Source organism: Lagopus leucura, unplaced genomic scaffold (assembly GCF_019238085.1).
Source record: "Lagopus leucura isolate 7727_CA_CO unplaced genomic scaffold, USGS_WTPT01 Super-Scaffold_100004, whole genome shotgun sequence".
NCBI lineage: Eukaryota > Metazoa > Chordata > Aves > Galliformes > Phasianidae > Lagopus > Lagopus leucura.
In genome coordinates, this window is record NW_024962264.1 from 35,184,896 (window position 1) to 35,329,074 (window position 144,179).

General features: G+C 34.6%; 1 long non-coding RNA gene across 6 annotated transcripts; it reads left to right on the top strand.

Moving 5' to 3' along the window:
* The first annotated feature begins 4,575 nt into the window (after positions 1 to 4,575).
* On the top strand, positions 4,576 to 88,483 carry LOC122180367. 6 transcript variants are annotated; one of them, XR_006179033.1, is made up of 8 exons: positions 4,593 to 4,627; positions 50,000 to 50,092; positions 61,880 to 61,997; positions 73,152 to 73,259; positions 73,915 to 74,010; positions 77,250 to 77,380; positions 83,173 to 83,240; positions 88,399 to 88,483. It is a non-coding gene; the product is annotated as an uncharacterized LOC122180367 (long non-coding RNA). The 6 variants fall into 6 exon arrangements; XR_006179029.1 differs by lacking the exon at positions 50,000 to 50,092 and having other exon boundaries at positions 4,576 to 4,627; XR_006179030.1 differs by lacking the exons at positions 50,000 to 50,092; positions 88,399 to 88,483 and adding an exon at positions 88,051 to 88,122 and having other exon boundaries at positions 4,576 to 4,627.
* The last annotated feature ends 55,696 nt before the right edge of the window (positions 88,484 to 144,179 follow it).

A 144,179-nucleotide genomic window follows, 5' to 3' on the forward strand; every position in this document is an offset into this window, starting at 1 on the left:
TATCAGCACATGCATGCAGGTGACTATCTGAAAAGAATTATTGCAAGCATCATTGTATTATTTTGGTGAAATGTAATTAGTTAAGTTGCATAAGTTTCATCCCAAGGCGATTAAATGAAACACAGTGCTTCCACAAATGTGAGTTATTTAGTGAGCTTCTCAATGACACCTAGAAAATTCTGAGGATTTTTTCCATTAATCTGTAAACAAAATCATTTAGTATTGTCAATCTGTACTTATCAAAAAAGGAAAAAAAAAACAAACAGGAAAAATAGCTCACATGTACTGCCCTACTTATGCAAATGGTGCATCTGGTGCCTTTTGAGGTAGTGCCAGTGGTTATTTCACAGCAGGCTTAGACACCTGCGGTCAACTGATGACAAGATCAATTGAGACCACGTCCTGCCATTCTTGTTAACAGTCACCTGCTGCTTTTGATATTTGGATGTATAATGTTGTAATCTTGAGTACCTTATATTATTATATGAAGCCCAAGGATTGATGGGTCTTCAAGCAAAAATAGCAAGATATTTTTTCCTTATTATGAATATAATTCTTCCAAGTATATACTGTTGAATTTATTTTAGTCAGGAACACAATATTTACAGATTGGGATGTTTATCAGTGTGAGTGCTATGTTTGTGCCACTGCTATTGGGAATCTGGGCAACGCTATTATTTTAATCCTGTCCTATCTGTATTTGCTGCAGCAGAACTGATGCTGAGTTCTGATATAGTTGTATCTTTGAAATAGCTTGTTTTACTTTGTTGTTTGGTTGAGCTGAAGGCATTTATTCAAGCTAAACTGAGTTACCACAGCTCAAGTATGTTTGTCCTCACCTGCAGCCTCAGTACCAGATATAATTAAATTCAGAGATACTGTATTGTCAGAGTTTTATATTGCCAAATGAGGCTTCTGGTAGCCAACTCTGTCTGGATGTTGTTCTGTCCAAATTAAACTTTGCCTTTTGCTGCTTGTGCAAATAAATTATTTACTGATTTCTAAAATACTTTTTGAGGAGATTAACAGATATTACAAGAAAATGACTGCTTTTGATAAGCTATGTGACATATCATTTATTTTCCAACCAAATTTACAGTGAATGTAAATTCAATTCCCAAAGTCGTGTACTTTGCAGAACTACCACCTCCCAGTACCCTAAGAGGAACCTCAGGCAAGTAGCTGTAAAAAAATCAACCTAACAGTTTGGACTTTGAAAGTAGCCTGGCATCTTATCATCATGGTGGCATGAAGTTTACCTGAGGCAACATGATCCTAAATCTGTGAAAGTACTTATTTTGTTTTTGTTTTCTTCAATTTGATTAGGAAAAGTTAAAACATCAGAAATTTACAGTATATCTTGAATTAGGTTGGAGAATGAGTCAAATTTTGAGTCTAGCTGTAGAAGCTGACCAGATTTTGCCTCTCTTGGGAGATGTTATTTGTTGCCACATCTCCTGACTAGTGTGGTACAAAACTATTGCTATCTTGGGTTGCTTAAATTGAATTGACACAGATTGTTGAAAAGATGGATAAAGAATTGATACAATTTTTCAAACAAGAAACCAGTCTATTAAAAAAAAAAAAAAAAAAAAAAAAAAAGTTACTTGTCCATATCACAGAGAGCTTTAATGTACCATAGACCTAACTTTCCATTTAGGATCTCAATCTAAAGGGATAATGATAAACTTCTCATTCTTCTGAAAATGGTTTGGATAATGAAAACAAGACTGTTAGATTCAGTATGTCGTGCTGAGCTACTCAAATAAACCTTATAAGTTTTATTCATTTATATATATGCATATATATATATATATACACCCACACTATTGTAAGTTATTGTCAAGCCATGATTCAAAAAAAAAACATTTTATTTACATAAGCTGAAAATCTGCCTCTATTTTTTGTCAAGAATTAACTCTGCACTGAGTGATCAAATAAACAGTCATTGATCAAAACTGTTCTATTATCCTTGAGTACATGCATTTTCAACGTTTTTTTCTTCTGATTTAAAATTACCACTGATTTTATTAGGTAATCTGAACAGCTTTTATGATAGCTCTTGTTTGCCTACTTCTTCTGAAGTTTTTCCTGTTTGGTTTTAAGCTGTTAACAAGTAATATTCATTCCTTAATGTCTTGGTTGGCTCATAGCAGCCTATGGAGAGGCATAATATTTTTCAGAGCCAGATGGTAGTATATTTTGCATCTGCAGTAGAAACAAAATTGGCACCTCCTGGAAATATCTTCTGCAGTTTATTTTGATAAGTGACCATGTCACTGGTCTTAATAATATTGTGTGTTTGCTGAGGGAGAAGAAAGGGATGGTTAGCATTTTCCACATATATATATGCATTTTTTTGAAGTTGGTTGCCTACAGAAATTCAGTTTGTGAGATCCCACCATTCTGACCTGTCAGTTCATTCAATTAATTGGTTTGAAACTACTGGATAATTTCAACAAAATGGGTGCTGGTAGTTGTATCTGAACGTTTGATGAACAGCTAGAAAATGCCTAATTAACAAGGACAGAGTTACAGACTTATGTCATATGGTGTGTTTTCATTTCTTAAACATCTCTTTTTCTCTATATGTATTTATTTAAAATGCACATCCATATAATAGAAAATCATAGATATTCTTGTTGATGTATAGAATCATAATTGGGGTATTATTTGAAGCTTTGGTTACATAATTAATTTTTCAGGATTCTGCTTCTCTTATGGAGATTCTAATCAAAACAAGAAAACCTGGCTAATTTATCCATCTCTATAGAATTTCATTATTTCTGATTTTTCAAGTAGTTTATCTGAGTCATTCGCAGGGACTTTATTCTTATCTAACAAGCAGACGTACCAGGAAGTCAGAGTATTTTGAATGTCTTTGAAGTTTTAATTCAAAAGACTGTAGAACTAATGAGAAAGGAATTTTCTATTGGGAAACCAGATGTTTTTTGGTAGTATGAAAGTGCATTTTTTCCTCATTCTCACCTGTGTTGCAAAGTGCTAATATCATCTGGCTTACAGATGAGTCTTAAAAATGTTCTGAGCAATTTCAGTACTTGTTCAAAGTTCACACTGTTAGGCAGAGATTCTGTGAGAACATGAGAACTCATGGAAGTCTCAGATTATATATTGCTGCCACATGTATTCTTGTATCTGATCTGAAAGTTATAAAAGCTTGCCATACTTACTATGAAAAAAAATTCAGTTAGATTCATTTTGATAATCTGGTTAATTCAAAGAACATGTCTCATGAAAAACGTAAAGTAATACAGGTAAGGGTAGGCAAGATGAATATCACTTCATAACTTAAAATCAACAGTTGTTGTTTGTATTCTGTGTCTTACTTTGTTTTGCAAATTTAGATATTTTCTAAGAATTTTTATTTTAGTATCTTCTAATTATAGTGAGAACTTTTTAGGACATGGTGGATTTTGTACATTAGAAAAAAGGAAGAGTATTTTTCTTATTTATAAAAAAACAGTTCTTTATATTAAAATGTGTTTTCAATAATTATATTAAGAGAAAACATTAAGGAACAGGAAATGCATATATATAATATGCTTTCATAGAAATATGCACTCTCAATTCTTTTGATTTTCAAGACAAACAGCGTGCAGTGTATTACAAATTAAAAGTTATATCAGAGACACCAGAGCAAATTTCAGAACCCAGAATTAGTTGTAACCTGATTTCTTACTTTGTGGTGCATTTCTTCTTCAAATTATTAGACTGTTAGAACTACTTTTGCTTTAAATTGTTAGGAATAAGAAATATACTTAGAATCATAGAATGGTTGAGGTTGAAGAGGACCTTAAAGATCATCCAGTTCTGACCCCCTGCCATGGGCAGGGCTGCCACCCACCAGACCAGGCTGCCCAGAGCCCCATTCAATCTGGCCTTAAACATCTCCAGGGATTTCTGGATTTCTTCCTAATATCTAACCTAAATCTCTTCTATTTAGTTAAAACCATTCCTTCTCATCCTATCACTATCCAATGCTGTTTTATTACCTCCCATATTGAGGGAGAGAAAAAAACAAACAAAAAAACAAAACAAAACAAAAAAAAAAAAAAAAAAAAAACCAAAACCAAAAAGAAGGCAGTTTTAAAAGATTTCAGATTCTACAGAGGTTTCTGAATGCTTGCATTCAGCTGGTCTGAAAACCAGCTGAGTAGAGGGTGCCAATTACTCCCTGCTCGTTTGCTCAAAAGAAACTGGAAAAAGTGCATGCCCTAAAATTCCATATGTAAGTGTCAGTATTGTTTATTAGCTGGAAGAAAGTTGTGTGTGCGATTGTCACTGGGAGAAGAGTTGCTCAGGGAAATAGCGTTATTAAAGTAGGATAAAATTATTAAAAATAGGCTGTTGAACTTGCTATATGTAGGGGAACTGTTAGGTCAGGGTTTGAACTGGTAATTGAGCACCTGGTGAAGGGGTGTCGCTGGCCCAGGGAGCATGGGCAAATTGTTTGCACCTGTGCTCTCCGCCTGGGCAGAACAGGTGGACCCAGGGTAGAGCCAGCCTGAGCTCATTTAAGGGCCAGCCACTGAAGGGAGGGTATCTCTTAGACCTGGGCTGTTTCCTGAGGTGGAGTGCTGCATAGACGGAGATCTTCATGAGTTGGGTGAGTTCTTTTTTTCTTTCTATATCTGATTATTGGTCTAACTGTGAATATTTTACCTGTTATTGTCAAGAACCTCTCAGAAACGATTTTGCTTCTTTGTAAGCAGAATGATATATTTATATATATTTTTCTAAGAAGCTTCTCTGACCGCTATTCAAGACCTCAAATCATTCTATACTGTTAATTGCAGGAGTCTTAAAAGGTGTTCATGGAGTTTTGTGAGTTGAAATGGAAAGAATACGTTATTTCTGCATTCTCATAATCACAATTTGTTGTATTCAAAAGTATGTACATCATAGTGAATATGTAGCCTTCATCCTAATTGTTATAATTGTATTAAAAAGTTGCTTGCTTTTAGTAGAGACTGGACAGCATTCCTTATTCTTACAACAGTGTGATTTTTTTGTAATTTAAACTAATTGTTTAGGACTAAGAGGATATGGTTTTGTTTTGTTTTTGTTTTTCTGTTGTTAGTAATCTTTTCCTTATGTGTACCTACTTTTATGTGCTCGTGGGAAATGTTTAAATGGCATTCTACACTGCTTTGTAATTAAATGCAGTCTTTAACTATTCTGCAGCTTCTAAAACTTTTTTTTTTAAAAAAAGAAAGGAATAAATATGTAATGAAGTGCTGAAGCAGTTATTGGTTTTGGAAAGAAATGTGTACATTTATCTACACATATATGGCAGTGATATTTAATTACACAGAAATCATTGGTCTGATTCTATGTCTTTAGGAAAGCAGAATAAATTCTCAACAACTTTCTGAAGAGAATTATATCCAGTATTGAATTAAATTATCTTATTACATGTATTTGTATGTATTTAAAAAAAAAAGTAGATATTCCATATTGTTTTGTTGGAGATCATTAGGTACTGTAATAGGTAGATGATAAATCACTTAGACTACTACTCATGCATTATATCACAATTTCTTGAAAGGCAGAAGAATGGATAGGGCCCTGCAACATAGAATGAGATGAGGAAATCAGTTCAGATGTTTCCTTTACACACAGGGAAGTAGACAATTTAAACTTTGTTCTGTTCAGCACTTCACAAAGGCAGGTCACTAATCAGTAATTGCTGCGATTAATGGAAACATTTTTCTTGATCTTAAGGAGTTTTGTGTCGCATGTTGAGTTTAATAGATCCTGTAGGAGCAAGTCTAATTCATGAGAGAGAGGTATTTTGTGTCTTTTGCTAGTGGCAAGTAGAAAATTCTTATTAGTTTGATCTTGCAAAATTTCTAAAACAGTCTGTTGAGAAAATAAGGCTTACTGAAATGAATACTTTGAACCTGGTAGTAGACCTTTTCTTCTTTTCATTGTGTAGACTACCTACCAATCCACACCCTCCATAGTTGTGCAGGGGTCTGGCATGTATTGCTCTCCTGCATGTTTTGTCTATTGCGTTCCTTATTAAAATGTTTTGATGTGATTTTTAATTCCTTGTAATTTGTTTGTTGAGAAACATAGGTACCTATTAATGAATGTAAAGTAGTGGCTGTTGCAGAGGAAAGGCTAGATTCTCTTGCTGTATTTATTATGAACAATATTGATCCCTTTTCTGTTTTCTCAGTGTTCAGCAAAGCTGCTAGTAGAATACTAGAAAATGCTACTATTCCTTTTTTTGTATGTGTGTGTCTTTGCTCTAATTATAGTGGAGGAATTGAAAGTTATCTTCATATGTAGTAAGTTACAGAGGCTCAGGAGTAGAACCAGATCATTATTATTGTTGTGTTGTTTTTCTTTTTAAACTTTGATGCATTTGTATTTAACTTACAAGATTGGAAGTGGAAGCTTACTACTGTTGTGCAAACCAAAATAAAATTCTTTGTACATTGTTTGGTGAAGCGTTTCAGTATGAATATGAGGCTTAGGTGTTGATGTGTTGACTTGTATGTTCATATTCTTCCAAATCATTATTCCTATTTAGATGACAGCAACAATTTATCAAAGGTATAACAGATTGAAAATAACATGAGTTATCACGCAAGCAGATGGTGCACAACAGTAACTATGGCTAATAAGGCATTTTTTCCCCCTGAAATACCCATGTTAGCAGATGTGTCCAGACAAGTGAGGAATAGCAAACATGTCTGGAAGGCAGTTCCATCGCAAATTTGGTCTGAAATGAGCTGTTAAGTGTGATTAGAACATCTTTTGAGATAAGTTCATTGCCCGTTACTGAAGCTTACTGGTGATTTTAGTGGTTTAGCTGTGGAATACAACCAGCAAAAATGTATTATAGTGTGTAGTGAGAGGATGAGTGGCACTGAACCCAGATTTATAGTATGAGAGATTCTGAGTATGAGGAAGAACTTTTTTTAATCAAAGGGAGAGTGAGTTCTGGCACAGGTCCCAGAAGACTTATAACATCAGTATTTGGAGACGCGTTTGTTGTTGAGCTGGACAAGCCTTGAGCATCCTGATCTTGCTTGTACTGCTTTGAGTATTGAAACTGAATTAAGTGGCTTTCAGAGTTACTCTCTCTCCTGAATTAAATGAGCTGTGATTTTTTTTTTTTTTTTAAAGAAATTCTGTATGCTGAAGTTCTCAGCAACACTGACATGGAAGTCTCTAATTTTGAAAGGTTGGAAATACAGTTGGATTTTTACACACTTGTTTTGGAGAAAGGGCTGTGTGTAGGAGTTTTGAGTAAATCGTACATTAAAATAAGCTTAAGGATTCAGAGAATTTAAAACAAAAGCAACTTCCATCTGATGTGAAATGTCAATTCAAAATACAACACAACACTGGCTACAAAATGTTGAAATATTTTTGATGTGCAAAGTTTTTGCTCACAACCTTTATGTTCATTAAGGTAGCAGCTGTCCAACCTTTTCTTACTCTATTCTGAATCATGCATCGCTTGTCCTCCTACAACTGCCGTAGAAGTGGAATGAAGTTACCATAAACTCCTTGTCTATTGTGGCAGACTTTAGAAAAATTTAATCCTGTTCTCATGTCTGATTTTTAACTGTATTTCTACTTCTTCGTAATCTGAGGTATGTATTAAATTATGGAACGTAACCTGGTTCTACTTTGAGTTTTCCTTGAATGTCTGTAGTGTTTATTGTGAATTCTTTCAACTACCCCTGCCAGCTTAATCATCTAAAGCCCAAAGTGTATATATACTAACGTAAACTTGAGTCAATAATAAGCCGTTATAAATCTTTGAAGATTGCCATTAAAGATGTAGTACTCTATCCTTTAGTTTTCTGAAACAAATTTCCTCCTGTTCCCTTACACAAACTAGTGAATAGTGTCAGGTTTCTTTGCAAGGAGATGTGGATGTTCTAAGGGTTAGCATTTAAATGAAAGCGAGAGAGATCTGTTATGTATTTTGTGTTCAGTGAGTGATTACCTTAAGGAAATCTAACATGGTCATTTAGTAGTATGATAAGTCTGGATTGATATTGATCATGGATAGCAAAGGCATGATTCAGATGAGCGTGGCACCTGAAAATGCCAGAGAATTCTATTGGAAATCCAGAGAATAGGTACAAGAAGAGTTTGTGAGTTAGTATGATTTTTTTGTTTTTGTTTCTGAATTCATTGTGTAGGCTAAAATGTAGAGTGATTGCTTTTGAAACTCCTTAAGGTTACACAATTTTCTTTTTTTTACTTTTTAAAATTTTTGCAAGATTTTTTGTTTCTGCTTTGCATATATTCAAATTTATGTAATGCACTATCAAGTCTGAACTCTTAATTTTTCTGAAGTTATGAAAAATTTGGTCTAGTGATTGACTGTATCAAGGCTGATTGTATGAATACAGCAAAAATAATGGTTTGTCACTTATATCATTACTCAAATATTGACCTTAACAGTAATTTGAATACGTATGAAATCCTCTTCCTTCTCTCAGTATCATTCCTATCATTGTCTCTTGAAGTTATAGTAATTTCTTTGTCACCAATATGGAAGCGGAAGTTTTTTAAAATGTATTCTAGAGTTTGTGAAAATTTTTTCATTCTTACCTGAGTTGACTCTGTTTCAGTAAACTATAAACAAATTAAAAACAAACAAACAACAAAAACAACCACCTAGATATCTGTAAAGATAAGTGGCAGCAGATATAGTTGCCCTAAACCAGTTTTGGATCACAGAATCAAAGAATTGTAAGGGCGGGAATGGACTGCCAGAGATTAAGTCTAATCCCCCTGCAAAGCAGGCCCCCTACAGCTGGCTGCCCAGGCAGGCATCCTGTGGGTTTTGAATATCTCCAGAGGAGGAGAATCCACAACCCCCCAGGCAGTCTGTTCCAGTGCTGTTACCCTTACTGTGAAGAAGTTCCTTCATATGTTGACGTGGAACTTCCTATGCCCAGGCTGTTCCCTGAAGAGCTCTACACCACCAGGTCATGTCCTAGCCTGTACTGATACTTGTGGTTATTCCTCCCCCTGAGCAAGACTCTGCACTTGCTTTAATTAAACCTGATTTGGTTTATTGCTGCCTAGCTCTCCAGTCTATCCAGGTCTTGCTGAACAAGTGACAACACAGCCTTCTGGTGTGTCAGCCACTCCTCCCAGCTTTATATCATCGGTGTACTTACTGAGTGTGGGCACTATCCCCTCATCAAGGTTGTTGGTGAAGATATTGAACAAGACTGGACCCAGCACTGATCTCTGGGGAACACCAGTCACAGGTCTCCAACCAGACTGCCTCACTATTCACAACCCTCTCATCTCAAGAAAGGCAGCAGTCACAATTTAGTAAGAAAGAAGAAATTGCTTACCCCTTCTTGAGAATCAGAATTCCCTAAACTCCAAAGGAGGTGATCTCTAAATACCGATGCTTCCCATATGGCTGCCAGCTCTTAAATGAGGTTAGAGAGAGGTGGAACCATGGTCTCACAGGTGAATTGCTTCCACTGGTGCACCCAGGGCTGGCTATACTAGGTGCTCAATTGCAGGTTCAGGCTATGACCAAACAGTTTCTATGCAGTGTCTATTTTTAAATCTTGATAGAAATACAGTCAATGAATGGACTGAAGAATTGAGTGCATCTTGACGTTATCAATATGATTGAGCTGTTCTCATTTTTATGGTTGCAGCACTATTCTCATATGCCATAAAACAATGATTATAACTGTTCCTAGTGTTTTTGTTAAATATTGTGCTTCTTAAAATCCACTGATCATGCTCCTTAATAGTTTGTTACTGTTATTTAAGCAAATGTCATTTAAAGTAACTGATTTATTTTAATTAAGGAGAGAGATTGGCATATTATTTTGTCTTTGTGGCTCAACATATCTTTTCTTGAAAATGTGCTTTTGTCAATGGTTTACAGGCTGGTTTGGCCTGGTTCTGTGACTAGTGGGTTGTAGAGACCCACAGACCCACACCCCAGGAAAGGGGGGAAGGGGGAAAGAGCTGGATGTGGCTCTGGGCATCCTGATCTACTGGTTGGTGATCCTGCCTGTGGCAGCGGAGTTGAAACTAATGATCTTTAGAGTCCTTTTTAACCCAGGCCATTCTATGAAAGGGTAGGGAGTTGGGCCTAAAAACAGACCAGCAACAATGATCCGAGGAGAAACAAATGAATTTACTAAAATATTGGAATGTAAGGTAACACAATATAACAGTATAATACAATATAATTGGAATTGAAGATAATAAATAAAATGAGAGGAAGTGTACAAAAACTGAAGGCCTCTCTCTAAGCTAAGGTGATACGGCACCCACAACAGGGACAAGACAGAAATCTGAAGGGGGGGGGGGGGAGAGTGTCTTGTGATCTGCAAACAGTTTTTATCTTTCCCCCTGAGCAGAAATGGTAACAAAACAGTGAGCAGTGCTCTGGGAGAGTTGTTCTTCTCTTCTGGGACAGGTACCTGGAACTGGAGCATTAACTCTAGCTTCTTTAACTCTCAGTACACTACATGATGTTATGATGTGGAATACTGATAACCAAAATCATAAAACCGTGACAGCATTTTTTCTGTTGCTCTTTTAGCGAAGTCATCCCTACCTCAGGGTGTCACCAAACTTTTAATTCTACATCTCTATCATTTTTCTATTGCTGAATGTCTTTGTTCAGTACAAATATGGTCAAGGCTATGTAACAAGTGCTTATTTCTTAATCTTTAGCTGATAATAATCAGAAGAACTATACGTGATTTATGGGGTGATACAGGGAGTGAATTGGGAGTATGTGGACAGGATGTATTGCACCTGAGTATTATATCTGCTTGGCATTCCAGGGAGGCTTGGGTACCTTGGGAAAGGTAATAAGACTATGAAAGGCATTTAAGTGAAAATAAAACATAGAGCAGAGTAATACTAAGTAGAAATTTAGTAGTGGATTATGTTGTTTTATTCTACAATTTCAGTGAGGCAATATGCCTTGATAATCCAATAAGGGGGGAGAGAGAAAGACCACATAGCAAAAGGGGAGAATAATGCCTAGAAGCATTTCTAAAATGTTTAAAAAAAAAAAAGTGAAAGAGCAAGTCGGTGTCTTTAATGCCCACTGGTGATGAAATTGTGCACTGGAGAAAAAGGGGTAAAAGCAGTAGAAGTGGATAAATATGGTTTTTCATATCCTATGTTTGTTGTTGACTAGTTCTTTAGTCCAAAGGTGGAATATACATCACAATATTTAAGGGTTTGTAGTAAGTTCTCAAGAGTCGTTTCATTGCTTATTGTTTTACTTGAGTTTAAGTGTGCTCAAGGATTACTCCTGTGTGTCTTTTTCTAAAGCAGTTGATTTTAAAAAAAGGCATTTAAAAAAAAAATTGTTCTCGCTGATCAGTGAAATCCTAGGTATTTTAATTTCAATTTTGTTTTATATTATTGTCTCCTAAGTTGTAAATAGTTCTACTTTGGAGTCCTTTTGCATGTATTGCATTCCCTGTAGGTGATGCAAAGGGCTTTTCTACAAGGATAAAAGAAAGGTCAGATGAAGGTTTCTGCCTGGGAATGTTTTGTTGCCAGTTGGTGGAGTTAGTGACCATCTGTCATCTATTTATTCTTATTGGGCACGCGAAGCACAAAATGTGAAGGCATCATACTGGTTCAGTGGGATTTTACTGGACTGTCCATTAAAGTCTGTTTTAAAATCCCATCAGAATGCAATTCGTGCTTCAAACAAGGAATTTGAATCATCCAGTGGGAATACAGACTTTATTTCAAGCTTCATTTCTTGAACTGAGAAGTTTCAACTAAAGCTTTTATTTGTAACTGTACTGAGCAACTGACGATTTTCTTCTTAGAAGCTATGACTATTTACATGTAAAATGTCTTGGGACATCTGAGTTGTGCTTTAGGGATTTCTTAAGTTACCAGTAACATTTGCTTTGTGCCTTTTTTTTCTTTCCCTCAACGATTTCATGTTTTGGCATCTTAGGCCTCCTTGACCTACAGCATTTTTGCAGTACTTTTTTTTTTTTTTTTTTTTGGGGAACTCCATTGACTGACATACTACAAATGTGTGCTCCTCTGATTGAAAGCATGATTTCTCTTCATTGTAAAGTCCCCTCTAGATTTCTCACATCTTCACAAAAATATTTCCCTGGCTTTGATGCTGTTTTGGGGAATTCTAATTAGGCCCACAAGCAGTGATGATAGAGTCTAGAGAGGATATTTTGCTTTGCAATCAAGTTGGAGTAGTTCAGCACAGGCATAATTAAACAGCTGTATGTAATCTTTGTTTCATATGGGCACTACTTTATTTCCTAGTTTATGGAAAAAAAAATAAATCACATTTTCTCCCAAATCTAGAAGCTAAGCCATCTGTGTGGCATTTCCCCCCACTTCCTGGGCTTATGTTGGTAATGTCTAGTTTCTACTTCTAACCTGCAGTCTTTAGTCCTGGTCTCTCGGTTCTTTATTTGTGGTCACAGCAGCCTACTGATCAGTGCTTTTCCTTTGACAGACTTTTTGTTTTTTCTTTTTCCCCCTCCCTCCCGTATCTTTCAGTTACATTCCTTCTCTGAATTTCTCTCATTGCCTTCTCTGGCTATTTAGTCCAAACAAATGGATTAGGTAGTTTATCCAACTACTCAGAGTGCCTGAAATTTTTTACTATTATGTTTTCAAGATTAACATACATGAAAGTTGCATCACTCTTCAGTTTTCAGTTTAAATTCAAAATAAAATCTGTGAGGACCATGGAGTATGTGATGACTATGAAATTGAGTTTGGGATATATTCTATTGTTAAATATATTTTATTGCAGATAGAGTAATATATTAGTGGAGGTGAAGGAGGAGAAGATTCTTTTTTTTTTTTTTTTTTTTGCTAGAGCATAGCTAATTTTTCTTTTAAAATAAGTACTTTGTCTTTTCAGTGCAAGTGAGTGAAAATAGCCAAATGAGTAGCTATTACCTGATGATAATATTATAGATCAGTAGTCAAACTCCAAGTTTGAATTGGCAGAAATATTAAAGTATGATAGACTACTTAAGTGACAAGAATTTCTTATGAGAAACAGCCAACTCCTGTCTGTACTTGGATCTCATATTTCCATTTATTACAGAGTGTAAATGAATATTGTAGCTGGGTAACAAAATCTCAACTAAAACATTACTTGGTTTTTGTGTACAGTACACAGTCTTTAGAGTTTTGGTGAAATTTTAATAGCCTGAGGTAAATGCAACGTGTACCTGTTGCAGTGAGTAGCTGTGAATGTTTCACTTCTGTATGCTGCTGATGGCTCTTACTAGCACACACATTTGCCTAATGTTTTACTTCCTACTTTTCTTACCTGTAGCGGTGTGTAGTGATCACAGTTACTGGAGTTACACAGAATCACAGAATTGTAGGGGTTGGAAGGGACCTCCAGAGATCATCGAGTCCAACCCCCCTGCCAAAGCAGGTTCCCTACAGCAGGTCGCACAGGTAGGCATCCAGGCAGGTCTTGAACATCTCCAGAGAAGGAGACTCCACCACCTCCCTGGGCAGCCTGTTCCAGTGCTCCGTCACCTCACTGTAAAGAAGTTCTTGCGCACATTCATTCAAAACTTCCTATGCTGCAGTTTCCGGCCGTTTCCCCTTGTCCTGTCTCCACTCACCACTGAAAAGAGTCCGGCCTCGCCATTCTGCCCCCCACACCTTAGATATTTATAGACCTGGGTTACACATCAGGACTTCACATAATAAACTAGCCCAAGAAAAAAGTGGTTAAAGAAAAAAAAAAATCAAAGTTGAAAAGTACACTTCCTTCTAATTGCTTTCCTTGCAGCCACAGTTTTATAATCATCTTCTGAAAGCAGGAGTTGAAAGAAAACCTTCTCTGTGGCTATTAAAACTCCTGATTAGGACTTTCAGGAGATGCAAGCCACTAGGGTTGTAAGTGCATAGAAAATTGAAAACTTGTTGTTAGGATGGATACTTCTTGGCAGGTTGCCATTCTGAGGGCTAAAGGGTTTCAAGGCATTGAAGAAAGTGTTGAAGGTCCCTTTGTAGGAAAGACTAAATTCAAGTTCCTACTCTTGATGGTCTGGATATATTTTATCTAGTGATGATGTGGTGTAAAACATGCAGATATGCCATAGAGAACAACATTGGACTCCCTTTGACTGAGTAAATCAACATTTTTCTAAACAGGAACTTGCATCTGCTCTTTTATTCTCTCTGATCTATGACTCCTAAATTCTTCCTTATGCGTGGCTGAAGAGTTGCTGATTGCATAGTTGCAGATGCAGTCTTACCTGGAGAAGGCAGAGTGAGATCAGCCCAAGTTTATGTTCTCTGGTGAAGGCCCAAAACAGCTATGTGAAAAGTGTATTTACTACTTGAATTAAACAAAAGAAGCAAGACAACTGCTATTTGCCTATCCATGGGAATAACTAGTATTACTGAGTTGTTTCTCATTTTCCAGATTTTCCTGTTGACTTGCTGTAACTTGTCACCTCCTATTGTTTGTCACAAATCAACTTCTTTGGTACATCTTCTGGGTAGAGAAAAGGAATACTATGAACTAGCCTTAAGTGGTTGAGTATTAAGTCTTGATTCTGTCATAACATGCCAAAATCCAAGTGTCTGCACAAATGTGGATGCTAGTGAAATGAAAGAGCTGCCCTGGAGTGAGAGGCACTCAGTAGTGTGCAGTAAATCTCCATGCAGGTGACAAATCCATTCTCTAGCCCCGTTTTGGGAATTCTTTATTTGGTTTCCATAGAAGAAGGGAAAATACTGTTTCCCATCCAAGGATAAGATACGACTTCAGATGACCTGGCCTGAAGTTGCTGTCTAAACATATGCCTCTTGGAGAGAATTCTTGATACAAAGGTCAGACTAAAAGTCTGTGTCTTGCAATTTTTTCCAATTACCAATACAAAAGTATATGTCCCAGTTTAGGGGATCAAGAATGGAAGAAGAAAATCTTCTTGCTGAAGTCAGAGCGAGGAAAAGAAATAAAATGTGCTGTACTTGGTGTCCAATTTCAGTGCAATCTAGTAGAGTTACAGGTGGCTGTGTGTTTAAAGCAGCACTACAAACGACAAGCTTCCAAGTTGCAAACTGGTGCTTCTCAACCTTGACTTGTATTGACTTTCCAAGTGATAGCAAGTCAGTAGTTGATACAAAAATCTCTGAAGCATTTCCTTAGTGCAAGTCAGTTCTCATGTCGATGCAGTCTTGATGCACTCATTTATCAATTTCTCATTTTCTTTGGGATGCTGTGACAGGTTAACTGGAGATTGTACTCTTTATGATACTTGCATGTATATCTACACTTGTGTTTACTTCTCATCGTAGTAAAATACCTTCCTGCAGTATGAGCAGTTTTGCATCAGGAGAGAGCATATCAGAATGGTATGAAGCTTTGCTTCTTTATTGTAAGTTAACAGAGAGGGCTGAGTTGGAATTGTAAATATGCTGAAGAGGTGAAGAGCAGTAGAGAGGTTCAGCATCCCCTATATATGTAAAGAGTATAATTAATACAAAACATGAAATGTTAAGAGAGATTTAAAACTACTGAAATCAAGGTTGACTTGATTTCGATACAGTATGAAAGATTATTCTTTAAACTGAGTTTATCTCTATTCTGCTTTATATTTTCTTTTCTGCATTACTTATTACAAGTATGACTTGTGCAGCTAATCTTTCACATGTGTGTATATGTCTATATGCACACCTAATATTGACAGAGGTATAGATCTTTGTGTGTGTCTGTAAAACGTTAAGAAAAGCTGAGCTTTTGCTATAGTATTCAGTTACTGTTGTAGGGATAATCCCAAGAAATACCAGGGAGGTCAAGGGAGTGTCAGTTTGAAAGATTTATGTTGCAGAACTGCTGCTTTAATTGGCACTAATTTGTCTGTCTGTTAGTGAACTGTAAAGAAGCCAAGAAATACTTTAAGTGATGTCCTTCAGTGTGATAAAACCATGTTCATGCATTAGCACTCCCTCAGACCTCAATGACTGTCAGCCACACATTCTTCACCTAAACAAAAAGTGCTAAAAGCTCTTATGGAATTTAACTGGCAAAAAAAAAAAAAAAAAAAAATCTGTCATATGCAATCCTGTACTGAGCTCTGCATGACCAGACTCTTTGTCCTGAAGAAGGAATATATTCATTTAAGAGGAACTCATTTGAGTTTTTCCCTTAAATACCAGCAACTTATTCATGGAAAATGAGTGGCTCAATATAGTTGTGCTTGATGTTAAGCCACATTTTGCTTCATTATCATATCAAAAATAGGAAATGAGACATCTGGAAACTTTTATGTTGTATTAATGACTTGGAATTATAGTCAAAATGTGGAATTAGTTTTCAGGATGTAAAACCACAGCTGTTTGCTCTTCAGAATCGTACATTTGCATCAAGAACTGTCTTCTCTTTTTTTGCTTTTTTTTTTTTTTTTATTATTTGCTTCCCTGAATTCTGAAGAATTGAAGTAACTGAAGTAGAATTCAGCTTAAATTACTAATTTCATTTAACTTTATTATAAAATTGCTTGATAGGAAAGGCCCAACAAATGTAAATGCATGTTCCTATTAACTTGTGGCAGACTACCTTTTTATCAAATGATAGTCTCCTGGATTTTCCAATGTGTATATTTTAATAGTTGATTTCAGCAACAGATATCTATTGGTAGAATTCATTGTTTTCTGCATTTATTCATTTTTATAAAATCGAGTGTTTGTCCTTGCTGTTGTCATTCATGTATGAATTCATGTGTTCCTTGTACTACATAAAAGGTTGTAATTTTCTTACAATGATTCAGTGAAATATTTGAGAAAACTAGGGTAAATATGTGATTTTTAGTTTTTTTTTTTTTAAGTCTGTTTTTCACTAAACTGCTACTACAGTGATATACATCTCTGCTTTTCATTTGCTGGATGAATGTCTGGTGACCTGTTGACTCTTCTGAAGTTAACTCATTGAAGAATGTGAATTATCCTTGTGCTAGTATCTAATATTAATAAAATAATATAATATTAAAACCCTCTTCCTCGGCTCTCCGCGAGGAATGTTGTTGTCATGCTTTTGCTTTGAAAAAATATTGAGAATTGTCTTTGTTTTCTTCTTCACCCTCAAGGCTTGAAAACATCTTTCGTAAGCCTCTGATTTATAAGCATGTTTTTTATGGTGCTTCTAATTACTCTTTGATAAGCATAGCAACAAGTTTCCCAAGTTGCTTCAGATGAGTTTGTGATGTGTTACTTTACAGATCATTTACTGTACACCTTCAGACTGGGTGGAAGATACAGCTAGCATTTGAAGCCAATCTGTAATGAGTCAGTTTTAAGCAATGCTGTTTTTTGTCAACGACTTTATGAAATTTAGACCAGTTCAGACCAAGATTTTTTTTGTCTTTTGCTAATCTTGTTTAAATTATAGTTGCGATTTCTGATGTTTAATGTTTTTTAAGTTTCTGTTTCTGCTAAAATTAGTGCAGTTTTACTTATTTATGCAAATGTAATTATAGACCTCAAGCATAGTTTTAAATTTTAGGGAGTGAGATCGATTTTTTTTTTTTTTTTTTTTCCTTTTTTAATGCTTTGAACAAATGTAGTTGAAAAAAGTCAGAGTCTCATATTTAATGTGAATTGAATACTTACAACCTGATTCTTGTAATACTGATTTTAGACATTTATAATCATTTTTAATGTCTTATGTGCATACTTTTACGACAAGATAGCTTGTGCTTCTGGATCTTGTTTTTAAGCCAGCAGATGAATAGAATGAAAACATTTTTAGAGTACTTTGAAGACTTGTAATTTAGTCAGTCTTTATCACTCTATTAGGAATAGAACTTTCCCTGATTATATGGAAAAACTACTTTTGAAGCAGCTACAGGTGATTTTTTTTTTTAAACCTGACACAACTATTTATAAAGGTTGAAATGAAGCTGAACTCATCTTTGAACAATGTCTCTGACATGAATAGAATTATACTTGCATGCATGTTCAGCTCAAAGAATATAAGTACCACTATTGATTTCTGAAATGCTTTTCCTATAACTTAGTGATGTTATATTATTTTCTGGTAGCCTTTGCATAACACAGATCCAAGTACCTTAACTTTTTTCATAATTGCCATCATTTACTACCTTTCTTGACTCCAATTTTTTTTTTTTTTTTTTTGTTTTAAATTCATTCAGTACTTTGGACCAATAAAATACAAGATCGATCTCCCAGCAGAGCTGTTGAAAAGTTTTTTTTGATGTAGTCAGTTAACAGTTGTTTAAACTGCTCAAAGTGATTAAAGTGACAGCTCCTGTAATTTTCTTTCCAGCACTAGGTGGTCTGTCTTTGGGTACCTGCAGGTATAGTGTTGTATATTTAGTTAATAGTTACAGTATGTACCTTTTATATAATAACTTTATTATGAGTAAGATTTCTTCAAAATCAGCAATAGAATGTATAAAACAGTTCTTTAAAGATTTCTCTCTGAATTTGTCTTCTGTGGACAGAGATATATACATACACACATACACACACTTGAATTTTCAGATACAAGGAAAATACCCTGATTTTTATGTGTCTATTGTATTGTCTCTAGCTGTGAAACTCGCTTGACTGGACATTAGTCTCATGCGTATTTGCTATGGGAGCACCATTCCTCACATAGATGTTAGGCAAATGTTGTCAAATATATATTTTTTTCCTTTGGGTCATATTGATCTTGAGTCTTCTATGTAAATCAAGTTGCTACGAAAGTGAAGTAAGAAACACAGTGAAAGGGCAAAAAAATGAGGATGTGTTTAAATTAGATCTCTAGACAGACAAATGCATTGGGGGAATGCTTACCAAACTGCTATCATAATTGCTTTGAGATTTGATAGAGGTGCTTTGAGGCTGATTCCCTGGGCCTGGATTTGAATCACATGCTAGGAAAACAGCACCTAGAGTGCAGAATAAGGGATCAGCTGATAAACTTAATGGGAGCCCAGCTCAAATATCTGTATGCTAGCAGAGCATGGGGAACAAACAGGGAGAATTACAGGCATACGCATGTCTACAGAGCTACGATGCCATTGGCATCACTGAGGTATGGTGGGATGGCTCTCAGAGCTGGCGTGTAGGAAGGAGATGAGGTGCTACCCTCTATGACAATGACCCGCTGAAGTTCATGGAGTTCCACTTGGGAATGGATGAGGAGCTGACAGAGAGCTTGTGGGTTAAGTCAAAGGGAAGGCAGGGAAAGGACTCATTGTTGTGGGAGTCTGGGTACACTTACTTCAGCACAAAAAGAAATTCTACAGATGTACCCTTTAGTGAGCAGAAGCAGGAATGTGTTACCTGGAAGAGCTTCCGAGAAGTTGTCTGAGCAGCCGGTGATCAGGTTAGAAAAGCAAAAACCTAGGTAGAATTAAATCTAGCCAAGGACATAACAAGAAGAAATTCTACACTTATACCAGTGGTAAAAGGAAGACTGGGGGAAATGTGAGTCCCTTCCAGCAGGAAACTGGAGACGTAGTAATGAGGAGTATGGGAAAAACTGAGGTACTCGATCAGCCTTCACCAGTGAGGGCTCTAGCAGTGCTGCTCAAGTTGCAGAAAGCAAAGTAAGAGCTGTGATAAGGAACATCTGCCCAATGTAAGTGAACATCAGCTTCAAGACAGTCTAAAGAAGGTGCACAAGTCCATGGGAGTCAGTGAGATCCATCCATGGATTCTGAGAGATCTGGCAGGTGAAGTCACTGAGATGCTACCATCGTATTTGAAAGGTCATGGCAATGTGGTGAAGTTCCCAGTGATTGGGAAAGGGGAAACAATGCCCACTCTCAAGAAAGGGAAAAAGAAGAATATCCACGGATCTACAGGCTAGCCAGTCTCAACTCTGTGCCTGGTGAGATCATGGAGCTTGTGCAAAGTGTTTGGCAATGTCCTGCGTGGCAGCCTGGTTGCTTAATTGAAGAGAAATGGCTTTGATGGATGGTCATGCTCAGAATTGCAGTCATGTCGCAGTGTCCAAGTGGAGACTGGTGGCAGTTGTATTCCTCAGGAACTAGTGGTAGGACTGGTATGCATACCAGTGTGTGGTGACAGGATGATAGGAAATGATTTTAAACTGGAAGAGGGTGGATTTAGACTAGATATTAAGAAGAAATTCTTTGCTGTTAGGGTTATGACAAACAGAAACAGGTTGCCCAGAGAGGTTGTAGATGCCCCCATACTGGAGGTGTCCAAGGCCAAGCTGGGTGGGGCTTGAGCAACCTTGTCTAGAGGGAAGCCTTCCTGCCTATAGCAGGGGGAACCAGGTGATCTTAAAGGTTTGTTTTAACCCAAATAATTCTATAATTCTATCTGCGTAAAGAGTGTGGCCTAGCTATGTGTTCGTTGTTTGCATTTTTTTTTTTCCTCCCTCATGATCGGTCTGATGCAACTTCAGTACTCCTAAATTCTTTGCAGTACTTGCTACAGTATTCACTTTAGCAGTGAGTACTGTAGTATTAGAACATTCTTGGTTCGTGAAATATTCATTGAAAGAATACATATATAGTTTTGCAGACAAATGTCATATTTCTTTCTACAATATACTGCTAGGAGAATTTGGATTTCAGTCTTTTACTGAAAATTTGCCTATGCTTAAATCTGTAGATGTTGCATGTGAAGGAGTGAAAAAGTTTGTGTTCAGGTGAGGATTATCATAAGATTTCTGCTTATTTTGATCTCTAATCATGAATAATGAGAAAGAAAAGGAACCAAATAAATATCCCAAAACAAACAAAAACTAAGGTCCACAAACTCCATGACAAACATAATAGTTTTAGAACCTGTCAGAAGATTTGAGATTCATTTTTCAGATAACCAGGGTTAAAATTGCTGACTTTTACACTAGAAACTCTGGTAACTATAACTTAAGGCCTGTAACTGTTTTTATATTACGTGTTCCTGGCAGAAAAAAAGCACATCACTTTTGGATGTTAAAATAATTTAAAACTATGGTTTGTTTAGAACTTTAGATATTTACTTCATTCTAGTGAGTTATATTGGTCTAAACACCATTTTACCTTTATAGTACCTCCCAAAAATGTTCTGGTGGCTGTAGCTCTGTCTCATTCATAATTTTGATACGCTATCCTTAATAAATGCGTTGTTAGATAGCCAGTTGTAATTAGCTTTAAATGAATTAAATGTAAATGAGTAGTGTTTATTAAAACCTCTGGGATAGCTGATGTAGGAATGCAAATTCCTAGGAAGTACGTTAGTTAAGTTACAGCAGGAAACAGTTTCCTCTGTTTTTGCATATAATTAGTTTCTCTCAAACCTGCTCTAGTCATTTTACTGTCAGCTCCCCTTAAGGCTTCAATCTTCCTTCATGGTCAGTTAGATTCATGAGACAGAATTTTTAGCATTTTAATGTATGTTAGTATTTGCAGAGAAATATATTTTAGGTCTGATGAATTTTGACAGATTTAAGCTCTTTTTCACAAAGTTGACTCTTTCTTCCTAAAAGAATATTTGCTTTTTATGGACTTGAGATATCATCTCACTGCCTTGTGGATATAATTGTCAAGTCACTAAACCAAAATAAATTATCAGTAGTACAGCACTGAGTAATAAATCCTTTTTTCCTTTTAGACATGCAATCACTTCCCTTTCATGACTTGATCTTCAATTTTTAGCATAGGGAGTCTTCCATCAGTGGCATTAATCCACATAGTACTTTAGAAAACATAGTTGAGAAACATCTACATTGAATTTGTATGTGAATTTTATTACAAAGAACAGTCAACCTCTCTTGCATGGGTGCACCCTTTTTAAAGATTGATTTCATTAACAGAGCACTTATCCTTTTTTACCCTGAAAAGATGTTGCACAGTGAAGAGAATTTTGCAGAAGGGATTGGTGCTTCATTTATATTATTGAAATTATTCTGTTATTTTCAAAGTAAAAGTCACTAAGAAAGCGTGACTTTGTATATTTGAGTGAAATCCAGAGAGAGATGATGCAGTTTGTATTCTCAGAGGACTTTGGGAGTTTGAATGCTATGTTTAAACAGCACTGTGAAGTATCTGCTTTTTTTCATGGCAAGAGATTTTGTAGACTTTTTCTTCCCTAGTTTTTCTTAAATCTTATATTTGTAGTATGCTGTGAAATTTGAAGAAATACAGCTTAAATAACAGAAGTCTACTTTACAGTGTCATCTGTGGCTTAAATCCTTTTACTCTGAGTGTTGCAGGCTACTAGTTTTTGGTTGGTTACGTTTAATCTCTTTGAACTAATTAAGTTAGTTCTTTCTCTTATGATTCAGTGACCTATCAGGCTAGCTTAGATTAAAATAGCATTAACTATTTATTTTTTTCCCATATGTACTTGTATTGTTTTGGTTTGCTTTATGATGGTTTAGCAAAATTTTTCTGCAACAAGGGTGTTTTTGATCCTGAAAAAGAACTTCATACTTAGGGTCAAGTTATGAATCTTTTACATTTCGTTGAGCTGTTTCATTCAGCTAGTCAGGAATGTCTTCTCCACTAAGGATTGAAATAGAAAGGACATACTCCCTGCAGAATGTAATAGATTCTGCATTTGCTTTTACTAAAGAAAGTGAGAGTTGTGAGAAATACAGTGGTGATCATTGGCTATGGTGCAAGGAATTAACTTTTAGGAAAACATGAAGATAATGAGGACACCTGAAACCGTTGCAGTGCGTGTTTATTGACAGTGACAGTGGTTTATGATTTTTAATAAAAATGTGTTGTGGGGGTAGAGACTAACAACAGCAGAAGAGCCAATGCTTGCCTTCTGGCCTTATACCAGGCTCCAGAAGAAAAGCTAGCACAAATTCAATGCAGCCTGCTTCATCAAGTGTTGGAGTTAAAGCAGACAGGGAGTTTTTGAAGATGTTTTTGGTAAATCTCCGACACTGTTATTTCATTGTACACGTGTCAAGAATCTGAAGGGTAATGAGTCAAAGGAGCTGGCAGAAGGACTCTATCAGTGAAAGACACTGAGTTTATGCAGGTATACAGTGAGAATCCATACTGGAAAAGTGATATTTTTGGTATGTTCATTTGCTGCTGCAAACACTTTCCAGATCAAACAGAGCACATTGAAGAAAATGCTCTTAGAGAACCAGTCGTAAATTTTCCAGTTGCAATCTGCAGTTTATCTGTTGTAAGAGTGGAAAATGGGATCAGATTGATCCAAGAAACTGGACGATAAGCCCACATCCTATGGCATGGATGAAGAAAAGATGTGAAATAATTTTCTTTTTAGAGTTCTTTTGGGAACTGTAGAGATGTGTTCCCCTCATGAGGGCAAAGATGAAACTGCCAGTGAAAGTTATTGGTACAATTTTGGATTATTCTTAAGCTGTTCTCTTCAGATGCTGCTCACCAAAAGAATGCTGCGTATCACCAAAATGGCACAATGATGATATTTGTATTTGCAATGAATTTTGCATCAGATGAAAGAGTATTAACTCTAGCAGCTTCCCTGTGAGCTTCAGAGTTGCCTGTTCCTATCTGTCATGATTCATATTTTATATTCAATAGAGGATGAAGGATTAAAGGTATTCTGGGAATTAAAAAGAAAATACTTTGACTGTTTTTCTCCATCTTGTGAGAGATTAACATTATCTTTCTGTTCAGAGGTAGTCAATTTCAAACTAGGTTTTTTTCCTCTATTGCTCTGCATTGCTAAACTAAGTAGAATGGAAAGTGTTTGCTTTACACAGGTTCATATAGGTTGTAAAGAAATTATCTTCAGATTAAAATCTAAAACTTTCCTACTGAGTCATCTGCCATATGTCCTAGCAACAAGAGGACAAAAAATGTGTTTAGCAGGAGGATAGAGTACTGAAAGGTTCATGTGTAGAGAAAACCTGGTGTTAAACTGAGGGCTGGCATTGATTTATGCTTCTCATGGTATAATATTACAAACAGTATCACCAAAAAACTGTATGATGTAACTCTTCACCCGAGTTTTTTTTCTTTGCACGGTTGTTGCAATGAAAAATTTGAAGCTTTAGACATTCTTGCCACACTAGTGCCTGTGTTTTATCAGAATTAGTGCTGATAGTATACATTTCCATAGAGACTTTGAACTCTCTTTCATGTACTTCTGAGGTTTTATCTTTTCCAGAAGTTATCTTCGTACAAAGTAGATAACTGTTACTAATTAGAATTGTTGTGTATCAAATCTGACTGGTGAAATATTAGACATTATGTTTTACTTAATATTTAAGTATTTATGAGGTTCCTAGTTAATCAGTAATTTATCCATGTAAATTAATTGCTATCTAATAGTGTATTATGAATATTCTACCTTTTCTTAGCTGTGTGAGTTATGTAGTTTTTCAGACTAGAATAAACATATAGAAAAATTTTATTTGCTTTTCTTTACAAATTTTATAGGTTTCTTTGTCTTGCCCCTTCACCTGTTGGTGGATCAGCACAAAGAGTATGATTGGAATCTAACCCATATTTTCTTAGGACATAAATATATTGTTTTAAGAAAAATTAACCTAAAAAATCTTGATATAAGAAGAATAGAAGGATTTTTTTTTTTTTTTTGCAGATGGTAGTTGCTCATTTAAGTCCCATAGTCTATTTCATAACCCATCTTCAAATAATGGTAAAATATAATTTTCTTTCTACAACACTAAATATTGAATTACGACTACTCAATAGATTTTTTTTTTTTGTCCATTTGTGTGATTTTTTTTTTTTTTTTTTTTTTTTCTCTCCTAACAGTAGAAGTCCCAGACTAGATGAATTTTTGCCTTTAGAGCTAGCTCATGTCTTGAGGCCTGCTTTAGAGAACATAACCTTGAAAGACTGCCTCACCAAGAGAAATTGTCCTATACTTTGAGTCTTCCGAGCCTTGAGTAACTTGCAATTGTAGATTTGAGTCTTCAGTGGAGGCAGTTCTATGGTGTTTGTCTGTAGCTGGAAGACATTTTGCACCAATTAATATTATTTTTAAAAGATCTAGAGTGAAAAAAAAATCAATGCATGATCCAAGAACTGTCTCGAGACATATTTTATCTGCTTTGATAATTGTTTTTACAAAGTCTGAAGGAAAATCTTAATTTGAGTCGCTGAAATTTCAGGAAGATGTTTTAGGTAGAGATATGGAAGATGGAAAGCAAATTCTGATGTCTTTTATGTGCAGCTCTTAACACACAGGACGTTTAATGAGAGATATAGAGGAAGGATTTCTGTGAATTTTTTTGGATGTGGCTGACAACACCTCTGTGTTACCTGGAACTGAGTGGTATGTTCAACAGCGGAAGTGTGGTGCCCTGAAGATTTTAAATCTTGAAGTGTGTTAGTGACATTAGGGTATGTCTATGCCGTAAAACCAAACACAGTGATATTGTGATATTGTTAGACAAGAAGCAGTATATGGTAGGTGGAATGCAGCTACTGTGTTAGACTAAAATGGTTACATCGCTTTTTGAGTTTATGCGCTCTGATAGAAATACAAATTTACTGATTCATTAGGAATTACTTTAAATACTTCTGTATGGTGCTGTTTTAATTTGTACTATAAAGCAGCGAAAATTCTTGTTATTCTGATGCTTTAACTGTAGTAACCTTCAGTGTAAGTTTATCTGAAGTTTAAAAGCTGAAAATGTAGTCCCATTTCTTCTGAGTAACTTTTCACTGATGCAGAAGCAATTGTATTTTCCTGTGACTAGAATGGAGAGCTGAGTCTTTGCAGTGGTTTCCTTCTACCATGTTTACATTATAGATTCATAGTGGTTCTGAATGCTTGCTGAAATTTTAACTCAGGTTTGTATTATATAGTGTGGAAAAATAACATGAAATATAGGTATGCTTACTTTTCCAAGAACATGCTTTAGGTAATAAAACACTTTGCTGACATGTTTGTGAGAGATAACGAAGTTGCATTAAAAATGCACTATATATCTTCTTATTCCTTCGATATTCAGGATTTATGTTTTGGGGAAATCTACTTTTCAAGAAAAATTGTTATTGTTGCAGTTAAAGACTAAGAAATGCAAAAATGTGCAAAAATGTTTTAAATAAAATAGTTTCCGTAACATTCATCTCTATACACAGGTGAAATCTGTATATAGGATTGTGTCATTTCATAAAAGAAACAGGAAACTTATCAGTTTTTTCAAGCAGATTCTAATTACAACTTCTGACATCAGTAATGCATACTGTATCAGGACTGCATATTAAATACTGAGATGTGCAGAGCTGAGAGCTTAATGAAGCTAAAAGATAAATGTATTTTCTTCAACCTGGACAACCTGTTGCTAAACTTATTAGCTTATATGTACAAAACACAAATGTGTTCTGTTGTTTTGTACTTATTTTTAGGAAGATGTGACCAGCAGTCAGAAAGTAATGAAAAGCTCTATTAAATATAGCTGCAGATTGTCATGCAGAGCAGGCTCTCAGCTGTGAGGCCATTTGTATGCAATTGCTATGCCTATTTTTCTGAAGTTAAGAATACAGCCAGTATATACTACTGATAAATTTGGGCAGTGTATATAGTTGAATACTATTTTAAAAGTCTCCTGAAGTGATGGAGAGAGATCTTTCACAGAATGTTGGTATTGTTACTTTGGAAACAATTTTTCTGGTATCTGGTCTGTCGCAATTTGTTGCTTGTGTCTTACATGGGGACATAGGGAGGGTCAAGAAGTGGCAGCACCATTGAAAGTAAGTCACTAAAAGCACTTCATATGTTTATATTTATATAACTAAATGTGTTGTCTTAGTATTACACAATACCTAGGTTTATCAAGTTATTATTGCTGACGTTGACATTAATTACTGGAAATAGTGTTATTCCCCTAAAATTTATATCAAGATGCTTTTCTTATATTAAAAAAATAATGGTCTAAAATTTTTTTTGGCCATAATACATTTCAAAAACAAAGTAAGATTGTGTGTGGGGAGGAAAAAATATTGTATGTAGACATAAATAATTATAGAAAGATGGAAAGAAAGAGTGCCAACAGCTAGTATCTTTACTGTCATTTTTGACTTTTTCTTTGTTTGAACTTTCATTCTTCTCTATTTCCTTTTCTGAATCTGAAACACAAATCATTGTAACAGCTAAAGGGAAAAGAGAGTTGTTATAATGTTCTCGTCTTCAAAAATCCCTGCAAAATTTTCTCATTTAAACTTTCTCATTTATTTCTTTTTAGTGTAGTGTAGCTCTAAGATAGCTGCATTGTGCACATAAATACAAAGGTATAGATTCTCAACTTCATGGCTCTTTTTATCTGCATGCAGTTCTTATGTTTTTCCCCTCTCATGTGGTATTATTGCCACAGGTTTCTCTAGATGAAATTTGTGAGTGATCTACAACGTAGAATTCTTGAAAGAACGTCAGAGGAACACTTTTTTTTTTTTTTTTAATATTCCATGTTACTCCCTGCAGACAACTGGCCGAAATAATTCTATGATGGCTAAATATATTTTTTTCAAGCCATGTTATTTTTGATTTTTTTCTATTTCAACACAAGATAGTTCCTTCTTTTATTATGTGCTTTGTAGTAATCCCGATTTGTTCACAGCAACGCATTCAGTAAACCCTAATTCTCTCTATATAACATCTTGCAAACTCATAAAAATAAGTTAATCTAATTTTCTCTTGTCCGACTCATCATTTGAAGAATATTAATTGTAGCTTTTTTGAAGTGATATCATTTATTTATTTATTTATTTTTTAATCCTGAAGTGCCTTGTTTGAAAGAAATACCCCTAGATAAGGCTGTCTTCAAGTTGAAGTAATGTCACGTGGTTCTAAAAGTAGTGGAGTTCTAAAGTAGTGAGGTTCTAAAAGAGCGTGGCCAGCAGGTCAAAGGAGGTGATCCTCCCCCTCTACTCTGCCCTGGTGAGGCCTCATCTGGAGTACTGCGTCCAGTTCTGGGCTCCCCAGTACAAAAAAGACAGGGATCTCTTGGAAAGAGTCCAGCGGAGGGCCACGAAGATGGTGAAGGGCCTGGAGCATCTCCCCTATGAGGAAAGGCTGAGTGAACTGGGTCTGTTCAGCCTTGAGAAAAGGAGACTGAGAGGGGACCTGATCCAGGTCTATAAATATCTAAGGTGTGGGGGGCAGAATGGCGAGGACGAATTATTTTCAGTGGTGAGTGGAGACAGGACAAGGGGAAATGGCCAGAAACTGGAGCATAGGAAGTTCCACACAAATGTGCGCAAGAACTTCTTTACAGTGAGGTGACGGAGCACTGGAACAGGCTGCCCAGGGAGGTGGTGGAGTCTCCTTCTCTGGAGATGTTCAAGACCTGCCTGGATGCCTACCTGTGCGACCTGCTGTAGGGAACCTGCTTTGGCCAGGGGGTTGGACTCAATAATCTCTGGAGGTCCCTTCCAACCCCTACAATTCTGTGATTCTGTGAAGTGCTAACTCCATATTTTCAACAAAAAATGTTATACTCTGCATATATATATATATATATATATATATATATATATAGTAACTGTGACGTGTGCAGTGTTAGCAAAAAAAATTTCAGCTACCTTTTCTGGAGACCATATAATTGTATCAGGCAACCTATTGAGATAAGCACAACCCAGACTCAGATTGCTGCTATGCATTGTCTATTTTTAAGTAGAGAAAACATGTTTTTGTTGTTCTCTGTAAAAGAGCTGCTGTTATTGCCAGCTCTCTCAAGGGTATGTCATCATCCAATTTGTGGCTTTTTCAGCTGTGAATGGAGTTCTTTGAAAAGTGATTGACACCTGAGTAGTTGGGTTCAGAGCCTGTAAAATTGGGAGTAATTTAATTACACAGACAGGTAAGAACTTGCCGGGAAAATATTAAGATAGACAGGAACAGAGCAATGACACTTTTGTCACATCACAGTTTTTTCCTCTCTAATTTACCTAGAGATTTTATCATGAATCTTGCTTTGAAGTAGACTACTTAAAGTAATTGACAGAAATTGGCTGCTTCATAGCTTTATTTTATATAGTCTAGATTGCTGAATTCTTGGACAGTTTTCAAGATGATGAGTTACTTTGCAGAAGTATCTTTTGGGAAGTATGTGCCTAAGTAATTAGTATTTTATTTCTGCTGCCAATCCAACACTGTCTTGCAGATTTGAGGAACTGAACTTGAGCTCAAGCTTGCATACATTTCAAAGGATGATATATACAAATGAAATGGGTTGAAATAATAGAACACACATTTTAATGTAATGTATGAAGTTGCCTCTATAATGAGATATGATCAAATTGGCACTGGGCAGTTCCATATTTCCATATTGTGGCAAGATATAATCCTTTGATCCAAATCTGATAGCCATGCTAGCTCTAGAGATTTTTGTCCTTTGAGCTTGTGTTTTCTGAAAGGTTATTCCTTGACCATATCTAAATTTAATTCAATTTCTGATTGCATTTGGCTTATGAGAAATAACGTGGGGTTGTGACAGTATACTGAATTGTACTGCTTGCTGCTTTCCATAGTTCCTTTAGAAGCTGAGAGAAGATTTGAATGATATTCCCACTAAATAGCTTCTGTTTTACTGATGTAATGAAGGTAAAAAGTTCTTTGTCTTCACCTTGTTTGATTATCTATCAAAACAGCTTCCTTCCAGAACTGCAGACAGCTTCTTATCCTAACATGATTGCTGCTATTTTATGACTTGAGAAAAAGCTGGCTTCTCCATCCACAAGAAGCAGTTTTGAGGTGACACAAAAATCCTTTCATTTCTTGCCATTCTTCCAAAGTTCTAGATGCATAGATCTTTGGATCAGGTAGGGGGCAGTGCCATCCAGAAAAAGACTGCAGATGTCTTTAGATTCCAGAAGTTATATAAAAATTAGGAAACATTCTAAAATTTAAAATAAGCTCTCAGAAGACAGGTGAGAATTATGCCATCACACCTTAACCTCCTCTCAGATGGTTCAAAGGGTATGTGCAGGCATCATACCGGAATCTGAGGATCAGTGGATATACTTTAAGAAATGTTTGCTTTGAAAGCCTTAGTAGTGAGGACTGTGCTGGAGCAGATATCTGCACTGCAGCCTATAGAGAACCCCATGCCAGAGCAGATCGATACTACCTGCAGGATCTGCAGCCTATGGAAGTGACCATGGCGGATCATGTTCACCTAACAAGAAGTGCAGCCTGGGATTAATCTATGCTAAGGCAGGGAAAAAGGAAGAGGAGTGGAGGAGAGAACACTTAAGGACTGATCACCCTACTCTCCTTTGTCCAATTGTGTAATGGGATCAGGTAAAGGAGTTATGAAGGATGGAGTGAAATTGAGCCTGGCATGATTTATCTTGACTCATCAGCTTTTTTGTTGTATTATCTCCCCCTATCCTTTTGAGGAGAAAGGGCAGCAGATTGGCTGGGTAAGCATCTGGTAATTAGGCAAGGCTGACTCACACAACCGTTCTGGAGAGAAGTGAGCAGGGAGGAAGCGAAGAAATTATAATCATTATTTAAGTACTAGTCCTTATATTGAATACATTCAACTTCAGTAGGGCTTAGGTATAGTCACAATTTTAAATTTTAATTTTGGTAGTCATAGTTGTAATTTTCTTTTTGTTATATTTCCTAGAGTCTTTAAGGTAGAGTAAAAGTCCCATTCCCCCTGAATAGACACACATAATTGGAAGCACAGCTGGTATTTACTGTTTGCTGCAGCAAGAGAACTTTTGACTCCTAACAGTTGTACAGCCCCACAGCAATCAGTGTATTTATGTGAAATTATGATAGTCATTCCCTCCGTTACCATACAGCAAAAACTTGTTATTATGTGACACAGATGAGACATGTATACTATAGTTTTAAAAGAAATTTTTTGATTTCAGAGGATTTCACTGCAGTGAGAAACTTTTTTTTTTTAAAGATTCATGGCTTTTGCAGCCATCTCATTATTAGTTGTTTTGCTGAATGATAATCAGATCAGTTCCTAAGCTCTATTTCTTTTATTTATCTCCTACAAGTTCCTTACTGTATACTGTAAGGGCTCGCTGGGTAATAAGATGTTAGAAACAAAAGGAACTGAGCAGAAGATCTCAGTCCTTAGTGATGGCAACCATACTGTGAGATTGCCTCTCTAATTTACTGTCTGATTTACTGTAGTCCTGTTGTTTTTTTTTTTTTTTTTTTTAAAAAAAAAAAAAGGCAGTTAATTAACCATTAGCTGTTTTGCTGACATGTGTACTAACAAATAGGTCTGTCTTTGCAGTTCAGGGTCATTTTGGAGGTTTTCTGGACAAATAAATGATTCAAACAATTTGGGAAAGCTTTTAATTTCCTCTGAACAGTATTTGCTTCAAAAAGAAAATAAGCAATTACAAAAAAAAAAAACAAAAACAAAAAAACAAAAACAATCTGTATAGCTATCTGAAATGGTATAATGAAAATTCTACATATTACATAATGTGCAGTAACGCAGTTTTCATCAACATAATAAAGTATACTTCCTATTTAAAATTTACTGTTATTTCTGTGAGAACAGATGTTGCTACTGAGCATTTTTCTCACTGAAAGAAGGTTTTAGGCTTTTAGCTCAAAAACTGAATCTTATATTTTAGTGATGTACAAAAAAAAAAAAAAAAAAAAAGAAAATCACATTGATGGGCCCAGTGCGTTTCATTGTAGGAATCTACCATAAGTGGTTTGCATTCCTAAAATGTAAAATAGAAAATGGCTCATATTCTGAAGTTCATCACAGCTGTGGACAGAATAAGAGGATTAATATTTATGCAAAGGCTTAATCCCATGAAAAGCTTGAACTCGATTGAAATCATCTTTATCACTTCAATTGGAAAAACTTCCATGATAAGTATTAATATCTGTAACGCTCTGGTTTAAGTCATTTTCTTTGAAGAAAAGGTATAATTGTTAGCAATTGTACATTTCAACATACAGTGGCCCTTAATTATTTATCTGTGCATTTTCATAAATACAGTTAACAAAATATGTGATTTGAAACTTAATCATATGTGGAGCAATATTCACATATGATTAAAAATTTAGAACAATATTGTCTTATCCATCTTAAGCATTGTGAGCACATAAATGCAGGTAGATCCTCTATAACAGGACTTCCCTGTTACGTTCTTCCAAATTAAGATTCTGACCCTATGAACTTATTTGTGTATTAATAGGATGGATAACAATCTTGTGCATTGTAGTACATTGTTACCAACTGAGAGTGGTAAATAATCAATAGGGATTCAAGGCACAAATGGAGGCTAAAGATGGAAGATTATTTCTACGTTTCAGCGTGATACTGCAGGATTTTAAGTGGGTATTCCCCCAAAAGGAACAAGATAGATTGAAATCAAACCTTTTTTGTTTCTTTTAAATTGAAACATACCCTTTGACGTAAACTGGAAAATACAGTTAAATTTGGTCAAATCGGGTCACACAGTTTAAGTAGTGCTCTTTCAGAGTCAGCTCCATGACTGTTTAATACATATCAAGTATTTACATAAAGATTAATTTTCTAACTCTGACACAAAACCTTTTTAGAGAACTAGTAGGTGAAGATTTTCAAACAAAAGTAAGAATCAGGGCTGTTTTGATTTCTGCATCTTTAATATTGATGCAGTGACATACCCATTTTCCATTTGAATTCAGTGTCTAGACCTTTTTCAAATTCCAGATGATAAACATATCCCTGGGGAGATGTCAGAAAAAGATGTTGATATACTGAATTGAATATAAGAAAATGTGTCAGAACTGGTTGTGTGTGAGTCACCAGAGAAAAGGATGTAGTTGTGAACATGGGAATGAATTAGCTCATTCAGTGAAAACCTCTAAAGGAAGATAAAGAGAATACAAATGGCATTGTAAAGCATTATTGCGCAGAGATTGAGTTATTTCTGATCCAAGCAGGGAATACTAACACAGAATACTGTGCCAGTGTAATTGTACTGCTTCTACCATCAAACTAGGCAGCTTGAATATCCCTGCACACCGCTGTTTTGCCAGGTACTATTTGGGTGATGCAAGTGTCAGAGATACCTAAAATAATTCACTGTCTCAGTGACTCTGTGCCTTCATCAAAAGGACAGGGATTCTGATTTTTGACTCAGGTTTTCTATTTTTGGCATAAGGAGTTAGAACAGTTGAGTCCTGAGGGAGAAAAATAACTTTGTTATATTCAGCCACAATCTTTACTGATTGGAGGGCATGTATGTGGCAGATACACAGAGGGATAAATACTCAAAATTATGAAAGGCCACGATCGATTTGGCTGCAGGCTTCATCTTAAAATAACCTGCAGTAAATTGATTCCTATAATGCAAACAACATAAGAAAATTGAGCAACCTGAGCTCATCCATTAGTTCAAATTCCTTCTGCTATTCATACGGTTAATGAGCTGGATGACTTTTATAACGGTATCCATAATTGCTCTGTCTCTTTCACTGTGGCTACATTGCTACCACAGCTTTACCTTTAACCATCAGAAAAACACTGGTACAGTTTTAAAGTTTATGCTACCTATCCTTCCAGAATGATAAAACCTTATGTGTGCTCCTCTATTCCCCAAATAAATCAAGCAATTGGAAGAGTAACACAGTACTGTCCCCTGATGGTAAGAAGTGATGCTATTCGAGGCCTAGAATTTAATTACTAGTTTTTTCTATTTTATTATTAACCAATTAATGCATGTCTGATTTTGTTTTTGTGTGATAACTTAAACTTTTTAATTAATTATGTAGAATTGAACATGTGATAAAAATCGGTTTGCTGCTGTTCAAAAAATAGCTTTGCTCTCCTGTTCTAAAAAAGACTGTTGTGATTCCCTACCCGTGCAAGTTTTACTTGTATTATAGCTTTGGCCACAACCACAAATTTGGAAGCAATTGCTTCACAGAAATGAGTGTTTAAATTAATGAAATAAATTAATCTGTAAACATTTATTTATTTATTTATTTGGCTGGGCAGTTAAGATAAATATGACAGCGGTTTCTTCACACATTTTATTTGTACCCTGGCCTTTCCTTAAGATGATTTTCTGAAGAGTTAGCCTCATAACTTGTATTAAATAGAAACATTAAAAGTAGAAAATCCAAGGTGTTAGTATCACAAATATAATAATGTGAAGAAACATTCTGAAATTACTCTCAAATTAAAAAACAAAGCTGGTCATACTCGTCTGGAAGGTAGAAATTATAATGTTATTTATCTTTAAAGGAAGTGGAAGAAGTGCTTTCCACTGTGACTACTTATTATGGGTCAAGAAGTCATGCTTCTCAGTTGTGTTAGGAAGAAAAGAATGCATCTTCAAAAATCTTGTTTTTGGTCTTCCCGGTTGTACTTACTGACCTAGTTGACTTAGAAGAGGTAAAGTTATGAAGTATCTAAACTTTTATAGCAACATGCCTTATATTTAAGATGAGAAATAATGCCCTCAATAATTCTACAATTAATCTATAAATATTCAAGCAGATGTTTTTGAAATGAGATTTACTTACAGAAATTAGTTGATTTTTGTATTGAGTGGAAGGCAATTAAATAACATCGTGTAATATGTACAACAAAAGCAATAAAAATCAATTTCTGTGTAGTTATTTTATCTTTGTATTCTTATAAAAACAGAGGAAGTTATGCAGTCTCAAAATGCTACTAAGTTTACATAGTTTCAGTCTTGATGCTTGGGTACTTGCAGAAGTATTTAGTTATTCAGTGCCAGAAACTCTTGCATATGTTTGAATCTTAAGAGCAATATTGCTTTTTAAAAAAGAGCAGCTGGTGTTTCTTACTCTTGTGTTCCTCAAATGATGTAACTGGCTGCCTTTTTGTTTTATGAATCTGATTTTTTTTTTTTTTTCTACTACTGGTCTACCTAACAGATTATTTATTCCCTGACATGCTCCTAAAAAGCAGGAAGATGCTTAGGGTGGCACTGATGTACTTGTTTTGACTTACCTTCCTGGTGAAACCTATGGAAGAGCAGAATTTGACTTAGAATTCTGGGAATAAGTGTTATTTATTTATTATTTATAAATCTATTTATATTTATTTATCCTGTACGCACCCCTGATTGGTGGATTATTAATATAATAATATAAAATTAATATAATATGGATATTGTAGGTTCTTTTCCAGTTCATTATTGCAGATCTGTAGGGTTTATGCTGCCAAAAAGCTCCACGCAATTTTACTGTTCCTAATATTTTCTGTTTCTTCCTCCTTGTCTTTTTTTTTTTTCTCCTTTCTGCTGAGGATTGGGTTCTGTAACTCCTATGTTTAGTTCAGGATATAACTCTAGTAGGTACAATGAAATGGATTTTATTTATCAAATCTATCCAGACATAAAAGCTGGAAACTGAATATAAGAGATTGCAACGTGAAGAAAAGTTATTGTAAACACTGCAGAGCAAATTAAGACTTTTTTCATATTTATTAGAGAAATGTGAAAAATCATTAGGTTTTTCTAATTAGATTCTACTAGTTTGGGCAGGATTAACGTTATACTATGTGTAGAATTTAAAAACTAGAATATCTTTAAATCTTTCACAGGTAGAACATTTGATGCAGTCGTTAACTCCCATGAGTTTGATCACAGTGATTGAACAAGGTTTCAGCATAGCATCTATAAAAGTGTTATGAGGTTTTAAGCAGATTTTCATTGGCCTGCAGTGCGTTATAATATAGTTTGTGAGTAAAAAAGATGGAGGTTTAAATAGATACAAAACTCTGTTAAAAGTCATTTTTCATGCATATCCTGTGGAGGCCTGTCCTTCTTCTGTCCACAATAGTTTTAGTTTATTAGAGTGAGCCAATTCATTTAAAACATTCCTTTTGTCTCACTGTAGAAGTGGCAGTAAAGCTCACTCGAAAAAAAAATAAATAAAACGGGACAGCTCCAAAAATTTTCACAGGGTATGGATTTTGGACTATTTTAATTCCTTTAAATTCCAAACTGACGAATATTTGGATTCACAGAGTCCCAGATACATGGTATGATAAATGAAACACTAGATCTTATTTTTCATTGCTCTGCTCTATCGCAAATTAACTCAGACTTGTGCTTTTTCCCACAGTGGTGTAGCACAAGTAAATAGCAATTAAAATAGGCCTTGTGGATTATATAATATAGTTTGATAACACGTAATTTCTTTATGGTGTTGTTTTGAGGATACAGTTAAAAAATCTCTGAATTTGAGAATTTGGATGAGGTAGATACTGATTGAATTACAGAAAGATTTATGTTACATAGCAACATTTACTTCACTGTATAATTATTATTTTTTTTTTCTGAATATCCAAATTCTTGTTTATGTAGTTGTTATTCTCATTGCAACTGCTTGCAGGGAGAACAAGGCAGCACACTTGCAATTATGCTTTCATAGTATTTCATAGTATTACCTCTTATCTACATTGCTACCTCTGCTTTTTTTTTTTTTCAATTTAGAAGGAGAAAGATGAGCTATAAATGTGACAGAACCACAAGTTTGTTGGAATAAATACTTTTCTTGCAACTCACATATAGCCTCAAAATCCTTAGAATAGCTTGTAGATCAATAAGCTATGTGAATTAATTTTGACTACTAAACCTTTTGCATAGGCTACCTGTAGGGAAAAGTCAGTTAATTCCCACTTCAAAGCATCAAAATATCTGATAGTTTTTCTACAGAAGTCTATCCTTATATGTGTATATTCTACTCTTTATGTATTTTCAAAATACAATTTAATGTATTCTTTTAGATAAATTTTAAAAAGAAGATAATTATTTTTTTACCTGCCATGTAATTTACGGGGACAGAAGTATGCTGAAATCTAAGGTAGTAATCTCTGAAGCTCTTCAACAAAGGTAAGTGATCTGTCTTCATCGAAGTTATAAACAATTCAAAGAAGAATTTCTTTCTACAACTGTCATTTGATGTTATCATCAGGGAAAGGCTCATCAAAGTATGGATAACAGAACATGAAGAAAATTACTTTTTATAGTGACAGGTAAGCATGAGGACAGTTTGTGTCAGGGTAGGAATCTCTATGCCAAAAATATTCAGAAACAGTTTCCAGGTCTCCAGTTAAGAAATAAAATTAGTTTTGATTTTCAGCCTACCTGGAAGTCCATTAAAAGCTGTCCGATCGTGTGCCTCCTATCATGTGCTTTCACAGCTTTTCACCTGCTTTTGTGGGTGGTGTAAAAATGGCCAGAGTAACTTGCTTCCTGATGGCTCCTGCCCACCCATAGTATAACTTTTCATTTTTTTTTCTCTGTATTTTTCATTTTATCATCTTTCACTGAATTTTTGGACCTTAAAATACACATAGTGCTTAAACGCTGATTTTTATCTTCTCCAGTCAGTGGTTACTAATGTGGGTAAAGCGTAATTTTTGAAGTTATTTTCTACTGAGATTATGGAAGTTTTGTTTCAGTTTAATTCAGTGAAGTATTTGGAGAACTGTTACTGACTCTTAAATAATATGAACCACATCCACAAAAAGCAATCGCTTAGAAAGCCAAGCTAACTCTGGAACACCAGTCCAAAATCTGACCAAATCCACATTGCTTGTCACAAACTCAGTTTGAGCATCAGGATACAGGTCACCTCTCTGAGTATTGATGGGTTTTTTTGGAAACCTACAGTGCAGAGTTAGGCATGCTCACAGTCCTTGCTGTTGGAGTGATTGGTTCCTGGCTGGGCCTCTGCGACACAGAAGTTAAAAGTTTGATTCCATGAGATTTGCTTTTCTTACATTTACTTAGAAAGGCAGAATTAGGTTCCTCACAGAACACATACCAGCTACTTTCTTTTCCCATTACTTCTTGTGAAGTATCTTACATCTTACCCACTCATGTATTTTAAGTTAGCTAATTAATGATACTGAATAAAATACCAAATCTTAAATTACTCCCTTCTTGAAAATGGTATTCTTTAAATCTCCTGATGAAAACACTCTTTTTAGTGTTGAATAATTAAATTTAATAACGTGTAACTCATACAGTGACTTTCTGCTCCATTTGTGCTGCTTCAATATGGAAAATGTAGCTGGTAATAGTTATAGTATTTAACTACTGATGATCTCTGTAATTTTAATTTCTACTTCACAATTGGTGTAATTTTTGGAGGGCTCTTTTTCATATAAGCCAAGGGAATGAAGTGGTTTAAAAGAGAGGAGGGAGAGCGTGGTTATGTTGACTTCATTGTTTACCATTTGCTCTACTGATGATGACAACCGGTATTTTACTCTCTTCAGTCAGTCGTTGATTTTTGCTTTTTAAACTCGGCGACTGTCAGTAGTAATAGACTATGCTGGTAATGACGCGATAGGAGGAAAAGGAGTATGATCATGTAAGATTGGTAAAAGGCAGGTAGAAGATCTTAAATGAAGATCTTTTCTGGTTGGAAAACTAAGAAATAGGCTGGGGAGAAGAAAGAGAATAGGTCTATGAAGTCATGAAAACAATGAGTTGGTATCTAGAGGATCTCAAATGAAGTAGCAATCCATAGATTTGGAAGAAAAGGGATAGTCCCTCACACTGCATAGTTAATCAGTGTAATTTTTTGCAACAAGATTTTGAGCAGACCAATAATTTGCGTACATTCAAATAGCATCTACATACATTAGAAGAAAAATTGTCTGAGGACTGTTGGAAGTAAAATGGAGTGTTTGGCTCAGATAATCTGTAAGTCATGAATTATTAGGGATTAGAAAAATGTCTTCAGGAATTATCACTGTGTGTTGCCATGCCCCTGTACTTTTTCATAGAGGATTTTTTTTAGCACTGATAGAAGACAGATGATGAAATGAATTTTTGTTTTGACTTGAGAGGGCTGCATTTATAGTTTTTTATATTTTTATCAGTTACGATGCTTAATTCTAATAATAAAGTCTTTCTGTAAAGCCCATTGAGAGGGAAAAAGTTACTTGTTAGATGCCTAATGTAGTAATTACACTGTAAATGCAAGAAACTTATGAACATAAGTTCAAAAGAAAGTATAACTTCAATTATGAGCTTTAGCCATTGAATGAAGATAAATGGATATAATATAAAAGCCATATGAAATCAAGTTTACTAATTATTTTTTTCAAAGCTTCCATTTCATTCATTAAAAGCTGGTCTTTAGCACTGCCTTCTGTAGGTAGTTTTTTTTTTAATCTATAAAAATCTGGGAAATAGGAATATGAAGATTTTTGTACCACATTTGTATTCCATATGCTCAGAGGACACCACCCATTCTATGCGTAAGATCTAACTGGTGCAGAGAAAAGAGATGGATTCTTTCTGTTTTGATCTTAAAAATATATGTATAAGGCTGTCACTGCTTATTTTATGGCTGAATAGATATCCAGCAAACTTATAGTTTATAAAGCATGAATTAAATTTCAACACTGTGGAAGTACATTAAAAAATGATACTCTTCACTTTAAGCATTAGCGTTAAGTTGCTTATGGGTTTGACCTTACCAGCATGATAACATATAACCGACAATACTTTGAACACCATGCTGCAGAATGACCACTTCAGTAGTCCCTTCTAAAATCTTTGCATAAATCAGATTTTTAATCAGTTAAATTATCCTCTTTGAAAGCTCCTAGTATTCTGTATTGACTGTTACAGCCAGCTTATATGTACTCCTCAATGATATCTTTCCTGGTTTTGTCTTCAGAGTTGTCTTGAAGAAACATGCGATTCTGGCTGTAATTGTTAGCTGCAGTGAAATACAGCATATTTTTGCGTGCAGGGACAGAAAGAGGGTTTAGCCATCTACTGATAGCTGGATGTTAGGAAATACAACTTCTCTGAAAGAGTGGTCAGCTGTTGGAACAGGCTACCCGGGCAGATGATAGACTCACTGTCCTGGGGGGTGTTCAAGGAACTGTGTTGAGGGACATTGTTTAATGAGAACTATTGCTGATGGGTGTATGGTTGGACTTGGATGATCTCGTAGGTCTTTTCCAGCCTTGGTGATTCTATGATTCCTATGGTAAAGGAAGCATGGGAGCAAAATTTCAAGCAAGAACACAAAGATCGTGTAGCAAGATCACTTTTACAGGCAATTTAAACTTTAAATGTGGGCTCGAAATTCATGAGATGGGACAATGCTGAGAGTCTCAGTGATTGTAGTAAATAGTTATCTTGAGCCATTAAGTTTTGGTAACCCTAAAATAAGTTCTTGTTGTCCCATGTTGAAGTCACTTTCCCTATTTGAAGCATGTTGTGTGAGCAAATTTTCTTCATCTCTACCAGAATGAACTCGGGGTAAACAGAGGAAAAGAAGGACTAGAAAATGATGATGGAAAATAGTGTTAGCATTGGAGAAGGAAAAAAGTAAAAAAAAAAAGGCTTAGCAGGAAAAAAAAGTGTCAAGGAAAGATGGTATGAAAGAGAAACAAAGAGGACTGATATTCTTTTTTTTGTATAAGAATGCAACAAAAAAGGGGGAAAAAGATGTGCTGCATAAGCCTGTTTTCTTAATAACACTGGTTCAGCTCCTACAGGGAAATTTTTTTTCCCTTAGCTCCTCATGACTGTTTGAAGTGTAGCAGCTTGCATAAGGAAATACTAACTCAACAGAACTTTGGTTAACACACTGAAAGACAGACAGGTTGCAGTTGTTATAGATAAGCAAACAGGCACAGTTTAGACACTTGCTTGTAGAACCATAGAATCATAGAATGTCTAGGGCTGGAAGGAACCTTAAAGATCATACAGTTCCAACCCTTGTGCTGTGTCAGTGTTGCCATAAATGAGGCTGCCCGTGGCCCCAGCCAACTTGCCCTTGAGCATCTCCAAGACTCGGGCATCCATACCTTCTCTGGGTACCCTATTCCTGTCCCTCATCACTCTCTGAGTAAAAAATATTTTCCTGATTATCTAATCTAAATCTCCCCTCTTTTAGTTTAAAATCTTAGTTTGTATTCTATCAGAATTTGAGGGTAATGTTACTTTAAATAAGAGTGTGAGACTGAATCAAGACTTAGTAAAATAAAAATTTAAAGGAGATAAAAAATAAAACTGCGCTACTATGCACTTCAACGTAAGCCAGGAAGTTCTTCTTCACTGGTGGTTGTCAGTATACTGCTTAGGCTTTATTTTATAAGCTCATACTGTCCTAATTTAAACTTTGACTTCTTATTACAAAGTACAAATCGGAAGATTAAAAACTTCCTCCAATAGACTTTTTTCTTTTAATAGGAAGTGACAGTTTAATTTGGAAGAGTTGAGCTGAAAGGATACTTAAACTTAGTAGAGAGTGCCAGCATCAGCATCTCCAGAGTGAATGGTTGAAAATGAAAGCAGAAACATGAATAATTAACAGATAAGCTCAAGCTCCTTAGATGTTTTGAAATTATTTACTTCAGAAAAGCTTTTTCCTTCGGTGGATCTCTGTTCTGTTAGTCAACCTGGTTACAAAGAAAGTAGTATTTCTATTTTTTTTTTTTTAAGGATATTTTTTCAAACTCATATCATTTGGCTCCATTTTATTTCTTAATTTCTAATATTTATGTTTATATCCAAACATTCAGTAACTTTTAAAAATAGCTATATTCACTTGAGTTTATCAATCGTTATTGCTAAATGATGTGTATTTTTCAGATTAGAAATACATGAGCAACTGTAGCCTTGTCAGCCGGATATTCCATTCTAGTGTACAGCTTTGTATAACAACACTGAACTCTTAAACATCTGAGTTATTCCATGTGATTATAATAAGGAGTATTCAGAAAGCTCTCATCATGACAACAGCACTATTTTTTTTTTCGTGTTTGTACTGCCTGTTATGTGCTATGCAGCAGCGTTACAAAAGTAGGATAGAGTTCAACCACATGCTGGAATCAAAGCTGCTAGTTTCCATATCAATCGTATTAATATGCAAATTCCCTGTTTTGAAAAGTTTCATTTATGTGTTCAGTCTAAAAGAGACTTTGTGAACTCAGCTTTTGGTTTCAGTTAAGAAATTTGTTTAGAGCATCTTGGTGGGTAAAATGTACATAATTTTATTTTTAAAAATATACTGCTCAGTATGTTGGATGGAAGTACGTTTTCTGTCAATTCCCTCTTCTCAATACCGTAACTTGGAAATCTGAGGAAGGTTTGCCCTTAATAAGAGGAGTAAAATTAATTTTGGTCCTACTGCTATGACTTGCAGTTCAAGTGAATTTCTAGACGCAGTTACCAAATTCAACAGAAATACTTCTAGAAATAATACTACTCTCCTTTAATGGTAATTCTAATGAATTTTATTGTGGAATGATTTCTTAATAAATTTGGTGTTGTCCTGCAGCCTCAAATGTAAATAAATACATCAGTGTTTTCAGCAAATTAGTGTAAGATTTCTCTTGGTATTACAATGTACACGAGGATGATCAACATCCTGAGTAAAGCTTCTGCCAACAATATTAATTGTCACCTACACTCATAGAGTTATTTAGGTTGCAAGGGGAGCAGGAGTTCAGTTAGACTAAGCCTCCCAGTCTGAATGGTTCCAAGTAGATTAGCTTGTTTTGAGTATTGCTAAGGGTGAATACACAGTGCAACTGAGCTGCTGATTCCTTTTATTACAGAATCAGTTCCTACTGAAATAATGCTACTCATTCAAAAAACAAGATTTAAAAGATAAAATGAGAACAGCAAACAACTCAGATTGATGCAGAAAGGTGGCTGGTTTTATCTGTGGCATAGTCTCCTCTGTCCTTTATGAAATGTGAATAAAATAGCATAGAATATCCTTACCTTTTATCTCACAACAGAAGGTTTTAGGGAAAACACCTTCACAAAATGAGTTATCACTGTTGCTTCACTTGTGGTAGAGCTAAGCTCATCATTCTGAACAAGGAGAAGTCCAGCCATTTCTGTACCGACGTGCCAAAAGCGATATTAAATAATAAAAAACATTGATTTCACCCTATAGAATTAAAAAAAAAAAAGCGTGGCTATGTTATGAATACTTTGGGAATGGATTTATCATTTTTTAGCCAAAGCTGGATGAATATTTTCAGACTTATGGTAATTAATTTCAGAAAACATTTATAAATATTAAATCCTTATTTTGTGTTGAAAATATAAATATTTTTGTTTGCACAACTTTGTGTAAAATTTTGTAAAAGCCAACTCGTCAAAGTTGGCATTGTAGAAATAAATACTTAGCATAATATTTCTTCCAAAGCTTTATGAAAGCTTCCATTGCTTTATGATAAGCAATATTTTTTCTCTCTTGCAGAATTATTGTAGTTAAGGAAGTAAGCCTAACAAGTTATTTCAGTGAGGTATTATGAAATCTGTATCAACAACTGGTACTTTTAGGCTGCAATTATCCTGAGGCACAGGTGTCAAGGAAAAGGAAAAAAAACAAAACTGTAAATGTATGATGTATGTTAGTAGGTTAAAGCAGTGGAGCTCTAAACTGTGCTAGTACACTATTTCACTACTGAGATGGTGTGAAGACCTCTTTTCCAAAGTAGAATTACTGAAGTATAGAAGCTGGAACTCCTCTTGTTCTCTTTATGTAATTCCATAACGAAACCAACTACAGGGCTGAAGTCCTTTCAGGCTTAGGGTAATTAAGTGGACAAGTGTTCTTGTTCATTAAATTTCAGGTTCAGTTCTCCTTATTTTGAGAACTTTATTTAAGAGGTAATTGGTCAGGCATTACTTTTATCAGGCATTTTAGTCCATGTGCCTTATCTTCTCAGACTCTCATTCCAGTTATATTTCATGATCATTCTTATTAATGCAAGGAATAGAGTTTCACTCTTCTCTTATTTTTGCATCATCAAAAAGGTTATTGGCAAAGTATGGCCCTTGATTCCTGTATCTTCTGAATGTTTTCAATTTTAACTTTCAGGATGCAGTGACAACTTTGCTTAGAGATAAGGATGACTTTCTTACTGGAATAAACTTTGAAATATGGGCAGTTAAAAATCTGTATACCTTAATTTGAGTTTAATATCTTTTTCATGTCAATTACTTGAAGTTCATTAGCATCCATTTAATAAAAACAGAATTTCTCCTACCTTTGTTGTTTGCAATAGAAACTTACAGCAGGATGTTTCATGTTTCATGATTTTATTTTTTGTGACTTTACTCGTAGTCCTGAATTTCTGGTTCCAGTATATTTTTACAGGGTAAACTATGATGTCATAAACAAAGGACAGGTGGTTTTTTAGATGTAGTGGAGCTCTGTAATTTAATAGGAAGAGATATTTGAGAGGGGAATAGTTTTTTTTGTTTTGTTTTGTTTTTAATGTATGTTAAAAGGATTTTGGTTATTCTTGATACAGTGTTATTCAACAGACTAACTTCTGTTTTAATGATTTTTGTTTTACTTGTTTGCAGAAGCCCTTAATTGAACTGCATGTTATTTTATCTGTATTCTTAATTACAAAAAAAAAAAAAAAAATTACCCCTGTTCTTTTTCACTGCTTTGCCATGTGTGCTACACTAAACAAGAATCTGTTGAATCTAAATCTCTGTTCTTAAATCTATCTTGCTGTAGTGGGGAAAAAGTGAACAAGATCAAGATCATGTATGTCCTTTTACTGAAGTGATATCATAGATTCATTATAATGGTCTAGTTAAAAAAAGATCTCTGTGATCATTGAGTCCAAACTTCAACCTATCCTACGAAGTCCTGTCACCAAACTATGTCCTTTAGAGCCACGTCCACACAGCTCTTAAGTACCTCCAGTGATGGGGTCTTTGCTACTGCTCTAGGAGTGCATCCTGAGAATTCACCAACTTCTCTGTGAAGAATTCTTCCTGGAGGCAACCTGAAGCAGTGATAATGCAATGTTCATGGCTGGGTGGGGAGGAGAGTGCTATAGAAAGTATCAAGACGTAAAAATGAGTAATGCCTTTGCCTCCTACTGTTTAATTTTTTGTTATACCTGTTTTTATAGGTGAGAATGGAAGAAAAGTGAAAGGAAATAACTGCATGTGTGCTGTTCACAGGAGATGCAAAACTTCTCCTGCTACAAATCTGTTTTATGGGGAATGCTTATTGCATGAGACAGCAGGAAATAAAAAGATGAAATGACCTGAAGTAAAAAAGGGTTTGACCTTTGTGTATGCACCTTTGAGGCCAGGTAGCAATCCTTAGTAGGTTTTATTTCTATTCTGTGAGAGTACTGGCTTCGTATTTCCATAGCCTGTAGTAGTTTTCACAAAATGCCTGCTTGATCCATAAAGTCATTGCATTGTGCAGGAGAATCTGTCCTGCTCCAGAGTGCTGTGTGGTAGAAAGCACTGGCTCCTGAACATCATATGGCAGCAGCAGAGAACCTGCCATGGGGTGGTCATGCACCTGCAAATTTATTTGAGCAGCAGCACAGTTTTCAGAAGTTCTGTTGTCATGTGTGAGCATGTGTCTGTGCAAGAGGTATCAAGGATATCTTAATCTGGAATGTCTGTTAGAGTAATAGGCCAAAGGTCTTTTAAAATCTGTTGATTCATGAAAAGTGTCATTTTTCCCTCAATAACGTGTTATTTAGATTGAAACAAAGCAGTTGCAGTGTATGTCACAGGTGTATAGAGAAAGGAGTGAATCGGAATGTTCCAGCTGGAAGAGAATTCAGAGGAAAATAGTAGATACAATATGGAAGCAGTGATTAACATAATGCTTCTTTATAAAATAGTTCCTTCTCTTTCAGCATATTTTAAATGGTCTCTACATAGTTGTATTTCCTCTTAAGCTGTCTTACATGATAACCATGTTATCTAATTCTCAAGAAGCGAGCATGTGAAATTAATGTAGTCATATGATGGTAGAAATCTTTCTAATTTTATGGACTTCTGATTTTTTTTTTTTTTTTAACACTTGATGACTGCTGTAAAAGGCAAAGAATTGACCCTTAAAGGCAGTAATTATGCTTTCTTAAACTTAGAAATATTGTAGAAATCTTTGTGTATGTGTCAATAAGTTAACTTAGAGCTTCTAAAATCCTTATGTTAGACTATGTATTCTTGATTTCCTAGGATCTCAGAGGTACAAACTCTATTATCCTTGTGAAGCCATCTGGTAGAATTTATACCAATGCACCACCTCAACTACCTTAAATGATGCATCTCTGGGTAGTAACTGATAGACGGTTATAACCTTAATTAAACAGTATCTCATGATTGGAAGAAGTCTGATTAGAGTCTCTACTCTTTCTGAACATTTAATGAATAAATCACATTACTTTGAAGGGTATTGGAAAGGATGTTTAATCATTGGTATTAGAATCATGTTGTCACACTGAGGACTGGAGAATTTGAAATGATGTTTTTGAAAGCTTAAACCTTTGCTTTATATATCTCAACACTTTTTTTTTTTTTTTTTTGTCCTGTTTGGACAGTGTGATTAAAATAATCTGTGGAATTACTTTAAGAAGTTATTTACAGTATGCTTAAGCTACGGAAGGGGATCTTTGAAAGGAGAGTGCACAAATTCAAACTCTGTAGGATATACTGAACTGTACTTTTATGTTATGGCCAGTATAAAATGTTTCCTCCTTCTGTCCTGGAATGCAAAATGAAAGATATGTTTTGAAAGAAAATGCATGAATTGAATATGAGATACCTAGAGGAAACTGCTGTTACAAGTGTATTTTGTGTGAAAATAATCTGATAGTGAGATATAAGGGTCAGGAACCTTTAGGAAAAAGAATGCAGTGATGTATCAAGGAAATTTTGAGCTGTTTGTTTTCTAATTTATAGTAGGACTTTGGAGAAAATAGTTTTCTTTTCACATGTACCTGTAATTCCTGCAAAACTAAATATCCAAAGTATGGGAAAATAAAACAATAAGAATTTCATGCTAATGATTACTTAAGGTATCATGGCCTGTAAGATTCATTTACTAGAAAAGAAGAGCTATGGCTTTTCATTGGCTCATCATTATACATGAAATCTAAAACCATTGTCGAAGAAGTAGGGAATATTAGATTACTTTCTGAGTGTTGGGGTTCAAAAATAATAAGTATAGCTTTTTTCCTTATTACCTGCTAAACAGCTTGAGTTGAGTTTTGAAAGAAAAATATACTTCGTTTCTTTATGAGTATATATCCCTCAAGGGTAATCCAGAATAAAAATGTCTGCAGAAATCTGATGAAAATTTGGGAGTCTAATTAATTCCCTATCCTGCAAGAATGCCTTTGTCAAGCTTGTCAGCATGGAAGCAGTACACAAGCTGGAAAACATTGATAAAACATGACAAAGAGCTTTTAGCGTGTTTGATGTGTCATTCAAGTGTAAACAAATGCTGCAGCATAAAGCAAGAATATATGACAAGCAGATGGGAAAACTGTGGAAATGCCTTCCCCAGAACAACAAAATAAGTAAAAAGACCATTTTAAACCTACCTTCCTTCTGCACTGTACCTGAGAATGCTGTGCAACACAACGCTTGCTTTTTGCTTCTGAATTAAGGCTCGTAAGCCATGAACAGTTACAACTTTCAACAACAATTTCTGTTTTGCAATTAATAAGAGCAAAGTCAGCAATTCTCTAATTAACTGTTCAGATAAATATTGGCACAGGTACAATGCACTGGAATTTGTTATCATGAATTGTATGAAGAAAAGGATGGGTGTGTTCTGACATGAAGGCAGTTGCTTCTAAAGTGCTTACTAAACTGAATTAATTTACTTCAGAATGCAAGGAATGAAAACATCTCTTCTGATGATATTTTTAGAAAGATTTCTGACAAGTACTGAACTGGCTCTTTTTTTTTTTTTTTTTTGTTAGTATCACTGACTTCTTTGTGATTCATTTTTCCTTTGGGGGGAAAAAAAAAATCCCTCGAATGAGAAGGAAAATAAGAGAAGGAAAATAAGATATATTCTTTTAATGTAGAAGGAACTGCACCACTGTGAAATTCTCTAATTGTTGACAAAATGTCTGTGTGCACTAATGGCCAATAATAACATGCATCTAAAGAAGAAGTTGTGATGTGCTGTAGTATTTTTCATCAGTTATATTGAAAGAGGAGGTGGATAGGATAAAAGTCTTAAATTCTAGCAAGTGTGAGCATTTCTTCTCTCATTTAATATCAAATTATTCTGTAAAGAGACAGATGCCCATGGATCATGCCTCCATATCTCTCTGACCACCCATCCTGTCTCCCATTGAAGTATGCATTAAGCTCATCTATTGTGAAATAAATCCTCACAAATCTCTCCAAAACAGACTTAAAGGTGTAATGGACTGAATTAAAATTGAGAGAAGCATATATATTTTTTAAATACTAGGTAAAAATACTTAATCCTGATGAAAGGTATTAATACCTTGCCTGAAGTAAAGGTAACTTTGAACTATAAATAATGTAATACATTTTAATCAGTTTTATTGCAACAATTTTGTCTGTGAAAGAAGTTATCTTTAAAGTTCCTTAAAGTAACTTGGAAGAAGGATATAATTCACTTCAATAGTACTGTAGAGGTAAATTCTCCTTAGTTTGGAATCTGAGCATGTTAGTAACTGCACACTTTGTTACTTCCTTTGTGAAAAAGCAACTAAAAAAGTAGTTACTTAAAGTGACAGCAAACAGAATTTTAGAGGAGCAGCATTTGTTGTTTAAAAAAAAAAAAAAAAAAAAGTTGTCTGAATATTTGCTCCAAAAGCTATGTGATTTACTCTATCAAAACCTCGTCTCAAGCAGAGAACCAGCACAGTGTTATGGAGCATTGAATCTTGTTGTCCTTGCTTATATTAGAAAGATGACACCTAACACGGTTTTATATTTTTTGATGTCTGATATGTAGATATGTACAAAAGTAATTCCTTCTATTATTTCCATGGAAACGATCACAGATAAAAAGAGCACAATAACACTGTTTAGCAGAACGAATTCTCAGCTACACCATGCTATTTTTCAACATAATCAACACAATCACCACCTTTTGCTATGTATCTTCACCAGTGAAGAACAAGAGCCTGCATGCTGTACTCAAAAAAGCTGCACCAATGTAGGTGACTCACTGTCATTACTGCTGAAATGCACCACACATCTCCTTTGGTCTCCTTAAACCTTAAGTGAGGATCGTGGAATATTATCACTGGATGCAAATTTTTCTGCATGGAGGAGTTCAGTGACATGCCTTTTCTTCATATGCCCTTCCATGTTAGATGCCATTTGATCAGGGGTGAGGGAGAACACAACAATGAGGACGCTTGTCTTTTCTAAAGTAGGGATGAATGGGACACATTCTTTATTACCCAGTTTCTCATGTAATGCTTTGCATTTTTGAAGCAGTGATGGAAAAATGTTAAATGTGTCCATACTTTGGAACGTATGATAGATTTGCACAGCTGCTTGACTTCATTTCACAGCATTAAATATGATTTAAAATAGTATTTTAAAATATTTTTCATCACAGAATGGTAGTATTTTATATCTGCTAGTATTCTAGAATAAATGTTGCCTAGTAGACTGCAGAAATAAGTTCAGTATAAATACTGTGAATGAAATCAGGGTGTAGCTGAGGAATGCAGATGGTATTGTTCTCAATTGCTTGCTCTTAACGCTGGAAGCCTGTATAAGTACTGCAGGCTCTGAAATTAATTTGATCTTTTGAAGAAAGAAGAGTTCTTACGTTGATAATCAGAATCAATTTTGAAGCTAACTTCAGACAATTTCCCTCATTTGGCAGAATTGAGAGAAATGAAATAGGAGACTGGAAGTTGCCACACTGTTAGTAGTTTTTTGGGAGTTTCTGAGTTATATTAATATTTAATGTATTAAAGCTAATCTTGTAATGATGTATATATTTAGAATTACATTGTGTGGGCATTTTTTGTTTGCTTTTTTGGTGTTTATTGTGAAAGTAAAGATTCTTAGCAGCGCAATACGTTACAGGAAAAATATGTTACAGAAATATTCTTTGGAGTAGGTGGTACAATCACAATGCTCATTTAATAATGCACATCAGATTTTTGGAAGTTCTGTGTTATACCATAAACTGCAGTGCTTTTTACAGTTAGTTAGTTTATTCTTTGAGTTGTTTGTATTCAAGAGCACTTTCCTCTTTTTATTATATACTTTTTAAGTATTAATAAATAGATAAATTCAAATTCTCCCAGCTTTATATGTTCCTCTTCTTGCTGTAGGTTTTGTTTTGTGCCCAGACCGAGCGTGGATTGATAACGTATGCTAGTAAGAATCGCTTGTGATGTAACACCAGTTCCTGAAGTCAGAGTGAGGTAAAAGCATCACGCATGTTGTGACACATTTTAGTGGGATTTTCTTCTCTCTGGTTGATGGGCTACTAGTAATGCAAGAGGCATGCAGACACGATGAAAGAAGCTGAAAAATGTTTAATAGCTTCAAGGTACTCAGGGAATTGGCTCGTCCCTTGAAGGTCACCTCTAGCTAGTCATAAAGACAAAAGCCTTCTTGGCCTGAAATCCCTGTGAGGAGAGGTTGGGTGTGACCATAGATTATCATCTTTGTATGCTGCTTTGTCATTCGGAGTAAAACTGTAGCTTCATTTGTAGCTGTGAATGTAAGTCTCTAAATGTAGACTATTGGGAAATTTTCCAGTGTTAGAGGAATTTTTCCTTTTAGGAACTTTGTTGTTTAAATGAGGTAGGCTATCATTGTGACAGAGTACTTTAATAGGAACAGTCTACTTGTAGTAGAGGGAGCAAGGGAGTAGAGTAAGAATGCTCTGTTATTTCTTCTTTTTCGGGGTATGTATGACAGTTGCAGCTATGATACTCTTTAATGTTGGGTTCTCGAGACTGCCTAAAAGTAGGCATCAGAGGAAAGTGGTAAGATTCATGTGGTCCTTAGATTTCTCTTAACCAGATGTTTTACGTGATGTCTAGGACAACCCTGCCTGTGGTAAAGCCAAGGATAAAGTGAATAGTTAGAAAAGTTGTACTTTTCACCAGCTGTGAAAAGGGTAAAGTGACACAAAGGGTGAGGTAAATGTTTAAAGTCTCAATCACAGAGAAATACTGTGACTCTTGAAAAAGACTATACCAATAATAGTAAACATAAAGGAAACCTACTTTCAGGTCAGTTGTTAGAACAGTTAGTATCACTGTTTGTGTTGTTGATAAAGATGTTGAAGAGCACCAATCCCAAGATGAACTTCTGGGGGACTTTGTGACCAGCCTCCACCTTGCCGTTGACAACAAGACTCTGAATATGACCATCTGATCAGTTCTTTATCCACAGAATAGTCCAGCCTTCAAATCCAAATCTCTCAAATTTAGAGATAAGGGTGTGGTGCTGTGATCATGTCAGACCTTGTTCAAGCTCCGGTAGACAACATTAGTTGCCTTTCCTTTGTTCACTGATGCTGTTACTCCATTGTAGAAAGCCACCAGATTGGTACGGCATGACCTGCCTGTGGTGAAGCCATGCTGACTGTTTCCACAACTTGTATGTGCCTTAACGTGTCTTCTAGGAGAATCTGCTCTGTGATCACCTCACCTGAAGTGAGGCTTACTGGCCTGTAGTTTCCCTTCAATTCATGTCATTTGGCCCTGTGGATTTGTCACGTTCAACCTTATGAGGAGTGCATGGACTTACTTTGCTCTTAGAGCAGAAGGGATTTTTCTTCCCTGATCCGCAACTCAGGATCACCAGTTCAGGGATATGAGATGTGAAGGAAGTAATTCTGCTGACTTTTCTTTCATTTGTATTTTAATGACAGCTTTTTACAATCATTTTAATATAAGCCCATCCCAAAATAGATACCTAGAATAGTTATTGTTATTGAAATTACTTCTCTAAGAGGGAGGATACAGTTTAACGTATCTACAACGCAGACTTCATAACACAGCAAATGCTGACTCTCCTATAAAATGCCAGGTAGTATCTATAATAAGCAGAATTTATTTAGGGACGATGAAAGGCAAATATTAACTTTGGCATATGAGGTCAAGAAGATGAGATACAACACAGCATACAAATGGTGAAACACTACTTTTCATTTATAGTATTCCAACCCTGAAAGGGGAAGGAACTCATTAGAAATTATTGAGCTTTTGTAAACTCTGTAACCTAAGTCAACTAAAGAATTTTTATTCCTTAGGAACATTTTTCAGACCAGATGTTACTGCTGATACAGTTCATTCCTCCCACTTAAGTGTTTGTAGCTCATAGTCTACTTGGATGTTGTTTCTCGTTATGTATTATTAGTGGTTCTGAGAAAAAGATAGATTCTCCTATTATTGCTTTATTTGTAGTCATTGTAATTCACACTGAACAAACTTACTGAATGATTGTGAAATAACATTACTGATTTTATAGAGGTATAAAACTGCCATAAAATATTTTCTTCTCGTAAGCAAGCTTATCTCTTGAAGTATTATAAAACATGAATTCTTACTTATCTTCTAGTAAAAACACTATGCTATCTGTTATACTAGAAATTCAAGACAGCAAAATCCTGTGTCAAACAATTTTATACAGAAAAGCCTTTGTAACAAAATGTTAGTGATTATTGCTTTCATTTGTAGTCAGTTCAGGTGCCATAATAATTCTGATGGAGTTCCACTTATTCAAAAAGAAAGGCTTTTTCACAGTTTATGCTAAAGACTTTATGGATAATTAATTGTAATAGACACCTTAAAACTGAAAGCACTTTATTTGTGCTATCATTGGCATTTGGGATAGTATATGAGTATTTGATATAGGATTTCTTTTTGTACGTTATGCTGGAAATTAAATGATGGCTAGCTTGCAAATAGATCAGATTAGCTACTACTCTTACTAAAGCAAGATATTTCCCACCATTATCCATTATGCCACTACTGTTTAATTGTGCAGTTGGACTACAAAACTGCTGAAATCAAAGCTTTCTATGAAATAATTGTTTAAATAAAGCATGTGTGTGCAGCACAGCTAATACCAAAATAAGTTATTTAATTGGAATTTACTCTAGAATTTTCTGTTTGAGATACAGCAGTATCGTGAAGTTTTTGTAAGGATTATATTTTTAATGTAGACAATAAAGTATTTGTTAAAATGGTTTGAGGATTCTGCATAGTTTTATCACTTTTAGTTTATCGTTCTGCATCCTTTGCACTTGCAATATTGAATTGGTTCCTCTTCTTTCTTTCCTTCCTGTGTCATAATCATGATGTATTTTTCCTTTTAGTACTTTTAGCCTGAAATGAATAAGTCTATAACACACTGACTTCAGATTAGAAGCAAAATCATTTGTTTTTCATTGTTAATCTAAACCAATTAATAAAATAATAATTAATAATCTATCCAATTAATAAAACTACTCAAGAACTAGGAATATTAGACCTGTTTTCATTATTTTAAAAGTGCAAGACAAAAAGCACTTCCACTTTTCTTCTTACTAAAGAAAACCAGCTCTGCCACATAGATTTCTAAGTTGGCTGCTGATGTTCTACTACTGTTTGTGGGGAGACCAAGTATTCTGCCATACGACCTATCATTGCATTTTTGAAGAGTGGAAAGATCTTTGCCTCTTTTTTTGTTTTGAAAGTGTTGTGGTTTTAATTTTGCAATATCTTGCTGATGATGTGCTGCAATCAGAGTTCACTCTAAAAACACTGTATTGGGAGTTAACAATCCATGAGAAAACCATGTAGGCAAACTTCACTAAATGAGTATTGTCTTAAATGCTGGACTGGAAATGAACAAATTGACTACAAAAAAGTTCTTTGACTTAGGTAATCAATCTTTCTCCCTCCTGTGTCTTTAGTCTATAGGCTGCACTTCTGATGGGTGATGGATGAAAGGGGAGCTGTGTAGGGAACAACTAGCAGGACAGCTGAAAGTACACTGACTTACATATGCTACCTTGTTGTATTTAGAAGATATTCTGCTTATGTCGTGAAGTGACTGCAGTGTGACTTAACAGTCTGGGCCATTTAGCCTGCCTACTTATCTGGCAAGTACTCAGTGTAATCTTCATCTGAACACTACAGATATTCCAGGGTAGGAAAGGAGAAGATAAAGATAGGAAAGGCGTTCTATTTTACTTTTTGATACACTCTTCTGAAAAACGATTTGAAAGTATTCTATGTGAAATGCCTTTTGTCAGTGATGTGTACGTAGCACATTGGTGGAGAACGGAAATGTCTGTGACAGGCTGAGAGGCTCTCAGAGCAAGAGCAATGCTGTACAGGCCAGGGGAGCCACAGAAGTGGTTATTTGAGCATGATCAAATAGCTTGAATAAGCCTTTGCTATGTAAGAGGGAAAGTGACACCTCTGAGAGACAGCAATCTCAAATTCTGAGTGAGCTTTTCCCTTGGGTGCAGAGAAGCAAGCAAACAATTGTCTCTTGATGAAACATCTAGCAGATATTAGATATTTTGAGCTATACTTTAGAAAAAGAATGCATGCACGCCTCAACTGTGTAGTTTGTTTAGCTGATTATGTCTGAAAATGTATGAAGTTTGCACAAAGAATGCTTTGCTTAGTATCCTGAAGCGGATGGGTTGTTAATGAGTCTTTAACATTTGATTTGACCTTTCAATGGGCAATCCATGTACATGCAGAATAGCATTCTAACAATCTGTATCCACTTCCATGTATTTATTTAAATGAATCTTATTTGTGATTATCTTAATTATTGGTCTTTTCAGTCACCTTTCTCCTTTGTCTTTTGATCAAACCGTATCTGTAGCAACATTTTTCTCTTCAGGAAGCTAAGTCACTGAAGCTTGAGAGGCTTGAGTCAGCCAATGAGTGACTGTGGGTTATGTGATTGCAGCTCACGCATAGCAGGAGAATTTGTTGTCTGGATGAACAGAAAACAGACTTCTGTGGTTATGTACCCTAGACTCTACAGTGCATATCTATTTTCTCAGAAGTTATACCACCTGGTTTTTATTTAGTGAACAAGAAAGATGAAACATACTCTGTCTACTTTTAGGTGCTGGCTTGAGATCAGAGTGAGCAATCCTTTCCAGACGTAGAAGTACTTCTGGGAAGCATAGCAGGTAGAAAGCGAAGGGAATTTAAGCTCATTTTTGATACACTCTTCTGAAAAAGGATTTGAAAGCATTCTATGTGAAAGGCCTTTTGTCAGTGATGTGTACGTGGCACATTACTGAAGAACGGAAATGTCTGAAGCTTCAGTGACAGGCTGAGAGGAGTTTAAGCTCATCCATGTTGAGATCAGTATAAGGAAACAGCTAAGATGTGGAGCATCTTCACAAGCCTATTCAGTTTTTACACCATCAGAGAATGCTGTTTTTGTGTTAAAGATCCTCAGGTCCTCTGGAAATGTCATTTAGGTGGGGAAGGCTGTTGGAGGAAGCAGGTGCTCTGCAGAGGTGACCTAATGTCCTGCTGATATAAATGGAAATCTAATTCTACTTTGATTTGACTACCTTACCTTGTCAGTTATACTTAATTTATGACCCAGCAGTAGTTTTAGAGTATAGAAACGTCGTATAACTACATAGGTTGCTCTGAAAGTAATGCCTCCAATTTATTTCTGTGGAAAATATCATAGATACAAGGAGCACAAAAATACTACTTGATAGAGCAAATTCTTAGCTATGACACATTATTGTTCAGCATAGTCACCAACATTTGCTATACCTTTTCTCCAGCAATAAATGTGAGGCTGCATGCTGTGCTGTAAAAATCTGCAGCAGTGGAGGTGACTCACTGTCTCTGTCAACACTGCTGAAATGCACCACCTCACTGTGCTCACATCCACTGCTTGGTCTTCATAAATAGTCAGCAATCACTGATGAATATCAATCGTTGCAACTTTTTTCTATGTGAAGGTGTTTGCTGACACAGCTTCATACATGCTTCCGTGACAAATGCAATTTGGTGAGACTGCCCCACTGCTGCCATGTGTCACACAATAAGAAAACGTAAGAGTACCGGTGGGAATTATTCAACATCTGCTGCCATACCACTTCTGACAATGTGGACCAAAATAATCAGGAGGCCTTACTTTTGGAGTACCCATTGTAATCAATCCGTTCCTGTGGTAACAGAAGCTGTATATGTAACTAAGGTAATTTATCTCTTTTCCAATAGTTATTATGAATACTCTTTTATCCAGTAGCATCACAAACTACAGTACACTGAATCATACTTCTGTAGCAGGATAGGTATTCCAGTTCAGAATGCCTGTGAATTGGAAAAATAACTGTACGACAATGTCAGGTTATGACACCTCAAGATTTCACTTCAGTGCAACTATGGTTGTGCCGTTTCATTAATATTTGTTCATAATACATTACCCAGCATAACAAAGCTTGAACCAAATTCTAGGAAGATGTAATTTGCAAGCACATTGGATCAATTATTCACTTTCTCCAAAAGCGTAGCAAGTGGGTGTGATTTAAAGGCCAAATATCAGTAAGCTCAACAAATGCATTATTCACTGTAACTTTTGAGGAGGAAATAATACTTCCTTATAAATAGTCATAAAACTTGCAGTAACAAACCCGTCGTGTGCTGTTAGCGAATTCAAATCGTTCTCTGTGGATAGTATTTTCAGATAATATTTTTGGTGAATTGTGGCTTTTACTCCTTTAGTGAGATGGTAACCATCCCTTCCTCTGTCATTCACAAGCAAGGCATGTGAACAAGTTCTTTAAGAATGTGCAAGTCTTTGAAGTGATGTTATCATTTTACACTATGTAAATTAATTTGAAAATTCAGTTTTTCAATGAATTAACTAAAAATTTTAAAAAAATTCAAGGTTAAATTAATACTCACAGCTGTCTGCACCCCTGAAGACATAAGGCTTGCATTAACACTTCTGCTTTTGCCATTTTCCATTCAGTTGTTTTTACAGTTTTGGCCGTTAAGTCACAGATTTTCCATTCTTTAATTTCGCCTAGAAAGCTTAATGCAAGCAGCAGACAGTTGAATGAAAGCTGATGTCATGGGCATCCATGCTCCAGGAAAGGAGGAAGGGGAAAGATAGGGAGATGGGCCCAAGGAGGAAAACAACAATGGTAACAAGCTAAGGGAGAAAACTAATATACTAAATACGATATCAGAATTCAGAGTAATATAATGCAATATAATTGGAGTTGAAGCTAATAAAACAAATAAAATGAGTGTGTGCAAAAAAATCAAAAGTCTTACTCTAATGCTGAAGGTAAGATGGCTAGGGAGCATGCACTGCAGAGATGAGCAGAAAGGAAAAGGGAAATCTCATGTCTACCAAACAGTTTTATCTTTCCCTCTGAATAGAAAACAGAAATGGAGTAATGAAGTCTTTTGGGAGCTGTAGTTCTTTCTTTCTGTTCTAAGAACAGGTACCTGTACCACAGGACTGTGGACAGTCCACAGAACTGGAGCATTAACTCTTTAACATCCAGTGCACTATCTGATATTATGGTGTGGAATACCAATAACAAAAGTCATAAGACCCTGACAGAAGGAGAAAATACAATAATTTTGCTCGTTTTCTTCTGCACTTCAGAAAATAAATACATTCATGGCACTCCTTCTGGCAACGTAGAACTAGACAGTGAACAAAATACCCCATAAATCACAAGTGTTGTTGTCTTCATTTTTTCTTCAATCATCTCATCTATCTTCTTCTTATCTCTTCTGTGTCAGAGGCAGAGATGAAAATAAAGGTACAGTATAAGCTTTTGAGTGCTTTTCTGATTGTCCTGTGATTCTTTAAAGCTCTTTATTTAATTTTATATACTGACAGTGACAAAGGAAGAAGTTGAGTTGATAAGAAATCTTTTGATTTTTCAGGTATAGCTAGCGAAACTTTACTCTGAGGCTGAGCTGCACATGACCTACCTGAGGAGGCAGAAATATATTTAGGAATGAAGGGCAAATTTTTCTGTGGGATTTTATGGGTGATGTTTTACTTGTACCAAGTACTCTGAACGCCTGATAGAGGGATTAATTTCTAGTAAAATCTTTGAATATGTGTTACTGCTGATACCATTACAAATGTTAAAAGCTTCCTTCCCTGTAGCCATCTGGAAAGATGACGCACTGCTGAGAAGTAAACATGGAGAGTTACATTAAATAGATTTTGATAGCCAGAGGTGGAGGAAGCATTTGGAGGATGAAGCATTCCTAGGATACCTGTTGTTAGATAGCTGTAATTAAATGGCTTAATACCAGGTTCTTACAGTGTTTTCAGAAGATTGATGGTGCTCCTGTGCATTCTCAAAGTTATTAAATAATAATTCTTATTTATTAGTGCAATTGTGACCATGTTAAAAAGAAGGTATTATTAAGATCTGATAAGAAAAACCATTTTATTAATACTCTGTGAATAACAGTCTCAAGTGATTTATCTCACTTTAATAGTGCAACAGCACACAGATCTGCAAGGTATACTCTCATTATTAAAGTCTTAGTGTAAATATTTAAACATCTAATAAATGAAAGACTTGACATTTATTAGAATGTAGATTCGGGAAGGGCTTAATAATGCTTTTAATGTAACTTGACAGCACTAAAAATTGTACATTAATTCTATTATTGGAATGCCTTAAAGGAAAATTACAGAGCAATGAAACTTTCATTTGTACTTTCCTTCCACCTTCCAAGTCTCAACTGAATTCTGCTGTGATTAGAATTTGGTCATATATTTAGAACAAAAGCAGGATACTGAATCTTAGTGTAAGTTTTCCCCTAGACAAAGTGTAGAAAACTCATATAAATTCATTTAAATAGTAATTGTTTTTGTGACAATTATTGAGCTATGTTTAGAAACAGAACTAGTATTTAGTGTCCCCAACTAATAGATGGGAAGGTTTCTTTTTTTTTTAAAAAAAAAAAGTTTTAAAAGGTTTTAAAAAAAAAAAGAAAAGACACTTTAACCTGGACAAACTCAAAGCAGAATTATGTAAGTTGAAGTTTAGGATAACATCCTTCTGCTCATTCTTTTCTTAGAATGAGTCTTTAAAGAGTCTAAGGTTCAGCATTCATAGTATTTACATGCCTGTGTTTAAGAGCACAGATTCCTTTTTTTCTACTGCAATCAATGCATGTTGATTATTTTCTTTTGAGAAGGAAAAATGTATGATTTCATTGAACAAATTTATTGAGTTTAATATACAAATCTGGGACTATCATTCTTAATGTATTTTGTGCAAGCTCTGGAATTGAAGGATTTTAGATTTTCTTTATATCTCAGTGTGAAGTCATTACTTTTAGTGAGGTTGTTCAAGGCTTCCTAGTAGTAAATGCTGGATATTCATCTTCAGTGAATATTCACCATTCAGTGAAATGAGCAAAAGCATGAGCTGAATCAGTAATATTCTGGGGGCTTAGGGAGGGGCCAGTGATGTTTGAGGCAGTGAGTCTAGGAGGATTTTGAGACATGAATGTTCGGAGCTGTAAACGGAGATTGTGATGTCTGTGCAGTTACTTATGGAGAGAAAAGTCAGGGGTAATCAATGCATCTTCTAATACATTCACATCCACTTCCTTGAGACACATAATAATATGAGCTTTTCTCAGACTTCGGAGCCACACAATTGTACAACAGCACTCATTTATTTTCCAAGCTGACGGGAAAAGTTTGGAATGAAGGACCTGTACTATCATATATGTTTTCTCTCTGGGTAGCAATGGGAGATTGGAGAAGGCCTGAAAAAAGAGACTTTCTGTTCCTGTAGCCCCTGGCATTGCATCTCATGCTTTCATGTGCTGATGCCTATGTTGCTTTTTTTTTCTAATCGCTCTTAAAAAAAAGTTTTTGAACACTGCTATTCTTTTTAATTGTTACGAATCTTTACAGTTTAATGAATGACGGCTGTTCGTGTAGGTTCTAGACAGCAAAAAACCACATTAGGGTATTCATGCTTCTTTTTTCCATTTAACTTTAAAAATGGGATTCTCTCAAGCTGCTTCTTTTTAGAAGAGTTCATATTGACAAGCGACAGTCCTTTAATGCTTTCTGACAATTATAGTGATTTTTGCCAATTTGAACTGCCTGGAATAATGACTGTCTGTTAAAATAAACAATTAATGAATGTCTCCAAATGACCTTTTCGCAACTACTGTCTTTTAGAGTCAATATTAGCTTCTCTATATCATTTTCAGCAATTTTCTGTGAAATTGACAATTTTCTTCTAATTTTAAGTGTATAAACGTAAGTAATGTAACTGACAGTTTGTATATAAGTTAGTTTGAATAATATTGCTAGTGCTAGTCTAGTTCTGCGATTTACCATGAGCACACAGGTTTACCTCAACAGGTTTAACTGTAGGGATAGAAGGAGTACTAATCTGTGTGAAAATGTTTCATGCAGAAAACTAAAAAGTATAAGGAGTTGTTCTTTGTATTTTTGTGTCAGCACAAATGCTCCTGGAATAACCCAATGGCAACATCAATTTATAAAGGAAACTGGGAGTGTATGTGAGCAGTAATGGCTGTGCTGACCTCCATAAAAGTCTCACCTCATTCTTGATTTTATAAATTCTTTTGAAATATTTTAAGGCTCTATTTACTGATTCATGTTAAAATAAAAAAGTGGAAGTCTCAAATCAGTGCCACTTCTCTGTAGACACAGGAGAGAAAAAGAAATTTCTTCTAATCAACATCTGTGGTGTGCAAGCATTAGGGAATGAACTACAGAGACTGTTGGATTACATACATCATGTAGGTCAAGAGCCTTTGAAACAACATTCAGTCCTAGAAAATAGAATGAAAAACATGTTCAAGGGGCAGAAGCTAGAATTCACAAGTGAAATTTCTATTTCAATAGCATAATTCCTGTAGGGTCCATTTAAGCTTCTTAGTAACACAACTCCTTGTAACGTATGTATTAGTGTTTTTTTGTGACATGTAATTTATGCTATATATATCGGGGAATATATATTGGACACGACTGCAGTATTCCTTTGGTTATAAGGATGCAAAAATGATGGATTGGTAAACCCTCAGCAGATTTTGAAAATTCAAGGGGAAGAAAATGAAATAGGACAAAATCATATTTCTATGACATATACTTTGCCATTTAATTGGTCTTGAAGCTTAGCAGATAGAAAAGGTTTTTAGCCCTTGAGGAACAAGCCAAACATGAAATATTTTTACAAAAATGGCTCAGAGAATTTCCAGTAAAAGAAAAGAAAAATGGCTCATGGAGCATACTTGCCTGCTATATTTTTGGTCAGTAGTAATTAAAACACAAACTGTAGATTATCCTTTGAATGGGGAAAAACTGTAGGTGAACAACACAGCTGCCTTCATTCATCAAATAATGGATAAAAAATTCAACCTGCCAAGCATTTGGGTAGTGTCACTTTATTCCCAATTTCCTGTCAGCGGCTTCCAATTCAAAATGAAAATATTTGAAGGAAGACCATAAGCTTAGTTTTGGAAGAAAGCAAATATCTCACTCATTTATTTAGAGAATTGTTCTGAGGCTGGTGAGAGTACTTATCTTGTTACACTGTATAATCAAAATTTCATGTAAGTGCAAAATAATGGTTAGAGAATTAAAACTTAAACACAACAAATGCTAGCCTTGGGATACTGCAAAATATGGTGTTCTACAGGAAAATGTTACGTTATGAATTTGAAATTACATTTCATTTCTGCAGTATTTTGCTATAAATATTCTCATTAACCTGTATTTTTTTAAATTATAAACCAATGGCTCTTGCTAAATATTTTTAGCTATAAATTCATGAGTCTCTTCACGTATTTAATTGAAACTATTCATATGTCAAAAGTTAAACCTGTATGTTAATTCTTTCAGAGTAGAACTACAGTAATCTGTGTTAAGCAGTTGTTGACTTATAATATATTGCAATACTATTCTAGCTTTGTTTTTTTTCAGGGCATAATATATAATGTTGTTTAATCTGTGAAACAAATATAGAATGCATAATCTGAAGTTCAGTGCAAATAGGTTAAGCCAAGTCCTCCTGTGGCATGAAGGACACCTCATGCTTCAACACTAATAAAGTGGACATGTATCTTGGAAGGATTACGGATTTAACTCTGGTTCCATGTTATAGAATTAGACTTGGAATGATCTGTCAGATTAATTTAAAAATTAAAATTTCAAATTTGCTTTCCACACAGAAGCGTTAGCACAAGCAGTGGCGTTTGTTTGTTTGGCTGAAAAGAAGGACTGAAGCTGTTCCGGGATTTCATCATACCTTCTGGAAACCAAGTGTATTCTGTGAAGTCTGATAAAAAGGTGGGGCCATATTTAGTTATTTTGTGTGGTGAATTTTAAATTAGTCTTAGTTTTGAGCTAATTTAAATTAAGAAACTGAGAATCATTCATATCCTTTCTCTCAACGATATGAAAAGAAAAATTCAGTATAAAATGTCCTTTATTGTTATGATACGCACTATAAGAAAGCATTCTGCAAATATATTATATGCCTGTTACTTTGAGTCTGAGATGATCTTTGATATGTTCCTTTGCATAATATAGCAGAGCACTATGCAGCCGTGTGCTTTTAATTATCATGTGATTGTTTTGATGTTAAAATGTGGTTACTTGAAATAAAATATTTTATTACATGAGTTTTAGTTGTAAACCTATTCTTGATATTGTTTGTTGAGGTCAAAATAATACAGTCTGTATCTTAGTGTACACTGGCTTTTGACACTTTAAAGACAATTTAGAGTAGAATGGATATTGATAATGCTAGGTGTTGTTCAGAAAGGCTGTAAAATCACCAAGCTGTCACAATTGTTTTGTTTCTTTTTAGTTGAAAGCTGTCCAAATAGGTGAATCATTTAAAGTAATGCATACGTAATACCTCAAAAACCTGAACATTAACTGTTGAATATTATGCAAGTAAGAATTCAAAGTCATAGTTTTCAGAAGATTTGGATATTCAAAATGACAACTGAATATTAGTGTCTTGTACGTGTGTTTGTTTTTTAAGTTAACCTCAAAAATATTTCTCTAGAAACACTTTCCTTTTTCTGCCTTGGTATTTAAGTGCAGACTTCCTCAAATGCTGAAATAGAGGAATTCCTGTGCAATGAAGTGATGACACTTATTTTCACTTCAGTGTTCTTTTTATTACTGAAATACAAAAGAGAAGTCCAGTTGTGTTTGCATGGTCCAATTACTTGTTATATAAATGAGTAACTTTAATATAAGAACATGGTTAATTTTGTGTTCAGTGTGTGCAAACAAAATTAAAGCAGATGAGAAATATTGTTTATTACTAAGATATTTTAAATACAGAAAGTAAAATGGTATGCTATACTGGCTTCTTGGCAAATTACTACAATGGACAGATGGTTTTTCATTATCTGTTATACAAAAATACAAGGATTGCAACAGTATGCTTTGTACTGATACTTATCATCTGTGTGAGAGTAATTTTCAGGCTGCTTGTCCAGAAAAACGTTCTAAATCTTCGTTTGCATCTGCAGAACATCTGCTTAAGCTAGGATTGTCAGTGTCAGGTGTTTTATTTGCTAGTAAGCCACAGGCTGTTTTAAAATCTTTCTGAAGCCAAATAAATGAGTATAGTATAGAATTTCAGGGTTATCATCCAAGGTTTACAGTCTAGATGTTTTCCTCACATCAGATGATTTGTAAAATCTTACTCAATACTCATTCTACTTTTGGTAGCATATGGTCTTAAAAATTAGCACAGGAAAAAGCAATTTCTCTTTCTAGTAGTTTGCAAACGATGGGTAAAAATATGCATTCAGTTTAGATATTTATTTAAACAATGCCTGATAGCAAGACAAATTTTACACAGTGAAAGGCCTTGTTATAAACATCTTTGTAGGATGCATGCCTCAGTTAATTACTCTAAGGAGGGAGGCAGTGAATTTCACATCTACATTTACATTTTTTAAAGATACAAATGACTGTCTCCATTTGAAAATCTCAGTATGGAAGTCACAATAGATAACTAGGCACATTTTTTAGTTCCTCTAGTCATCTTATAAGCAATAAACTGGCGAATTTATTTAGAATTGAGAAATGCATTAGAATTGACAGAATCAGTCACATCTTTTTTTATCAGTTCCTACTGACATTAAGTGGAAGTGGCTTGATAGAATGAATATTAAAGAAGAATGGAGTTTTTCAAGCACACAGGTAGCAGTTCAGTATCTAAGTTTCATTGACTTTGGATAGAATTGGAATGGATACAGACCTCATGTGTTTTGAAAACAAAATGGATAACATTTGCTAACACATTTACTCATAGGTATGGGAAACTGTTGATAGGTCTGAAGATGAAGGTAGTTTGACTGATATCCTTGCTTTTGTGTCACTGTAACTTTATGACTGAAAATGCTTTAAGCCATTTTATTTTATTTTACTTTTTGAAATTAAACATAAACATCTTTCCTCACAAAAACGGAGATGCCGTTATTACTAATCTGGAGTTCTGATATGTAATACCCAAACATACATATTCAGCCTGCAAATTTGTCACGTGGACTTGAGCATGGAAACTTTATTCTTTATTCTTCTCTGTATACTGAGCTTCACTAATATGTAACATTTAATATCACAAAGAAGTGGCTTGAGATTTCTCAATCAGTATTTTGAAGTTGCAAGTTTCTGAGACTGTTTGGAAATCTCATCATAACTATGGTGTAATTAGAAATTAAGATGAAGTAGTTTTATTTATACATGCAAAATAAAGAATATGATAGTGACACAAACTGATCATACTAGAGCCACCAGCTACAAAAGGTAATTATTCTACCTAACAGGTGCTTTGCTTGAGGTGTGGATGATATGACTAGAATTGAGACCATGATATGATATTTATCTCTATTACCCATGTCTTATCTTCATAATTAGAAAAGGCTTATTCAGCTTCTTTGAACTTTGTTTTATAGCATGTTCTGGTATTTGTCAGTGAAACAGCTCTTAGTCCATAGCAACATTTCTGCTTTTTTCGGAATATTGTGATCAGCATGTGCTGAAATGTAAGCCAGTTGTTTCCTTACAATGCAGTCTTCAGTGAAGTGATCATATCTTTCATGAGATCACTACATTTTCTGGAAAGAGAAGAAACATGTACACATGCACACAACAGTGCACACACAAGAATGCTGGAAGAAATTCTGTGCTAAAAATTTTGAGCATGGCATCATATGATATGGTATATCCCTTTGGTCCATTTGGGTCAGTTGTCCTGGCTATGTCCACACCCAGCTGCTTGTGCACCCCATCCTTCTCACTGGGAGATCTGACTGAGAAGAAGGTTCTTGGTTCTGTGTGAGCACTGCTCTGCAACAAGTTGCTAATTATCACTACTAATTTCATCAAGAATCCAAGCACAATGGAAAACACAACACCATACTAGATACAATGAAGAAAATTAATTCTGTCCTAGTTAAAACCTTGTTACATGCGTGTTCTAGACGTGAGAAAATTTCATTGCCTTTATTTTAGTTAAAGTATTCTGAAAGTGCAGTTTTTATTTCTCCCAAGGAACTTTACAGGATTTTTCTCTTCTGCTCTTTTTCAAACCCATGGTAAACATAAATGTATTTTCTGACATGTGTTACTAAGACATACCCAATTACCCTGCCTATCTTTGGATCTCCTTAGTTTGCATAACAATTGATATTCAACTCTAATGTGAGGAAGCATACTAAAATAACTGGCTTAGTCAATGATTCAGATGGCTAGTGATCTTCAGCTTGTAGATGCAAGTGCATAAATACAAAAGTTTTGTTTCTAGATCTGTTCTGAGATTGCATCTTGAGCAAAACATTGTGTACACCTTCAGAGATGCTCTGTGTTTCATTTACTCTGGTCTTAAAAAGTCTACTTAAAAAGTCTAGTTCAAAAATGTGGTACTTAAATTCTTTTTTGTCCTGGTTTCAGTTTTTGCTAATAATGTTTCATAAGTACAGAAATTGATAATGTTTAGTGCTATGACTGCCACAACTGGTGAAGTCTCTTTTCTTAAATGCCCTTCACCTATTGTTCTTTGTTTTTGTACAAATTTGGATTTTCATTTGGGAGCGCAAAAGGAAAGTTGCAGAAATTGTGTACATTTGATAAAATGATGCAATCATAATAGTTGCTCTTAAATAAGCTGCCTTTGAAGATTCTGGAATCATTGTACAGATAGCTTCATTAAATGTCAATAATAGTGCTTGATATAATTGGATGATTTGAAAGGAATTTTTATCTTTCATATTTCATAATTTGGTTGTTATACTTGTCACTGTAAAGTAAGATTAAGAAGTAAAGGGTACAAGAAACCAGTCCTTAATATGTTTCTTCTCTACTTCTCAATTTGTAAATCTGTAATATTTCAGTCTAAAATGAGTAGGCAAAAAGGTGGAAAGTCATTTAATAAAAAAATCATTCAGTCTGCTGAAAGTTTAGGTTTCATAACTTTAGATGCTATTTTCAAAATTGTAAATGATGACATAATCAGACTAGACTTTTTTAAAAAACTTTTTTTAGAAGGCTTTACCTAATTTCACCTACGTGGTATGTTTCCTTAGATTTTTCTGTTTATGAAAAAAAAATGCTCACTGTTCCAATCTGAATTGTTTAATGTTTTTTTGTTTTTATCCTTGACTGAAATGATCTTTTCTAACTCCCTTAATTCAACATGAACTTTTAACTTCAGTATGAGCTTATTTTTCGAGCTAAGGATTTATTTGCCTACATCCCCCCTTTACAAATAAAGTTGTGTTTCTCATCTTAATTTGATCAAAGATCAGCTTGTAGGCATGTGGAATTAAATCATTCAACCACATATACTCCTCATCTTCTAAAAAAGCAAGCTTTTTTTTCAAGGTATATTATATTTTCTGTCAGGATTTCAAATAGAAGAAAGACATAGAGTAGATGAATAAATGAGTGTTCTATTGTATTGGCAAAATTAAAGCAAGCATTAGGCTTTTCTCTAATATTATATCCTGTGAAAATAAATCTGTATTTATATAAACCAAATGATACAAATTTATAGTAATTGAAGTAATTTAAGGTGCTATGTAGAGATTGTACCATTATTTGAATTAATTCTTTGAAAAATAAGTATTAAGAAGGACAAAAATGAATACTTAAAACACTACTTGCAAAAATGCAACATTAGTATTATATTTGCTCATTCAGATAACTATAGCAAAACCAAGCATATTGACTTCAAATATTTAAGCAGAATTTTTACAGAGAAGATTTTACTTAAAAGCTATTTAAGTAGATACACTTTTTCCTGTCGATAGTGGAAAATTTGGTAAACATACTGTAGTATTAAATCCAGTACTAATTTGATGCTTAACAAGTCAGGTTAAGACTTATTGGTGAGATGATTACACTAGCTTTCATAATACTTTTCAGTCAGTGGCAAATCTATATTGTTTTTTAAACTTCAGTTTCATCAAGTGGATTTCTAATGTTGAATCTGCAGTTTGAATGGTGACTTGTAACGGTACGAATAGCCAATTGAAGAGTTTAATTAAAAAACAAAACAAAACATGCTCTAATGGGAGCACCTCAGTGTGTCTGCAATCTTTTATTTTGTAATGCCACCTTTTAGCTTAAAAATAAAAATATGGTTCTCCAAGTTTTGTAAGTAACAAAAGAGTTTTGTGAGTTTTTTTCTAAAATGATGTATATAACTTGGTATCACGATATACCTCCAGCTTTAATATGCCTAAGTTTACTCAAAACTCTCTTTACTGGATGTTTGCATCTGTTGTCCTTATCCTTGTTGTGTTTGGAGTGTGCCAGTTGAAAATACTTAGATCTACATTATGTGAAATTCTACTAACCTCTCAAAAAGCTCTTCATATATATAGCAGAGATCTTTCCTTAACAGAATGTGTTGCTTTGAAAAGGTCTGGACTCCCAAATAAGAAAGAAAATATATTGTTGATTTAAGAAGCCAAAACAAATAGTTCTATGGTTTTAAGTAATTTAATAAGTCTTAAACATATATTTTTTTCTGCTGAGTAATAATGAGTTGCGTTTTAGATTTATACGTAGATGCTTTGTAGAACTGTCCACAGTGTGTTCCAATCCAGCATTGTATAGGATGACAATAGTGCTCAAAATTCTGTAGCTCTAAATGGATTTTTGTTTGCCCTTGAATCCACTTTTCCAAATAGCTCAACAGAAAGTTTGATGCATTTGGTCTAGAATTAAAAACATTGTAAGTTACTTTGTTCATTTTTGCCCTTAGTTTAGATGACTGTTTTTGAAAGGCAATACATTGGATTATGCAAGCTACCTGTATGTGTCGTGGTACTACTACAGTGTATATTAGGTAAAACAAAAATATCCGAATTAGGCATTAGTTATTATAGTACTGCTGTATGTCTTCTCAAGAACATTTTCCATAGAAGCTGCATGGCTTGCATTTCTCTCCCATTAAGGTTTCTTTAGCCTAATTCAGCAAGATAGTTGAGCAAATTAGTGACTGCGAGGACAGGAAGGTCAATGAGTCTACTTAAATAAGGTAGATGGTTAAGTACCATCCTGAATCAGAGTATTTTTTCTGATTGTGTGATATGTGCTGCTACGTTAGTAATTGAAGATGTGTTCCCAGAAAAGCAAACAGTTTCATCCTATCTGGACCACATACTTTGTGTATTAAAAGGAGAACTGTAATTTCTTGTGTTGAGAATGACTCTTAGTAGTGAAAACCTGGATACTGAAAAGGTTTTGGTCCAACTGCTAATTTGGCAAGATGCTATGAATAGACTTATTCTGTTTTAGTTGCACAACTTCAATGACAGTGTAGTATACATTAAATGCTTGTGCAAGGAAAGGCTATTAACTATAGAATATAAAAAAACAAATTCAGAAGAAAATCAAAGCTTATCATTTGCCGTCTTGCAATGGTGTACTGTTTTCTTAAATACACAATAGTGTATTTAACAGAATTGTCACAAATTTGTTGATCTTCACAATGCCCCATTCTTTTTATGATTATCGCTAAAAGTTTACTGTTGGTGGTTTAATCTTAATGATCATGGCATTTTATCTGCTTATGGAGAAAAAACTACATTTATTTACTCCGATGCATTAGTTAATTCTACATATACATAGAACTGAGCTCTGGAAATTGTGGAAATAAAACTTGGAAATAGACATGAAGGTTATGTAAGAGAAAAATTTATAATTGATTTTTTACAGCAGTGGGAAAAGCAATAACAGTTTTTGACCATTAGTTATTGGTGCTTAGCTTTAAGTATGCTTTGGCATTCATAATGTGAAGCGATAAGACCTTTGCTTACATCAGTAGCTTTTTTCTAATGTTAATGTAGTGAAAAAAGAGTTTATGGGAGAAAGTAGCAGAACAGATACAAGTAGAGCATTTTACGTTCTGAAAAAACATGGTTTTTAAAGGCTAAGTCTGAAAAATGTTTAGATTAGCTCCAACATAAGAAACACGTAGAAAACAATCAGGTCTGTTGATTGTCATATCTTCTTCCAAATCTTTTAAAGCTGAATAAAGTTAGAATATCCATCACATGTAACCTCATTTCATATAACAAATGCATTAAAATGCATGTAGAAGTTTGTTCAACAGATGAGGAATGAGTTCTTAAGGAGGCTGTATTTGTGTTATTTTGTTGTTGTTGTCAGTTTGTTTCTTTAATTGTGGATTGATTTTTTTTTTTTTTGTGTGTGTGTGTATACCTTAATTTTGATAGGTCCCTGGTACTACAGATAGTGTAAAACTAGAATTAAATCACCTGTGCAAGACAATAAAAGGAGAATATTTTATAATTTTGAGAAAGAATAGTTTCTATAAGGAAAAACTAGCCTTAGCTGTAACAGCAAATTTCTGTGTACATCACTGGAAACTAGGATTTTCAGTCTTCAACTGAAACATTTGTGTTTATAGGATGCATGCAAAGAACTAAAACGTTAGCGTGCTTTATAACATATTGCATAAAACAGAATCAATTTCAGTTTAAAAAAATTACCGTAATAAAATGCAAGAATTCTAAAACTATAATAAAGTTAATACATACAGTGTAATTTAGTCAAGAACAAGAAATAGGGAAGTATGAGACAGATTTTACCCTGAAGCAGCTTTCTGGCTGTACATCTCTACTGTTCAGCTGTTTGTCCTAGAAGAAATGTAAGATTCTAATTTTTTTTTTTTTACACTACTTTATAACTAGTTGTTTTGGTGCTATGGCTTTGTATTTTAGAGAAAGTACTTTTTAAAGTTTTATCACTGAAAAATATGGGAATTCCTAGGATAACAGTATCAAGTTAAGTGTAACTCTTGACATTGCATGAAATGTTAGTGTTTTCAGGGCTATGGCATTTCTTTAACAACGTGGTCCTTTCCTTTGAAAACAAACCTTGCACCAAAATTTAATAGAAAAAAAAACAACAGAACTTTAGGTAGAACTCAACATTGTTCCTAATAGTTCCAGGCATATTGTGCTAAATACTGTTTCAGGATAAAACACACAACTCAAATTTCACTTGACAGCATCCATGGTAGAGGAATAGAACTCCTTTATTTTTCTTGGTGAGACTGTCACATGGTCAGGTATTGTGTGTTCACTGGAGAAACCTGTTTATGTACTGCTTTTACCTTTTTAGTGTAAGGAGAGAGAAAAGCTAGGAAAGAGGAGCTTTGTCTCTTCCCTTGGGCAGTATATTGTATGCTGCAAATGTGTTTGGTATAAGGTGTTAATTAAAGATCCAACAGAACTGATGAAAGGTATTTTCTCCTCTTCGGTATCCAAGAGAATATTTTCCCCTGTCCTTAGTGAGTCGGTGTCTGCACTGCCCTTTGGCAGTCACTTAAATCCTTAGCTGACTGGAATGTCCTCATTTGCTTTATTTTTCTCAGACTACAGATAATATTCTTATTTTTCTGAAATTTTAATACCACTCTAAGAAATGTTTTGCTGAAGGAAAAGGAATCACAAAGCACTGTTTCACTTGGGTAATGGGAACTGAACGCATCATTTTCTTCATGAATTCTGCATGTTTTTCCATAAGATAATGGTTTTAATTTATTTACAAGGATGCCATCCCTGTAGAAATAGCTGATAACAGATACAGAGGTGTTTAAATCTTCAATTTTGTGCAGTTAATTGATGAGAAATAATTGTAGATGAGGCAATTAATAATAGAAATAACTGTAATTAAGATTTCTTAGAAGTCTTTTTAAGAGTTGCTCAGTTTCTTAGCGTTTGTACTGCTATGTACCTATCCTTGCTTCCACGTATAATGTGTTGTGACATGTTGAATGCTGTATATTTCTGATGATTTTTCTTTAGGAATTTGACTGAGCACAGTAACTGTAGCACTTGTGCATGTGAAATCAAATTTATAAAATTAAAACGTAATTAGGATGTAATCTCTTTCACATAAATTCTGGGTAATATTAGTGTGACATAAGTTTTACTTCTAATTTTTTTAAGTTATGAGTTGTCTTGCTAAAGAGTATTAAAAAAATCTTTGTTTAATCCTTGCAGTTGGATCTTTGGGGACAGCAAATAGCAGGGGATTAAAGAAAAGAGTACAGCAAGAATTTGTTAGGAAAATCTATAACAGAAGGATTAAGTAACTGTCCCTAATGAGGCATCTGAATGTATCTTTTTTGGCTGAAAGACAGAAAAAATTGTAATGTAGCTTTAGTCACTGGGACCTGCAGGGTCAGCTGAGTACTGGAGTTTAAAATGTTATGTCACTGGAAATGCTATTGCATAGGTTCTATTCTTTGTCCCATTACTGTATGCTTAATAAATTGCAAGAGAATTTGGGTGTGATAATCTCTGTCTCAAGCTAAATGCAGTGCAGACAACTAAACTTCCTGATTTCCTGAAGCATCTGAGCTTTTCTCTAAGTCTGTTTACAATCCTCTGTTGCCTGCAGAAAGAGATTTCTTAAAACTCTCAGAAAGACAACAGAATTAAAAAAAAAAAAAAAAAAAAAGCAAAACAACAGTATGCTGAAAATGGTAAGACCTTCTAAATGGGAAGAATGACTATGAACAGGCAGTGAGGCAGGAACTAGCACATCAAAGAATTTACACTAGTTTTAAATGTTTGCTGTTTTGATGTGTTGATAATACAGCATGAAACTGAGTTATGTTTTAGTTGACAAAGCATATGGCTGCACTGTCAGATGGAAACATCATCAAGAGACTTAGTGAAGCATTATCCAGTGATCTTCAGATAATCTCTTAAATAAAGAAAAAATTATTTGGAGTATGTTGATAAGTACTTTGTATTTTAAAGAGTATCCTGATTATTTACTACCAACTAACATTAACTTTAAAGTCATTTGAGGCATAGCAGAGGTAGTTATATTATTGGGCCATGAGAATGCAATACAAAATGTTTATCCAAATATATTTTTTCTTGATCCGTCTTTATGCATTGCTCCTGTTGCTAGAATGCAAGTGACTCTTCTGCTTGCTTTTAATACCATACCACATTCTAAATTTACTATTGCCAGCGAATGCAGTTCTTAGTCTGAATTAGTTTTATAACTGCATCTTTTTCTTAAAGATAGCGTTACTTCTGTGCAGGAGAAGTTACTGTGGCAATCCTTCAAGTTTCTGAATTAACATTCTTAGTCTGAGTTCATATGCTTATTATCAGTTACTAACAGTGATTAAACATTGGTGGTAAATGCAATTGTGCACCACCAAAAGCTCCAGGAACCTGATTACATCTGCTTTCCCAATTTAATTAAGAAATAATTTTTTCCATGTGATCTGTGCATATCAAAGAAATAGAGTTTTTAAGTGAAAAAAAAAAAAAAAGCCTTTTATTTTATGCAACATACAGAAGAAAAATTGTTATAGAAATTCTTGGCAGCTGAATCTATTACAAGCAGTATACAGTCTTGACTGTGTCACAGTGCTCATTTAGCCATCAATGTCTTTCCAACTTTGTATTACTACTGTCTGCTTGGACTGTGGCTATTTCTGTGTTAAATCATACCTGAGTATTACTGAAATCCTCAGGGAGGTGTTCCCTAACTAGGATGTTCTGTAAGCATCTATACTGCAGGTCATCAGAATGTCCCTAGACCACCAAAGGTGGTAAGGATTAATTTCATTATATGCTATAAAAGATGTCCTTGAGCCCCTATTCCACAGATACTTGCTTTTGTTGTTTTTGTGAACTCCAATTTATGATAGAATTTGACTTTCTCCAGGCAGGATAGTTAAAAGACAATGCAGATAGGGCACAAATAATTATCTTAGCAATTGCTAGAGGAACTTTACTGTCTGAACCTGCTTAGAAAGAAGTCCGCTTTTATACGGTCTTGGACAAAGACAAGGCCTTCATGATGGTAGGGCAGTGATTTTTTTTTTCTTTTTTTTAATCTAAGCTAATTCATATGAAAATCAAATTACTTGTCAAGAAGGTAACACTTTTTTTGTTTTCTTTTCAGAAACTGACACCTGTTAGGCCATGAAGCACAAGCAGTATCAGAAGAAAATTCCAAAGTAGCCATGCAAAGTAGCCATGAGTATTTTGTCCTGAACTGACTAACACTCAGGTAAGAAAATATCCTTTCATCTCAGTCTGTTCTTCTAAATTAAGAAATAACCCTGCTTCCCCCAAATAATTTTGAGTAGACCTGAATAGAAATAATCAAGGTAGCCCATGTTTTAAGGGAAGGTCCTTAGATGAAGCAGTACACAAAACACTGCAAAGGCCGTGAGATGTGTGATGTCCATTCTTGCCTCAAGCACTCAGGTTTGTAAGCTGCCTTGAGTGCAAAACCTGGCCTTGTTCTTGTACTGCAGCTGTACTTGTCCATCCTAGCTGTCCTTGATGTTCAAGTGTAGGAGCGAGGCAAGTGCTAACTCCACTGACAGAGTGCTCTTCAGTCTCTTCTTGGAAAGCCTGTGTGGGATGTCCTGTGAAGTGTAAGGGGCCCCTATCCCCAGTATCATGCTGTGCTATACGTTAGGGAGTGATGTCACGGGGCCATTAGTGTAGGGAAAATTGAGCTGTAGAGGAATAGCCTTTGGAATCCCTGCTGTAGTTTAAACAGACAAGATGTTCTGCCATCATTGATTCAGATCCAGTAAATGTTGTGAGTCCAAGATTTTAATGATAAATAGATTTGTATTTTAAGTGTGGTATAGTGAATTATTGAGAAGTTGAATTGATTTTGTTGTTTTGCTTTTCCTCTGAATTTTACCCAGATGTTATCTGAATGTTGGAAGAAACCATTTAAAAGAAAAATCTTTACAAGCAATTATGCATGCTGATGCAATCTACATAGCATACAGAAGATTATGGTAATGTAGTTTATATTTGATTTTCACAATCCCCTGAAATACAAGGGTTAATTATCTGTGCAACTGTGGCATGTGGGTTAATTTGAACAGATTAGATTACCATGATTAGCAATGCCTGGGGAACAGTATAAAATGATTCCCTGTCTAAACTGGTTTGCTGCTGCTAGAATGAAAACAACCTATGCAGAAAAATCAAATGTTCATCACTGAGGGAAGAAAATATAATGTAAGATTTTGGGCTTATCTTTTATATGTCTGATTTATCCAAACTAAAACAATTTCTAGATTTGTAATGAACTCAGAAAATGTAGCTGAAACCTTGAGTCACTGCAGATGGATGGGCTATCTGGAATATCATGCTTTTAAATTACACATATGAGAAGTTGAAGATGCTTTTTTTTTTTTTTTTTTTTTCTTTTTTTAAATTTTGAAATAGCTTAATTTCTCGTCAGGTTCTATTTTTATTTCAAGTAAATCTATTGATAATTTGTCTGTAGCATGTAAGTGTTTGTTACTTATGGGCGTTTATTTATATATACCTTTATACTTGTCAGTGATAATTTTTTTTTCCTGCAGTAATCCATACATCCATACCACTGAAGAATTCTGGTAAAAACTTTTTTAACAAGACTGAAAGATTAACAAAATACAGAAAGTATTCTTAACAAATAATTTCTGATTTTTTTTTTTTTTTTTTTTTTCCGTAGCTGTGATTATGACAATCTGTTCAAATTCAGCTTTAAATACATAAAGTGACTTTATAGGGGGAAAGAGAAATTTTTCTTGTATGTCTGAATTTAGTCAGCTAATTCACCCGCCACTTTTTCCTTTCCATCTTTCAAGATCATTACTGCCAGTGAGTTGGCGTATGATGATTGTGAATTTCTGCCACCCGGATCATGAGCAGCACATGATGGTATTTGGATTTTTGGGATAATTGATTGTTATTCAGGTCGTTATACACCAGCTCCAAGCACAGCTAATTCCCTTAGGTACTAACTACTTCTTTCTATGGAGTTGAATCCACATGATGAGTAGTCACTGGTGCTATTTCCCAGGGATCAGTACTGGGGCCAACCCTTGTCTGATATCTTTATTGGTTATCTGAATGAGAGAATTGAATTCAGCCTCGCTAAGTCTATGGATGATGCTAAGTTGGAAGAAAGGGTTAATCTGCCTGAGGGTAGGAAGGCCTTACAGACAGGTCTGGATAGGCTGGATCAATGGGCTGAGGCAAATTGTGTGAGCTTTAATAAGTCCAAGTGCTGAGTCTTGCACTTTGGTTACAGCAACAAAGCTGTTTTTCACCTGAAGACAAATCATAGCTCCGTATCAGATGCTATGAAGAAATCAGATGTTATTTATCCCAGCTGAAACCAGCACATGAGGTTTGTAAGGTTGAGTTACTTATAGAAAATTAACTTAAATTTGTTTGGGCAGTGTGTATGGCACTTCTTAGACTGTTTGTGATATGAGTTGAAAATATGTTCTTCACCAGGTTCTGGCTTAAGTTACTGCTAGCAGTTTGTAATGGGTTGAAGCAACTACTGGACCCCATAGAAACAGTAGCATGATCTATAACGTGAATGCTTTATTGTCTCTCCATTGTCCAAAACTTTGGAGGTGTTGTATTCATATGAGTACTGCTTCAATATGTGTTTGTTTTATCTTTATACTAAGGCAACCTGCAAGGTTGTAATTTATCCAAGTAATCTCAGGGTCTTTGAAAATAACTTTTTCTTTCCTATTACTTTGCACGGTTTGTTGAGTTTCTTAAACATTTGCAAAATTACTAGATGGTAAATCTTTTATTACACTAGCAAAATCCTACATTAATAATTTATTTTCTTTAACAAAAAAGCTCAAACATAAAGTAACACTTCCAAGTTTTTTTTTTTTGTTGGTCCAACTATGCTAAAATAATGAAGGATGTTAAGAGAAGCCCCTTTCCATAAGGTATTCCTTGCTATAACATTTTCAGCTGTTTTTGGTTCATTCTTGTCAAAATTTTGAGTAATTCTGAACTTCTGTGACATGCTCAAACAATTAAATATTTATGCTTCTACTGCATTTTTAAAGACCAGTTTCTTTTTACAGAAATCAGATTTGTTTTCATTTTATGGAGTCTTTTGCTGGTTGTAAGATACATTGTTTCTCAAGAGGGGAAAAATACCTCTTTGTGTTTGCAAAGACTTTGTTCAGCTGAAAAAACAATAGATGGAGTATAGCATTCTATGTTCATCACTATTTCTCTTTTATAAGTTCTAGTACTTGCAATAGATTTATTTTCTACTAGGCCTGGAACTGGAAACTACGTAATATATAACAAAATCCCATTTTTTTTTTTTTTTTCCCTGTTACTCTAACAGCAACAAAAGCGTGGCTATTTTGGTTTGAAATATAAACAACGTACAATTTTGGATTTTCAGCAGGTACTCAACTGGAACTTCTGCAAGTGAAATAGCATGAGTGAAACACATAGCTGCTGACTCTACTGCAGACTGCTCCTTTTATGAGTCATTTATATCCCCTTTTTTTTTTTTTTTTTTTTTTTTTTTGTGAGTGATTTCTGCTGACTTTATGGCAAAAGAATTACTTATCTGTGGCCTTTCAACCAATTTCTTATCCATTGAGTGTTCCACCCATCATGGGATCGTCAGTTTAAAAAAAAAAAATAAAAAAAATAAAAACTGAACTTCTGCAGGCTTGGGTAGGAAACTTTTCTCTTGTGAACTTTTCACACAGCAGGAAATGGTAGTATTCCAGAATGCTTGCTTTTTTGGCTTCCATCACAGCTTCAATATTAATAATAACTTCTCTTGAAAGGAGAATGTCAGGATGCGAGTTTCTCACATTGCCTAGGACACTATATATATACTATATACGTATTTAAACAGGCATGCACTAATTACTTTAGATATTATTGCTGTGTTACTGAAAGCTGTTATAGTTCTCTGAATACTGAAAAGTAGAGACTCCTTCCTTTGTGCCCTGGGAGGTAAATAAGTGTCTGCTTATTGCTCTTAGCAGGAGTCATGTATTCTTTAGTCACAGTTGCTGGTTGCAGAAATGTTTAGGTCATGGGTATTTATGAATTCAAATACCAAAAAACCAAACTTCTAAGAACAGACTGGTTCTCAGTTAGGAATGTCTGGGTTTTTTTTTCTTGTTGTTGTTGTTGGGCTTTTTGGTTTCCTTTTTTTTTTTTTTATTTTTAATTTACATCCATATTCTCATAGGAGCTACAGAGAGAACAGAAATTGTGGATTGAGAGTAGAGCATTGTTTAAAACTTCATGGATTGTTACCTGCATTTCAAGCTCTAAAATGTGAACAAGAAGTCTACCTACTAGTAACTACCTTACTATAAGGTAAATAAATTAATAAATTGCAAATAAATAAATTGCAAATAATTGCAAATAACTATTAAAATGTCTTGTTAGAGAAGTTATTATATAGTTGCTTATTTCATTCACCTTATTAAAAGTAACATTTGGTTTCTTGAGTGATAAAGGTTATAGTGAGAAGCTCATAAAGATAGGAACTTTTAAGCAGGAGTGCAGTCCTTTCTAGCTTTATACTTTGCCTCATTATTTACATCTGCACACAACGAGTGTAAAACTACTATCCTGTCAGGAGGACAAGATTTTCTTACCCTTTTTTGCACAGGCAGAAATCATAGTTGCAATAAAGATCAACATGAGAGAGGAAAATTAATGATCAGCAGAGTTCTGTTTATTCAGAGGTAGTACTGTCAGATTTGAGTACACTGTAATCTCCCATTGATTGTGAAACATCAGTGGTTGTTTAAAAAATAGAACAAAGAAATTACAGAATTAAGTACTATTTCAGTTGCAGTAGGGTTGAATTTGATGGAAATTTGAGTTTTCTGTTATTGTTCAGTGGATTTTTTTTCAGTCTTTACAACCAGGTCAGGTGACAGGATCACTTACCTCTGTTAAAATGTTGATGTAATTGACATTGTCATTTTCTTACTTCCTACTACTACATGGATGCACTACAAGCTTGATTGCAAATAACGCTTCAGCAGTGATCTAGAACTCAGTCCCACATGCTAATTCAGAAGTAGGTATCAGAATTAATAGGTACCTATAGGAGAGGAAAAAAAAAAAAAAAGAAGAAAAATAGCAACAAATTCTCAGTTACATGAAATATTTCATGCTTACTTCACTGTCTGCATCTCCAGTTCAGGATCACTGGGGCAAAGGAAAATATTTGTGGGATCAAATTTTTATTGTAAGAATTAAAGTATTTTCGTTCTTTGTCAGAAACACTTCTGCTGATCTCAGTAGATTAAATTTTACAGTAAATCTCCAATTTATGCGGAAAATCAGATTAGTTTCTCACCTATGTCTTTTTTGAAAATGATTTGAAATACCTCAAGAACTGTTCAAATCATCCCAGATTATTTAAAAATCTGGGGAAGCCGGTCTACTGGATGTGTCAGATGGCATGGAATTTCACTTCTTGTTGATTTTATTTAATTGAATTACAAATTGTTAAATTACAGTTAAATCAGCACCAAGCTGTTAATAATTATAACTCCATTCTACAGTATAAATTCATTTCAAATAATTGAGGAATTGTAATGACCTCGTTACTCACTCACTAAAGCTATAATTTCACTTTTGCATTCATAGAGATTGGGCATTGTCTGCCAGAGCAGTCCTCATTATACCTTTATGACAAATAATTCCTGCCTGTTTTCACAGACCTCTAGATTCTTCTGGTATTCCTGCTTGCAGGAGGAGTGGGTCATATTGAAGTGGAAGGATAACTTGTAGCAAATATGCTAGTTCAAGTGCTTCCTAGGAGGTGATATTTCATAGCATTTGTGATGTGGTTGCCTGATCCGTATGGATGGATAATATAATGTAGAAATTTTATTCAGATACTAATATAATATTTTGTCGTGAGATTCAAACTGTGTTTCCAGGTTAATTCAGACTTTTAACTCCCATGTCTCTCATCAAATGATAGCTTTTCCTTTTGGAGTAATCCCATTGTATGTAACTACTTTAGTGTTCAGTAAACTACGGAAGGGTACATAGGAATTAGTCTGTCTAGGAGTTGAAAGACTTGAGTTCATTCCTACTCTAATCTAAATGTTAGAAGAGAGTTTTAAAAAGTTTACTTCCTGTAACTTCTGTCGAAGGATTCACTGTCCTCCAATATGTTTTTACGTACTGTTCTTCTTCATAAATTTTCCTTTGTGTCATTTTTTAGATTGAAAGCAATTTGCTGTAATAGCCTTTTCTGTTGTAAGACAGTGAGAATCTATCACTACAAAATCATATATGTATTTTGTTTTGAAGGCAGTGGGAAATAGCATTAATATTATTTATGTTATAGTTGAGACTCCTTTGGAAAATTCATATGTCTCCTAGAAAGGATTGGAGAATTGAAAAGTAGAAGTTTGTTGTAGAGTATCTAACATTCTGCTAGTCAAAACATCCTGCTAGAACTGGATGACTGAGAATCACTTCAGTTTGATAGCAGAGAGACTCAAATGCTATTAAATCCGAACCTAGGTGAAAGCCTTGTAATCTGACCTACCTATTAGTTCTAACCCAAATAGAACCTGTTCTTAGCTGTTCTCTTTCTCCGTTCAAATACCATTTTAAAATACAGAACTCTGCATTCTTTATTATGGATAAATGCCCTTCAACAAGATAATTCAAATTGTCTGCTTAAGTAAATCTAGAAATGACTGTTCTTTGTGATCTGGAATAATGCACTTTGAACCTGAAAGCACACTGGAAGGAAGGAGGTATAAGGGCCATTTCATCTTAATTGATCAGCAGCTCTTATGTGGTTCGTAGGACTGTGCTGTAATATGAGTATGAATGGGATGAACTTGTCTTTATAATCACATTTAGTCAAGAAACTTGTGAATCAGTTGCACGTTAAATGTATGGGATGTTTAATGAGCTTCTGTCATCAGACTGAATGTCTTTTTTGTTCTATGAAACGCTTTATGGGATGCAGCTTTAAAATGTGTCTTGTCTGTACCACTTCAGTACAACCTGCAGTTTTTTTCCACCAAATGTTGGTGTAACTCAGTGCATTTTAATGCTTTGAGAATTTTTATTTTATATTGTCAAAGGTTGTCCAATGCAGTGTCAATGGTTTACAGGCTGGCTTGGCCATCATAAAACTGTAACATGCAATAATAATGGAATGTTGTGATGCTGATGTTCATTCTGAATAATTTTAAACATCAACAATAATTAAAATTACTATTAAAATCTTAAATTCCTAACTTCTCAAATTGATGTTTCTAAGGACAGGAATATTCTAGGTTCAGAGAAATTTGGTATTATTTTTCTCATCTAGTTTTGTGTTTTAAAAAAAAAAAAAAACACAGTGTGTGTAAGACAACTTATACAGTGGGAAATCTGTCGTGAGTGATATTTATTTATTTATAGATTGATGTTTTCAAGCAGTATTAATGAGAGAAGTAGCAGTTCATAATCTTCGAGGATAAGTATCACATTTCTTTAAGAATGTGTTTTCACCTAGCTTATATCAAAGTGATTAGCTTTTTTCAATGTTTCAGTCTGATTTTGGCTTACATTGAATTGTTTTAGCAGTAACATAACTTAAAATATTCAGCAACTGCAGGAAGAGTTCACCAGAGAAAGCTAGAACAAGTGTTCAAGAGATTTGTTCTTAGTGTTCACTGCAATATGAGTTACGTGATTAAATCCCTTAGTAGTATTGGGAGGTCTTGAATTCTGAGGAGTTGGGGATTAGACTTTTGAGCTGGTTCTGTTATTCTAGATATAGACTAGAATGACTTGTGGAAATACTCTGCATACGTCATATGTAGATGTCATAAGACATCTGAAATAAGCAAAGTCCTAGAAAATTTTAAGAATGTTGAATGTAATTCTGAAATTGTTTTGGTCTATTCCCTGTAGATTTGAGTGTTTTTGAGACTAATTACATTATGTATTGGGAATTAGAAGAACTTTGGAAAGGATATAAGGACTTTGTGGAGAAAATGATTGCTTATCAGTAAAATATTCATATCATGTGATATGTTTTGAAAGATAGGCCAGAATTCCTTTCATAAAGTCAAGATGTTAATGGCTGGCAAACTTTGGTGTTTAATAGGCTGTCCTTCAACACTGTTGTACCAGAAGATGGAGCTGAAGAGCCTGTAATCAACATCTGTGCTGCACAGCAAAACTAAGTTTAATAGTGTTCACCTGAGTTTTGTAGTCTCCAATTATGAGATCAAAAAAGGAAAACTGTGATTGCAGCAATTTCAGCATTTTGTAGTCCTGTAACCTTAAAAACAGTTAAATAAGATGAAACCAAGATGAAAACAGATACAAATTCAAACTAAGCAGTTATTGAGCATGTTTCAATGAGAAACGTTCATACAATTATATTTAGATTTTTGTGTTAGAAAGATGCACAGAATAATTTAAAAACTTGTTCAAAGAACTCTCATAGGTTAAACTGAATGGAGGTGTACGCATTTAATATTGTTCATACCAAAATATTTGCAGAACCATGACATTATTTAGGTTGCAGATTCACATCCCTTATTTTTCACAAAACTTTTACACAGAATGACTCCATATAGCAAGAATATGCTATGAATTTTAAAGAAAGAGGACTAACTCCAATTGGTATCAAAAGATTATGAACATTTCTATGGCTGATGGATGGCTCTTGTAGGTAGTATTTTCTGGCATTCTATTTTATAGTTTTGTTACCGAGCTGTGCTCATGAAATGTGCACATTCTGTTTTTGGAGTTTCTAAACAAAATAGAAATATGTAAATCTTATTAACAGAGATAACAGCATTTTAAAACTGAATTGTAGACATCTACAAACATGGAAACTTCCCCTCTCTCTCCCACTAATGCAGCAGTAATTAAGGATTAACTAACCCTAACTCAGAAAGAAAATGTTATCATTTCCTTTTTTCACTGTAGCAACAGTCCAATAAATATATAAAGAACAATATTTGGCACATTAGGGTGACTAGAACTGATTGAAGGCTTCCAAAAGTTTATCTGCTTTTCTATTTTCAGTAAAAAAAAGTTTGAAAAGCACTTACAATATTGAAAGTACTATTTTGATATTTAATTTAAAAGGCAGTATATTCTGTCACTCTTATTTATTCAATGGAAACAAGCTTAGAAAAGAAAGAACTTTTACCTTGTCTGTGAACTTGTACATTTTACATTAGGTCATTTTGCTCTCAGCTGTGATGGAAATCTTGCTGCATCATTCTTCTCCTTCCAGCCTGCTGTGTGCTCCACCCACAATGCCAGTCTACCAAAATTATTAGGCCACAGCTTTAATGGGCAATTACCTAATGAGTTCCTCTAACGAGTAACACTTTGACTTACATTCCTTCTGCCAGTAAAGTTTAACTGTGTAGGATAACAAATGCTCTTTTCCTCAACAAAAGCTAGGATCGTAAATATTCCTATGCTTTCCAAGCTGATAGTATAAAAATGCTTGTATTTTCTTTGTTAGTAGATGAGAAATGCAAATGGAGAAAGGTTCACCTGTCTCAGTCTCTATAACCAGTAACAAATATATAGTAAATGATTACTTATTTGCCCAGGAAGTTTGTGCATGCCCTCTGTCCCAAAGCATTCAAAGCTAGGCTGGATGGGGCTTTGAGCAACCTGGTCTAGTGGGGTGTGTCCATGCCTTTAACAGGGAGGTTCGAACTAGGTGATTTTGAAGGAAAAAAATAAATATTATTTTTGAGATTACTGCTGGAACAATAGATAACTATTTAAGCTTTTTGCCGTGCTTAACCATTCTTTCCTTTCCTTTTTTTTTTTTTTTTTTTTTTCCTCTCATGTAGAACTTCTTTGTAATTATTGTAGACTTTGCCTCCAATAAAATAGCAATGGTTCTAGTGTCACTATTTGACCTTGGTTTTCAAGTTTAACATAGCAATGTGTGGGTCTGAATGAATGATGTGCTATTGTAGATTTTTGAGAGGATAACTGCTTTGAATTGAGTAGAATTATCACAATTTGGTAGTGAGGTAATGTAGTGATGAATCAGTATAGAAATGAGATAATAGAGGATAGAGTCAGCCTTACTTCTACTGTCCATAATCCTTAAATAACCTGTGACGATAAAAGTAACTTTCTTGCAGAATTCTTTCATAAATGGATGCACCTGAGGAAGAGTCTGAAGAAGGAAGTATGCTCAGAAGACAGAATTGTAAGTACTATGATTAATGTTCAGCAAGAGTGAAAGAGAGGTCTTTCTGTAGGCATTTATGTCTTAATATTTTTCTGGATATGTTTTATAAATCAGCTATTTCACAGGACGTTCTCTATGTTATAAAAGAAGTGTACTGAAGAAGTGCTAAAGAAAAGCATTTGTTGATCATACTCTGAATCTTATCACATTCTGAACCCCCTCATTTTTTTTAGTGACTTTGTGAAAAGGCTTAAATGACAGAGATTTTATAACACTGTTTCACTCAGTTATTCCATTAAGTCCTTAAGTGTTTCAAGCATTTCTTGAAATTAAGCATCTACTACCTCTCTGGAAAGGCTATTCTGAGTTGATCCACCCCCACAGTAAATAATTTTTTCTTAATGTCCAGTCTGAATGTCCCCTTCTGCAGCTTAGTGCCATTCCTTCTCATGCTATTGTTATTTTTATACTGCTTGAAAAAGCTTAGTCATGTATCATACAAATCAAGAAACTATTATTACAGATAGCATATTTCTCTTGAGGTATTTTTGAAAAGTGAAGTTTGATCATATGGTCTTTTTATGTGTGGAGTTCTCAGGTAAATGTGAAGACAGCTTGTAGAGGTGGTAGGCCTACTGTAAATTTACACAATAGTTCTATAACTTACATCTGGTTCTGACTACCTTTATTCTAACTGCATCAAGTTTTCCCCTTTCCTGGTTGTAATAAAGATGACTAATGATCAAAACATTGCTGTGGGGGGTGCAGAAGCCATCTTAAAGCCATATCTCATTACTTTGTATGTAGAAAATGATTTACGTACATTTTTGCATGAAATTGCTCTCCATTTTTTAATGGTATTACTATCACATTAATTCAATTGAAAACCAGTAATCTCAATCATATTTCTCATGGGCCTGATTTCAGGGTCTTGTGTACAACCTGAGTCTTAACCACATGACTTAGTGACTGCTATAGTGAAACCTGTGCCAGCTTTCTTTGGGGAAGAAAGTCCTTGCATTATTGAATGTACTTAGGATGACTAAAAGAGATGTCTCTCAGAGCACTAAAACTGTTAGTAGAATTGGGGTCTACAGAAAATACAATTAAGGTAATCTTTTATGAAAAACTAAGGAAGGGAAGAATCAGGTCATAATTTTCCAGTTTAGAATCTTAGTTGGTTGAACTAATGTTTATTGTATAGTATCACATTCCTGAGGATGTTACTCTGAAATAAGAATACAGTTAGCTTGTGACCTCGTTATAGCTAGTTTTTACATTTGCTGTTTTGCACTTTTGTAGTTGAGATAAAATTGGAGGGGGGGAAAACTGATCTCAAAGGTGAATGGATAATAAATCTCAGACAATTAATAATCTGCTAAAGCTCACATTGCTTTATCTTACATTTTTTTTGTCAAATGATTATGTTCTCCCAGACATTTTCTAATTAGCCTCTTTCAATCTCCTTCTATCAGTTCTATTGGTTTCATTTCCCTGTACTACACTTAGCACTCACATTTGAAAGCCTGTATTTTTACGCTTAATGCTTCTGCTGCATAATTAATTTGTCTTAAAAGAAACTGTGTATGCATAAAACAGATTAACATTCTTTCAGTCTTTTAAAGTCTGAATTTATTTTGGAATATTAAGAAAAATTTTCTCGCTCTATTTCTGTCCTTGAATGTAAGTCCCTTGGCAATATTGAATCTTTTTTACACAGAGGAGAGCAAATAATTCAGTTACTGCTGCTAATTCTCCCAGAACGTCTTTACAGATGCTGCACCATTTTGTGTAACCTGACTATATTTTTAAAGTATAAAGATTATAAATAACACTTATGTAAAAACTAACCAAACAAACAAAAAAAGCAAACCCCAAAACAATACAGACTAATCTAAATATACCTCAGCCATACCTCTCCTTCTGGTAGACACCTTTCTGCTCTATCTCAGTTTCATTCTGTTTTTCTCCTTCTCTGCACAAAGTAGAAGAAACACAGAAGTTTTGATGCAGTGGCCGCTGAAGCAGTAGGATTTTCTCTGATTTCAGTTACCCAGCTACCCCTTGTAAATCACATGATGCGTTAATTGTATGGAATCATAGTTTTAAAAGTAGCAGGGTAGCTTTTTCTTCTCTACCATAAAGAGTGTGGCAATAAGCTTTTGTTTAGTTCTGAATTTTCAGTTGTATGGAAGTCATAGCTTCATATATTTCCTTTGATATCCTATCCTGCTGTTACATTTCACTTTGTAGTCTTCGTTTTAACCCTTTCTTTACTATAATGAGTTCAGGTAGCACTGTTTTCTTAGTTCTGAGTCACTGACTCTGTTGCTTAGTCAGGGCTGTAATTGTATGACAAATGAGAAGTGATTAAATAATTTAAAAATTATTCAACAACTCTTTGTTAAATGTGTTTTGTTGCACTACAGGATTTAGAATATTTTGTTGCTTACACAGGCCTGAAAACTATAACCTATAAAACAAGGAAAAGGTCTAATTGCTCTGTGCATGGATTATTTATATCTAAGTGGTTTATGAAGGAATAAGAGTCCATAAAAAGAATGCCACTGAGCATTAAAAGCAATCTGTTTGTCTCATTTTAACTGGGATAAGAATATTAGCTCGTAGATTTCAGTAATGCAATCTTACATATGTGATGATTGCATTCTAATTTTAAAATTAGAGTTAAGATTAAAAGTGTCAATTAAGAAACCTTATGTATCAGAGTGGAGGCCTTGTGAGAATTATGTCTGACTTATTTGTTCAAAAACTTGGAATGTGTATGCTATCCAAAAGGGGGGCTTTCTCATATTTTTCACTTACTTTAATACTCTTGGTGAAAGTAGGCAGGTAGTGAAGGTCTCAGCCTTGTGAAAACAGTTTCCAGACCACTTGCTGCCTAGGTTAGACAATCATTTCTTTCAGGGGAGTGGAAAGTTTATTTTAGTGTTTCTGCCATTTTAAATATTGGAGTCAATCTCCTTTCTCAAATCTGTAGTGTTAACATTTAAATGCTTATCCTAGTGATTTCTTTATCACAGTTAGGAAAGTAAGAACTCAAGAGATGAATTGGCACTGCATTCTGTTAAAAATCTCACAGAGATACCTTTTCTAATTTGAAGGGTCCAGCTATTGGAAGATAATATGTGGCTGTGTCTGACAGGCCCTGAATAGAGAGAAGAAACTTGTGAAAAACTAACTTCAGAGGAGTAACACTGATTTAATTGGGAGGGGAAGGATGTTTTTAATATGGGATTTTCACAATAGTTGTGCCTGCATATGTATTGATACGGACATAAACAAGCGTAACTCCAGTATGCAGAGATTGCTTATGTCAGCCTACTTCTTTGTCTCTTGTCTCATTTTTATCCTGATTCAGAATTTATCACTTTCTTCTTTCTGAATCCATACATCTTGAATTCTCAGGATACACAGTTCAGCTTCATTTTTCTTATTCTGACTAACACAGGGTACTAGCAGCATGCATTTTTTATGAAATAATGTTGGATCAGATTTTGTTTCAAGTTGGCAAATATGGATGTCAACACAAACACATAAAATATGCTTAATATTTTTGAATGTGTAAAATTATTTCCTCCTGGTTTACTACAGTTCAGCCAACGATCAAGTTTAACACACAAGTAATTAAAGAAATAGTAATATCTCACCATTTAATGATATGAGCCATTTGAATTGTTATTAATACATAATTAAAATCTGTCTTTAAGGTGATACTTGATCGCACTTGAAAACTGCTATGGACACTTTAAACTCAAATTGATGCACCAGTACACCAATGCTTTTGTTTAGCTGATGGTTGGTTTATCACATTTAATTTACCCCTTTGCTGAAGATATTGCTGCTAGGATAGGTGCGTTTAATAGCTTTCTTGATTCGTAGCTTAGTATTTATGTCTTTTGAGAAGTATAATTTGGGGAGTGTGTGATGACTTTCTGTATAGTAGAAGCAAGAAGTTGGCATTAACTATATAGTTCAATGCTGAAAAGAGGGGGAAAAGAAATACAAATCAGACAAATGTAGTACGTGACTTTTTTTTATGTGCATGAGAAATGGAAAAGAGCTGTACGGAGAAAGTAGATGGAGTGGTAAATCAATTTTCTGTTCTCAGAAACAGAATAATATCAGAGTAGTATTACTACTAGAAGATCAGGAAGAAACAATCTTTTTACTTTAACAAACTATATTAATTCTGATTTTATGATTCTAATTGGCAGCACAGCACAATCTATATCTAGCGATAACAACAATAAGTGTATCTATATTCAGTTTATCAATTTTATCTGTACATTTTGAAAGCAATACTTTTAGCAAAAATGGAGGTGTGAAGCGTGAATGGAAGTATGTTTCCATACTGTTTTAACAAACAGTCAATATCTCTAAAAATGGTTCTTTAGAAGAGCTTCATAAACACGATATGCTTTGCTGAATGCGTATATTGATGTAGTTAGTAATATTGCCAAATGCAAATACTCATGTCATTAGTAATGTTCTCTCCAGAGACCCCTGGAAAAATTAAGAGAGTAATTAGAATTTTTTTCTTTAAAACAAAACAAAAAGAAAACCTTCATCAAATTGTCCACCAATGTTGAAAGTTATGAGATACCACATACCTTCCTATACCTTAATTTCATCTACCTTGAAGTCCCATTTTCAATCCTTTTCATACTTCTGTCCCTTACATAAGAGGAAAAATTGAAATTCAAGGGAAGATATAACACCAGATATATGTGAAAAGCACTTCTCTTGAAATTTCTGTTGACCTGCAGCAATCAACTATATCTGGTGACTAGTCTGTATGTTTCTTTAGATTTTGGTCTGATGTTACAAGTCTGAGACCCTTCTGAGACCTCTTCCAAAGGAAAAAAAGTTCCTGTTTGCCAGATATACATGACTACATGAAAGTATGTTACATATAGGCTGGAGTATAAAGCAGTTAGAATACATCTGAGATCCTAAATCATAAACATTTCTACACAGGAAAAGATTAACTGTGGGAACTGCATCAGTACAGTCTTCCGTTCCAATCAACAAAGATGGAAGGCTGAATGATGTGCTCTGAAACTCATTAATACATGTGTATATGTACATATGTGTCCCCAGTTTTTTTTCTTATATTTTACATATTGATCTTGCTCTTCACATTTTTTTTTTTCAGAGAACCTAAAAAGATACCATGACTTATAGAAGCCTGACTGTTAAGACTGAATTACAGATACTCATACAATTGAAAACAAATAAGCAAAGAAAATCTAGTTAACAAAACTTCTATTTCATTTAATCTTTCTTTTCTGACCTGTGATGGTAGTATGTCATAAATGTTCTAGATGAAAGTTTGTTTCGGGCAATAAAATACCCTTGAATTACTGTTAAGTCTTTATGTAGAAAACAAATCCTAGGCTGACTGACTTGTACAGTTTATGATTCAGTCATAGCTGCTAGAGCTTGGAGCAGAGTGTATATTCTAAAAATGTCATGTTATCAGTGGATTGTCAAGTCATTTCTGATTTAGCCCCTGGCTCTAACCAGACTGTCCTGTTTTCTAAGATAGTAATAAAAAGATAAGCCCTGGGAGTTAGAGGAAAAAAAAACAGCCCATTTGCATTCAGATGAGTGATTTTTTTTTTTCCCCCCCCCCCCCCAGCATCTCTTTCTATTTTATCTTAGGAAAATTATCATAGATTTGATCAAAAGCAGAGGGAAAAAGCATAAATCCAAAGACAGGTTAACAGAAGAGTTTCTTATTATGATAACTTCAGTAGATAACTCATGCATACAAAAATGTCTTTCCACTGACTGAAATCTAGTGTACAGTATATTACATTATTGATCGAGAGTATTAAATGTGACCCTGAAATGTCAAATAACTTCAGAAGAACCTACAACACCGAATTTCATTTTTATAAGATTCCTCTTAAAATGTTGCTATGGTTCCTCAAATTTAATGGCATGTGATAAGTCTCATTTTGCCTGAGAGCATGCAAGATATGGGGGTATATTAATGTGATCATAATAAATACACTAAACTCAATATTTTCAGCTATTTTCTCAGTTATTCTTCTGCTAACAGCCAATAGGGCTGATTGTTAATGAATTTACATTAAAAAAAAAACTAATAATGTAAATGACCTCGTATTCACTTAGTAGAATGTTAACCAGTGACAGAACTTGGTAGGATGGAGAAATGTTGATCTTTTTCATGTAGGGCTGTCCCTTTTTCAAGGCATACTTTAGGCTATGTGTAGAAGATTACTGTACAGGGATTAGAATTTAGTGGCAGATGGCAAATGCTTCTCCTTTTTTCTCTATGAAAGCTATTATTGAAGAGGAAGTCTACTTGTAGTAACAGTTTTGAACAAATAAATGAAAGTGAAATTCAGCAGATAAACATCTTGAGCATAAATGAACTAAGAACGTTTTTATAATGTTAGCTTTCTGTAAGATAGGAAGCAGATACTGCTCTTTCAGAAATTTTTAATGAGGTTTATGTGTGAACTGTAGAAGTGGTTATGTCACGGCTTGTGAGAAAAAAGAACACAATTGAAATTTCTGCTCACAAATAGGAGTCAGCTGTACATTGCAGTGTATTTTTGAATCCTGCAATAAAGTATTTGATATTAAAATGTGTTAGAAAAGAGGTCTGAACTAGGTTTAATTAAGCTAACTTGTGTTTTCTGTTGTCTGGGAGGCTGTTTCCTGTCTCTTTTCACAGCTCAGGTAGCATACAAAGTATAATAGAGTCAAACAATGTTTTGTATTGGAAGAGACCCTTAAGATCACTTATTTCCAACCTCCATGCTGTGGGCAGGGACATCTTCCACTAGACCGCATTGTGTGAAGCCCCATCCAACTTGGCCTTGAACACATCCAGGGATGGGGCATCCAAAACTTTTCTGGACAATCTGTTCCTGTGCCTCACCTTTACCCTCTAAGTAAAGAATTTCTTCCCAATGTCTAATATGTTTACTCTCTTTTAGTTTAATGCCATTACCTCTTGTCCTATCACTGCACTCCATGAAAAACAGTTCTTCTGTAACTTTCTTTTAGATCCAGTTTAGCTACTGAAAGGCCATTATAACCCCATCTCCCTTAGCCTGTCTCCATAGGCTCTGATTCTCCTTGTGGTACTCTTCTGGACTTGCTGGAGGTCTGTGTCCCTCATTTGTTGGGGATCCTAGAGATGAATACAATAATCCATGAGAGAAGGGCCTCATGACAGCAGAGTAAAGGGGAAGAATCACCTCCCTCTCCATGCTACTCACAATTCTTTAGATGCAGGCCAGGATACAGCTTGCTTTCTGAAATGCAAGCAAACGTTGCTGGCTAATGTTAGTTTCTCATCAACCACTATCTCCCAAGTCCTTCTCAGGACTGTTCTCAATCCATTTTTCAACAAGCCTGTATTTGTATAGTAATGGTTTTTTTATACTTTATTCAGTAAAGTGATTAATATTCCACATATTTCTTTAATTCTGCTGTTTAAAGTCTTGTTCTTAATTATGTAATCATGTCTAGACGTATTTCATTAGTCATCCAGAGTGTAGGCAAGGAAGACACCACTGGAAGTTGATAGGAACCACTCCTGTACAGCTTGGAACTCTCACATAACAAACTTTTATTTCTGTAAGGAATGTTGGACATTGATTTCACCTATATGTACATAAAGACAATCTGTAAAGAACAGAGAGCTGCTATGGGAGTGATTGAAAGACACATACAGTGTGTCACAAGAAGACAGCAGGAAAGATTCTGACATCTTTGGTGTTCTGTATTGCTATACCAATGGAGAGTTTGTTAACTAAACTTGGAGTGGAGGGGAGGAGTAATGATTGCTTTTTTTTTTTTCTTTATTTTTTTTAACCATTCTTTGGGTAGGCCTTATCCCTTTGTTCTGCCACTGAAATACATCCCTTTCAATGTACAGTAAAAGAGACTTAAGTGGAATTCTCCTTCATTAGTGAATGAAGTTCATTATGAATGTTCTGAGCACAACCTTCATAAAGGTTTGTAATTACATAAAGGCTAAATATATTTGGGTATAAAATCTAATACAGTTGTAACCATTAAAATGAAACCACTTTTATGTAAAGGACAGGCATTCTTCCTGTTAATGAGATTCTCTACAGAGCAGTTTACTCAAGTTGAAGAAAAATGTCTGTTAGAGATGGATAAGAATGTGCATAAAGGTGATCATCTCAGGAATGGTTAAAAACTTCAGAGAAATATTCTCAGTTCTGATAGTATGAATAACAATATGCTGTCCTACAGTTGTAGTATTCTTGATTTTTTTCACTATTATCATGTATAGTAAATCTTCTAATATTTAGAAAATGAATATTAAAAAGTTGAGAAACAGTTAAGCTGAGTAAAAAATGAGTTGGGTTTTTAAACTTACATGTTTACAGAAGGTTAGAGAGTCTTTGCCTCTTAGCCGAGTGCTAGGCAGTGCCAGTCTATGAAATGCCAACCAAAGGCTTACATGATCTTGCTTCCAGCAGCTACATTGAATCAAAGTGAGTAAAAGTAAGTTGCTTTGACTTGCGTGGAAGAAATTATTACTGTTGCTGAAAGGTAGTTGTGCAATGGCAGGGCATATGCATTATGCTGTTACTCCACAGTATGAAAGGATTTGAAGATAGCAGTCGTATGCAAATGATAGGTCTATGTATGTAGTTAAAGATGAGTTCTTAGCTCCATTTATAGTAATTTCCTCTATCAGCTTACAGACTACGTAGATGAATCAATTGGAACAAAATACTTCCACCTAAAGCAAAGTATTACCGTATTTTAAATATTGGTGATAAAACTACGAATCAATCAAATCTTTCTTTGCCTTTGGCTTCTAGTAATAATTCAAAACATTGCCCAAATGCTCACTTACAATAACAATTCCTTGAAAACAAATAGATGCTGCATAACACAGCTGTAATGTATTTATCTGAAACATGTACATATCACTGTACTTCATATATATCTATATGCAGCATTTATACATATATACAAAATAAATGTGTCACAAATTTATGTGTGCAATATCACATTGAAATAGTCACAGGAAATCTAAAAGTTGGTGTTTCCCATCACTACTATCAGTGCTTCAAGATGTTGCTGTAAATCTGTACAGAGCTGTCTTGGCAAATGAACTAGAATGTTCTAAAAATAAGAGCTAAAAAAATGTTGTTGTTTTTAAATAGACAAACTATTTGAGATACAGACAACATTCAGTATTGTTTCTGCAAACCATCTTAGAGGCTGTTGTTAATGCAAACCTCAAAGCGTGTGTCTGCTTAGTACCTTCAGGGGGGAATTTAGAGCATTGTAACAGAAAGAACAGTTAAGTTTTTTTAATAAACTATGTGTAAGCCATATGGAACACTAGAGTCAACTTTGCTAATATTATATACATAAGTATATACACACAGGTTGCTCCAAAAGTCATGCCTCCTATTTAATTCTGTGAAAACTACAACAGATACAAAGAGCATAATAAAACTTCTGATAGAGCAAATTCTCAGCTATAAAACACTATTTTTCAATGTACTAAAAAACGTTAGCTATGTATTTTTACCAGTGATAAACAAGAGCCTGCATGCCATGCTCATAACAATCTGCATGGCTGTCCCGAAAGGCTTGCCTTTCATGTTGCTATCACCACTGCTGAAATGCACTATTCACCACCTCAGTGTGTTCTCATCCACTGTTTGGTCTCCAAAAGCATTCAGAAAGCATTGATGGATGTCAATGTATGTCACTTTTCTTCATGGAAGAATTAATTCACACACCTTTGCTTCATAAGCACTTCCATGTCAGATGCCTTTTTGTCAGACTGCTCCTCTGCTTCCATCTGTCACACAGTGACAAAATACAGAGGAATATTTTTGAGAAGGTTTAACTTTCACATGCTGCCAATGTCTGCGTTTGATGTGATGGGCCAATGTAATCAAATAGGCAGCATTACTTTTGGAGCAGCACTTAATGTATATGCTGCTAGGAAAAAAAAGAAGTTGTTACAGTGTTAGCAGAAAAATGATATGCAGATAAATGACGTGTTGCAGAATATTGAGCAAACAATTTCTCGTGCAGGGTACCTGAGAAATCGTGGGATGTTCTAGTACTCTGTTTGGATTGCAATTTCAATTTCTTCATTTGCTGCAATTTGAACTTTAAAAAAAAAAAAAAAAAAAGTTTTATTTGACAGGTTCCACAGTCTCTGATTAACAGACCTTGTGTTACTGTCATGCACTACCTGGATGTTGCTGTAAATAGCTTGTATGGTTTTCTTCTTTGGATGTGTTCTTGTAATGCTATGATCTAAGAATTTATTTCTGCAATAAGCTTTCGAAGCGGTGAATTACTTGTTTAGTCAAAAAACGGAGTAGGAGCTGGTGTTGAAAACCCATAGCAGTGCGTGGAGTATAGCTGTAGTTCTAGAGGTTAGCTGTAGCCTATCTACACCTTTAGACTACTTTTGCCTGCACTGCACTTCTGTTTCTAATTTCAAGTATTTTTACAGGTTGTAAAATTTCACTCCTAGATGAAAATGTATGTAATCGTGGCCATTGGCACCCTGAGGATTACATAAATGTAAAAATTTAGTTATGCTTAATTCTGCCTTTTGTTTTTGGAGGAAAAAAAAAAGCTATGTTTGCTGAACTGAGATTGTAGATGTCTTAGGCTCTAATTTTAATTAATGCGCGAGCTTGGGAAACATTTCAACTTTGCATGTCAACTAGCTAATTGGAATAGTGATAACAATTATAAAATAATAGAAAAAACTTCTACAAGAGTTTTTGGGACTATCAATAAAATGCACTGTAGTAGAAAAGAGTGGGTTTTTCAAGTTTTTAAACAAAATCCTCATAGAATAATTCTAATAGGTAAATATTCTATCTGGTCTCTATGTGTATGTATTACATATACTTAAGTATTTTGCGTGTCTGGATGTTCAGTGATGTAAATTTAGGTGAATAGTCTTGTGAATTAGACTTGTGAAGCTTCAGCTGAGAGCTTAAAAGTGAATAGACTATTAGGCTACAAATTATTCCTGCTATCATTTCTGAAAGGAGACTTACTGCATTTTTTATGTACTCTAACAAGTGTTTTTTTCTTTGTTCTCTGTGCTCCATGATCATTCCATTTTCTTCAGGTTATTCTTATTTTCATTCCTTGCTTTGTTCTTTAGTCAAATCCTGACATTTACACCAAACAGTAATCTCGTCAGTGCATCTGTTTGAAACCTTGTTGAATCCTTAGTGCTTCAAGGGAAATCACAATCATAATCTGGGCAACTGTGCAGTGTATTGTACAATATTAATTTTATAATAGTAAGCAATGGCACAAATGATAATCATTCTAAACAGAGTAGCTAATCATTCACATGTTTTATTATTGTCATGTTACCTTAAATAATTGAGTAATTTTCTTCATTGAAAATTCCTCCTGGATAAGACAGAAATTCATTGATTGTCAGAAAAGTTGAGCAATGGAAAGGCTTTCCCAAAGAAATAATGGAATATTCTTCGTGGGGAAGTCCCAGCTCCTTCCCAATTTCCACTTCAGGGCCTTAGGTGAAAAGATCAAGAGCTACAACTATAGCCTTTCTTTCAGAAAAACCTTAATTTGTCTCCCTTTTAACTTTCTTATTCAATGACATTGAGAGTTTGAGGATGTTTTTGGTACTATCTGGACCATCTTCCTAATTCTATTTTTTTTTTTAAGATGAAGGTTAAGATTTTGCATTGATATTTCTTTAGACAGAGGACTCTAAAAATAAATTTTGTAATTAATGGTGATGTCACTTTTGAACGGAACCAAATTATAAATTATCTACCTTGTGTCCTAGAACCTGTTTGACAAAATATTTTTATTAAACAACTTCTATTTGGATTATACCTTAAAAGTTATTCATCCTTTATTACTGTAGAAATATTTTTATTTTAGAAATGTATCTCAGGCCACAGACTGTCTTTAAAGATGGTCCATGAAGGAAGTATACTTCTAGCAAAGGGTGCTCACAAGTTCTTAGCTCTGGTAAAAGGAGTTCTCTCTAAATTTCGTTGTGATTTATTGATGTGATCCAACAGTATTATTAGAGATTGTATTGTAGAATGAAGATTTTGTACCGTAAGCAAGAGGAAACTATTTTGTTACTTGAGGAAGTTTATTTAGGAAGAAGTTTACAGTAATCTGAGTGTAAGTTTTAAGACTGTTTCATTTTCTTATTTAATATCCTCATGATTTTTCTTCTGAGATTTTCTAAAAGACACAATTGTATGTTCTCAGTATTTTGACACTGCGTATTTTGAAAATAATGGATGAAAAACTGGGCATGGAAAATTTATAGTCAATATGGCAAGAGACTCCGTTTTATCATGAGTTGAAACTGATGTTCACACATGACATGACAGAGCGGTGTCCAGCAAATAGAGAACTATGTTATTGCCATAGTACTGTTTTGATTAACTTTATTACAGGTTCACGTGTCTTCCCAAAGAAAAACAATAACAAACGAGGAACATTCTTCTTTTTTAAATAATTATTTTTTAACCTCTTTGCAATAATTATTTAACTGTATCTATACAAGGAAAAGGAAAAAGAAAGATGCCCACCATGGCTATCTTTGAGCTCTACAGAATGAAGGTAGCTTTATTTGAACTGCCATGTGAATGTTTTAAGTTTACTTTATGCAAGTCTCCCAATGGAGGTGTGATCAGCTTTTAAAAGTTTTCCTAATACAGGGCTTCTAGTACTTTTCAGAGTGGCGTCATTATAAACACATGTTGAAAGTTTAAAGATAACACATAAAGTTAAAATAGGACAGGAATACATAAATGTTGAATAAAAATAAAAAGCTGGGACAGTTCACATTAGACTTAATCCTAGCTAACTGGTATGCAGACAAAATGAAAAGTGTGGATTCATTCCACCAGCTCTTCTCCATTAGCTGAAATGGCCTCATGGATGTAAAGGGAACTGGATCAGTTGGCTGACCTGATGAGAAGATAAGCCACTAAAGAAAAATGTTCATTAGCCTACAGTGAGATCGTAGAGGAACAAGAAAGTACACCTACAAACACTTTTCATACATTGAGATGTCATTACAAATGTTCTTTTCCTTTTAAAACTTCAGTAGTTTGGATTTATTCACTGTGTTGTCTAAATTTCAATCTTCTGTATTTTTAATTGTTTTTCCCAGCTTTGGTAGCTTATCTGGAAGGAGATAGCTTCTGTGCAGAAGTAGAATCTTCCTCAAGACAGTCTAACTGTTCTAAAAATTTCATTTGTTCTTTGTAGGTGGGATTTCAATATCCACGTTTCTCAAATTACCAAAACAAACAAACAAAAAAAGAAAAGAAAAAAAAGAAAACAAAAAATACCTGTAATTCTATGTTTTAATTGCTTTTCACTAAAGGGAAACCTTTTCCTTCACCTTGGTTCTGTGACTTTCTTAAATATTCCTGCCAGAGTTCTGAGCCTTTTCAAGTTCCGTGTGGTGAAAAGTCATTGCTATGGAGAGCTGAAGTCAAAAAGGATCTTTCCAGACTTATTTGAAAAAGTAATTGACACAGGAAATATTTCTCATCAAATCAGAAGCAGACCTTTGATTGTATCCTACATCTGTGAAATAGGAAGAAAAAAAAAAAAAAAAGAGGGAAAAAGAAGAGGGGAAGATAGTAGCCATTCTGCTCTTTTAAAGACAGATTTTCAAAGAAGGGTATAAAATTGCATTTGAAAGGTGTTCTGATTCTTTCATGTGCAGTCTAGGAATTGCAGTTTTAGAGGTCTGCTTATTATTTGGTCCATAAAAATCAGTCATTTGCTTTGCATTTTGGGATATTCTTAGGCCATTGAAGATGATCAAATGCTCCATGGTCTGTTCTTCCTTTAATACAGTGTGTTTATTGGGGTTTGAATTTCAAAGAAATATAATTTTTTTTTCTGTTAGCAGTTAGACAGTTGTTGCATGGAACCCATTTCAGGTTGATTTACTCTAGAAAAATAGGTAGTACATTAGCTTCTGTGCTAATGACATACCATTCTTTTAGGCAGTATGGGTGTCTGTGACTATTCTGAAGTCTGTAGTGTTCATGTGCAGTTTGCAGCATGCGCATTTCAATGTTAAATACGTAGTGTAGGTAATATCACTTGCAGAAATGAGTAATCTTTGGAGCAACTTAATCTTAGTGTTGCTCCCTTTCATGCTTATGTTTTGCTACTCTAAAGGCAAGTTAACCACGCTTCTGTGGAATCAGGTTATACCTTGTATGATAATAAATAGTAGATTATGCCCTGCAAAATGTATCTTTTGTTTTTTTTCCTTTACTCAGATTAGTGATTATTTATTTTAAGTGGTAGTAAATTAATTTCTTCAAGTTGAGCCTATTTGATCTGTGGAGGTAATTAGTAAATCCTGAGCTTATCTTGAAACAGTTTTTTCTTTTTCTCATTTTTCCTATTTTTTACCCTATCTTGCTAAATAAGAAGCTGGGTGGTTGGGAGTTTGCTAGCGAGAGCCATTCCATGCCAATAGCTATGTATGTTCAGCCTTATTCAGTCTGATTAGGATTTTTCTGTTGTTATAGAGCAACCCTGGCAGCTCAACACCACACAACTATTCACTCCCCCTCCCCAGGTAGGATGGGGGAAAACAGTTTACTAGTTAAAGCAAAAACTGCACATGCAAGCAAATTAAAACAAGAAATATGCTTGTTATTTTTCATCAGCAGGCGAATGGTTAGCTATTTCCTGGAAAGCAGGGCTCATCGAGGTAATGGAAAGACAAATGCCTTCACTCCAAATATACCTCCTCCTCCTCCTTTGCCCAACTTTTATTGTGAAGCATGACATCATATTCTGTGGGATATCCGTTTTGCCTTCTGGTTCAGCTGTCTTGGCTATATTCCCTCACAGTTTCTTATGCACCCGCAGCTCCTCACTGACAAGGCCGCATGAGAACTGGGAAGTCTTTGGCTCTGTGCAAGTACTGATCTACAACAAAGTAGGAACATATCAACTTCAAATAGAAAAGTCAATCCTGTACCATCCAAAACTAGGACATATATATATATCTGTTATTTCTTACCAATATTTGCCTTCAACATGTGACGTGATAAGTAGTAGATTATAAATCCAATCAATTCCAATTCCTACTTTCTTTCAGTATATCTGTTCTTATGGTATTCATGTGACCGAAGGACTTGTCTCACACCATACTGATGAGAAGAAAAATTATCAGAGAATCCATTTTCTTAATGCCATTCCTCATGCTTCATTCTGATTTCCCCTCCTAAGGCCCTGTCAGGTAATTTGCAGACCATTTGAATAACACCTCAGTTACTCTTTCCAGACAAGAGTAATTTAGAAAACTGTCCTATAGCTCTAGCCTTTTAGTAACACTATTGATGTTTGCTCTGCACCTTAACAGGTGCCTTGAAAATATTGAAGCTATGTAGAAAAAATTTTACAGAGGAACATGGAACTAATGAAATGCTCTTTTGGAAAAGGCTGTGGATTAAAGGTCTGTGAGCACTTCAGCCACTGATTTACAGGACTTGTGGGGAATTCCTTCATCATCGCCCACTCATCCTAGTCATACAGACATAAAATTAAATCACACCATCTGCTCCACATTTGAATGAAAGCGGGTACACTTTTACCATTTTGGAGGTTTGCCTGGATTTGGCTTGCTGCAATTGTTTGAGAAGATTAGGATTCAAAGCACATATTTGTCACCATGCAAAACAAAGATGCATTTAGCTGAAATCTAGTTTTAGTGATGTTTCCTTTTCCAGTCATCCTCACTTCAGCTGTTTGGTGAATGTGAAGAATTGTCATTACTTATAAGACTATCTTTTAAATGATCATGACCTTCAGAATTATTGAAGAGTAGTTATTGAAACTGATTCATTGCAAAGGGTGAAAATATACTTTTCATAGGTAACTTTCATTCGTGTAATCAAATCCAAGAATGTACACAGTTTTAATCTGAGATCCTTCCTGAATGAGACCATAAGGAATATAATATTTATGCTTGCAGCATACTGTCAATAGAGTAGAACTATTTATAAGCAGTTTGGAAAGAAAGAGATTTTATCTTTGCTAAACTTCTACTAGCAAAATTCATTAACCATCTCTACAGTGGAAAATATTTTTTCACTTATTGAGACTTTGTCAAGTTTTGATGGTTAGTTCTTACTGGTCCAGAGACAAGTAGGATTTCTCTGCTTCTGAAGTGGAAGAATGAGCAAACACTTAAATCTGAGTTTGGGGAAGATTGGTGCATATGACTTTATAATGTGCTTCTGAAAAAACTTGATAATGATTATTTAACATAGAAAATGATAATATTTAATATCAAAGTATGTATATTAATTTATTTTTAAATAAATATAGGAGAAAATAATTAAGGGTTTTGGGGGGAAAGCATGAGCTGGATTTTACATTTACATTTTGCCTGGTAACTTCAAATTCTTCTCTTTTCTGCTAGACTTATTTTGAATTTGTTCTAAACTTATACGTGAGTATGATATCTACTTTTTAAATTATTTTCCTTCAAATAAAAATTTTCTTACTTGGTGCTGATATATTTCCTTGAGTGAGCAAAGAAAAAAAATGGGAAAAGTAAAAACAGCATTGTTTTGATTATAAAACAAATTTTCTACTGCTGAAAGGACCCTTTCTGAGTTTTGCTGAGCGTTGGATCAGGTTAAAACTGAGTGGATAACTCAGGAGTTAAAACTACATTTTATTTCCTGTATTATGAATTTTCTGTGGCCCACACACAAGAAAGTAAACCAATCAAGTTTCACTAAAATTCCAGAGAAATGACTGTAAAAAATTGTGCTATTTTGAATTTATCCTTCTGTAATGTCTTACCAGCTGCAAACATCTGAAAAAATTTCAAATACATTTTCATTACTCCATATGACATACTGAATATTATCTGTCATTGTAAATGATATTTATTTATTGTTATATTGAATATTTTTGAGGAATGTTACTATCAGCAGTGATGGTTGTAAGGGATGAGTGAAACAAAAGTACTTCTTTGCAAAAATTAAACAAATACATGAATTGCTTCTATGGTTTAGTTGTGTGTTCCCAATTAGTATTTTTTATTTGCATTTTTTATGAAACAAAATTAGATTTTTCCCCAAGTGTTTAATTATCTAGTGCGTATATAACTGCTTGGAATGAAGCAAATGCAAGCAGATATAAAGGAAAACATTGCAGGCTAATGTATTTATTTTTACTGTAGACTATTTACAAGTAAGTATGTATTTGTTTTAAATTTCAGCTACATTCAACCTCATGTCTTATGAATATTTTAATTCATACTGATGGTTTTTAAATAAAAAATAGATATTAAATTGTTCTCCTAATTCAGAGGCATGCTCTTTTTTATAGATGTTTATTTTTCCTATTCAAGAAATGGCAAATATTTATTCGGCTACCTCAACATTCTCCACCATCATTATTTGCAATGATCCCTGCAGTGATAAGTGGTCAGTGACCCTAGTGCAGGGTGAACCACAGCAATCTCACAGAGTTGCCTGTTATTCATCACGGTGCTGGAACAACAGCAACAGCACAGTGACATTTTGCTAAAAGCACACATTTTTCCCAGTAGGTTATTATACAGGTGGAATAAAATCTTTTCTTAAAGACCAACCACATCTTTTCTCCCTCTGAAAGGTCACTTTTGTTTGTTCTTTCTTGTTTTGTTGAAAGATGAAGTTAAAAAAATGAAAACTCCAAAACTACAAAATGCTAGTATTTCTGTGTGTCTCCATTTACATGCTCTGACTTGCTCTTGAAGAACTCAGAACTAGTTTTATTTACTTTTCATTTTTACTTGCTGTTGATTATCTGAATGAGTGAAATGAATGCTGGTTCTAGTTGTTTTCTGTATTGTTTTGATATCGCTTCAGAATGTTGCCAGTACTGAAATCATTGTTTAACAGTAGTTAATTAGTAGCTTTTACATTTTTGAAATTAGGAAGTTGAGTTGTGATCTTATCTCTGTTTAGATTTGTATAAGTAACTAATTTTTTTGGACGAAGTACTGAGAAATTGTTTTGGAGTCTCTCAAGGGAAATTTCTTTTGTGAAACTGAGGTTAAATACAGCATCATAAAATGTAATCTGCTGAAGATTGGGTTCACTGCATCTCCTCCTATCACTGTGCACCTCGTAGATAAGACTAGCTCTCCTTTCTGTTCCCTCCAGTACTGATCAGAGTGGGAAATAATGATTACCTAATGTTATGGCTCTGCTTTTGCTAATGCAGCTCAGGACACAGTTGGCCTTCCTTGCCACCAGGGTACACTGCTGATTTACTGCATTCAATTGTTTGTTGACTAGCACTCCCAAGTAATTTTCTTGAAAGCTGCTTTCTAGCCAGTTAGCCATATAGGCATGGGGCAGTTTTGCACCCATTAGAGCACTATGCATGTGCTTTTGTTGAACTTCAGAAGATGTTTGTACATTTCTTCTAGGCTATTAGAATTGATTTATCTCAGTAGATTTTATCTATTATCTATCTATGGAATTTTGATGACTGTCCCTTAGCTCCCACCTGCCCCATTTTGCTATCATTTACCAGCTTGCTGAGAGTGTGCTTTGCCTCACTGTGCAAGTCATTAAAAGGTATGTTAATGGCTGATCCCTTAGGTATGCTGTTAACTTGCTGCCAGCTGGGTTTCTTGTAGCTGATCACAACCCTTTGAGCCCTGTTGCCCAGATATTTTTCCATCCGACCTATTGCTTGTTTGTTTTTTTTTTTTTCAGTTGATATCTCACTGATTTTATTAAAGAGCATTTTGGAAGATTTGATCTGGTGTTTTCAACCTGATGGTGAAGCTATACACTGCTCTCTCACTCCACCTCCCTAAAGGAGGAGGGGGAGAAAACCAAATGAAAGAGAGCTCAAGGGTTGAGATAAGGAAAGGGAAATAACTCACCAATAACCATCATAGGCAAAACAAACTCAATTTAGGGACATTGATATAATTTATTCCTTATTACTAGCAGATTAGAGCAATGAGAATTAAAAGCAAACTAAAAACACCTGCCACTTCATCCATCCTCCTCTACTTCTCCTCCTCCTCTTGAGCTGTTCAGGAGAACAAGGAATGGGTGATAAGGTCAGTCCATCATGCTTTGTCTCTGACGCTCTTTCATGGTTACTCTTCCTATACTTCAGCATGGAGTTTGTCCTAAAGGTTGTTTTCCTTCAAGAACTGATAGTGCATGGGCTTCTCCATCAGTACTATGGGGCACATCCTTCAGGAGCATACTATTCCAGTGCAAATCCTCACCTGCACCAGCTCTCCCAGACCTGTTGCTCCACTGCAGGCTTGTCCTCATGGACTGCAGTTGCAACCTGGGGACTGTTCCTGAAGGATCTCTCCATAATTTGCAGCTTCCTTTGGGTCACATGTGCTGCTGCACAATTTATTCCACCATGGTGGCATGTAGAGATCTGTGGGCTGAATGGGGACATCCTTCTCCTCTATGGGCCTCTCCTCGTCTGCAGAAAACTTCTGATCCACACCTGGAGCACCTCCTGCTCCCCTTCTGCACTGACCTTGGTGCCTTCAGGGCTGCTTCTCTCCGAGCTGCTGTTATGCAGCAGTTTATTCCTCTCTATCATCTGCTCTCCCAGAGCACGCCCAGTGTTACTCATGGCCTTGCTCTGACCTTCTGGACGAGCTGGAGCTATCTCTGATATGATGTGATTTGAGGCAGAGCTTTTCCCATGGTGGTCTCATTTCATCTGCAGCCCCCCACTACCAAAGCTTTGCCACGTATGCCCAATACATATGAAGCTTTGCTATTAACTTCCAAAACTATTAAGCACTGTTGGGAGATGCTTCTTTCCTTAGTTACAGCATAAGACAATAAATCACTTATGTTTAAGCAACTTTCACCAAGAAATCTGTGAGTTGTTGAATGGTGCTCCTTAAAGATATCAGTGGGCTATTTACAGCTGATGAACAGCTGTGCTGAGCTATTCAGCCACTTTTGAATGGTCTAGACCAGACCAAGCATGCAGCTTGAGGCCGCTAGTGATATGGCCCCATACGTTCACAAACTTTTAACCCTATTATGTGAATTTTAGTTATATTTTTCATGAGTTAATTGAGCTCAGCTTGAGAGCAGATTGCATAGGTGACAGCAGAATGCTGTGGAGGGGAAGGTGCAATGCAGTACTAACTCTGCCTCTCATGTCAGCCAAATATATTCAATCAAATCAAAATGAATATATTAAACATTATGTGCATTTGTGATGCTTTGTGAGTAAAACTCAGTGATTACTAACAGTTTTTCAACCTGCCTAATGTCTCAAAGGAAAACAGAACCCAAAAAAGGAAAAATCAGAGAAAGCATGTTAAAAAATGAGCAGATTAGTATTTTTTTTGTCAAGACAAATAATATGGTGCTATGCTTAATATTTAAGGAAATCATGTCAGTTTTCAAATATTGCAATTTGCAAATGTGTTATGTGCAAAAATGTGCTGCCAAATTTTATGCATATCAAGGAATGTTTCCTATAGCCAAAACAGCAGAACTTAGAAATAATTTTTGTTAAGTTTCAATTCAGATGGACTCTATTACGCCTAAAGGCTTGATATGTGAAAGTAAATCTGATTGCAAAATAATCAAAACCATTTACTGACGGTGAGTTTATTGAGAAATATATGGAAAACATAGCAGATATAATTTGACTTGATAAATGTATTTTTTTTTTAAATATAAGATCAGTTTGTCTCATCAGACTATAGCCAGATGAATTGAAGAAATGGTAAAATCTATCAAAATAAGTTTGGAGAGCAAAGCAGTTAATTTCAAATACTGCGCTTTGGTGTTATGAAAGTATTGATACTACAAATGTGGCTCAACTTGCCATTTCTATTAGAGGTATTGATAATAAATGTAAAAGCACTGCAGAAATGTCTCCTTGATACCATTAAAACATACAAATAAAATCCTTGTTTTGTATGAAGCAGTCAAATTTACATTAAAGCTCTTTTCTTTAAATTTTTTGGTATAGTTACTGGTGATGCCCTGGTGGTGGTTGGTAAGAAAAAGAAGTTTTATAAAATTAGTAGAAAACGATGCAATTGCCACTACTCATATTTGATGAAGTATCACTGCACTTTATGTAAAGAAAATTTATGCACGAAAGATTTAAAAATGAATAACTTTGTACCAATAGCTGTGAATTTCATAACTTGAATCATTACCATTCACAGGAGTATCTTAAAAGTATGTGTGCTTATTACAGAGACATCATTTTCTTTTCTGAAGAAATGTGGGTAAGCTGGAGTAAAATGCTAAAAAGTTGTTGTGATTTTTGAAATGAAATTAAGTCATTTATGAAATTAAAAGGAAGATTTGTGCCAAAACATGAAGATAAAAAAAATAGTTCCTAGATTTAGCATTTTTGGTGGATTTGACTGCTTGTTTAAATGAGTTAAACATGTCTTCAAGGTGAAAACCAACTTACCTGTGCTATGTTTCATCCATAATAGCATTCGAAATGAAAGAAATTATGGTAATCTCAAGTTATGGTTTCTGCATTTTGATGAATTGGTTAAACACTGTCCTGCAAACAGTAAAAAAAAAAAAAAAAAAATGCAGCCATGTTTTCTGTTTTGATAAAGGAATTTGAGAATAGATTTCAAGATTGACAAAAAAAAAAAAAATCAACTTTTTGGTAGATTTACAACTCAATTTTCAGTCTAAATAGAATTTATAGAATTGCAATTAGACACTCAACTCAAAGAAAAATGTGGCCGTGTCTCTTTACAAGACTTTAAATAAGACCTATCTTGCCAGAGAGAAATATCCCTTGCTTCCTGATCATACCTTATTCATGACATCACTTTTTGACAAAACGTGTATTTCTGAAATACTGTTTTCAAGGATGAAGTATAGGAAAAGTAAAATTTCATCAAAAATCTCTGTACAGACCTAGACAACCATTCTTCATTCAGTGCAGCCCAGCCAAGCCAAAAGATTGTGGACACCCACTGTCTGAACAACATTCTCTTAAGGCAGCGGATAGATTTTGCACCTGACAGTAACCTGCTATTCATCAATCAGTAGCAGAAATAGAACTGACACACTTGCATCAGCCTGTCAGTCAGATAACTAAAAGTAACAATCTGAAAAGTGTACCATCCCAATTTAAGCTCTGGATATCTCTCTTGCTATGCTAATGCTGTGATAACAATGATGGGGAACAAAGTAGTTGGCCACTGAACAAACAATGTTTATGGTCTCTTCTAACTCAAAGCATTTTCTGATGCTATTCTATAGTTCTATTTTTAATCAGCAAACTCATTTTTAGGCTTTTCAGAAGTATACTTTCTCTCATAGCTGAAGCACGTGTGATTCATTCTAACGGGGTGACTTTTATTGTTGCTTTGGTTTCATAGAAGAATAGTTTGGAGAGATTTTCCTTATTTTCATTTCATTTGTATTTTATGTATTACATCTTGATAGACTGACCTTTACAGGTTGAATGTTGTGAAATGTTGCTACTAAGGACAGTTGATATCAAAATAGGTTGTTTTCTAGCTCTAATTAAAAGTATTGAAAGAAAAAAGCTACAGAACTCTGTATTATTAGAAACTTGTACTTAAAACTTTATACTACTTCTCTTCATGTACTTAGGAAGACTGTCAACTGAACTTCTGAAATAGTACGTGGAGTTGATGAGTTGTCACCATAACCAAAGTTGAATCAATGTTCAACTTTGAAAGATGCCCTTTTTTTTGAAATAGTTGTTCTACTTTAGTATTATAGTCTTATATTCTAGACAGGTAATACGGGTATGGCCTTGCACATCTACTTGTGTTTTATATTAATCGTGTTGAGATTGGAGGATTATAAACCCAATACAGATGAAAATTCAGTGTTCTTTCTGCTATAACGTACTACTTCTAGAAAAAGAGCAATACACTTCTTTTTAAATAAGACTAAAAATTAACCAAATATATAAGGAAATTCTAGGAATAAGTTAACTGTTAAAATAAGTCTTTGCAGAAAAATCCGAGAACATTTAAGATTGAAAGCAGTTTACTGCGATAGCTTTTTACATTGCAAGACAGTGAGAACCCATCACTACAAATTCATAATGTTATCAAAGGCAGGGGGAAATAATGTGCTAATTTTATTTATGTTACGGTATACATTTAAGTGTTACCCATTAGTTTATACAGATATTCTAATGATTCATTAAGGGAAGTGACTGTTAAAGTGTTTAAAAATATCCCATAAATACATTTTTACTTCAGGTATTAGCCTAGTACATATTATGTTTTTCCATCCATCTGTATACCTTAAGATACTAGAATAAAAGTTGAATGTATTAGTGGAAATGTAACTACTCATTCAGAACCAATAACCAGCACAAATTAGAAAAATCTTCTTATGCCAGTGCAACAGCCTTTATATCTCTTGTATTGTTTTCATCTTATTTATTTTATTTCTTCTAAGACTGAAGCTTCTTTCTGTGTCTTCATAATAAGTAACTTGTTGGATCAAGTCGAAGCTTTTAAACAGCTTTATCAGTAATATGAATGCCATTTTGTCTCTGTTCGTTTTCCTATCTAGAATGGATCTGTAGAGGCTGGCAAATTTATCAGTAATAATTTTTATTTGCAATCATCCAGAAAAAAAACTGCTTACTTATCTTAGACAAATTTTTTTTAGGAATATGACTGGTTGTATTTCATAACTAGCAACTGTGGAGACTTTGATTTTCTTTAACTGAAGATGCATATATTTATGGTTATCATTTAATTTGGACCTTTGTGACAGTTACTATCTTTGTGGCTGCCTTGGGTACATAACATGATGAACTAGGTAAAATGTGGTTTAAACAGACAGCAGTTCAGTGATTACAGCAATAGCGTATCAGCATTCTTCCCACAGCTCTTTTTTGTTGCTAATTGCAGTGGACCTGGAAGTCAGTCTTCCTTCAAGCCACTTGGTCCCAGTTTGCTGGCAGTCCTGCATTCTGCTCTTTCATAGGACTGTAAGATAAGCTGGTGCTGTACAGTGCCAGAAACTGGAATCCTCGAACTTCTATACCACTATATGAAAAGTGTCTTTTAATAAATATTCTTCATATTTTATTGAGGACTCTCATGACAAAAAGCGCCTTCACTGAAAATCTAGCCCAATAAGAAAAGAGCACAATATACCTTGACAGTGTAACCTTTTATTTTCTTTCCAACTCCAAAGCAAGGAGAGGTCACAAATGTGATGAAAAAAAAGCAGAGCAGTAAGTCATCCTCTAGACCTGGAGTTAGGAGTGTGTAGTAAGAGCATACGGGAGCAAAGTATAAATAATTTCTCTCTGTATATTTCTGGTGATGATGAAAGACAAAAGTCTAGAAAATGTGTCTCAGGGAGTACATTTCTAAGCCTTCAAAATTTCTTAAACCTCAAAAGCAAGCAAGTCTTCTCTATTTTTTGTTTCTCTTCTGTGATCTTTTGCATTCAGTTTTCCAATATTTTCTTCTTTCAGTATTATTCTGCAGACCTTGCCATTGAGTCTTTACAAACTTTTAATTTCCTTTTGCATTACTTTGTTCGTCTATATTTTGTCTTCTCCCTTTAGAATATTTTTACCATGCAGTTCGTATCTCTTGTTTTCCATTTAAACTTTCTTCATTTCCTTTTTGGATTTTTAAATGTTTCTTTGACACAGACACTTCTTGCTTTCATCCAGTATTGAATTCAGCCTCTGTTTCTCCATTTTCATTCTCATCTGATTAAAACCATTCTCAATGGTTTTACAAATGTAAACATTTTAGCGATGTATATAAGGGAAAAAACTCTCATTATTAATTTTTAATTCTTTTAAACTGTGGACCAGACTTCTGTCTAGGATGTACTGAGCCAATAATAGATTAGAAATGTCATTCCCTCATTCATCTAAGGGAAATTCTTGTTTCTAAAATGATAAACTATGAGAATATATGGGCAATTACAAGAAATGAAAGTGTTAAGGTGTAGCATACATAGGCTATTGGAGCAGCCCTCATAGATTCATTAAAATCAGTTCTTGGGAATAAATAGGTATAGAAGGTTTGTGTTTGTCACACTTGAAATGTAATGCAATTCAGTGCAGTAACTTCTTTTCTAACATATGAGTTTTCAGAAGAAGAAAAGAAATAATTCATTTTGAGGAACTCCATTAACTGAAGTAAATCAGCCAAATCTCTCTTCTCCTATATGAGGCATTTAATTCACTAGGCAAATGATTTTTCAGGCTAACTACACAATTTCCTTCAAAAAATGACGCAGCGTTGGTTGTACTAACTCATTTTTTTCCCTTCAGATGTCCAGTGATCAACAACACAAGTCTTCCATAAACAAGTGAAAAATATGCATATTCGTTAAGTCAGTGACAAATGAGAGCATGACAGCATTTAGAGGAAAATAACATATTTATGTACACAAATAAACTTCATAGTAGCAACTTGAGTGTGTTCTGAAGAACCTGGGTGTGTTGTGCATTTCTCTGCAGTTCTGGCACCCACAAGATAGCTGACTATATGCATCAGTGATCTGATATGGTATAGCAAATCTCGTTTTCCTTCGAAAGTTTTTTGCACGTATGGCTATCATAATGAAAAGATTTTAAAGAGCTACAGGTGCTATGGTTTTTTTTTTTTTTTTTTTTTTTTTTTTTTTTCAGCTTTCTTCAGCATGTGTAAATTATTTTCCTCCAAGAAAACAGATTCAAATGTTGAGCATATCATATGATGTTCTCTCAGATCTAAATCACTGTTGGAAGACAGGAAGATAGGGTGAGTCAGAAAATTCATTTTTGTCTGGAATTTAAAGACAACATGAGTATGTCTGTGTGCTTGATACAAAGCAAACTGTTGCCATGTAATCATGATAACTGTCTTCTCTAGACAGCTAGAAGAAATGGAAACAAGTGAAAACTGGAACAGTTACTGGAAAAAAAACAGGTGATCTCTTTGTCATTAACGGGCTGGAAAGGACATTCATATACTTCCTATATGGAGTTTCAGAGCTTGTTACCACACAGTCTCTAATTAGAGGAAGAGAAAGAGGAAGGCAGATTGGGTTTTCTTGCTTTGCTAATGTGTCCATGGAAGAATGGCTTATGGTTTACGTAGATGCTTATAAGAAGCATTCTGGAAAATTACTCAATCATGTTTCCCAAATTTACCTAAATTTGTAAATGCAATTTACTGTAACTATGATTTCTGCAGTTCTACTGAAATAATAGCATAGAATGGGTTTTGACCCAGTTATTAAATGTAGTAGTGACAAACAGAAAACAGAAGTAACAGTTCTGTAAACTTGCTATTAATTCAAAGTCTGAGCTACTTTTACTCAAGTAATTTCAGGTAATTCTTTCAGGTATTCTGAGAATATGCAAGGTATGAAATTTAAATCAAGCAAGGCTTATGTAAGGCTTTAATGTCATTGGACTATTTGGGATAAAGCTGGAAGTGTGCTTACAGGCATGGTAATTCAGTTAAAGCCATAGCCTCCAAACCAGCCTTACATTACACAAAGAAAACAACCAAACAAAAAAAAGAAAATTCAGGGTTCAATAGCTTTGACTAATACTTATGCCAGAGTTAAAGATTAATACTGAAACACCCATGCTTCACTTAGACTGTACACTATTTTAGTTAACTAGTGCAGGAGAGGAGTGTTTTGTTTTGGCAGTCTGTAAAGTCATATTCTATACAGTATAATTTGTCAGAAGTCCATTTCACTTTTACAATCCTTCTGGTTTCCTATTTCTAAATTATAGTTTTGTCTTTTTCCATTACATGGGGAACTCTTGGTGATAAAAGAAGTGTATGGTACATAAGGTATTATATTACTGATTGGATTTTTTTTTCCTGATTTTGTTTTGTGTGTTTATTTGCTTGTTTGTTTTTTCATAGAATCATGGAGCAGCCCAGCTTGGAAGAAATTCTGAAAGATTGTAAGGTATGTTGTCTCAATAATTATAATTACCTTTTGTTTCTTTTGTTTCTTTTATTTCTCTTGTGGATAAGTGACTTTCTAGTTTCCTGTTTCTTTTTATTTTTTTATTTCTGTTTTTTTTTTTTCTCAATTGCTAATCCTGCCCAGGGGCTAAACCAGGGAAATGAACATTTTCAATGAAAACATATTCTTATTTGCCCCCAAATTAATTAAAATACAGGTATATTACTCTCAAGTTCTTAATTTAATTTGTGGAGTTTAAAAACCCTGTAAAGTGAAATAGCTGCCTTTGTGATAAGTAGTCCACAGGCTTAGTTTGGAGATTTGCTTTTAAACAATACTTGTTCCCTCTATAATTCTCACTTTTTAATTTTTTGTCTGGGTGGTTTCCTTTCAGTATATATGTATATGAATAAATGTTCCATAGAATTTTTAATCTGGACTGAATGTGTTTCCTAGAGCTTGAGAGTATATCTTCTTTATTTTTCTTAAGTAATAAAGAACACAGAGAATTCCTCACAGTCCTCCCCTCTTGTCTGGGGACAGCAGTCATTTCTATTTGGCTTCTTAAAATGCTAGCCACAACTGAGCTGCAACTCTTAAGGGCAGGGACGTTCAAGTAGGGTAAATAAAACATAATTTATATAATTTGGACTGTTTCAAACTTAACACACTGTGGAGTTTAACATCAGAATAATATTTATCCTCAATTCTAAGTATAGTGACAGTCTTAGAAGGTTTTGCTGTTCAAATCTTCTAGTCTAAGACATATGTAAGGGGTTTACATGGGGGATGAGCAGTTTGTGAGATTTGGCCTTTCTCCTGAGAGTCTTACAGTATTATGCAGAAGTGGTAAGAGGTAGATGGATGTGAAATTTAATAAGGATTTGAAGATTAGTAAATCTGTTTCCGTGAGAAAAAATATTCTGAAGTCATAAGGCCATTACTAAATAAAGTATTGGAATAGGCTCTGAAAAAGGGTGTTTCCATTGCATATAGTTTTTCTGGCATGCAACTGAAGCATAACATTCACTATGACTAATAGGATTGTAACAAAACAGAATGCAGACATTTTTCTTGAAATTTAGTGAGGCATCTTTTGATCTTTGATCATCCCTGAGCTGAGAGCTCACGGTGCAAGGCTGAAAGTGAATGACATGCTCTAAAAAGATTTTGGTCTTTGTGACCTTTGGAGGATGAATAAAATATAATACCTTTGCTCATTGGGATTGCATATTTTAGTTTTATTTCACTTCTGTGTTTCTAGACAGTGCTAAAAAGGCATGTTATTTCCATCTGGTTGAATGGCAATGCGGACTGAACTAATTAGTGTAGACTAACATACACTCAAAGCTTTTGTGAGCGGATTGAGATAAAAATATGCGCTGTTTGAGAATATTCATTGTACTCTTTGAGGAAAATTAAGTGTACGTTTTTTCTTAAAGATATTTAATGAACAGTGTATTAAACAGAGTCCTCCTGACATAAGCAGTTCAATGAGGAGTCTGTGAAGCCACAGCATGAGATGAATCCTTACGTAGAATCATCATAATCATAGAGTTTTTTAGTTGAAAGGTACTGTTAAAAGTCATCTAGTCTAACTGCTTTGCAATGTACAGGAACACCTAAAGCTAGAAAAGGTTGCTCAAAGCCCCATCCAGCCTTACCTTGAATGTCTTCAAGGATGGGGCATCTACCACATCTCTCAGCAGCCTGTTCCAGTGCCTCACCATCCTTATTACAAGAAAACAACTTTTTTATATCCAGTCTAAATCTCTCCTCTTTAAACTTGAAACCATTCCCCTTGTCCTATCACAACAGACCCTGCTAAAGAGTCTGTCCCCTTCTTTCTTTTCTAGTCCCTTTTTAGATACTGAAAGGCTGCTCTCAGATCTTTCTGGAGCCTTCTCTTTTCTAGGCTGAACAATCCCAGCTTTTTCAGCCTGTCCTTGTAAGAGAGGTGCTCCATCCCTGTCGACTCCTGTCCAGCTTGCCATCCATCAGTATCTCCAGGTCCTTTTTGACAGGGTTGTGCTCCATCCTTACATCCCCCAGCACATATTAATAGCAGAGATTTCCACGATAGTTATGCAACTTTATCAGCACCAATCAAATCTTTACAAGTCAATAATGTGTCATTTCTTAGCCTGCCTACAAGGGAATTTATGCTGCGTTAACATAAAGTTGACAAGTGGGCTATTACTTTTCAGCCTAGTTGTGCAGATAGACTTTCCTATCAATAGGGCAGGTCATTTCTCAGGTAAGAATTACCTTAGATAAGCGGTTGCAATTTTAATTTCTTCTTCAATATACAAAGTGAAAAGTATTATTGCTAGTCAAACTGAAGTCTGTTCTAATAAATACAACAAACTAGTGCTATTAACATTTCAGTTACAATGATAGTCGCACTCTCAAATCAGACAAAATAGTCTAATTATCACAGAAGCTTTAGTAATAGCATAGTTTAAACTGTCATATTGTCAGTTAGTAATACCATCCCCTTCTTTCAGTGGTATGCTTACATTCCAGTGTTCTTCTGGCTCCTAGAGTGACAGTGTTATTCAGGTAGAGTGGGAGTTACAATTAATTGTCACAGAGTAAATTAGTTGCTGGGATGAATATGATCGTTATGATAAGAAAATATCTTCCTCTTCAGTTTTGTGTCTACATAGAGTTACTTAAGTACTTTTAGTAGCACAGTGTCCCTGCTTACTTCTTCTCCCTTGATTCCCACCTGAAGTTTTCCAACCTTTGCCTCGGGAAGCTCACTAACTCCCATTTGCTAAAGGCTGTCAATAGCTGTGCGATAAGTAGCTTTTACCATTGGTGTTCTTAAGAGAGCTAAGGTATAGCTGCCTCTTTGTCACTAAAGAATTGTTACCACTGATACAACAAGCTAAAACCAACTAAAGCCAAGAAAAGCCTAGAAACTTGATTAGGTCTGCAGTGCTTGTACAAAGCTTGTAATATTTTACAATAGCAATGACAAATCATATTCACTGGCTTTTAGAAGCTGTAAATTTAGGACTCCTCAAGAAGTGTATTAACTCATAAAAATAAACCTAATCAAGTCAGCCTTAATTTTTCAGCTGAGAAAAAATTTTCTGGATTCCTTACTGTCCACCCATGACTTCACATCTACGTTGTAGTTTATAAATGTCAATCGATACTTTGCATCTTTAGGAGTATTCTATAATCAATATTAGTAGTAAATTATTTTCTTTCTTCTGTCCTTCCTCCACCAGTGACTTTAAAACTACTTAAATGTACATTCAAGATGTAGCGGATATCATGTAAGAAACTGCAATATTACATAGGTTGCTCTGAAAGTAATACCTCATTTATTTTCATAGAAGCTACAACAGATACAAGGAGCACAATAACATCATTTGACAGAGAAAATACTCAGCTACAAAGCAGTACTTTTCAACTTAGTCATCACCATTAGCTATGCATTTTCATCAGCAATGAAAAGCATGCTGCTTGTAAGAATCTGAACTAGCAGAGGTGAACAGGGTTGTTGTCATGCACCATGCACGACCTCACTGTGCTTACAGCCACAGTTTGGTCTCCATAAATGATCAACACGTATCAATGAATGTCGGTGCATTTTTTCCACACAGAGGAATTCAATGACATACCTTTTCTTTACACATACTTTCACGTCAGACACCATTCTGTCAGCCTACCCCTGTTGCTGCCATCTGTCACATGATAACAAAATGTAACAGAATACTGATGGGAAGGTTCAACCTTTGCTACCATATCACCAACATCTACCTCTGATGTCACAGGGCTACATCACAAAATAGGAGGCACTACTTTCTGAGCAGCACTCCTAAAATCTATCCAAGTTTGGGAAAGTACATTTTCTTAGATATGAAATGCGTAATCCTATGTCACCTGGAAATTTTTCTTGTGAAGCTGTTAGCAAAGATGTAGCTTTTAGGTTACTTGAATAATTGCCTAGCTTCCTTAACTTAAAAGCTCTAGTGTAAAATCACCAGTGTTTAAAAAAGTGATCACTGGAATAAACATGCAGTCATGATGTCTGATTCTTTTAAAAACTGCCTTATTTTTCCCAAAATTAATATTTCAACTAAATTGTTATATCAGAAACTTATATTCAAATATAATCAAGGCTTTTTCACTGATGACATGCATTTCAAAGTTTATGTTTTGTCCTAATTACAGCTCTTCCTGTTCTGCCTATTTTCCCATAATAGATACATACCCAACACACCCTATCCTCATGTTTTCCCTTGACTATATCTTGTTGTACCTTCTGCACACCTTTGCTTTCTCATCAGAAGGAACTACTAAAATCCAAAACAAGCAAAAATGGTCTTATTGAGTTTACTTCATTAAAACAATTCTTCAGCTAATTTCCAAAATCCACTTTACAGTCTATCTTTGGCTAAATCGTATTGCTGGAATATATGTAATGTAGTAAATCTTTGTGAAAATACTGTGCTGAACTTAATGTAAATATATTGAGAAGAATTCTAATCTCTGTATTTCTATGGAAAAATTTGAATTGAGCCTGTGAAATAGTTTGCCTGATAGTGCTAACTGGCATCTCTTGTTTGTAATGCTTAGTAACCCTATTTATTTATATTTTCCAAAATGAAAGAGATCTTGCTGACTGATACGGTCATGTAATTACTGCAACTTAATGTTGCCATAGCTGGGCATTCACAAATGACTAGTTCAACCTTTACACTCCATTTATACATAAGATTATTGCAACACGTTGCTATGGTGATGCCAATTTGATACAAGTGTGGATTTGTTTAAAAAAAAAAAAAAAAATTAGCAGATTTGTTAGACTTCTCAGAGTACTTGCTTTTGCAAAGAGAGCTTTCATGAACTGTAATCCTATGATACCTCTTATGTAAGTGAATGTTTCGTTGAAAACAGAAGAGTCTAGTATTTATTTTCAGCAGAAGTATGTTCTCTCTGGCAGAATTTCATGATCTTGGAACTAGTTTTTTAACGCAGCAGTACTAGTTCTGATAATTTCATTTTTTCTGTATCCCTCAGGTAGATTATGAACCTTAGAAAATCTTGGGAGGGTGGGGTGGGTGCTGGATTTTGATTTTTCTGTGGCAAAGGAACAACTTATCTAAGAGGTTAGGACATACTTTCATGATTCATTCTTTTGTTCCCCAGACAGTGATAGGAAAATCCTTAAATCCCACAACCTTGTCTCAGCAGAGCAGCAGATACTTTCTTCCCAAACTCCCAAAAAAGACCAGAGAGAGCCTCATTTTCCATGTTTCACATGTGTGTCAGCATTTTCTTTTTCACTGCTGGTTTAGCAGAACATACTTTCTAAATCACATTCAAATAGCTGTTGATCTGTTTCTGTTTCTACGTATTAAAAAGAAGGAGCACTTCAATGTCTATATTTTCTTTTCCATAAAGCTTAGGAATTGTGAGTAGCATCTGTAATCTTGGAATATTTCTCATGGTGTATTTCAGTAGTCTCAAATCTTTCCCTTTTTGTTGATAACATAAAGCAAATATAAGGTAGTTTGTCCTCCATTTTTGTTTATTCTTGAACTTCAAGCAGTTAGGCTTGTTAGTTTATGAAAGGTAGCAGGAAGAAAACGTGACTATTAATATCCTTAGAATATGTATGTGCACATATGTGTTAAAAATAAAAAAGCAATGCATATTCTGGCAACTGGGTTATCTTGGTTTTTCAGTAGATGCAGAGCTTGATTTTAAAAAGTTTACACAAAGTATAGATTATTATTTGAATGCTATTTAAATGCTGTGACTACTACTTTCTAAAATATTGGTTTTGTATGATTGAAGAAGAGAAGAGAATCTTATCTCTCCCATTTTTTTGAGATCTTTACGAAGAAAACTTTTTTAACTTGGCTCTCTCCCCTGGATATGTAGTGGAATCACTTGATCTCTTGTTTATCATGTTGGTAACACACTTTAGTAGATCTCCAAGGTATGGAATACACCCCAGCTTGCTCTTTTCCTTGGTAGCATCCTGAGATCTGTCATGTAGAGTCAAAGGGACCAGTTATTCATCTCATCACTGCAACACTTACACTTTAGCAGGCATAAGAAAACTTACTTGTTTTACCTTCTCTGTGGCTTTCAAAACAGTTTCCCAGATGGCTTCCTGTAAAACTTCTGCCATTCTGGGCATCTGGCTTTGTATGTATTTATCTCTCATTTCTCTAAAACATCAGGAGGCATTCCAACTACAGTGTTGCTGAACTACTGGCTAAGCTACAAAAGAAGACCAAAAGAAATTTATAAATAAGTCTTGAGCAGCTGGCTGCCAGCTTTATTTTCAAGTATCCTTTTCACTCTGCGTGTGTTGTAGAAGTCAAAATATCCGTTAGAAAAGGTTGCCTTTAAAAAAACAACAATAAAACAAAAACAAGCAAACAAACCCAAAACCAGAAAACCCAAAAAGCAGGACATCCTGTGAATGTATTGTTAATGTTTCATTATTATAATCAGAAGTAATTTAGCATGAATTTAGGTATATTTTATCTGTGAGTTGATGGATCAAGAAAATACAAAATTTGAATACATATAAGAAAAAGGCACAGGAAAATGTAATTATCTTTTCTTCCATCCCCCGAGTTTCCAACTATCCTATGTATAAAATGGATTGGCACAAAGAATCGAATTAATGGAATTAACAGATATGTTTCCTTATGTAGAAGGAGATGGGCAGTGGAAGAGGGCACTGATTTCTGCATTTTAAAGTTCTGTGACAGTTCTATGAAAATTTTAATTCCCAAAGAAAAAACAAATGTCTGAATTTTACCCTCAAATACTTTCAGTGGGAAATTTTTTCTTAAGGCTTTTTCTATTCCTGTATTACTATTCATTTTTGCTCTATGAAATGGTGTTATTATGCTCTTTGTATCTGTTGTTGTTTCCATGGAAATAAATAGGAGGCATTATTTTCAGGACTATCTATGCATACTATTTCAGGTTGAGTTGACTACAGTGAAAATCCAGATCTTGTATGCACAGATGTGCTGTTGAGTTTTGAGATCTAGAATTAGCGGTAGACTGTCTCTACACTTTGCTATGTTCTAATGGGGATCTATTCAACAAAATATTCTTCAGCCTTTTATCTCTTCACCATACATTGATAAGTCCTTCTGCAACTTTCTTACAGTTTTGTTTTTGTTGTTTTTTTAAAGAGTCTATAGTGTTCCTGTAGAACAAGACTTAAACCAGTGGAAAAATGAATACTTTGCTAGTATTTTTAATCAGCACCTATATTGGTATTGAATCTTTAAGTCAGATTGTTTTCAAACAGTTAACTGTTTAACCAATTGAATGTTGTAGCATAATCAGGCTCATTATGTTCAAGCAGTTGAAAGTTCAATACACAAAGAGGAGCATAGCAATTATCTTCCCCACATCCTCCACATGAACCACAGGTGGTGCTTCTGCTCAAGACTGGAGTCCTGGATAATTCGTATCATCAACACAATTCTGTTTTTAGCTTCCTAATGTGTATTAGAAGAAAAGAAATCAGCACTGAAATGATGGAAGTCTATTTTTATGTTAATCCTCAGGCTGTGTGAGTAGGAGATGAATGTGATTTCAGACTTTCAACAAATAAAAGTGGAGCAGTTAAGATTCTGAGCTCTGAAAATGCAAGACAAACTGCTTATTCCGCATATTCATTAAAACCAGATCCTAGCATATCCTAAAAATTAAAAATGAACTGTGAAAGAAAGTTTGCAGCTAAGGCAGAGAAAGAAAGCACAACAGCAGTAATACATTTTTCTTTGTTCATTAGGAACAGGTAATGTCAGAACCAGTAATTTGACATTTTTGAAAAAGAATCTTTGTTTTCTAGAATTTTCACAGGCCGAAGAGTTAAACTTACTTCAGCAGACTGGCCATGGTAGTGTAAAATTTACCTGAGAACAGAGTGAAGGAAAGATGTATTGAATTGGTATGAAAATTACATTCATGAGACTTTTTGTTGACTGAGTAACAAATAGTTTATTTCTTAAATTCAGCTTGACTTCTAGGTTTAGAATTGGTTCTCCACTGATGATTAAAAATTCAGTCAAAGTAGAAGATTATCAATAATGCAGTATTTTCCAGAACATTGTCTAGATTAGGTATAGTTAGAACTGTGTTACATAGGTTATGAAATTCGTACTAGAAATGCTCCCATTCTGAAGGGAATATAGCTTTCTTTGTCCTGATACTGAGCAATAGTGTGACTTACTAAACACCTAATGTATTGGGGGTGTTACAGGCTAAATGCCACGTGCTGGATTCCTCTGAATGGTGCAAACAGAAAAGGACAATAGACTTTTTTTTTTTTTTTTTTTGGAGACTTTAAAGGCTTAAAGGAAGTGCATGAGTAAACCATGGTTACCCATCACAACTGAAGTGATTTGTTCTTAAATTATCATAGCAGAGGGTGAATACTGTAAACAGCAAAGTAGGTATAAGTATTACTCCTTTTTTCGCTAAAATAATTTCATAATTATTTTTCTAGTAGGAGATTTAAGCCAGTTTTATTCATGTAGTTACTGTGACTTTTTTTCCAATGATAACTTTTTCAGTTGTCACTTTTCCAGCTTAATTGCCAGGGTATAGTCTATTTATATAAAGGTCACATGCGCTATGAAGCACTGTTGTCCCCATTGCATTTGAATGAGCATGCTGATGTTCCTGTTGTGTATAGGCTAAATCATAGCCAAGTGATTATTTTTAAAAAATTTCTTTTAGTAAAAAGGAAAAAAAAAAAATTGTTTAGTTTGGATGTGCTTATGTTTGAAACTATACTAGATGCTATAGCTGAAGCTTTTTGCTGTTTTAGAACTAGAGGTTTTGTTTGAGTATTGCCTTAAAAATGTTACCCTTCCATTACAAGTATTTGAAATACTTTGCCTTGATTCAATGAGAACCTAATGAAATTCAGTTTCAACACATAGCCTAGGTAAATCTAAAAAGAGAAAGATAATAAAAGAGGCAAAAATCAGAAGTCTGCTTTTTTGTTAATAAATCTTTGCAATCTGTCCTGTACAAGAACCACATGTTCCAGTAATATTATAAGATTATGGACAATGGATGAATTACACCATTGTCTGGCTGACTATATATGCAGGAAAAGATTAATGAAGTCAGGTAAGAGGTTGAAGAAATTTAAAACAGATTTTATTTCAATACAATTGTAGAGAGAGAACCTTCCCACCAATATTCCAGTACATGTAGTTGCTGTGTGACAAACAGCTGCAGAGGGGCAGTCTGACAGAATGGAGTCTGACACAGAAGTACATAGGAAGCCAAGGAGCGTCACTGAATTTCTCCATGTAGAAAAAAATGGAACCAATGACTTTCATCAACACTTGTTGAATGTTTCTGGAGACTAAACAGTGGATGTGAGTAAGGTGATGGGTGATGTGTTTCAGCTTCAGTGAGACACCTTCACTGGTGCAGATTCTGGGAAGTGCAGCATACAGGCTCCTGTTAATTACTGGTGAAAATACCTAGCTAACGTGTTGAAAATTAGTGCTTTGTACTTGAGTATTTGCTCTATCAATAGTGCTATTGTGCTCTATGTATCTGTTGTAGTTTCCATGGTAGTAAATAGGAAAAATTACTTTCAGAGCAACCTGTGCACTTCATAGGTTTTGTGATCTTTTCCCCTGACAGAAACTCCTAGCTAACAGTAGATGATCATTGGAAGTATGGAAAAATTGCAAGATATGTGTAATTTAAACATTATCTTTTAGTAGACACAGATTCTTGCTTGTAAATATTAGTTTAATGTAGAGATGAAAGCAGAAGAAAAACTTAATCATAATTAACAGCATGTAATGATTCCTTCTGTAAATTGTCATTGATTACACTAAGGATTATATGCTCTTCTGGTTAATGATTCGTAATGCAAATATGGAAAAATGAAGTGCATACAATTCGTTATTTTCTGAACACTCTCAATTGAAGACATTTGCACAAAATGTTTTTTCTGTTAATTTTAAGCGCATTTCTTATTCCTCTGTCATACCTATGATACTCAGTATTCAGCTGATGAACAAAATGCATGATATGCTAAAATGAAGAGAGCTTTCACGGGAAAAAAATGTTTCATGCTGTGGAAGTCTTCTCTCTCAGCACCTATTAATTAAAGACCCTTTTTTGTAATTGGTACTTACTAATATGTTTAAATATGTATGTGTGATTAGGAATGTATAGATACCGGTGTTCTGAATGAGCTGGGAATTTCAAGAGGTATACCAGAAAAGAATCTGATTTAATGTTGTGAAAAACCAAGGCTCCTGATCACCTGAGAACAATGGAATATGGTGTCTTGGCTTGTATCTAGCATCAATCAGAAGTTTAATTTCAATTAGTAGGACATTTCTCTGTAGTTTCACCTTGTCTTCAGTTTTTCTTTCTAACCTATTTGTTTTTCAGATGGATCATTTATCTTACTAGAAATTCATCCCACAGTCTTCTTTTATTCACATAAAGGGCGTTCCCAGACATAAATGAATATTTTCACGTGGGGATTCTCATCAATTCCAAAGCTTTTTTTTTTTTTTTTTTTTTTGTTGTTGTTCTACTTGAGTTTTACTCACTAAGGAGTAAATTCATTGATGAGAAATACCTTATCAGAATCATTTGCTGGGATACCCACATCTACAGAACGAGAATTTTTGTTCCGAATTAGGAAGAAGCACCTCTCCCATGTATCTTTCCCTGTAGGAATTAACAATCTGAATTTATTTCATTACATAAAGCTGGTTAGTATATTCTCCATTTTGCATGACAGTTTCTAGCACTGTCTGAGGCTAACACAAATGTGTTAGGAATACAAATTATCCCATGTTCTCAGGCAAAAAGACACTGTCAAAGACTGAATTGTCAAAAGAAAATCTGTTAAGACGTGTTGATAAGTAGATTTGCTACAATCCCAGTGACCAGATGGAGCTCATAGGAAACTTCAAAAAATTAATTGTTTTGTTTTTAGGCTGGTAGCAAAACATATGTTTTCTATATTTAAATGAGGATACTTTTACTAAAGAATTCAAAGTAATTTTGACTTTTTGTCAAAATGGCATTAAAAAAACTATTAGGTAAGATAATACAGCACTAAGGATTAGTTCATCATTGTGATGTCATTTTAGAGAGCCTGTCTGAATAGAAGTATCCAAACTTCTTTGAGAAAACAGTCAATGACAGCTGCATCCTTCTTCTATTACTGTCTTTTATTATTTAATCTAAAACTTCTTCTCTTCCTTGTCTTTCCTGTTGAGCATTGTGAATCTTGCAAAGCATCATCTTGTGGCATAAGCTGGCCAGGTGTTTGGCCATATGGAAGGCTTAAACATATATTAAATTATTTTAAAAAGAAGTAAAGCAGACAGTACAGTTACCTAAAAAGTATTTTGGAAAAAAGGATGTTTTAATATTTTCTAAATTATTCATTTGAATCTCAGTCTTGATGATACCTAAAATAGTTTCAGATCCACAATTCTTTCTTATCTTAAAGAATTCTAATATATTCTAATTAAATTGTTGCTTTATTATCAGATTGCTGTTTAGAAGGCTTTGAAAACCTTTTTCAGCACAGTTTTCTGTATTTTAGTTTTTTAAAACACGTTTAAAGACTCATGAAACAATTGCTTGAAAGCTCTACTATGGTAATTCACATCCTTACTAGTTAAGTTTGTCTCTTACTCAGCTTTAAACCAGTGTGCTATTCTATACACTAGAGCTTACAAACAAATGTAAAGTTTTGTCTGACCATGCACTCTAGTGCAAGGGTGTCCATTCTTGTCTTGGCTTGACTGGACTGCACTAGGTGAAGAGGAATTGTCTCGGGCTGCATCTGCAAAGGTTACTCTAATACTGATGCCTTCTATTTATTACAATGGAAACTACAGCAGATACAAAGAGCATAGAAATGCTGTTTGACAGAGCAAATTTTCAGCTGAAGAATAAAACAGGAGGCATTACTTTCAGGGCAGCTCTCAGCAAACATATAATATAGTTAACATATAAGTTACAAAGCTTATTGTAATTACTAATTTTTTTTATTTATTTATTTTTAATTAAAACATAGAAAAAAGAGAACAACAAAACATAAAACTAGTAGGATCTGTAATGGATTTACAGTCTGGCAATGGTTTCCATTTCTAGTGAGGTTTCAAGGAGTTCAGTAGAGATCTTCATTGAAATTTTCCTCTTCCCGTGCTTCATCCTTGAAAATCACTGTTCACAAATGTATGTACTTCCAAAAACTGATGGCATGAATAAGGAATGATTATGAGGTGAGGCATGTTTCTATCTGGTAAGATAGGGCTAATAAAAGTCTTGTGAAGAGATATAATCAGATTTTTGCTTGCAACTCCGTATATTTCATTTGAATATTCTCAAGTAACTTTTTTTATGTCTATTGAAAATGGAGTTGCAAATAAAAAATGGATTTCTTTTCCCCCATCTTGAAACCTCTTCTCAAATTTCTGTATCAAAAGGAAAAGTATGGCTGCATATTTTTTTGCTGTTCAAAGGACTGTTTTTTAGCCAATGTATTAAAATCTATAAACTTATTTGCCATAACTTAAGTTAGCACTGCACTGCACGCTGCTGTTGTTCTGATTTCAGCCTACGTGGGTAATAGCACATTGTTGTTTAGTTGGTGCAGAGTGATAGTTGCATGTCTGGGGAGGGTCATTTGGCAGGGCAAAGCTACTGCCATGATGGCAACGAGCAGGGGGTGGGCCAGCAGTGAGCTGTGCTCAGCCATGTGGCCTGTGAGATGTGAGCTGGTCATGATTGCTCTAGTGGATGACAACCCTACCCTTGACGGGGGGATTGGAACTAGATGGTCTTTAAGGTCCCTTTCAACCCAAGTCACCCTATGGTTCTATGGCTTTATTTATTATAATGGGAAGAAGAAAAAAAAAAAAAAGAGCAATCAGAAAAAGACTGTTCTTTACAACAATCTGGCAAAATTACCATCTTCCCTTCATGCCAGTGCTATTGCTAAGTCTATCGGGGATGAGATGTTAAGTCATATATATACTTATAAGGATTTTATCTGAGTCATCACTACATTTTGTTTTTCAAACCTTTATATCTCTGATCCTTTTTATATGGAGAAGTTTATATTCTTTTCTTCAGAATTAAAACAGACCCATGCTGTTCTTGAGCACAGGAGACGTCTCATTGTTTGTCTCTGGATTGTCCTCATTATGTCTGAATATACTGAATTAACCCTAGATTATGTAAAGTAACCTGGTAAGGATTCATGGTTATGATTCTATGATTCTTCAGATATAAATTCTTCAGTATTTGGTTGAAAGCTAGAGCAAAAGTAAACAAAACAAAACAAAAATTTCTACAATTTATAAGCAGGGAACTCTCTTTACTTTTTTTTGATCTTTAAACTGGCACAGTTCAGCTACAAATTTTTTCAGAGAGAACATTTTGTCAGTATATACACATAGTTACAAAAATATAATTTAACTCCTAAGAAAACGTAGAATTAAAAGCATTGTGCCTGGAGTACTCTGAGCATATTATTTTCCCTGTGAATTACATGTGAGAAGATTCCCTTTATGAATATTTTAAGAATAAATAATTTTATGCTGTTTATTAAAAAAGAAAAGAGTTATCAAGACTTTGTTGGGATTGCACACTTTGCTCCAAGTAACATTTTCAGAGGTGTTTGAGTAACGAAGCCCTTCATTCTTGCCTGTAGTAATAGAGTTTGTAATGAGTATTTAAGTCCCAAAGGTCTTTTTTCTTGTCCACTGTTTAATTATGGTAACAAAATTATTTCTATCCATACCTAGTTATAGATTTAGGAACAATTGTGTGCTTTATACTCTGTATTCTTCACTTCAGAATGTAGTCTTCAACTCTAATTAAAATCAAAGGAAATGCAAACATAAATAAAAAAGATGGCATGCCATTTTACAAAAATTTTGTTGAAGTGCAATTTTACACAGACAGTGAGTTTAGAAGAGAATAAAATCAAGCTAAATATCAGGTTAAGGATGAAGGGAAGTATCATTTTTTTATTTAGCCTCTATTTCACTTCATTTTCTCTCTTTGTCTTCCTTTGCTGTTCCCACACTGACTCCTGATTTGTCTCTCCTTTATTTTTCTATTATCTCGTGTTCAATGCGCAATGTAATTGAAGATACTGTTACATTTTCTCAAAAAGCCAATCTTAAACCATGTCACATCATTCTCTCAGCAGTGAAGATCTGTTTCTCTTGCAAAAACATGCAAAAACATGCAGAAAAAAAACCAAATATGTTAGTTGATCTTCCTTCCTTCTTCCATTTCCTCACAAGAGAGGACTAAAATGTTTCTGATGTATTTACCCTTGAAAGATAAATAAGAACATCCAAACCTTTGTGAATTGGAAAGCAATGCACATACAGGAAAAAAATAGACAAATTATTAGTGAACTACAGAAAAAAATAAGACCATTTTATTATCCCTAGTTAAGCTGGTAAACTGCCGTATGATCAATTCCAACTATATTCTCAAGTCTTACTGACTTAAGTATACACTGATAGAAGCTTAGCACTTTTCATGATAGTATCTAATTATTTTTTTTAATGTGATCAGCAATAATATTTTCCTTTGCATTTGGAATGGTTGTTCATGCTTTGTGTGCAATTTTTTAAATCTTTTAAAGCTATACTGATATTTCTTCACATTTGCTGTGTTAAAGTTCCATATTGGGAACTATATTAAGGAACACATTTGTAGCTGAGCATATTCAGTTATATCTAGTAGGACTCTTTGGTGATGAATGAGTCCTGTAGCCAATTTTATATCAGAACCTTAGCTGTTCTTTTGCATCATGGAATGTGATTTTTTTGCATTGGTAAGTCCTATAAAAAGATACTTCTACTAATGTGGAGGAATATGAAATGAAGTAGAGAAACAAAAAGTAGAACCAGTCAGAGAGGGTATTGGAAGTGGGTTAGAAATGGGCTAAATTTGGAAAATGTGTGATGCTATTATGTCATTAGCAGGGTAATCCATATGTCTCCCAAGGGATAGTTAAACCGAAAGTGACAAAACCTTTTTATTTTTATCTGAGTCAACAAAAACAGTATTTCATAAGAACACACACAGTCTTTTATGAGCCTGATATTCTAGCATGTTTATTCTTTCTTCATATGGATTATTTAGTCAACTCCTTTAATATCTTGCTGCATTAATACCTAAAGATGGAAGTGTTCAGTCGAAGTGGATCATGCAAAGATGATCACTGTACCAGACTATTTATAATATAGGTTATACATGATATAGAGGGATGAATGAAAAACTGAATACAGGAGGAGAACTAAACAATTATCGAGAAAATACTTTCCCAAACTAGCATACACAGTTCAAATCAATGGCTACATCAAGTAGGAATTCTATGCACATTTTCCAACCTTTAACATATATTATATAAAAAAAGAGTTGATCCTCAATAATCATATGTCAGAAAGGTAGCAGATCTCCCAGTGAGGTTTGTGATTTGGGTAGGCAAGGATGAGGGAGTGAAAAATGTTAATTTTCTCAGAAAATTTAAGGAAAAATGGTTTCCTCTGAAATATTTTTTTTTCCAAAATACAGCATACATCAACTAACGACAGCTGCTTTGTTTAGAACAACTATGGGAGGTAAGATAATGGAAGAAAGAAAATAAAGAAAATTCTTAGATGTTAGTCATTGTTTATTGCAAAAAACAAGCAGAGTTGTATTTCACATGAAAATATACCCAGACTTCTTCCAAGAAATTGGAATTTAAGTCATAACTGCCATTATCTGTGGATATCACAAAATTATGTATATATATGTATGTAGCAGTGTAGATCCAAAAAACCTAAGCATTTTTTTAACTAAATGTGCATCCTTCGGTAATTTTGATTCTTGAGGTGATGTGAGGAAGTAAACTCATATTCTGCTTCAAAACAATAAGAATGGAAGGAAAATTGGGGGATTATACATTTAATAGCTTGAGCCTTGACTCAGAGTTCACATATTGATTGTTTTAGAACTATTGTCTGTTCTAATTTCAGAGTGATATTTGATTCTCTTCATCCACTAAGGATGCGGAATTACTGTATATAGCAGTAGCAGAAAATTTCCTTGCTTATGTTAAGCACTTGTGTAAAAATAGACTATATTTTATCTGGATTGTCTTCTAATGTTTAAAAAAAGTGTATTTCCATTTTTTTTAGGGGAAAAGTGTCGCATTAAGCAATAATCAGACCACACTTAACATCAGTAAGGAAAAGATCAGTGTCAGTTCCATTTAGTGATAAAGAAATCTCACAACATTATTTTGTCATCTAATGGAATAATTACATAGGATGTGTTCATTGAAAAATCTGTTGGAATCTTTTTTATTGCCATGTAGCTTTTCTTTGTTCCTGTTGCCTTTCTCTCAGCTTTTTTTAAATTATTATTATTTTTTAATTCATACATAAGATTAAAATTTTTGCCTTGTCTCAATTTATTTCTGATTTCTATTTCCAGTGGATATGATATTTCTGAATCTGTAGTATTTTTATTATTATTCTCAGTAATTTCTATGACAAATATCAAGTGTTTGTGCAAATGCAAGCATACACAAAGAAAACTTAATTTAGAAAGAAAATCTTAATCTGGAAGAAAATCTTAATCTGGAAGAAACACTATCTAGGACCAAAATACTGCTGTCAGCAGGGCTAGTGTTAGGTATTATTTTGAGGTATTTCTTAGTAGGTGTGAATTTATTGTGAGGTTATCAAAACTTGAGACTATAGTTTAATCCTACCTAGAAAAAAAAAAAAAAAAAAAAGAAAAAAAAAACAAACAAACTAAAAAAAAAAAACTGTTGAAAATGCTAAACAATTTGGGACTTTTTAATATAAAATTGCCTGGAGATTTTTGGATTATTTGCAGAGATAACTTTGAACTGCGACTTTGGCTTAATCAATATATTCATGAGCCTTAGGCTTTTGTGCTCGTTTGTTGCCCCGCTGCACTATTTTTGTGACTGGATGTCAGCTTTGAGAAGTGACCTGCCTTTTCATATGAGTTTAGGAGTGTGTGCTTTATTTGGGAAGGTTTTCATTAAATTCTCTCTACTGTAAAAGTTGTCATAAAAGCAACATATTTTAAAAAGAGGAAAAACAACAGTAAAAGTTTTAGCAGCTTGTAACAACTTCAGGGACTTTTCAAGGATATCATATTGAAAACTTGGGGGCATATCAGTGAGAAGGTATGTAAGAAATAAAGGCCAATGGTTGGGAAATGCTTTTATTAATTTTTATATTTACTTGGAAAAAAATCAGCAAATAAATCATGAAGATATGTAATATTTTATTCATGACAGCAAGAATTTATTTTGCAAATTGAATAGATGATCTGAAGGAAATGATAAAGCAAGAAAAGAACCTGCTATAAAAGCCAGAATGGCTGTGAGAGACCAACAACCATGAAATAAAGGCAGATGTGGTTGTAGAATGTGTCCAGTAAGGTATTTCCAACAGATAGAAAAATATTAATACTGTTGAACAAGATTAGAAAGATCTTATTTAGGAAGCAGTATGCAATATGAGTCACCAAGTAATAAAAGATGGGGGCTGTAGAGATGCAGAGAACCAAGAAGCAACAGAATAAAAGTGCTTCATAGTCTTAGGCACAAAGGAAACTGAAAAAGGATATTTTATGTATATTAAAAATGTGTCAGAAGTATGACAGAAAGAGATGAGATTTGGAAGGTTTAGGACATACACAAATATGTTTCAACCAGCCATAGGTTAATCTGCTCGGAAAATTAAAATTAGATTTCTAAAAATCAAAACCAGCAAAGTTTGCAACAATTTTCAAAGAGGAGCTTTCAAAACATTGCAAAAATTATCTAGTTGCTGAGGTCACAAGGCACTCAAAAAATTTTACCTTTTACTAAGTAATAGCCTTTTTTTTTTTTTTACTATACACGCTTAAACATTTATCAGCAATGCTTTTTATCTGCTCTTGGGTATTACAAATACAAACACTCATGATTCAGTTGTTTACAGTCAACACTGAACAGGCATAGGTAAATTACCAAGTGGTTACCTTGTGTCATTAATGAAAGATGAATGTCGTGGTGTATTCTTTTATTATCTGTTTGTTTTAAATCACTTAATTTAGTGACAGGGGAGTAGAGTTCCCAGAAGGAATAAACATCTGTTACAGATGTTAGTCTGAGCATTTTCACTCCATAATGGCTTTATTCTCCTCTCTGCTAGTAGAGTGAAAAAAGCATCACAAAGGTACATGTGGAATGATGGGTTTGAACCTGTGTGGGAAGACTGACTGACATCAATGTACAATATTGCAAGCTTCTTTTGCCAGATCCAAAAACATCTCTTCTGCTGTAGTTCACAAACAATATGAAAGATTACATACTTCATGAACAATATGAACTACAGTTAAAATGTAAATGAAATTGTAGTATCAAAAAATATTTTTATATGAATATATTAGTCTTGAATCCGTATATTTATTTAAAAAAATTACCTTCCCTGCCCATCCCATCCTCCCCCAACTTTAACGACTATTGGTACCTTTTAGGATAAGTTTTAAGTCCTAATGTTAGATTTCCACTGAGTTTAGACGACCAACTTCTGATCTGTATGTTTGAAAAGATAATGAGGGGTTACATTTACCTATGATGATTGGTATTACGTCTACAAAATGGAGACGTTAAGAGTTCTTAATTGTCACAGTTCTCCATCTTTTTTGTTCTGAGATCTTTCAGGTATGCTTATAACTTTAAAATGAAAGAAAATGCAAGTACTGTGTCTTCCCCTCCTTACCTCCTCCTCACCCCCAGTTGCATCTTTTACATATCTTATTTTCCTGCTATTTCAGCTAAAATAGCTATTTTCTGAAGCACAATTAACAAATAATTTGTATTATCCGTGCTATTAAAATCATATAACCATTTAATCCAAATGATCCCATATTTTCTTTGTGTTAGAGAAGATGCTTGAGATGAGAGGAACTATCTTTTGCCTGTATAGGTTTTCCATCTAAGAAATTTGTCTGTCAGATATCTAGCATTTTACAGATATTTTCTAGAAACATACAAAGTTTTGTAGCTGATGTCACTGAAAATGCTCTTGGCACTAAACCTTCAAAAGAAGTATGAGTTCTGAGTCCACTGTTGCTGTTACCATTCTTCCCCACTGCAATTAATTTTCCTTCAGGGATTCAGACAAAGGGAACTTTGCACCTTGAGTTTCTCACTTGCTCCGTAACTGCAAATGGTATCTGAGAGCTGGGATGAGAGAAAAGTTCATTCTTTCCTGACCAGAGCAGCTGATGTTTGATGATTATGCTGTTGTTAGTTCTTGATTATAGAACATATTGGGACAGTAAAACATTGATTACTTTGGACTCTTTAGCTCATATAGAAAACTTTAGGGTTCCCTTGAATGTGGACTGAGGAGAACACAAATGAGATCCATTACTTACTCACTGAACTAATTTGCTTTATAGCATTTAATTAATTAAAATAAAAGTCTGGGTACTTAGATATACTTTTCTGATTTTATGATAACTGAGTTGAAGAAGGCTTTCTAGATGGGTGACTGTCTAGTGAAACATTCTGTGTCTAATATTTTAATTTCCCTTCTGCAAATTGTTTATAGGAAAAGGACTAAGAAGAAAAATGAAAGTGATCTGGCTTTTGTTTTTTTTAATTCTTTTTTTGAAGGAAACTCATTTTCTGTAAAATTTTAATCAAAGTGATGAACACAGGACAAGAACTGGGGATTACTAGAAGGAAAATCAGGCCCTTTCAGGAAATGAAATGCCTCTGACTCAGCTCTGTGTTTAGATATGTGGTGAGCAAAGGGTATTAAAGTGAATGCTGAAAATTTGTTCACTTACCAACCACAGAGCATGTAGATTTTATCTCATTGTACACATAAACATACTGTGCATTCAGATTGCCTTTAATACATACCTCTTCACATTATACTGTCATGACATCTTTATTATCTTTATTTGCTAGGCTGCTGTAACAAATGAGATAACATAACTGTTCTGCCCCTCCCCTTTTTTCATCACACAAATTATTAAACATAAAGTGTTGAACACACTAATTTTAATATTGGAGAGAATGTCTTTCTTTTATTTTACTGTGATGCCGTAACGCAGTCAATCAGAAAACTAAGACCACATTCTTTAATATCTTCTTGGCTCAGAGACACAACTCTTTCTGTTATCTGAATAAAAATTGCAGGGCAGGGGTATCTGTCAATGAATACTAGCAAGCTTAGCTATGGATATAACTTGCATCAATTCTATCATTCTTTCAGGGATATTTGTTAAGGTCAATTTTTCTTATACGTGTAAGAAGGATGTAACACACAGACCATCTGAATCTTATTTTCCAAACCTTTTTTCTCATCTTCATTTTTGTTATCTGCTTGGTTTCCAGTTTGTCTCTTTAAAATGTCATGTCCCACACTGAATCGAGTCAGCCCTGCTCTTGAAACTTGAGCACTGCTCAAAAATCAGTAGTTGAAATCAGTTGAAACTGCTACTTTAGTTCACTTTACTTTTGCACTACTAAATAGACAAAGTAATGGTCTGCTGTGGATGTAAGTAACGTAACAGACTGAGTGAGGAGGGGAAAAGCTAATCCAAACTGGTTTTTAGATTGTTACATATAGTATGCCTCATTGTCTCTTTATGTGAAATAGTCAAAAGAAGCCCCTATAAGATACCACCGTTACTTACGTTGCTTTAGTACCCAGTTAACTCAAAAGGTCACACTCCTGTCATAGTATACACTGTACATTTAAATACGCTCTTAGGTTCAACCTATGTAAATAACTAATCACAGAAGAATCACAGAATCACCAAGGTTGGAATATTCCACACAATTTAATTTCTGCCCAGTCTTTGAGAAAATGATCTTTTAACTTTGCAGTTGTATATGGGAACTGTTGAGTCATGGCCTGAACCACTGATTGAACACCTGAGGCAAGGACCCCATCAGCTCTGGAAGAACAGGTGAAGGCAATTCAGCTGTGTGACCAGAAAGGGGCTGCACCCCTCCGAGACCCCATGTAAGGGCTGACTGCTACGAGAAAGGATCTCTTACTGGAAATTCTTCCTTTTGGAGTTTTCTATTGTAAGCCTAGGACGTGGGTGAGTATTTCATTTTTGATTGTTTCTTTCCATCATGATAATCGAACTATAAACCTGTAAAATACCATCCTAACCATGCCACTTTTCTAACTATACGTTTGTTAATCGTACAGTAGTAAACCATATACTTGGTCTCTTCAGCATGTAAATTCTAAGGATGCAGTTGGCAGATTTATCTGTTTTCTCTGCTTTGCTGAGGCTTGCCAATGTAAGTATCCCTCTTTCCCCAAAAATGAATAAAGCTCTTCAACTTTCTGTTGCCTCTCAGAGCAGACTATATACAAATTTACTGGTGACTCTGCTTATCATGGAAAATGACAGATCTTTTCTGAAATCCTGAATTCTAAGAGAAAACTTAAGAGTATTTGTTAGATAGGTAATAATACAATCAAAGCTCACAGGTGTTAAAAATAGTAGGAAATCAGGAATATGAGGTAACCACTGAGTTTTATTAATGAAAATTGTCTAATATTTAGTTTAACACAGTTAATCTCAAAAAAAGTTATTATCTGGGATGTAATATAATTAATGCACAAAGGTTCTCGTGCCTGGAGCTTTATGTAATGTGTTTTTTCTTGTACTGTTTTTTGTGTGTTGTTTTCAACTGTCGATACAAGTTTTACTTTCTCTACAATATTTATTTGTTAATTATGAAATGCATTTCTCCTATAACTTAAACAACCCTTGCCACACAAACAAAAAATCCCAAATTCTCCTGTTTTCTCTGTAACAGCCTAAAGTTTAGGCAACCAAGATTAAGCTAAATTTTATTCACCCGTTTGAATAGCCTCAATGGTATTTTTTTTAACCATTTCTGTGAGTAAATGTGAGTAACATTTGAGTTCCAGTTGTAAAATACACTGAATAGCCCCAGCTCCCAGTAAGTAAAAATCTTATTCAGAATGATCTGGTATGACTCTCCAGTAGTATTTACCCTGTGAGCTTTATAATTCTGAACTAAGAATATTAGACTTTAAGTTCAGTCCCTAATTCATTTTAGTGGCTTCCATCTGCAAATGAGCCCTTATCGTTCTTTATCCCTCATTTTGTAATCTCGTTCTGCAAGAGAAATCAAAAGAATCTTTCATGAATAGGGACAGGTTAAAATCTCACTGTGGGCTCTCTTAGTGTTGTGGTCATTTATTATCTTGTGTGATTGAGCCAATAGATAGTAATTTTTATTTCGCTATCAGATAAGTTTCCTGTTCCTGAAAAGAAACTGAATAGCTTACAAAAATGCTCACTATTTCAGTTGCTCTAATTCTATTAGAGAAAGTGACTGGCATTTAAGGAAAAAAACAAATGTTACATTAACACATTAACTAGTCCTAGCACTATCAAACTTCCCTTACTTTTTGTTATAAAAGTGGCGAACTTAGCTTTTTACAGTAGTTGTCAGTATCCGGGAATGAGGGATAAGATATTGAGGATATTCTCTATTGGACCATTTTCAGTAGGTGAAATTTAGCATAGTGTTCTCAACAGAGGAAGAGGATTCTTAAGAGCAACTCTCCAATGCAGTTTATTCAGTATGATTTTAGAGAGGAAGAAAATGCATGTAGATTAGAAAAATGAATAAGTGCAGGGTTTTTGAGATATGTCTTCTGTTCTTTTGTACGCTGACATTGTCACAGTTGGATTTTGATCCCTGAGGTGGACTTTTCTGTAGTATTATGGAGTGATATAAAAACAGTGAAGCTACTGAGGTGCAATAATGCTTATTTTATGACCAGACTATCTCCATGGAGACAAAAAATACTTGTAAGCAGGGGAAGATTCATTTCTGTCTAGAATCTTCTTTTGAATCCTTTATCCTGGAGAAGACCAAAGGAAAGAGAAGGAACACCTGTGTCTATGAAAGTGTCTACTTCATAGAAAGTTCCATTCAGGCGTCATGAATTTCTCTTTTACTCAGGAACAAGTAGAGAATGATTTAGCTACCCAATGCAAACTGGAAACTGAAGCTAACCTGTGTGTGTTTTTTTTTTTTTCTCAGATGGATAAGCTGATTCTTTCATGTGTACTCTGCATTATGAGTTATATTTTGTTTTGCTTATTTTGAACATTATTATAAGTCTTTATTTGCAGAACTCTACCTGTGCACAATTTAAAATGAGGATGATTGTGCTTTCAGGCTATTACAAAATACATATATTTTATATATATATATATATATATATATATATATATATATGGTATATATATATATATATGGTTTTTTTTTTTTTCTGTCAATAAAATTTAAGTTGCATATAGAATCAGAGATACAAAATGACTTTTTCTTTTTTTTTAATTCAGGATATAATTTAAGTCAGATATTTCATGTTTAGATTCAGAATATTTTTCACCTTTAGTTTCAGTGTACTTCAAGGAAGGATTATAAAGAAATGGGAGAACTCTATTAGGTAGGAAGTGATGAAGGAGTTATTTGGTGTGTGGGAGTCCTGTCCAAACAGTTAAAAAAAGTCTTTAGAAAAGAACAAATCTTCCTGTGAAAGTTGTATTGATTACACAGAGGAAAGTCCATTTTAAATGCTTTTATAGCACTGCATTGCCTGAGGAAGTAAAATCTACTATACTTGGATTATGAACTTCTTGTTTCTGGACTCCATTTTCTTAGTAGACAGCTGGAAGAAACAAGCATTGTTATTCCTTCTATTAAGCAACGTTATTAAGAAGTCTCTATTTTTCCTATTTTTGTACTGCTGATATTTTCAAAACATATGTGGTTTGCCATGTGCTCCAGCTAGGCAGTGTATGTTGGCTCACAGAATGATTTTTCAGGACAGTCAGTTTTTCAGATCCAGACACTTGGGGCAATGTGTGAACAACACTGGATAAGATTTGGGCTGCAGCTCCTGATTAATATTTTTCTAATGACTCAAGTCACTGCAGGCATTCATCCAGCTGTAGTTGATTTAGTTGTGTTAGGAGCATGACTGAAATACAACTATGATTAAATATGATGTGAAAAAAGCTACCCAAACAACTATCACTCATTAGCGTGAATGTTGCTGCCTTATATAAAGAAATTGCATGTCTCTTTGGCTTGCGGAAATATTTAAGAAAAAAAAAATAAGGGAGAAGAAAGAGTAGTTCTTTTTTCTTAAGCGGGGCATATATTAAGCTGAAATTGAGGATGTGATCTGAGTTTGGAAGGTTTGTTCCTTTGTAAGTGAAAGCTAGAGGAAAATCTCGCTTTATAGGAAGAATGACAAATGCTGGTGCTATAGTGGTAAGAAAAGAATATTGCAAAATTTGAGTCTCAGAAAAGGTAGTGTTAGCTTAAATCAGCAGTGACTGCAAAACTCATGGACTGTACAGGTCATCTTTTTGTGTGTGGTGGTTGAGATCAGAGTCATTGGGGCTGAACTAACTCTTGGAGACTGGAAAAGGTGAATGGCATGCATACTGTGTGTTCACCTATTTCTTGTTTCCATTGAGGGGCCTGACATTAACACCTCATTGATGCTGAAATGATGTAACCTGCTTCTTCTAGCAATGTTTTTTTTTTTTTTCTCTTGTCTTCAATTTCTGCTCAGTGCAGCTGAAGTTGGTACCTGGAGGTTCTTTAACTCCCAGGAACAGTGCAGTTGATTAAATTGACTCAGAACAAGTGTCTTCAAACAACACATTTTCCTTCCCTCAAAGGCTCAAGGCATGTAGAGAAAGAGTGAAAATGATTTAAAAAAACCAACAACAACAAAAAAAACCCTTCCTTACTTTCACCTAAATCTTTGGAGCCTACAGTACTTTTTCCTTTGACTGACCCTTGTTTCTAACTGTAAGAAACAGGCTGTGCTGCGCACAGCAGGTTTTCTCTGTCCTCTTGTAATCCCCTTCCTGACAATTCTTAATGAATCCTTGAAATTTTTTTTTTAGCAACAGAATAGGAAGGTATGTGAAAAAGATTTATTGCCTGTAATACAGAAATTTAAAGAATATTCATCTGTACAGCAGTGCTGTAGTTATTCTTTTTCCAGAGCTTCCAGCGTCATGTCAGTTGTAGACAAACACCTAGAAAGACTTAAAACACTCTCAGTTCTGTACTTTTTTTAGTCACCCTGTGTTTTCAATATAACTGAGTGGTAGCTTTAGCGGTAGAATTATGGCAGGTTAGTAGATATTTAAAATAGTTTAAAATTATTTCTTAGGAAAACTGTTTTTCTTTTTTTTTTTTTTTTTTAAGGGGAAAGCCGAAGATTGTTGGAAAAATTTAATGAGGATGTAAACTATAATACAAGGAAATGACAGAACTGCTATGAGTTAAAAAAAAATCCCTGTATCTTAATGTGTAAGTGTACCACCGTTCATGACATTCTTGCTAGCTATGGACTGGCATTTTTCTATAGTAATACATTATAAATAATCTGAAATATTTAAAAAAAAAAAAAAAAATCCTAAAATGGACTGTGTGTTTGGATATGGGAACTGTTTTTTCTCTCAAAATAGATTTATTTATGAGTTTCATGCCTACCAGCAGAACTTCAGAGATTAATTTGCACTGGTGACATCTTAAAACATTTGCCATGCTTTAATATTCAGAAATTATAGAGTTTTTGTAGTGACTGGTGTGGGAATTACTGGTTTTAGGGAATGATTGCTCCTGATTTTAATTAACTAATATGTTCTGAATGATAAAAAATACATAATTCTGTCTCCCCAAATGGATTGTTCATATTTGCTTTCTCGTATAGGCATTGTTGGTGAAACTGTCAGTCATTTTAAGTGAAATGATGCAGAACCTGGAGCTCGAAGAGCAGGCTGGCTTAGGTGTATGGAAACTATCTTTGTACCTTTCTGATTTTGATTTGCTCCTGTTTGTGAAGTAACCTTCACTGTTGTTCAGATAGTCATCTTTACACAGATAGGAGTGAGAGATGTAACAGAGAGAAGCATTCTAGAGACTCTGGACACTGCTGCCTTTCGAAGATATTTCCTTTCAGACAGCCCCTCCAGACCTCCTGCCTTCTTTCCACAGGAGGGAAATTCTCTCAGAAGTGTCTTACTACTTTGAAAGAAAGAAGGGAAATATAACAGAATTTTATTAAGTCCCTTTTAAAATCTAGTCAAGTTGGGTTAATAAAGGACAGAGAATTTTTAGTGTGGTTTTTCTATGTGCTTCTCATGTTTTTGTTTTTTTTTTTTTATTTCATTTTTCTTAAAGGCTACTGCAGCATTAATCCCCTCTTGATATAAAGGCCTCTTATGTCAATGGAAAAGTACTCTCATGGTCTGCTTTGATTTATGTCCTTTGTATTATCCTGTAGCTGAAAGCATTCTCAGCTGGTAATCTGTTTGAGACTGCATAAATATTCATACATACTTAGCATTGCTATTTCTTTAACTTTCATTTTGTTTAAGGAAAAAAGGTGCAATGTCACATGTTTTGGCAGCCAACTGTAAGTTCTGCCCTTTTCATTTTTTTCTTTTTATCTCCCAATTTATGTTAATTTGAGGTTTCTGTCTCATAAGGACACCTGAGACATTTCTGTTGTCTAAAAAATGGCTGCCTGAAAGGGGGAATAGTACTGACAAACTTTAAATGGTTCTGTTTGGCGTAAGTGAATTTTAGTTAGAAAGCAATTGGAGTTCCTTAAAGTAATCACTGAGAAGAAAGGTGATATTAGTGACAAATTAAGTGCGTAATTTACAAATATAACTACAAATGCCAATCTGGCACAAATTGGTTTCCTTCCAGGCTATTCTAGTTGAATTTAACTTCTTTGACCTTCATCTACATTTTTGCATAATGCTATTCTTATAGGTTTAAACAGACTGATATGGGATTCTTCAAATAAATATATGAACAGTTGTTATGTTCTAGGTACTGTACTGAAAATGAATTATGTGCTTATAGGAAATATTTCCTGCTTCTTCCATACTCAAAAAGAGAAAGCATGTAGTTTTGAACAATAAGCATCTCACTTCCTCTCCAGTGCCTGGAAATGGGCATTCCCTATGGCTGCTGCTTGTAGCAGGACTGCTTAAATTTTAAATTCTATGCAGGTATGAACCTCTCATTTCAGTGATTTAAGTGCCTTTTGGGTTTGTCTTCTCTGGACAATTTTTTTAATCAAGAAGTGTTTTTAGGTAATTAGTTGAAGATGACAATTCTTGTTCCTGCTGTTTCAAAACTTCAGGTCAGAGTTTGGTGTAGTACCCACAAGGAAGCAACGGTATGCATGCTGCAGTTGAAAAAACACATTCAAGAGATGAAAATCAGTGATGTAAATAGTAAGACTGAAAAAGAAGAGCTCTTGGCTTTTCTCTGAAAGTTTTCTTAGCTCTTTGGCAAGACTTTTGATAGATGGAAAGCATGTAACTGAAAATAAAACTTGTATCAGTAAGTTTGATTAGCTACATGATGATAAAAAAACTTTCTTGCCCCTCTCACCTACTCTATCCACATATTAAATTATCTTCAATACACAACAATCCAAATCTTTGAACAGAATATAAATTGTATATAGCCATGCCAATTTATGCTAACTTAAAAAAAAAAAAAAATTAAGTACACATCTCATTAAATTGATTTGTTGGAAATGAAGAATTATCAGTTATAAGTAGAATGCTTTTAATACAACCTAATTCCATGTGTGAATACATTTGCTAAATATGGCTCTGCTATATGAATATAGCTATATTCAGTATGAATTCTTAGTCTGTAAATGCTCTCATCCAAGTCCAGAAGTTCCAAAATACCAAAGTCTCAAAGTTCCACAAACTTCAACTTGAACTCAAAGTTCAAAGTCTTCCCAGAACCACTCTTTTTCTTTCTCCCTCTAGTGTATATGAACACTTGGGTATAGTTAGCTCAGTGATTGGGTGATTTCTCTTGCTTTTGTTTAGTTTGATGTTCAAGAGATGACATGCATATTTTTTTTTTAAGGAGTTCTGCTTCTTCCCCAAAGTTTTTATTACACTGAATAATGCAAGAATGTGAATGAATCCTTTTCTTCCAGTGATCACACAGCTTTGCTGGGTTAGGCTGAAGATTTTGTAATACGCATTAAAGGACATTCCCATATCCTTACCAGATAAATTCATTTGAGTACAACAGAATATGTAGTCTTAAGCACCCACAATGGGGAAGGCACAGAAAAACCTGCAGACTAAATTGAAACTTTATTTCTTTTGCAGGTTGCTCCTAATATAAATACACTGGGTAGGACTGGGGCAAAAAATTTTGAGGCTGATCTCAGTAAGCCCATCAAGCTTAGCTTGTCTATACTGCTACTGTTGCTCTGCTTCCAATGTATAAGCCAACTTAACTTTCTTTTACTGATACAGATTTTTCTTTAAAAAAATTAATCCATATAATTTTTCTTATCTTTTTTTTTCATTTTTATATGCTTTATAAAAATGAGTGTAGTGTAAAAATATTTTCCTGGTTTTAGCTTGTCTCTAGATGATGTTAATGGATTTATTTATAACAGTTTTAATATTTATCCATTAAAACCTTCAGTAGTCTCAAGTAACTGCAATGTTAGAAAATTGAAAAGATGTATCAGATTGTTCCTCTTTTTATATATGTATTTTTAATTTATACGAAAGGAGCAGACAAGCTGCCAATGTCCCATTTGTATATTTGGATGCAGAAATACAGAGTGTACTGCAAGTCTGACAATATTACATACTTACACTGATATCACAATGAAACTTTAATATTCTGGAATCCATATACTATTTCATGTTTTTGTGTAAATCTATTCAAACTGAGACAATTTGTATGTTATTAAATAGATATTTGATTTGGAAGAGGTGAAGGAGCTCGAGGAAAACTGCATAAATCTGAATGAATATCAACAGAAATAAGAAACTTTATTTACTGAAGAAAAGGATGGTACAGAAATCAGGACAAAAGATGGTGTTAACAACATTGCTTAGACTATGGGACTCTTTAGAATAACTGAAAAATAAGATCTCTGCTGATTTTGCAATGATAACAGGTTAGCCATGTGCAGAAGCCAAAGACATAATTACTTGGAAACATTCTTGCTCCAGTGGTAAGTATAGAGGTCTTGATACAGACATATCAGTTAAAGGTAGACTGGCAGATGAGATTGCCATGATATATGTGTGGAGGAAAAAAAAAAAAAAATGCATCGAAGACTGAGAGCAAGGAGTTGTCCTACTGAAAACTAGAGGAACAGTGAAACATTTTGCAAAGGTTGAGTTAAAAGAGCGGTGACAGTCATAGACAAAGGACAAGTAAGAGATGAGTGAGAGAAGCCAGGTTGGTAAAAGGTAGAATGAAAAGAAATATAGAATAGGTAGAAAATTTTAAAGGTGATTGACAGACCAAAGAGCATGAAAATCTAGTAATGGATCAGGGACTGACAAAGAGAAGGTCATTGCAGACTGTCAAGAGCAGTTTCTGTTAGCAGATGTATTTTGGTTGGTGCTGATGGAAAGGGACCTCAGGCAGGTGCTGTAAACAATGAAAGGTGAGAGGGAAAGGAGTGATATTTAGTCCATGAAGGAGGGTTGAGATTGGAGCATTCATTCTTCTGTTTAAGAAGGCCAGATATATCATACAATGTCTGAGGAGTATCATATTTTAAGAGAAGAGCTTATTCTAGTGCACTCAATTTCCAAATTGCATTTTATCTTAAATAGAACAGAGAGCTTATAGCAAGATCAAAAACATGAGTAGAGGAGTATAATTGTGGGCTGCATTCACTGATTTGCTTTAGCATTCATAAGACTTTGCCATGTTATCATCTGTACTTCTGTACAGTGTGTAAGGGTAGGTAATGCATAGAACTTGCTTTTCCCAGAGTGAGTGTGAATTAAAATTTTTGAATCCTCTAATCCATGAACATAAATTTTATATACGCGTTTAGAATACATTACTACATGTATTTGTCATCTAAAGCTTTTTACTTTAAATAAATGCCCAGCATAACACAGCAGTATTTCTATATAGAACACATTCATATACTTCAAATTAATATCTCAACTCCTGTGGAAGCAGTTCATTTAAAAACTTCTTGTGGCCAGTCTGTTTCTATTTCATCATATATTCTAGATGTTAAATGATGCTAAAAGTGTGACAGTGTTTGATTTTGATGTTTCATCTTTTACCATTGAAAATTTCAATTTTTGTTGAAGATCTGAAAGTAAATAGCAAACTTCCCATCAATGCATATTGTGACCTGTAGCTGAGCATGCTTAGTTGCTTGGTTTATCTATCTATAATGTAGGTTCATCAGTGTTCAATGCAAGTAGTTTATAAGCTGATACTACTACTTGATCATATGTAACCATTGCAAAGGTCTGAAATGAATTGCTTCTGTTTCTAACATTGTAACATTTCTTAGTTATTATTTCCTTCTTTTTTTTCTTTTCTTATCCAGCTAAGTTTATGGAGAACTATCATTATTTTCCTTTTTTTTTTTTTACTATTCAGTTAAGATAGTAGATTGCAGCAAGACTCTTCTATCACATCTGTACAATCACTTTCTTTCCATCCAATCATGCTAATCTCTCTTCTTTAAGTAATTTTCTAAGGTGATTAGAGAAGTAAGATGCCAGAACTATATTTGTCCTGTCAGAAGACCTCAAAAAAAAAAAAATAAAAAAATAAAAATAAAAAAATTCTTCTGTAAAATGAATTTTTATTATGTAAGCTGGGCTTGGGTTAAGAAACTCTATTACACTTTGAACATAAATGTGTTAAACAGGAATAACAAAATTAGAGCAGACAATAAATAAAATTCCAATGGTGCAGTTTTACAGTCTTAGCAAAATTAAATCCTTATAATCATGGGAATTATCTTAATATCACTAATAGAAGAATTTTTTTCTGGGAAACAGACCAGGCCGTCTCATTCCAACAAATTCAGATATCATCCATCAGAGTTCAGTAAGTGCCATTCTTCTGTCTGTTGCAAATTTCCATATGGAATTGTTGTGATGGAAGCATCAGATAACCATGGCAAAACCAAGTAAGATATATTCGAAGAAAATCTTAGTTTATCCAAGTATGATAGTACTCTTTTGAAAAGATGTGCGGGTTTTCAATGATAAAACATAAGAAAAAATCCACGAGGGAGAAAAGAGTCTTGTGACTTCCGGTCAGTTTTATCTTTCTCACTGACTGGTAAATGGAAACGGAGCAGCAAAGTCTTCAGGCAGCTGTAGTACATCTCTTCTGAGAGACTCTCAGTGTTCTACATGACGTGATGATTTGGAATACTGATAACAAAAATCAAGAAACAACAAGAGCGTGTTAGCGAAAAGTATGTATGTTGATAATTGTAGTAGATGCAGCTCCAAGAACTCTGGGAAGCAAGTAAAGTGCAGAATTTTAATTGATACTGTCGCTACTCAGAATTGCTTCTTCATGTGTAGAATTCCTCATGGTCTTCCTTAATAGTGTCACTTTTCTCCTTTGGAGGAATCATAGTTTGTGGGAGACAAGGCAGTATTAAGTCTCACACTCTTATAGCGTCCTTTCAGAGCCTGCTCATTAATTATTGACCACAACGTTTGGACAATAAGTACTTTTATCCAGGAGTTTAGGTTGGACAATTGTAGTTTTTGTATTTAATGTGAGAGAGAAGTGTATTTTAAACCTTAACTGTCCTTATCTGAGGCAACTATGGTCAGGTATCATCTTGCAATTTTCTTGGAGATCATGCATACAAGGCTCCTTGAAAAATTTAACTTTAATAGCTATTAAATCCTATGAATGCTGGTCAAGAGAAATGTTATATAACATCTGACAGAGAACCTTTCTGTAAACTGATTAAGAATGATTGTAGACTTTCACAGAACTAATTAACTGTGTCTATTTGAATGAGAGTAAAGTGATCAGTATTTATATATTCTATTGTTTTCCACTGCTGGCCTTTTTATTTTCTCAGAAATAGCAGGCAAAATGCTATCAGTTATAACTATTAAAATTTTATATTTTGCAGCTAATAAATTGAAATTTGGGAAAATTTTTCAGTTGCTGTATTTTCTGCGTTAATCATTCTGTAGGGTTCAGAGGATTAAATTTGTACGGAGTTTAATTGATAATGACTGTGCTAGCGGGCTTCCCATAGCACTGTTGTCTATTTCAAACCCATGTTTTCATCTGTGACCAGCCAAATAGATTTAAAGAAAATAATAATAATCCACAATTCTATTAATTCCACTCTGATGACCATTAACTTCATGTTCTGGTCTGCTTTAAAATGCTGTTTTGATTTCTTACATTGCTAGTAGGGTGTTTGTTTTTTCTTTTTGTTGTTTCTTTTTAGCTACTTCAATCAGGACTGGGATGGTCAGGAATTGATTATAGCATATGTAGCATATCATCTTTGACTCTGTGAAGTAATCCCCATCATCTACATTTTAGAGTACCAACTGGTCAGATTCTACTTGAAGTAAAGACCCCGGAACTAATTGCAGTTCCTTCTCAAACTTCAGTATATAGGTGGAAGAGACTGACATACTTGCTCTACTTCAAAATATGTAGTTCTTACATTGAGATATTTAATAGTGAAAACATGAAATGTACTCATGTTGAATTTAAGGGTCTGGAGTTTAATATATTTCATGGTAAATAAGTAGAAAGTAACATAATGAAGTGAAAGTACCACTTGAAATTTTGGCATAAGCTGAAAATTAAATGTAAAATCAGATTCATATGTTTCAAATAAGTGCGAATTTCAAACCATCTAGCTTTGTTTTGTACCTGATTGACACGCAGGTTGTTGGGATTTTTTTCTTCTCTATCTTCCGGAGAGTTTGAAATCTCAATAATGCATCTAATGCCTAAAATATCCGCCAGAAAACAAAGTCAGTGAAGCTCAAATTGCTTGTCTTGACCTGTGGTAGAAAAGATCTTCATGACTGCTAATTATGGTATCCCTGGTGACAAATGCAGCCTTAGGAGCAGAAACTATAGGATCTGTACTTCAAAACTGCAGGATCTGTACTTCTGTAAAGAATTAATTCAGGCTATTTTGCACCCAGAAGGCACCATATGACTCAATTTCTTGGAGCTGAACCCTCTTACCCTCTCAAACAGGATGGCTGCAACAAGGTTGCCAGAGGGGAGCAGTCCCTGGGCTGTGCTACTGTTTGTCTTATGCTCAGGAGCTGTTTTGGAAAGCACTAATTGGTAATGGCCAAAATCAGGCCAGGGATGTTGGCACAGCATAGCTGTAGTGTTCAGCAATGGAGTTAAGGAGAGAAAATGTTCTTCTTGGACCGTAACTCTAAAGCATTATTTTTCCTTGTTCATAATAATGTCTCTCACCGTTAAGTGAAATTGCTTTTCATGCTTTCTCTCACTCCAGATTTGCTGGGGGGTGGCTGGGAAGACTCTTGTGATGTTGATTCTTTCTTGTGTGAAAAGAAATCAACATCGCTCATCTATATTCTGGCACTTCATCAAGCCATACAGCTAAGCACTTTTCACATGGGAAGGGTATATCTCGATATTCGTGTTCTGACAGACTGTTTAGCATAATTATCTGGGGAAACTAGACCTGTGCAATTATATGGTGAATGGTGGAGATGGAAGAAAGGAAGGAGTCTATTTGTTTCTGTGACCCACTCCTGTGCCACTGGCTATTCTTTCCCCCTCTGTTAATTGACTGCACTGGAAGGCATTAGCTGCTCTCAGGTAGGTGTAATAAAGGATACACTGGCTGCTAGGTGTTCCAGCTCAGAAGTGACTAATGACTAAGTGAACTAAAAGAAGTTGCAGAAGAAATTCATGCCCTTTTACTATTCAGAAAACCATTACCAGACT